General features: G+C 40.0%; 6 protein-coding genes and 1 pseudogene across 7 annotated transcripts in view; all 7 read left to right on the top strand.

The window, feature by feature from the left end:
- Positions 1-1,817: 1,817 nt before the first annotated feature.
- LOC139453979 (uncharacterized) lies at positions 1,818-11,088 on the top strand. The gene is made up of 8 exons (XM_071235445.1): positions 1,818-2,045; positions 4,191-4,600; positions 5,420-5,683; positions 6,442-6,637; positions 7,370-7,494; positions 9,032-9,190; positions 9,337-9,467; positions 10,912-11,088. The coding sequence occupies exons 1-8, from the start codon at positions 1,819-1,821 to the stop codon at positions 11,071-11,073; spliced, it is 1,674 nt and encodes a 557-aa protein (XP_071091546.1). The 5' UTR covers position 1,818; the 3' UTR covers positions 11,074-11,088.
- A 5,458-nt stretch (positions 11,089-16,546) lies between these two features.
- LOC139445840 (putative serine protease 29) lies at positions 16,547-21,980 on the top strand. Its single transcript, XM_071227072.1, has 8 exons — positions 16,547-16,704; positions 17,430-17,764; positions 18,076-18,348; positions 18,579-18,762; positions 19,892-20,010; positions 20,391-20,531; positions 20,660-20,811; positions 21,822-21,980. Exons 1-8 carry the CDS (start codon positions 16,547-16,549, stop codon positions 21,978-21,980), a joined length of 1,521 nt encoding a protein of 506 aa, XP_071083173.1.
- A 4,320-nt stretch (positions 21,981-26,300) lies between these two features.
- On the top strand, positions 26,301-75,456 carry LOC139445801 (uncharacterized; annotated as a pseudogene).
- LOC139445449 (serine protease 29-like) lies at positions 37,001-42,964 on the top strand. Its single transcript, XM_071226597.1, has 8 exons — positions 37,001-37,144; positions 37,430-37,659; positions 37,866-38,105; positions 39,542-39,725; positions 40,342-40,460; positions 41,181-41,321; positions 41,601-41,752; positions 42,768-42,964. Exons 1-8 carry the CDS (start codon positions 37,017-37,019, stop codon positions 42,924-42,926), a joined length of 1,353 nt encoding a protein of 450 aa, XP_071082698.1. The 5' UTR covers positions 37,001-37,016; the 3' UTR covers positions 42,927-42,964.
- A 1,921-nt stretch (positions 75,457-77,377) lies between the features above and the next one.
- Positions 77,378-91,487, top strand: LOC139445436 (trypsin-1-like). Of its 2 annotated transcripts, XM_071226585.1 has the most exons (8): positions 77,378-77,484; positions 77,782-78,020; positions 78,227-78,451; positions 79,901-80,084; positions 82,574-82,692; positions 83,115-83,255; positions 83,536-83,687; positions 91,329-91,487. In XM_071226585.1, exons 1-8 carry the CDS (start codon positions 77,408-77,410, stop codon positions 91,485-91,487), a joined length of 1,296 nt encoding a protein of 431 aa, XP_071082686.1. In that variant the 5' UTR covers positions 77,378-77,407. The 2 variants fall into 2 exon arrangements, 1 of the variants encoding a protein (XP_071082686.1); XR_011651868.1 differs by lacking the exons at positions 77,378-77,484; positions 77,782-78,020; positions 78,227-78,451; ... (2 more) ...; positions 83,536-83,687; positions 91,329-91,487 and adding an exon at positions 82,917-82,950 and having other exon boundaries at positions 83,115-83,198.
- A 22,204-nt stretch (positions 91,488-113,691) lies between these two features.
- Positions 113,692-123,951, top strand: LOC139453978 (putative serine protease 29). Its single transcript, XM_071235444.1, has 8 exons — positions 113,692-113,973; positions 114,272-114,525; positions 114,714-115,058; positions 116,133-116,316; positions 117,775-117,893; positions 121,809-121,949; positions 122,153-122,304; positions 123,741-123,951. The coding sequence occupies exons 1-8, from the start codon at positions 113,723-113,725 to the stop codon at positions 123,897-123,899; spliced, it is 1,605 nt and encodes a 534-aa protein (XP_071091545.1). The 5' UTR covers positions 113,692-113,722; the 3' UTR covers positions 123,900-123,951.
- Positions 123,952-134,358: 10,407 nt separating this feature from the next.
- Positions 134,359-135,136, top strand: part of LOC139445427 (serine protease 42-like) — an 11,259-nt gene continuing 10,481 nt past the window's right edge. The window contains 1 exon segment of the mRNA XM_071226576.1: positions 134,359-134,492. Coding sequence (XP_071082677.1) covers positions 134,359-134,492 — 134 coding nt within the window.

Genomic DNA, 135,136 nt, shown 5'->3' with positions numbered 1-135,136 from the left:
CATTGTCAATCGTTTTGGAATTGAGATGGCTTAGCTTTACTTATTTTGTTGACTGATCACGAAGATTTTCCAACTGAATTCAGATACAAGTCATTGACACGTAGCTGCCTTGTTCGTGACACTAGTTGACGGCAATGGACTAATGGGAAATGAGATGAGAGGAAAACGAAAACTCTACTTTTCAACAACTCACTTCTTGACTAATCTCCGCTGTCTTCCCTGTTATTATCAGCATCTAATACGCAAAGATTACACTGAGGACACACGCCGATCTATTCCCCGACCTCTTCAACGAGGACGCAGACAAGACGTCGACGGAGAGGGTAGTAGTGGTAGCAGTAGTAGTAGTAGTAGTAGTAGTAGTAGTAGTAGTAGTAGAAGTAGTAGTATGAGTAGTAGTATTAGTAGTAGTAAAGTAGTAGTAGTATGAGTAGTAGTAGTAGTATGAGTAGTAGTAGTAGTAGTAGTAGTAGTAGTAGCAGTAGTAGTAGTAGTAGAATAGTAGTAGTAGTAGTAGTAGTAGTATCAGGCTCGCTGACTTGATTGATGCATGTCATCGTATCCCAATTGTGTGGATAGATGTTCATGATGTCAATCACTGGAGTGCCTGGTCCAGACACGATTACAGACCGCCGTCATATAGCTGGAATATCACTGCGTGTGGCTTAACAACAAACAAACACAAAGTAACAGCACGTAGTAGTAGTAGTAGTAGTAGTAGTAGTAGTAGTAGTAGTAGTAGTAGTAGTAGTAGTAGTAGTAGTGGGGGGCTCTTCTACATACCAATTGCAATATGTTGTTCAGAGCCTGTCGAAAATGGTACAAGACTCTTGGCAATCAATGCCCCTGCGCACGTCCAGGCTGACAGTCATGCAGTTGAGGCACACCAAAGACAATTGGAAGTCGATAATCAAAACAGACTTTGGCAAGTCTAGCCGTATCGGTGCCAGAGACATTTCTATTACAATGGACATCAATACAGAGAGAAGAACAAAGGGTTTCATCTTGCCGGAATGGTCTAGGGATGGACAGTGTAAACCATTCGGGTTCGAACACATCATATATCCACATCACGCTCTTGCACCAGTTGATTTAAGACAGAGATGAAGACACATGGCGTGTTGAGTACAGAACCTCCGCAATGTACAGTCTACGTGTACATACGTGACACACCTACTGGTAAGGCGAATGCATGATCAAGCTATTATCCATTACATTCACACTAACACGAACGCTACCCATTGCTGTATACAAGGAAACTGTCAGCACACTTAAGGTAAATGCGGACAGTGTCGTATCATGTTTCTAATCCTTCTTAAGGAACTTAACATATGACCGACCAGGTCTATACACGGAGTAAGATGTCCGTGTTGTCTAGGATGTGCTGTGAAGAGTTGTGTCCCTTAGTTTTAACAACTGCTGGTTCGAATCCAAATCTGTTCTGCTTATGATCGATGTTTGTCAGCACCAATCCCATGATAGTACGTTTGCTACCACTGCCACGCTGTTATGACAGACATGATGTACTAAGTGCTTTTAAGACCAACTGACCACTTCAAACTGATTTCAAACTGTACCAACCATGTTAGTGTTTAGCTGTTGTTCCAGCTGTATGGACATAACATGGCGACAACGTGAAAACATACACAACAATCTGTACCCCTTAAACACGCTGTGCACGTATACAAACTGACTATTGTTTACTTCATGTGTCGGTGTTTGTTCCCAAATTTGCACAATGTGGGTTTGTTCTTATTGAGTGACGTAAAGCTCACGTTGTATATAGTCACGGTCACACCTCAAAGTAGCTAATTCAATATGGCGGTGTGCGGTGCAGTCATCGCGTTGGTGCTGGCAGTAATTTCACCGAGACATCAAGTTGGCATCATCATTCCCAACACAACCCCTTCACAACCTTCGGAAACGTTTGATGATGTTGGTGCTGTCAGCGAAGTCGAAAGCTACACCCGGAACGCAGATCGTGATTTGCATTACTGCAAAATAAGGAGCTTCTACTACAGAGATTTCAGATATGAAGATTGCATGTGAGTAGATATATAAAACATGTGTCCAAATCATGTTCGTGAGAATAACGTCTTTAAGATCAATATATATCATTAAGGCCTGTTTTGCTAAGAAATGTAACACTTTTTACAATATACGTAGTTTTATGTGCTACATATAGACTGTTGACAGATCGACAGATCGACAATCTACGCACTTCTTGAGTAATAACACAGATTTCAGCTGTAATAAAATAACCTAAAACACACACATTCTTCAGCAGTAATAAAATAACCTAAAAACAGACACATTCTTCAGCTGTAATGAAATAACCTACACAAACAAATACATTCTTCAGCAGTAACAAAATAACCTAAAAACAGACACATTCTTCAGCAGTAATATAATAACCTAAAAACACACACACTCTTCAGCTGTAATAAAATAACGTAAAAACAGACACATTCTTCAGCAGTGATAAAATAACCTAAAAACACATACATTCTTCAGCAGTAATAAAATAACCTAAAAACAGACACATTCTTCAGCAGTGATAAAATAACTTAAAAACATATACATTCTTCAGCAGTAATAAAATAACCTAACAACAGACACATTCTTCAGCAGTAATAAACTAACCTACAAAAACACACACATTCTTCAACAGTAATAAAACAACCTAAAAACACACATTATTCAGCAGTAATAAAATGACCTACAAAAACACACACATTATTCAGCAGTAATAAAATAACCTAAAAACACATACATTATTCAGCAGTAATATCATAACCTAAAAACAGACACATTCTTCAGCAGTAATATAATAACCCAAAAACACACACATTCTTCAGCTGTAATAAACTAACCTAAAAACACACACATTCTTCAGCAGTAATAAAATAACCAACCAAAGCACTCACATTCGTCAGCAGTAATATCATAACTTAATAACACACACATTCTTCAGCTGTAATAAAATAACCTTCCAAAGCACACACATTCGTCAGCAGTAATATCATAACTTAATAACACACACATTCTTCAGCTGTAATAAAATAACCTACCAAAGCACACACATTCGTCAGCAGTAATATCATAACTTAATAACACACACACATTCTTCAACAGTAATAAAGCAACCTAAAAACACACACATTATTCAGCAGTAATAAAATAACCAACAAAAACACACACATTATTCAGCAGTAATAAAAAAACACAACAATACACACACATTCTTCAGCAGTGATAAAATGACCTAAAAACACATACGTTCTTCAGCTGTAATAAAATAACCTAAAAACAGACACATTCTTCAGCTGTAATAAAATAACCCAAAAACACACACATTCTTCAGCAGAAATAAGCTAACCTACAAAAACACACACATTATTCAGCAGTAATAAAATAACCAACCAAAGCACTCACATTCGTCAGCATTAATATCATAACTTAATAACACATACATTCTTCAGCTGTAATAAAATAACCTACCAAAGCACACACATTCGTCAGTAGTAATATTATAACTTAATAACACACACATTCTAAAAGCTGTAATAAACTAACCTACAAAAACACACACATTCTTCAGCTGTAATAAAATAACCTAAAAACACACACATTATTCAGCAGTAATAAGATAACCTACAAAAACACACACATTATTCAGCAGTAATGAAAAAAACACAACAATACACACACATTCTTCAGCAGTAATAAAATCACCTAAAAACCATACATTCTTCAGCTGTAATAAAATCACCTAAAAAACCATACATTCTTCAGCAATAATAAAATAACCTAACAAAGCACACACATTCTTCAGGAGTAATATCACAACTTAAAAACGCACACATTCTTCAGCAGTAATAAAATAGCCTAAAAAAACACACCGACATCAGCAGTAATAACATTACTTGAATTGAAAAAAGGCTTCAGCAATAATTAAATAACCTTCATAAAACAGACTTCAGCAGAAATAACATAATCTCCATAAACACACAGACCTCACCAGTAATAAGATACCCTCCATAAGACAAACATACATGAGTAATAAAAAACATAACCTTAAAACACGCACACTTCAATAGTAATAACATAACCTTAAAAAACTTCAGCAGTAAAAATCATACCCTTCGTAAACACACAGCGATCAGTCTAAATCTTTCATGAACTTTCAGTGCCGAAGTTGTGGGGAAGAAGATACTGACGAGTTTCGACTCTCTCCCCACTGCAACCATTGAGTCTGTGTACGCCAACTCCCTGTCTGATGAAGAGGACACGAGCACGGCGCTGTCCTACCTCGACAGGGTGTATTACGCTATGCTGAAACGTCGGTACGGCACCGCAGTCGACGACCTGGACGACGTTCTCAGGACATATTTCAGCACAAGGGTGACGAAATACACCGCCAAGTTTCTCACTGGAGGCAAAACATTCCAGCAGGTAGAGGCAGAAATTCTGGCGGAAGAGAGGGCTCGGCTCAACGTCGGCAACAACGCTGCGGCAGCGTTCTGGAACGGGGTCAACACGCTTCGAGGATACCGACGACCAATTATCCGATATGGTGTTCAGTGCTACTCGGGATACTGTATGTCAACTTTAAATTTTAATTTAGAAAACTATTTTTAATTCCCTAAACAATAACTAAAGCTAAACATTATGTAAACAAGAAATGGTTATTCGATGGTCATGTACTTGTTTCGGGTAACATGGGCGACATTGAATACATCATATTGATGAGTATCTCATTACAGGCGACTGTTTTCAACCTAGTAGTGTTTGAATGTTTATTTCAAATCCAATGTTAAATTTGTGTTTGTTGTTTAACACCGCACTCAGCAATATCCAAGCTAAATGACGGCGGACTGTAAACAATCGAATCTGGACAAGACAATCCAGTGATTGGCATCATGAGCATCGATCCACATAATTGGGATACCATGACATGCACAGTCAAGTCAGCGAGCCTGACCACCCGATCCCGTTAGTCGCCTCTTACGACAAGCATAGTCGCCTTTTACGTTAAGCATGGGTTGCTGATGACCTATTCTACCCCGGATCTTCACGGGTCCAAATTTCAAGTGTTTACTTTCTTTCGCCCGTTCGTTTTGCTGTTAAAGACTACAGTATTTCATTTGTTTTAGATTGTAAGACAAAGAAAGTGTAGTTTGGCAAAATTTACGATATTTTTATTTTATCTGTGCTTTGGATCCTGGTTGAAATGTAAAGTTGATTTAGCCTGGGCCAGTAGCAGCCATTGTGACCACAGACGTCCAATCCCCATCCGTGCCGGCAAACTGTATGTGTCAGTTATGGACAGATTTGTACCATAAGCATAGTTGAGGACTCTGTGTCCACATTCAACAGTAAACAAATAATACTTTGATCACAATACATTGTATTTCAGTTTATGGCCGTATTGGCTACTATGGAAGACGTCGGTTCTGTCGAATGTTGGGGCGCCTGGCTCGGGGGATGTACGCCCGCCGAGGATACAGCCGCCTGCTTGCCATCCTGGGATATGCTTGCCCCAACATCATCAACTTCCTCAGCCAGGTCACACCAGTTAGGCCTACCCCACGGCCAACACCAGTACCGACTGCAACTACGACAACCACAACGACCACAACGACTACGACTACGACTACGACCACCACGCCTGCACTAAAATGCACGTCATTAACAAAACATTTCGTTATCACTGCTATATTTTAGGAGGCAGCACTATCACATATTCAGAAATACATCACTGATTCTTAAACCTAAAACTGAAAATTGTTTATTACATAGCAAATCATATATACTTATATGGAGAAGATGTAAGTTAAGAAGATATGTTTCCAATGTGTACGAATTAATGACAAAACAAACAATCAGTCAAGTGTTACCACAGAGTGACTTTATTCCTATCACGATATGCTGCACGTGATTTCCAAACATTACACGCTAATCCTGTGCGAGAAAAATGGTGCATCTCCCGCCATAGATCTATGACGTCACATGTGATGCGTTCATGAGCTTCGGTTCACACAGTATACCAGTATGTTCGTTTGTGCATCTAATATCTCTTGAGTAATTCTTTATATGTTAACCGGGGGCACGGGTGTCCCAGTCGTCTAAGGTGCCGCGATATGCTGTGCAGAATTGCGTCCCTTGGGCACGCCAGAAACCTATGATTGTGGGTTCGAATCCCGGTTCGCCCCGATTATGTTTCTAGGTTTGTCAGCACCATAACCGTGCTCGTAGGTTTCACCGAAGTGGTAAACGTCTGAGACCTGCATCACTTGGGGCTTTCCTCACACATTAAGCTGACACGCAGCGATATAACTGTAATACTGTTAAAAGCGGCGTTAAACCCAACTCACTCACTCATATATTTCACTCAGTATACACTCATCGGTGTGTAATTGTATCTCTTGTTTCGTGAAGCTTGCGGCACAGTCCTGGATCCCGCTGTCTCGACACAAATACGGAACACACTGGTGTCCCTCCGCGTGGTCAATGGGGCTTCGGCCAACGTGGGGGAGTATCCCTTCACCACCACCCTCCTTATCAAAGGTCAGTTTGCATGCGGCGCAACCATCATCGACTCGACTCACATAATGACCGCTGCCCACTGTACTGCGTAAGTCCGTCAACAAGCTGTTTCATACCATCAAGAAGGGCTGGTTTTGAAACCTGATCTCGTGTTAACACGTACACCGAGGGATTGGTTCGAACAAAGCGCGAGAAATGTCAAGGGTGTGGCACAGTTTTGTTGTCAGCAACGTTGGAGATATTGATGTGTTTGCTACAACGAGCAATCCCTGTGTGAAATGTAACATAGGTTCAGATTAGAATACAGTAAAGTACGGTTATAACGAACTCAAAGGGACTACTAATTTCAGTTCGTTATAACCGTAGTTCGTTATAAGCATATATACCGCATAACTACAGCAAATAGTCGGGACCAAAAAAGTAAGTTCCTGATATCCGTTCGTTATAAGCGTGTTCGTTATAACCGTAGTTTACTGTACTATCTATACACTTCTCCACCTTGAAACCTTAACCACAAATCTACAATGAGTCTGACTCACTTGTTCAGTCGACCCGTGAAGATCAGGGTTAGAATACATGGGTAGGTCTTCAGCAACCCATGCTTGCCGTAAAAGGCGTTTATGCTTGTGGTATGAGGCGACGGACGGGATCGGGTGGTCAGGCTCGCTGACTTGGTTGATGCCTGTCATCGCATCCCAATTGCTTGGATCAATGCTTATGATCCAATCACTGGATTGTCTGGTCCAGACTCGATTATTTACAGACCGTTGTACAAACAGTTGTAAATAAATGTTCTTCATGATTCTCTGTCATGGCGTAGTGCACAGACTGCCTCCTCACTCTCAGTGGGCGTGGCTGAATTTGACCGGACGAAAGCTGACGGAGAGCAGGTCATCCAGGTGACGGCCATCACTGACCACCCTAACTACGACTCAATTAAAACAAGTGAGTATCACCAACAAACCAACCGATCTACTGATGGTGATCTGATTTAGGGTGGCATTCGTGATATTTGGTATTCCGGGGTGGAGGTGAGTAGCAATTGGGTTCAGCGTGGCGTCCAAGATTATTGCACTTTTATAGCGCGTGTGTGTGTGTTTGTGTTTGTGCGTGTGTGTGTGTGTGTGTGTGTGTGTGTGTGTGTGTGTGTGTGTGTGTGTGTGTGTGTGTGTGTGTGTGTGTGTGAGGGGGGATATGTAGGCATGTGTGTGTGTATGTGTGTAGGCATATGTGTGTGTGTGTGTGTGTGTGTGTGTGTGTGTGTGTGTGTGTGTGTGTGTGTGTGTGTGTGTGTGTGTGTGTGTGTGTGTGTGTGTGTGTGTGTGTGTATGTGTGTGTGTGTCTGTTTGTACTAGTCGGGACTGATGCCGAATTATAGTGATAGTCCACTGAGATACCATGCCGCAATTTAACCTGAATACCCCACTCAGACACAGTATACTGACTCCGAGCCGACCAGTCCTTGTTCTAGCTCCTCAATGCCGAGCGCCAGGCAGGGTAACAAAAAGTACCATCTTTCAACGTCTCTTGTTATGACGCGGCCGGGGATCGAACCGCCGACCTTCGGCTCACCTGGCGGACGCTCTATCACTAGACCACGGAGGCGGTCAGGAGGATTCTGAGGACGAATATAGGTCCCTAGCACCTGCGCTGGTCGTAAGGGGCGACTTAATGAATCGGATGGTCAGGCTAGGTGACATGGTTGGTTGGATGCTATCGAATCCCAATCATTACTGAGAACATGGATCACTGGATTGTCTGGACCATAACCGATTATTTGCAGGCCGCAATCACATTGCTGGAATATTGCAGTGAGGCGTCAATCAACAACCATTAGTGGTACAAAGTCAACTTCCAGAATACGTTGCTAATCAGTATCAGTAGGGTGTCAATTAATGCCATTAACAGGTGCCATTTGCAGATTCCCTTGATGAGAGCTTTCAAATATTGTTTAATGTGTATGACGGGTACCCGCGTACCGTAAAGTATTATGATATGTTGTATTTTTACGATAGTCAAAGAAAGAAAAATTGGGTTACTAATATTAGAACGACGTTAGTTTCTCTAGGATTAGGTCATGTCAAACCACACACACACACACACACACACACACACACACACACACACACACACGTAAAGAAAGATTTTGCAAACTACCAGTAACATGTGTATATCAATTTGGCCTTAAAGAAGACGAGTTTCATTTCATGCTGGTGTGCCCTGCATATACCCACCTACACCATCTGTATATTCCTTCAAAATATTATCTACACATAAATGTTTAATATTCTTTTATCTACAACTAACACAAAGCTCATTATTAATATCGCTAAATATCTGTATCACAGTAAAGATGAAAGAACACGTATGTTATCATTGTGATTTTGCCATAAATATGTCACACATTTTGTACAAAGGGCCTGTGGCCTGTGTAGTACTGAATAACGAATTCATTAACAGCATCTGTCCATGTACATTTCAGTCAATGACATCTCGATACTGACCCTGGAGACGCCAATTGATGGCATAGATAATGCAGAACCCGTGTGTCTCCCTACTGGCACTCAGTGCAACAATCTCGCCAACCGGAAGTGCACCGTTACCGGATGGGGCGCAACCGCCGTAACCAATGGTCGCCCAGGTACGGAAAATCAGCTACTGCTAATCGGAATAACGAAAAGAAATGTGTTTCTTAGAAGATCTTGGTGAAAGTCATATTCGCATTTCAAATCCGGTTTATGATGGAACATCCCTATCAAAAGCTTGGTAGTATGGTATATGTTTCAGTGGCGTTCCCGAACACACTACAGGAGGCCGTAGTCGACACTTACGATGCCGCAAGGTGCCCAACAAACTCCCCCGCCCCCTCTGACGTCAACACACAGATCTGTGCAGTCGGCAACACGGACACCTGTAACGTAAGATGGCGCGAACTGATACACACTGTGATCTAACCCATACTTACATTAATTGTCACATAATAACTCCGACACGTCTTCGAGATATATTTCCTTATTATTTTGTTGTTTTTATAATGTATCTTTCTGGTGACGCTTTGTATAGTTTTCATGTATGTCATTATTAACATCTCTGTACAGCGTTACCTTAACCGTGCCAGAACTGACGATATTAACCCTTGTTTCAACAACGCTACATCCGTGCTCGTGGCGTAACCAGATGATAAACGACTACGACTTTAGCCACTTTGGTATATCCAATTTAAGACAGGCATTGATAAATATGAAATAGTGCCCCAAGCAACGTTAAGCCCCTCACACATCTCTATGAATTTGAGGTGAGGTGAGGTAAAAGGTAAAAACGTAGCGTTCAAGATTATTATGCACGTGTGTGTGGCTACTTTTACAAGTCTGGGCTAATGCCGGTATAAGAGTACTTGCCCACTGAGATGACATGCCGCAGTTTATCATTGAGACCCCATTTAGACACAGTATACTGACTCCGAGCCCACCAATCCTTGTTTTTAGCCCCTTAAAGCCGAGCGCCAGGCAGGGTAATGGCAAGTACCATATTTCAACGTCTTTTGGTTTGACACCGCAGGGGATCGAAACTCGAACTTCCGCCCTCTGGGCAGCTCTATCCGCTAGACCACGGGGGCGTTCTATGACCGGTGACATATTACAGTTCTAACCGTCGAGGCGTACCATTGTCTTATTAAACGTTATTTTTTAGAGGGAATATTGGGGTGAGTTGTTCCCCGCAGATGTACCTGCGCAACGATGGTACATTTAATTAGCATCCTTAAAGACTTAAAGGCATTTAGAAGTGATACACTGAAGGAAGAGAATATATGGATGTCAACTTCTATATTATAACACAACGTTTCGGAGCATACGCTTACTGCTTCATCACCTGATATCCATAAATTATCTTGCTTTTATCCTTAAAGAGGCTGTACAAAATGTTGATATCTCATATAAGAAATAAACGACTCGCGGTCTTTTTTTATGGTACAATAAAACACTGCAGGGAAAATAAACCACTCGGGCCTGCACCCTTCATGGTTTATTATCCCTGCAGTGTTTTATTGTACGATAAAAAAAAGACCGTGAGTCGTTTATTTCTTATATGAGATAACAAAGAAATATTATTTGAGAAATAAACGACGAATGGGAGGTTATCGTACAATAAAACACTGCAGGGAAAATAAACCACTCGGGACTGCATTCTTCATGGTTTATTATCCCTGCAGTGTTTTATTGTACGATAACCTCCCATTCGTCGTTTATTTCTCAAATAATATTTCTTTAATAAGAAGTCACCCTTCAGATTCATGTTGTCTCATTCTATCCACTTCTTATGAAGACTGACTGATGCACACTTTTGTCACCTCACCGATCCCAGGGTGACTCCGGCGGGCCGCTTGTGTGCCAATATGATGGGGCGTGGGTTCAGTGTGGTATTACGTCCTATGGACCTGCGAACTGTAACTTGTCTGGGACTAACGGCATCTACACTGACGTCTCCGCCTACACCGACTGGATCAACGCCGTCATCAACAACTAGATCTATGTCAGATATGCAAGAAATAAAACTAGATTGATAAAAGCCATGTAGTGCATGTGTTCTTTACGACGTCCCTTTTCAGAGACTGAGTTGATGATTACGCGACTTTTGACAATATCACAGGCAAAGTGGAGAGTTTGATTTCTCACAAGGATACACAGAAATAATAATTTCGGTGTCTTTCTTTATCAAAGAGTATCATAAATCACAATAATTATTAATTATTATATTCGCATTATCATTCACAGATTAAAATTAAAAAATGAAGCAAAGAGGGTTTGGGTGCTCCCGGGACAGTCAGGCTCATTATCAGTTCAGGGCCTTTGCCCCCTCTACACGCAGCCAAGACAGCGAATAGGACTTCTCCCAGGAAGCGCTGCCTAGTCAAACCAAACCAGATTACAAAGTAATATATTCCTGGTAGCTAACCCGGGTACTCTCTCAATGTCAGTCAACAGATTGGGAGGTACCAAACCTAAGGCACCGAGAACAATGGGGAGTCGGACAACTTGGTACTTGGGATGCAAGAGTGACATTTCGAAAGCGAGGTCTGCATGTTTGCCACGTTTTTCCTGAATCTTGTCAATCACCAAAAGGGACAGAAAATTCAATAATATAAAGGATTTCATTGGATTTATCAAAAAGGACAAGATCAGGTTTGTTACCCTGGATATGTCTGTATACGGGCCTATTCCAAAGGATTTTGTATTTATCATTTTCCATGACGCCCTCTACATATTCCGGGTCGTAACCTGGATGGACCTCTGTGTCAAAACTACAAGCATGGCGAAGACGGTAATAAAATTATCGAGCCACCCCACCATGTCGCTTAAGATACTGTGTCTGTGACAAAGCTGGGCATCTACTCACAAAATGTTGGACAATCACATTAAATTCATTACATAATCTACATTTCATATTCACATTTTGATGCAAAATCACACATAGACGGTTTCGAGTGGGAGGTGTTTCACTTTTCAGGCCAGACGACTTCATCTAAGTGAAGGACTGCCGGATTGCGGAGTCTGGGCCGATTTTACATGGCACTTCGCTTGATTGACACTCATTTCTGTACCAGTACCAGAAGTTTTTAGGGTCAGTCAAATCACCTTTCTTTGGGAGAAGCATTGTTCGACCTTTGAACATCCCCTGTATCCACAAGAGGATTACAACAGTGAAGTAATGGTGTTTGGACACAGGGAAATAGTTTCGAATACCATCAGGTCCTTACGCCGTATTAGATTTTGACTTTTTAATTACATTTTTCAGGCAATTACGTGTAATGAAACACAACAATGGTGATTTTTTTATTAGTATTATTATGAGTAGTATTGTCATTATTATTATTGTCATGGGAGCGGCCTTGTGGTTAAAGCGCCGAAGACCCGGGTTCGATTCCCGACATGGATACAATGTGTGAAGCCCATTTCTGGTGTCCCCCGCCGTGATATTGCTGGAATATTGCTGAAAGCGGCGTAAAACCACACTCACTACTACTCTTACTACTACTACTACTACTACTACTACAACTACTATCATCATTATTATTATTTACAGATTAAAATATATAAATGCGGTAAAGAGGGTTTGGGTGATCCTGGCATAGGTCACATTACAAGAGACGACTTCTCTATTGTTGACAATAATAACTTTCGTCAGTTATTCGAATATGGACCAAAATATCGTGAGCAACCACCGACCAATTGGAATTACCACTCTAAAATCATTATGGATGCTGTCGAAGCATATGCCACAAAATGAGACAAAAGAGAAGAGAAACTTGTTGAATGTCTCTCAGAGTGGGTTAAGTCAGAGCGTGATGTTGTCATTGGTAGAATGCAGAGACGTAAAAAGGGGAAACGGAATTGGAATAAACCCATTCTGTCCCGGCCACTTATCACCCAAAGTCTGGCTGCCCTACATGAAAAGTTTGTAGTTGTTCCCACTGACAAGGACTCAACTAACATAACCATTATATGTCAGCATCACAACATTAACTGTTTGATAAAAGGACTTGGTATAAATAACATATCAAATAATGCCACATATAGGCCAGTGTGTTAACTAAGAAAGACATCTGCCCAAACCATGCATCGGTAGTATCAACTTTTGACTTGACTCTAAATCCTGAAGACATGTCCATTCCTCTTTTGTACTAGATTCCAAAGCTCTGTAAAATCCGTACAAAGAGAAATATATTGCTGGGTCCAGCAAATGTACCACCAAATCCCAAACTCAAAGATTTACCATGATGCTAAATGCAAACAAGGAAGGGCTTCTTTATAGTCATAGAAAGTATTTTAGACGAAGTGAAACTATAACCATGTGGATTCACAACAAAACAAATGATTTGTTTGCATTCTCAGAAAAGAACCAAGGTCAACATTTGTCCATGCCTTACAGCAACTATTCCACGCGAAACACCCATTCCTTGATTCATGGGGCTTTCATTACGTGGTGACCATAGATATATTACTTACCGTTTGTTTCTTTTCAAAATTTCACTGTGGTGTGCGAATAAGCAGACAATTACACACGCATAAACCAATTGAGTTCAACAGAATAATACTTCAAACACATTAAAAGTATTCGTTTACTGCCATACAACTGCCTACCTTAATAATGTAGGGGTCCGTTCCGCAATGCAATAGAAGCGCTGATGTGATCGTAACTCCCATATGTTAACGTAGGCTTACAACTGACGTTGCGCTGCGATCGCTTTGTCGAACGGGGACCTGCAACAAAAAGTTCACAATACCCTGTGACATAATTTGTGAACTTTTTTACAAGACACACCGGAGAAACAATGCCATGTGACGTCAAACTAGCAACAGGGTTGCTAGGGTAATCGACAGCGCATTTCTCTATCATCTCTACATGCAACGTACCCAAGCCCTAGCTTTGTATTAAAATTTATGTAATGCCAGATTATTCTTATTAAACAATGGTATCTTCAAAGTGCGAGTACTAAAGTTACATATCTATCTTCAGAAGTTCAGGATATTTTAAAAAAAATTAAAATCAGATGTTTACTGAAAAAACAATGTGTGAAATGCTGGACTTCCTCAAAGATGAACAGAGATATCATGAATATGGAAAGGGTTTTGTCGCTTTTAATTAAATGTTTTTCTTAAAGATAACAACATGATAAATACGAGTGTTGTTTGTTTCGACCATGTCGCTGTGATATAATGGCTGATGTGAACTCAACATTTTGCGTTATTTGTAATGCCAGGTCGATTCATCACATATGCTTGAAAATACCTCCATGTTCCATATACGCAGGTATTCTAATATCCCAGGACATGCGATGTACACGGGATAGCAATACAAATGAAGGAACGGTTTGCAAACAGTAGGCCACTTTGTTGATCATTAGTCTTTTGTCTGGCACATCTCCGTGACATAGTGACAGAATGGCCATCTGGTTTTTTTCTCATATAAACACATCAATACTTCGAAACATAAATGTGTATTATAAGTTTAGTTTACCTATCTAACAAAGAAAAACACACAGATGTACTTCTACAGTTATGTTGACACAGATGCACGTAGTTTGTTTAGCAGGACATCTTGATTGCCCAACATTTGCAGAAAAAGTGCTTATTTGTGGAATAGTATATACACCTCTGAGAGATGTCAGTCTGATTGCGGAGCGGTGCGGTTGTCTTTGGTTAAAGCGTTCGATTCTCCACATGGGTACACTATGTGAGGCTCATTTTCTGGTGTCCCCCGCCGTAATATTGCTGGAATATTGCTAAAAGCGACATAAAAACTGCTCACTCGATCACTCATTCAGCCTGACTGTCTCAAATATCAATCCATTTGTATTGCATATCTCGTCATTTACTTCAAAGATTGTACATATTAATTTTACTGTGTGTATCCATTCGGTTAGACCGTTTGTTAATATCGATGTAGGCACATGTATGTATCTCATTTCATTATTTGTTTGTCTGTTTGTTTGTTGGTTGGTTATCTAACACTACACTCTTTCCCATATTACAGTTACATGACAGCGTCCTGTAAATAATAGTGTTTGGACTTGTACACCCCAGTGATCGATACTGTGAACACCGATCTTCGCCATCGGGGTAGGATGACATGAAATGAACGGACCTTGACTACCCGATCCATTTAATCGCCTCTTCCTACCAGAACCTCACCCAACTCTGAATCTAATCGAACCGGAGACTCCAAATTGTGTTGTAAAAAGATGAATATTTCTTAAACGTTCTACACTTTTAAGAAGTAGAATCTCTTCATTTGTACACAGCAGACTTAATTCAAATTAACATATAACATATAATAACACATACACGTATAAAGTGTCAACAAAATCAGTAAATGCGCTATCGTGCAACTGGAATTGCCTGTCCATCACTTGATTATCTGGTTTGTTAGCTTGCCCCCATCTCATGGCGTCGTCTCAACATGTACGTTCTCTATGCACATTGTGTTAGTGAGTGAGTGAGTGAGTGAGTGAGTGAGTTGTGTTTAACGCCCCTTTTAACAGTATTCCAGTTATATCACAGCGTGTCAACTTAATGTGGGAGGAAAGCCCGAAGTGATGCAGGTCTAAGACGTTTACCACTTCGCTGAAACCCACGAGCGCGGGTATGGTGCTGACAAACCTAGAAACATAATTGGGGCGAACCGGGATTCGAACCCACAATCATAGGTTTCTGGCGTGCCCAAGGGACGCAACTCTGCACAGCGAATTGCGGCGCCTTAGACGACTGGGCCACCCGTGCCCCCACATTGTGTTAGAGGGTGGTGCTACCAGGTGGGCAGGACATGCCTCACCTTTTCGCAAACACTTGCTGTCATCTCTGACTCGTCGCTATTTTCATTTTACCCCAGATGTAATCTGTTACTACGGATAATCGAGTTTGATTATTCTCTGTTTGTTTGTTGTTTAAAGCCGCACTCAGTAATATTACAGCTATATGACGGCGGTCTGTAAATAACCGAGTCTGGACCAGACAATCTTGTGATTGATGTGATGAACATCAATCCACACAATTGAGATACGATGACATGCATCAAGCAAGTCAGCGAGCTTGACTACCCAATCCTGTTAGTCGCCTCTTACAACAAGCATAGACGCCTTTTAAGCCAAGCATGGGTTTCTGAAGACCTATTCTACCCCGGATCTTCACGGGTCGATGAGTGTCTGGCATCGACGTTACATGTATATATCATATACAATTAGGGTTTTAGTGGCATGAAGAGGTACATACTGCGACGTAGTGGTATCTTACAGAGATACATAGAGGTTGTAACGTTGAAAGAATAACTAACTCAATTTACAAATCGTTTTTGCGTTATGTTATTTCAAAGGAGTTGTAATAAATACATAAGAAACCAATGAAGATATCGAAGTCCTGCTAATGGTATGCATACATACAACCAATCATAAACTTGATAGTTCGCTAGCACCAACTGACGTCACGGACACCTGTTGGGGGCTATGGTGGCTACAAAAGGCCGCGGCATTGGGGATCTGAACATCTTCATCATGAAGTCGTTGCTGCTGCTGTGTTTGCTGGTTCTGCTGACTGTTGCCCACGTTGGTGCATGGTACAGGGGAGGATACAGAAGAAAGCCTTATGACCACCACAGACAACCGTAAGAACCACTGTCGATGTGATTTGCTTGGATTGTTATTTGTTAAACGCAATATTCCGGGTAAACATGTATCACGTAAATCGAGTCCGGACCAGACAATGCAGAGATTGATTTTGTGTGCAACGCTCCATGCCGTTGGTGAACGATGACACGTTGCTAACAAGTCTCTTTTGGTCGCCTATTATGAACAGCATATGATGATAGGGGCCAATTCTAACCCGGGGCCGAGGTGATTTTTAGAGAATATATATGTCATGTTCTTAACGTATTCTTCATATGGTGAAGCGTACACCGGTGTCACAATCGTTTAAGGTACCGATATTGCTGTTCCAAGTTACCTTCCTGAGACATGGCAAGATCTAATGATCGTGAATTGTTATCCTTGGGTTAGCCATATAGTTGCTCATGGGTTTCCCCTTAGAATAAAAACGTCTACGTCTACATCAATATCCTACCACGATTTGTTGACACGCTGTGACAAAGTGAAATATTGTCCACATTGGCTTAAACTCAAACATGCGAGGAATATCTCAGAATTTTTATTTTTATGATATCCCTAATATTCTCAACAGTGACGATATAGATGGTCACAGTTTATAAGAAGTCAGCAATGTACCGGTTAGCATTTATGAATTCGATGTGTCAATGCATGGTCGAGGAGATAAATTCAAGAACATTTTGTTTGCAGCAGGCATGTATATCCCAAATGCATTTTTATTCACAAGCTCCTATTATCATGGGTACGAAAACAATGACGACAATGACGACGATGACTACGATGATGATGACGGCAACGACGTAGAGTATTACTACTACTATCACCACAGACCAGAACCCCAGCCCCCAAGCTTCCCGACTCATCTCTACAACCAGATTCCTGACGACGTCCTCGGGGACGCTCTCTGCGTCATGTTGGACACCAGGTTTGCAGTCCGGCTTCAAGCCGTTGAGCACATCTATGACCGGTATGGGGCAAGTCAGGGTTACGAAATCGCTGAGGTTTTACAACGGTTAATGCAGTCCGACTTCCTGGAACGTCTTGGCGATCTACGAAATCATGGTAAAAATCATTCTCTCAGTCTTTTACATATTTTCAATTTCTCATCTTGCATAACTTTGTTGAAGTTACTTTTAATCTGCTAATGAGATGTCTACAAAGAGAATGTGAAGACTACTAGAGGTAGTAGCAGAGACAGTTGTAGTGGAAATGGAAGTATTAGTAGTATTAGTAGTATTAGTAGTAGTAGTAGTAGCTGTAGCCGGAGTCCTTGTAGCAGTAGTGGTTATCGAGTAGTAGTAGCAGCACAACCAGTAGTAGTAACAAAAAAAGTAGCAAAACCATAATCATCATCATCATTACTATGAATACAGTTTTCAGTGGCATGTCCACTGCTGGTAAGGAGAAGCTATGCAATCTGCTTCAACACATGCCTGACATCTACAACGCCTGTGGCTTCCAAACCCTCGTCAGCATCTTGGCCGACCAGTGCGACACCACACCTCAGGTCACCCAGACCCCCTTGCCCACTACACCCACGACAGCTACACCAACTACAGCGAAGGCAACTACAGCTGCACCAACGACAGCTGAACCATCTACAGCGAAAGTAACAACAACTACCACAACAACTGCACCTACTCTCAGTAAGTGGAAGGATGTGTTTTGCAAGATTGTACTTTTTTACTGGAACAGACAAATCATCCGTTGACTAGAACATAGACCAATGAAAATATGTGTTCCTAGATCGTTTCTTTTGGCCATGATACACTCATTCACATCAGGATGGTGTAGTCATGTAACATTACCTTCATAGTTATAGTGCTTTCAAAGTTTGACAGACTATATGGAATTGACAATGTTAATCATTCTCCAGATTGCAACGATATAACTTCTATCCGAAGTGTTGCCATAACAACAAGAATTGTTGGAGGCTTCGCAGCACAGCAGGGTGCCTTCGACTCCTACGCCTCCCTCAACATCGGAGGCAGCGCTAACCCCGTGTGTGGAGCTACAATCATCGACTCTTGCACTATTCTGACAGCTGCCCATTGTGTTAAGTAAGTAAATCGTCTTTACACTGCCCATTGTGTCCAGTTCGTACATCCACGTTCTACTGCCCATTGTGTTCAGTAGGTGCATCCACGTTCTACTGCCCATTGTGTTCAGTAGGTGCATCCACGTTCTACTGCCCATTGTGTTCAGTATGTACATCCACGTTCTTCTGCCCATTGTGTTCAGTAAGTACATCAACCTTATACTGTCAATTGTGTTCAGTAAGTACATCAACCTTATACTGCCCATTGTGTTAAGTAAGTACATCAACCTTATACTGCCCATTGTGTTAAGTAAGTACATCGTCTTTATACTGCCCATTGTGTTCAGTAAATACATCAACGTTCTACTGCCAATTGTGTTCAGTAAGTACACCCACGTTCTACTGCCAATTGTGTTCAGTAAGTACACCCACGTTCAACCGTGTTCAGCTGGTCATACTAGGGTCCAATGTGTGTTGATATTATGAGTAGTGTCATCATAACACTCATGTGTCTCATGGCATTGGGGTAGAATGACAACGAGGGGATTTAAAATGATGGATAATGTTCTATTCTGACGCGGCTCTCCACGAGTAAAGTAAGGCAATGGTCTGTTAATGGTCAGCTGTGGTCATTCATGGGTTAACCCTGTTCAATAGACGCCCTTCGGTGTACAGTGCCTACGTGGGCTTATGTCTGGCTACCGTGAAGATCCGCGGTAGAATAGGCCTTCAGCAACCCATGTTTGACATAAAAAGCGACTATGCTTGGCATAAGAGGTGACGAACGGGATTGGGTGGTCAGGCTCGTTGACTTGATTGATGCATGTCATCGTATCCCAATTGTGTGGATCGATGTTCATGATGTCAATCACTGGATTGTCTGGTCCAGACTCGATTATTTACAGACTGCCGCCATGTAGCTGGAATATTGCGGCGTTAAGAAACAAACAAATTACACTTGGCAAATATCAGCTGTTGCTCAAAGATGATATTCGGCTCCTGCCTTTTCCTGTTTGTGGTGCACGGAATGAAGCAAGCCTCAGATGTTTTGGCTAATGGCAACTAAGATTATTCAGTTTGCTTATAGGTTGGATTTTCCATCTTTGCAAAGGAAACACTGCTCTAACTCAACTTGTACCTTTCTTGTCTAGTGGCCAGACTGCTGATCAAATCAAAGTCAATGTCGGCGATCACACAACCATAGCATCAACCACGCAGCTCAACGTCAACAGCGTCACGGTCCATGAGAACTACAACACTCAAACTACAGGTAACAATCACGGCCCATGAGAACTACAACAATCAAACTACAGGTAACAATCACAGCCCATGAGAACTACAACAATCAAACTACAGGTAACAATCACGGCCCATGAGAACTACAACAATCAAACTACAGGTAACAATCACAGCCAATGAGAACTACAACACTCAAACTACAGGTAACAATCACGGACCATGAGAACTACAACAATCAAACTACAGGTAACAATCACAGCCCATGACAACTACAACAATCACACTACAGGTAACAATTGACATCCAAACTAGATCTAATTCAAAAATCATTTTACATACAATATAGTCATTAATATTTCGAAAATACCGTTGAACTCAGATTGTTCATATACGAGCTTGCTTACGTTACAGCCAATGATGTAGCGATCCTGAAGGTCGACCCCATTGACTTCAACGCCATCCCCAACACCGCACCAGCCTGCCTCGCCACCGCCGACTACGCTCTGACAGGACAAGACTGCACAGCAGTTGGAGTTGGAACCACGAGTTATGGTAAGCCCACAATGTCATTATCATGATAACCTGATACACCACTGTCACGCTGTTAGTTTTCAAGTTTTATAATCACGGATGATGTCAAGGATTGGCTTGACATAATGAGTTTTACTTGTGTCCGCTAGGTGGCCAGCAGCCAGATAATTACCTCCTGCAACAAGTGTCCGTTCCAACTCAGGACGGCAACACCTGCGCCCAAGACAACAGCATCCTCGTCCAGATGACCGACCCCAACAACCAGATCTGTGCTGGTCAAGCGGGCAAAGACTCCTGCCAGGTCAGTATAGGCGGCACGGACACTCGCAGCATAAATGAGGCTTTAAGCAGAGGGTTCCTTTGATTATGTAAAGCGTCTTGTCGTTTCTATTCAGGTCTATGTGACCAATGTTACCTGTGGTGTAAACAGTATGCAACCCGTACTAATGTTGTAGATGAAGGGTGCAATAGTGTAGTTCTGTCTTTGGTTTTATGTAGGTCGTATACTAGTACTTACGTTGAGTCCAGAAGGTCATGGGTACTTCCCTAACCATTTCGATGCTGTATATGGATAACTAGGCGTGGTCACTTTTGTGTGATTTTAAAGAGTCCAATGTGACTGTATGATCGGTCACCCATGTGAGGAGCATACCTCATGGAGTAGAAATGTTGCCTGCATTGGGGATAACTTAAGGTGACTGTCTACGTGGGGAAAATGTAAGGTTAGCTGTGTTTACGAGGGGGTTGGTAAAAGTGACAGTGTTTGCGTGGAAATATGAAACGGTACTGATACTTGGACATTATATAAATGTGACTAAACTTGCGTGGCATGTGCAGGTGACCATGATTGCTTGGGTATCTATAAAGGTGACGGTAATTGCCAAGGTATATAAAGGTGACTGTGATTGTCTGAGTATGTATAAAGGTGATTGTGTTTGCCTTGGTATATATAAAGCTGGCTGTGATTCCCTGGGTACTAGTATATACAAAGGTGGCTGTGATTACCTGGGTATATATAATGGTTACTGTGACTGCCTGGGTATATATGAAGGTGACTGTGACTGCCTGGGTATATATAAAGGTGACTGTGACTGCCTGGGTATGTATAAAGTTGACCTTGTTTGCCTGGGTATATATCAAGGTGACTGTGATTGTCTGGGTATGAATAAGGTGACTGATTGTCTGGATATGTATAATGGTCATTGCCTGAATATATATAAAGGAGGTGTTTTGTGTGTTTTGTTATTGGCACTTCTTCATTAAAGATAAATGTTGGTGATGTTGAGTAACTAACGTGTGGTTCTTCTTCAGGGTGATTCTGGTGGTCCTCTGTACTGCCAGCAGAACGGTCAACAAGTTCTGACCGGTGTTGTGTCCTACGGTGTTGACTGTGGTCAAGCCGGTTATCCAGGTGTCTACGCCAAGGTGTCCAGCTATGCTGACTGGATCGCTGCCCGTTCTGGCTGTTAATCTTTTGACGCTGTATGCGATAAATACTTACAAAAATAATCCATCATGTGTTTGTCCTTTCATTCTATGTTAAAAAGGAATACTGTTGTAAATCCAAACGTCTAACACGGCCTACCGGAACAAATGTTTGAACGGCGTTTCTCTTGAAACTATTAACGCATTCACTCGATGGTACAAAATTGAATTTGGCAGTACGACATGACTAAGAGATGTTATTACTCACCTGTAAAGGGAGCACCTGCTTAATAACAACCGTTATTAAATAGTGTTTAATAACATCACATACGTTCGGGACTATTTTGGGTATCAGGGTCATTAGAACAAGGGGCTTCAGTAGCACTGTGCAACTGATACTCTGCAACGTCGACTCTACTCCTGGGAGGGTGGGGTGTGTGTGTGTGTGTGTGATGGGGTGGGGGGGTCTTCTCTCGATAGACACTACTATTTTTCACCAGAGACACATGGACACACCACGCATGCATCTCAAAACAGTAGCATTGACATTTTCCTGGAATAATTCAAATCCGGTGGCAATTAGCAGTACACATACATTTGATATAGGGTTTTCGGACTCTCACTTTTCATTGTTGCCGAGCAGGCATCATTGGAATATATAGTTTCAGAGCATCACTAATAAAACAATCAACAGAAACACCAAGATAAAGTCAACAATCACGGAAATAAACTCTAAAATATATGTGAGAGTAATAACATTTACATATTTGATCGAAGAATGGGAACAGACAGGAATACTGGAAAAACAACGTGTGAAGAAACTAGTGTAGTTGATTACGTGTTAGCATCCATGGACATAATCCCACATACAAACAATCTTAATATTTGTGATTGTAACCCTCTTTACCTGTTGTTCACTGTGCCCCGTCGCTGTCCCATCTTTTCCACTTAACGAACCCATCACAACAGAAGAAGTTATAAACAGCTGTTAGGAATTTGAAGAACAACAGCCAGTGGTGAAGACACTACCGATAATAAATATATATAAGACGCTATCCACATAATGCTGACACTGTCTACACGCCTATTTGATAAAATATTTAACAGCGGAACATTTCAGGAAAGCTGGCTGACTGGTGTAAACAGGCCGATTTACAAGAACATCGAAACCAACCTGAAATCTACAGACCAATCACATTACATTCTCTCTGGGAAAACTATATAACTCTGTTTTGAAAAACCGACTGACAATATTTCTTAATTTACAATCAGAAGCACAAGCTGGATTCAGAAGTGAGCGCTCAAAATTTAGATCGCATTTTTACCTTGCATACACTCATTGAACTAAAACATACAGGGAAAAGAAATTGATTTGTGCTTTCAATGATTTTCATAAAGCTTTCTCTAACTTCAAGAGAATTGGACTTACAGCCATGGTGAAAATGGAAAGTGTCTAAATATCATACAAAGTATGTATCAATCTATAAGACCATGTGTCTCATAATAACATAAATGCTGTAATGGTCAAGTCTTTTGTATATGTCGGTCAGTAGACAGTGAGCTGAATCAGATTGTAAATGTTGTATGCAATACAGCTTGCAACCGTAAATATATACGTTATTGCTTCATAAATTAACGTATATCACTACTGATCTTACTGACTGTTTGTTTAATGTGCAAAAACAAAATTTGAATACGTTCTAAATCACTGTCTGGTCTAGGAAACTACTTCCTGTAGCATAGCTTACCTCTTGCTACATTCTGTGGCCCGGTCAGTATCAAGTAGCTATGACAAATGAAAATCCAGACACTTCAGGCACACAAATATTATTTGGCGTCATGTAACACCAGATGTTATCAACCAATACTCATGTCGTAGACAACCATAGAAATATGAAACATCAATGCTAGAGAATAACTTATTTCGATTTTCCAACAAAACAAATTCCATTTGGCGTAAACGTTAACAATAGCGGTAAACATATATTAATGGAACACTACAAATCGGTGGTGACGTAGTTGTTTGCAAAAGGAGGTTGTTGCTACAGATGAATAACAGTTTTGCCGAAACAGTAAGCTCTTAGAACTCTTGTTTGCCAGCTGGGACCACGTCAATATACCATGTTTGAAATGTATGTACATGTTGAAAGCTTTGACAGAGACATGTATACTTCACACACAAAAAAGTACAAGTTTACTTTTCTACAGTATGATATATATACAGTATAGTAACACAGCTGGCTTCAGTTAAAGCAAATACAATCTTCAGAAAATATGAAATCAGGTCTATGTATGTGAATATGAACGGATCCTTCCTGTGTAATGCCTCACCAAGCATCACCAAGCGCTGCGATCAATCCGTTCAGCTTATTGAGCCATTTTGGTTTAAACATGCATTTCCTCTGGTTTAAACATGCATTTCCTCTGGTTTAAACATGCATTTCCTCTGGTTTAAACATGCATTCCTCTGGATTAAACATGCATTTCTCTGGTTTAAACATGCATTCGCTCTGGTTTAAACATGCATTGCTCTGGTTTAAACATGAATTCCTCTGGTTTAAACATGCATTGCTCTGGTTTAAACATGCATTTCTCTGGTTTAAACATGCATTCGCTCTGGTTTAAACATGCATTTCTCTGGTTTAAACATGCCTTCCTCTGGTTTAAACATGCATTTCCTCTGGTTTAAACATGCATTTCCTCTGGTTTAAACATGCATTGCTCTGGTTTAAACATGCATCCCTCTGGTTTAAACATGCATTTCCTCTGGTTTAAACATACATTTCCTCAATATCCCGTATACGCTCGTTGACGTATACCAGACAGAAATATAACCTGTTTTGTCAAATAGATCTACAAACAGCCAATCCTAATTACTCTCCAAAACATACGTTAATTTCAAGACCATACACATCATATTACAATATTGAATAAGAGAACACGAGATAAAAAGCGATCGTTAATAAAGCAAAAAACTAAGCTGTGAAACAATATCAGTGTCTAAAAGGAACTGAAACACTTCGCGATATTTGTAACCTAAGCAAAAGAGACCAAATGAAACAAAAGGCTTAGGTTTCAATTCAGCATTTTTCAATGATGGCCATGATAGTATTTGATTAGATAGACAATGCAAGTCAGTCATTTTTACTTTTTTCTTGTACGTTGTGGTAATGTATAAAATATGTATAAAAGCCATACAGGTTGGATGTGTTTTATGTTTTGTGAGTACTCGTGAAGCGAGGGGCGCATTTTAGGATATGTAAACAAAATATACCAACTTCAACAAACAGACACATTATTTTTTCGTGCCTCCGCTGTTCTAAACATGCTTGACGTCCTTTCGCAAGGCGTTGGCATGTTAAAGCCCCTCTTATCAAATATGGGATTGGATGTTATTTGGACGATAATTGTGAGAAGCCGTAAAAGAGATGGCATCGTGTTTGTTTAGGATAAATAACAATGACTTCAAACACACCACACTATGCAGTACCCCCTATATACTAACCCCGCATCCATGCAGTATACCAGCATGTCACACATACAAACAACTACTAGTATTTCATTGAAAGTAGACACATATTCAAATTTTTAATCTTTTAGATTTTGCAACAAATGAACAGATTGTACAATAGCAAAGTTAGTACTGTACATGTTTTAGCATTTCCATATAATATTAAATCCAGGTCATTTAATGTTATGTTGTAGTACATTGAAGATTGCAGTAGTTGCAACATTAAAAGATGTAATGTGTAGGATCCTCATAATGGTATCCACAGGAGCTGGTGGTAGACTCATGGATATGTCAATTATATTTCCGTGCATTTAAATCACTGCAGCATAACCTAAGGCGGGAATGGATAGTCGGACAGAAACGGTTACCATAGTCTAAGTTAAAGCCAAATATTTTAGGATATTCTATTATGGTGATACTGTTAGTAAAGGCCTATATCCGGTAATTTATTCCTCATTCGCTCTCTTCTGGGTAAAAATGATTCGTTGAGTTAACTGTTGTAGCATATTCAGTCTTGGTTTATCTGTTCTCCATTTAGAATAGAGAAAAAACATGAATGAATATTTTTTATAATAAACGTAACAGAATTTAAGAGGTTTAAAATGAAATTACATTTTAATAGCCCAAGATTCGGAACATTGAGAAAACGATGTGTTGTGGAAAATAATCGTAATCGAGTTCAAACTCGGAAAGAATACTTCAAGAATATTTTTACAAATGTTTAGTAAAGTTTTCTTTTTACCTCATCCGACTGCTCGGAATATAGTCTCAGATAAACACAGATTCTAACCAAGTCTGATCTTTCTTTATGACACAGAATGCACGAGCAGATTGAGTGAGCTCCTTCCATCAGCATGGAAGGATTCCCCACAGAGAGTCGTGACAGAGTTTACAGTATCGTTGTGCTGCAGGGGTCGGCGGGTAGCGTATCTTGCAGTTTCTATTTCTAGTCTCAAGGATCCACATCGGAAAGACGCAAGGCTAGATCTTTGGTTGCATGAGGGCGGATATAGTTATAGTGTGGTGGATAAAGGGGCATGATGAGAGGGGGGGGGGGGGTGTACGTACGGAAACATGAGTACGACGGATACATGGGGGTGACGTAGATACAGTGAGATGGATGTAATATAGTGAGGAATCATGATTGTGTGAGTGCGTGCAAGGAGATACGAGGGTGGTTGGCGTAGATATTTTCATATCGAAACAAAAACAGAAATTATGTGCATACCAAAATCACAATAGATATATGTACTCTACTCTACACACGTGAGTCCCAAGCCGAAAATGCTTAGGCAGACTGCGACCTCTTAAACACTTAATGCAACAACAACAATCATGACTTATCATTCAAATTCAATCGTAAGCCTGGTATTCTGCGGTGGCGCGGCTGAGTTGACCAGACGCTATCAGCAGTATTTCCTGTCCGATTATTTAGGTCAGTTGTTTGTGTGTGTGTGTGTGTGTGTGTGTGTGTGTGTGTGTGTGTGTGTGTGTGTGTGTGTGTGTGTGTGTGTGTGTTTGTGTGTGTGTGTGTGTGTGTGTGTGTGTGCGCGCGTGTGTGCGTGTGGGGGTGGGGTAGTGGGGTGGGGCCGGGGGGGGGGGGGGAGATTGGGGGGATAGATGATAGATTTAGCAACAAGTAAGGTCATCTTGAGCGGGAGGGTATTCGCAGATGGATTAGCATATGAACTATGATTCTCTTCAGGCAGAAAATGAGGATCCACGATGTTCGACCTGGTAGAAGTGTGTTATCAAACCTCACAGCATTGGTTTTTTGACTGAATGTAGGGTCAAAACAAACTCATTCATTTACTTGAACTGAATGTTCATCTTGATTGTTATGGATAGTCACGGAGCCATGATCCAGTGTACAGGGTGTCATTAGATAGAAATAAACTAAGTAATAATAGGATTACCAGAAAAATGGGGTTTTACACACAAGCCAATAAACTTCGCTCATTAAGTAAGTCAGTACAAGATTGAAAACAGCCCCATAATTATGTATGACATGCTTGTCGGGTATTGCTACATATATATGTGAAAACAAAGTTATTAAAATGAAGAGCAAAACAGATGAAAGTTAACAATAAACGTGTACACGTGTGATATCGTCACTGCAAAAATAATGATTGTTTGTCTTTAGTATTAACATTCAAATACGTTATATCTATATAGCGATATTGTCTTTGTTCCACCGGCGAGTCAGCGTTAGCCGTACTATCTCGTAGTATAATTGAATTTCTGAAGACATCACGATACAGTTTTTACGATGCATCACGTCTGCACTAGCTCTTGATAACAGCCTTGTGTTTGGGTGTTTCAGTGGTTTAAATCGCTGCTCTTGATGTTGTTGATTAAACTTTGATACTATGAACAATATAATGTTATGTGAGAGGTTGACTTTAGAACGGTAACATACTAATAGTATATAGGATGACATAAACAGAACAATGAGAAGTTCGTCCAGATTAGTGTATAGGCAACATTTAATAATTAAAATAATTACATTCAACAACTCCCCTTTTAAGTCCATGTTCCTGACTTATAAGTAAATGCAAGATCAATCGTCCGGAATACAATGTATAGTTCTTGTCCACTTCCATATGACTATAAAGCATACAATAAGCTATCGGGTCCCGTTTAGATCGGTCTGGGTGGCAGCCTAGATAGCCATAGAATAGTTTCATCTTGGAATCTCCCATATCACTGGGAATCCTCTTCAATTTAAATGGAGTTAATCGTTACGATTCCGAACCTTCACGTGACTGTGTTTATGAACCATTGTCAAATAGTGGTGACATTAAATCTAGGAAACAATACGCGAAATCGCGCATGCACAGAACGGAAAATTTGGTCAAGGCATTAAGTAATCCGCATGCGCAGAACGATTGATTTCAGTACTTCCGCTAAGCGCTTCGAGTGCAGCGTCAAACGCGGGCCTGTAATCTAACACGCGGGGACTGACCAATGAAATCTGAGAAGTAGAAATACCGGTAGACGCTGTTGCTTGATTGACAATGTCAATCAAGAAAGGGGGGAGCTTAACGCTATCGTTCTCTCCCAGTAAATTCCGATGTCAAATAACGACGTTATTTGGACGGAAAAACGATGGTTTGAAAACGCCCAAATAACGTCGTTTTACCGTCCAATGACCATATACGGAAAAAACGACGTTTTCTTGTTTGCAGTGTTAAGCACCTCATCTTCGATAATCACCGACATGGATACACCTCCTACACCGTCATCATCCTAATCTTGTTCTCCATATGTCATCGTGCGACTTGATGGAATCCGGAAAAGTATAGATTCCCTCGAAAGACGATTACCGAAAGACGAGAGCACTTCTTCAACGCCAGTGAGCAGGAAGACCAATTTGAGGAAATGTCCGTTCAGTTGTTTCCCTATTCGTGCAAAGACGACTGTAATATCTGTCTAAGAAAACGGTGAGAAACTTATTATGGCCTTAGTATCAGATTAGGGTTGATGCAAAGTTTATGAACACAGTGATTACTTAATCTTTTATATCTCTCCAACTTCGTCAGTTGTGATTGAATTGTCCTGGCAGAACACATAATGCATCAGCAAAGTTTCATTATTGTTCATATATGCATGTTCTTCCTTCTTATTACCAATCTGCAGTGAACAATCGTACTTGTAGTCTTTACCTTTTATTGTGTGAAAATATTAGGAAAGGATTATTTCAAAAAGTATTGTAATTATAAACTGGTATTGTCCACATTGTTATTTCGGAATGACATGTGATTATTTTGATTTGATTGACAGGATCGTGTGGTCAGCTTCACTGGTTTGGTTGATGCATGTAATATCCCAATTGATGCTCATGTTGACAGGCACTGGATTGTCTGATCAAGACTTTATTATTTACAAACTCTCATACAGCAGAGACATTGCTGCTTTTGGCGTTATAATATGTCTGTAATAATATGAGAATTTTCATTATTGTTAATTTTGTTTCAGTGTGTGACAAGGAGGTATATCAAGATCCTCCTAGCGGACAAGGACTCACCTCTTGTAGTGGAGTGCCTTGAGTGAGTATGTTCTGAATGTGCAATAATCTAAAACTATTGAAACTGAAGTATCTACATAAATATTACACAAAATAATCAGAGTTTATGAGGGTGGGGCTCACAAATGATTTCTCAATCATTAGTAAGTTGCACATCAGTACATGTCTACCAAATTCAATAATGCCACCACCATTGGTTCTTTAGAAATGATGTTTATGGTTGTTTTATGAATAATTTCTTAAGTATTGTATGGAAATGTACAAGTTCTCTCGAATATATCTCCAAAGTGAACGAAAGCTCTGGATCCTATTTGTAACTGATGTAATTTCAGCTATACCATTGATTTGGTCATTGTTGCAAGAGAACAGGTGATTGGTGAGGTCTGGAAAAATCACACAGAGGAGGAATGGGCCGACAAGGACACTTTGCGAGGTATGATCAATTTTCAGGGTATGGTATTGAGAGTAGACTGGATCAAAATACATGCACTAATCAGAATCCTGTGAATGATAAGTACAAAGGAAACAGGCTAAGGGTCTGATGCCAATGGACACGATACTAATACATACATATTCATTTTACTTGTACTAAAAAAGAACTTAAGACATACATGTTATGCAAAACAAAGATCTGCAGTCAGTCACATATATACTGAACCGCAAAAGAAACGTCATCATATTTGTCCAAACACTGTAAACAAACCTTGAGACATATTTAAAAGATGACACTTGTCAAAACTGTTGAAACACAAAACTAGTCTGAGAAAATGGCAGCACAAGTCAGTATCTCGTGTGTCCGCCATGTGCATTGATGACTGTCGTGCAACGTCGATACATGGAATGGATGAGGCGGTTGATGAAGGCAATAAGCACTTGAGCCCACACCCTGAGGAACGCCTGATACAGTTCAGCTGCACTTGTCGGTCTTGGTCGGGCGTCATTCAGCCGTGTTTGAATCTCGTCCCACAGGTGCTCAATGGGATTTAAATCGGGACTGCAAGGGCAGACCACTGCATGGTTCTGATACCATTCTGCTGGAGGAAGACTCTTGTTGCTGTCGCAGTGTGGGCACGGGCGTTATCATGCTGAAACTCGCGGTTGCGGCGACGTGCCAAATGAGGTATGGCGTGTGGTCTAGAGACTTGATCAATGTGCCGTGCTGCTGTGACACCATTGCCTCTCTCGGACCGATGTTCTGGAAGACCACACGGCCAACCTTCTGTGCAAGACCAATTCCACCCCACTCAGACCACCCCACGAGTCTCTCTCAACAACACAAGCATCCAAATAACTTTCCCCACAGCGTCAACAGACTCTCCCTCTGTCATCTGCTGTTGAGATACAGCAACAACTCGTCTGAGAAGAGGACTTTTCTCGACTGCTGCTGGCGCCAATGCTGGTGATGTGTTGCCCACTGAAGACGGTCCCGGCGATGACGTGGTGTCACAATGGGTCCTCGGTGTGGCCTGTGACAGTGGAGGGGTCTGCTCGTCAATCGTCGACGCACGGTGTCCGCACTAATGATGACCTGTGAAGATTCCGGGGTAGAATAGGTCTTCAGCAACCCATGCTTGCCGTAAAAGGTGAGTGAATGAGTGAGTTAAAGCTTTACGTCACATCGGCAATATTTCAGCCATATCGTGACGAGCCGTAAAAGGTGACCATGCTTGTCCTAAAAGGTGACTAACGGGATCGGGTGGTCTGGCTCGCTGACTTGATTAATGCATGTCATCAATCCCAATTGCGTGGATCGATGATCATGATATTAATCACTGGATTGTCTGGTCCAGACTCGATTATTTACAAAACCGCCGTCATGTATAATTGCTGAGTGCGGCGTTAAACAACAAACCAACCAACCGCACTTATGTTTCGCTGGCATGTCCCCATGGTCTGTCGAGCAGTTTCCGCTGCAGTAACAAAGCATCTTAAAGATGCTGTCACACAATCTGACGACCCTGACGTCGGATGGTGACCCTCGGATGGCAGTTGCCGTGATGCGTTTGGGCGATCGGTTTTAATGTCATCTGCTTTAATTGTTTTTTTATCATCAAATTTTATTTGTAATATTAAATTATAGAAACTTTGACAAAAATTATCCAGATATTTAAATGACAACTTTTTATGCAATGTTACTTGGTATGATGTTTCTTTTGCGGTACAGTATATATGAAAATGTTCAATCAGATGCGTATACTCATTATTTACAAATTCCTTCAATAATCTTTTAGTTGAATCAAATATACAGTGTGGAAATTCCTGTAATGTGAATGTTTCTTATACTTGTAGCAGCCTTCAAGACATTTGGACCAATAGGAGGGATGACCATAACCGCAGCATCACCGGGAAGAAAGAACACAGACGAGCAGTCAAGAGGAACAAGAGAAGAGCAGCTGTGAGTGATAATTTGCTATGAAAATATCAGTAGCTTTCCATTGCTATTCGCAATGCAGGACAAGTATACAAATGTAAAATATATTTAGATTTTACTAATTTTCTTTGTTGTAACTTATAACATCCTTCCCTAATTAGATAAAGTGAGACTGTGGTTTAGTGTAAATTGTTGATAACAGCAACTTGCAATCCAGCAGAAAGAACATACATCAACACTGGCGTACAGAAACGGTAACTCGTACGTGAAATATTTAACCATTTATATACCGATGGCAACAATCAGTTTTTATCTTTTCATTAATTCTGCAGAACTTAAGTCCCACCCAAAGTCGCTGATCCAGTGCCCCGAGCCAACAGCCTGGAAGGAAGAAGTGTGTGTGTGTGTGGGGGGGGGGGGGGGGGGGAGGATGTCCTCAGCCCGCATCTCCAGACGTCAGTGACGAGGGGCAGCCTGGGATGAGGTGGCTCTCCTGGAACATCCCCAAAGATCCTTGATGCCAACATGTACCGAGGATGCTCTGGCGTATTGAAAAGACCACCCAAGGCCAAGTTGGAACACGACTCGATGAGGAGGTGTGAGGAGCCCATGCCAAAGAAGTTGCCATCTTAGGCCATTCGATCCACACAGATAGGAGAGATGGTAAATGTCACACACTCTTTTTCAGCCTTGTCTGAAGTTTATGAACGTGGGACCAAAAAAGTACATTTTAAAATTCACATTTGAATTATCAAAACAGTGATTTTGCGACCGACCATTTGACATTCTTGGCGTGGAGTGTGTTATAACCAGATTTTGTTTTAGCTGAAGCTGCAAAACCATATATATTTTTATTAACACTGTGAGCCTAGATATTTCTTTTAGAAAAAAAACACCTGGCAGAACATTCCAGGTTTTTTCAACAGTCTGGAGCATAATTAATTTTTCCAGAAAATCCGACACCCTCACCCCCAGGATATCAAGTAGTCGGTCCCAAACAGCCGAATGTGCAATGTTAACTTCAGTTTGGTTTGATCGATAGTTTTCTTTGTAAATGGATGCAATGAAATCCAATTATGTCAATGCCAGTATTCAATTATTCATCTGATGATGATTGAGACCATGGGTTGAAATGTGGCTTTTTTCTGATTTTGGCAATATTGCAAGTATCTTGAGATAGAGAACATCAGTTACAGATTTCTTGCATTGTACTTGTGTGAGCCCAGCTTAATCACATTAGACATGGTTTTTGTCTTTTTTTCATCGGGCATTCAATGTGGAGGTTGTGTTATTTCCAGCTTTGCTCGAATCCTGCCCCAGTCAGCCTACACCAAACAGGACAAGCGAACAGAAGGTTGTAAGTATAGAAAATCAGGTAATTAGTATTTTCAGGGTTTCATCTAAGTTTTGGGGGAGGTCTTTGTTCGGGGTGTCGATTTATATATTCCTAAAATGGAATCAAAATATTATTAATTTAAGTTTATGTACACATTAGCCTGGCTCTGAATGTAACAAATATATACTTTCGTTCTTTGAAAATGTTGCCAGCCACATGCTCTTACCCATTAGTTCCCTAGATAAACCCTGATTGTATTCATTTAGCACTATTCACATTATCATTTGGGGACTAACACACCTTTTTAACATCATTTATTCTAACATATTCAGTTGTCATGTTGATAATGTATTTCTTACTGCAATCTACAGTAAGAACACTAATGGGAATTCCATGTAAGAATATAGATCCCCTGCAAGTTGGCAGCAACCCATGCTTGCTGTAAGAGGTGTTTAAATGGACCCGGTGGTCAGTCTCGGTGGCTTGATTACATGTCATCATGTGTCAATTGCATTGATTGATGCTCATGATGTCAATCATTTGATTGTCTGGCCCAAACTTGATTTCTTTACAAAACTTCGTCATAACTTTGATATTGCTAAAAAACTAGCACGATATTCTACTTTCCTCCACATATATTCACCATTTTCCCACCAACTTTGAAATATGAATAAGAATGTGTACTCATGCTCATAGAGAATTAAATCTTAATGGGGTCACGGCACATTTTCGAGGGGTAGGTAGCGCTGATGTAGCCAGGATGAAGGAAGAGGTGAGGCGCCTCCCTCAAAGCCTTCCTAGGGGATTATGTGCATTTACATTATACAATCATGTGTTGCATAAAGTTGTGTTTCCTGTTCTGTGTTACAGATATCCACCATTTGTGATGTCGAATAAAGATAAATCAAAACAGTATAACACCTACTAATTTACTTCCTATAATACTCCACCCCATTGTCCAATCTTCTTACAACTATTGTATTTTTTCAGAGAATGACGTCATGATCAGTTCTGCAAGAGGCGCAGAGGAAATAGTAAACTCGATCGAAAGTCTTGCTTCCCATGTCAGTGATGCAATGCCAAGATCACATCTGGTTCTTGGATCTTTATTTGACAGACTGAAGACATTGGGCATGAAAAAAATGCTTAGAGTAAGAAAATGAGGACAATAAGCAAGACTCTTCAGGAACAGTTGTCTGACAACCCTCATGTCACTATATGTGACCACAGCCGCCAGCTTATCGTGCGGGATTTCCTTGTTTCTGTCCATTTAGCAAATAAAGGGAACTTTAAATTTTACCATTCATTAAGGAAGGCAATGGCATGCAACCCCGCCAATTGATTGAAAAAAGATTGACCGAATGCTGTAAAAAGAAGACTTCTAAATAAATTTGTTGCATGCTAACACCTGAATTTTTTAGCATTATTTTGTTTCGGCTTTATTAACCAGGATTACCAATTATGTATTGGGTGAAAAAAGGTTAACATAACAACAACAAATTGTCATATAAATACTAGTTCTTTTGGATCAGTCCAATGACAAACGTGAATGGGAGTTGATTTTTGTTGATGGCTCTACAGTTATTCAGGGTTTTTATGTTTTTGTGTTACAGTGTCAGTGGAACAGTTAAGAAGTTCCTTGTGCCTGAACGTATCGATAATAACATAGTAACAAAGAAAGGAAGGGGAACACTAACGTGTGTTGAAATGACAATCGCGGATGTTGAAAATGGACAAGAAACACCATCATTCATCCTAGTCATTGTTTAAGTGTGAGTGGCCTCGTTTTGAGTGCATTTCATGAATAGGTCTTATCAAATAAAGTTAACACTTGATTTTGGTAGTTGTATCTTTGTAGGTGCCAGATAAATAAAAATAGATTGAACTATGTCGTTTTATTTTATGATTGAAGCTTTGGATTTTAGTAGGTTCAACCCATATCCTTCTTTAACAGTTATTCAAGTTAGCTGAAGTTATGTGATGATTCTTTACATGTATTGAATTAGGTTATCAAAATCAAACAGGATAATCCATTTCACAGTGTAAACTATTTGCAACATTTAGCTTATTTAAGTTGTATGAGGGCAGCCTGTAAATAACCGACATAATTGTTATAGTAAGCAAGATCCCTTCCCGTTTGGGTCACTCGAGCCATTTAGTTGCCTATTGCAAGTCGCCTATATTGCTGAGTACTTTTGCTGTTTGTTTACGTCATTAAATACCCAATTTATATACTTCCACAATAATGCCTAATGAGTTTAAACTATCTGAAAGGCACAAGGGGAAAGTCTTGTGGTTTTAGTGTGTGCTCCTCATTAAGTTACACTAAATGTAAGATAAAATTGATTTAATCTGAAACATTTCTGAGGATATTGAGGAAGGATATGCCCACACTGACATAATGTACTAGAAACAAGAAGAAAGATACTAGAAGAAAATATTGCTTCCGGATACCTTTCGGAAACCTTCCAGATACCTCCAGCAACCTTCAATTTCTTCGTAATTGTCAGACAACTTTTTTATGTGTTTCACGGCTAATTGAAAAAAAAGGTATCTAGGCGGATCCAAAGTGGGAAGGTCAACGGATTGTTTTCCGGAATCCGGAAACCTACTCTTGTTTTTTTCTGTGAATATTTTCCTGAATTAGCTCAGGTAACATTTAAGATCTTTTATGAAATATTTCTCATTTTTCTACTTTTTCACAGACATATTTTTAATTTTATGAAATATTTCATTTCCTCATGGAATGGTTTGTAAATGAGGATTGATGATCGATATTTATTTTTTTTATTCATATTTACTTTTCATATTATGATAATATTTAAGCATAATTCTGTTACGATTTTATCGTCAATGTGGAAACGACATTTACCTTAATTAGACATCGGTATTTTGCATTCCGACCAAGAACAATCGCAAACCATCGATAGCTTCCGGTTTGCCAACACAAGATCATAAACGTTGAATCACAGTTTGACAAAAGGTAGCATATTCAAACACGTTGTTGTGATCATATAAATGTATCGATGACTGAGCCAACAAGTTCACTTTAACTGTATCGCAGCTTGATCAATCCTCTTACCGTGGAACTAAGACAGACATTGTCTAGACATGCCTTTACAGCCTGATGTCGTTAAAGGTGCACAATACAACTGCACAATACAATTGTACAACACAAGTGTACAATGCGTGTGACGAATACAAACTACAGTCGATAGAACCAAATCATCCTTTCGCTGACGTTTGCTGTCATTGGTCAACTTAAACTGTCATGCGACCATCCTTGAGGTGCACCGTGTGTTCAAAGCAGTAACATACACAATGCAAACAACTAGAAACAGGTGGTCAATATTTAGATACTTAACGAGCCAAAAGAAGAATGTTGGCTACGTTTTAAGCTGAAAATGCAGAAATGTGTCCTTGGGAAACCTTATGTGCAACGTGCACCACCGGCAACAGCTGCACGACAGCACGCAACTATAACATTAGTCGATGCCAAAGCCCTGCAGCTTGTGTTTGGTCAGTGTAAATATATTTGCTTTCAAATGAAATAAATCGATCCAATGTACCTATGGATTCATTTGTTAAACAACGCGTAAGTACTGCCACGGGAGACACCTTTTCTCATAAGTAAACCATTGTTTGTTGTTTTTAAACAGTCGGTGTAAATACGGGGAAATGTTGCGATTCAATGCACCGATGGCGTGCTGTTTATTTGCGTGAATATGACTAATGACAATATGTTAGGTAACCGTGCCTTCTGACGTCACGGGCACCTGTTTGGGGTTACAGTGGCTATAAAATGCCACGGCTTTAGGGTTCTGAACATCTTCATCATGAAGCCGTTGCTGGTGCTGTGTTTGCTGGTCTTCCTGGCTGTTGCCTACGTGGGCGGACGCCTTCACCGTCTAGTAGACGGAAGTGGATACCACCCAGTAGTATCATACAGCGGAGTCGCTCACCTGTAAGTGTGCCTGTATATCACATTTGGATGGAACGTATTTGCCACCATGTAGAAAAAGGATGATTTCATACTTGAATAATTACACACTTGATCTTCACACGAAAACGTCATGCTAATTGTAGTTCATTTATTCTGCGTATGTATTCAGTCAATAGTTCGTTAGTAACTTCTAAAACATTTGTCATTCCTATTCGTTTTATAGATTTAGGTTTGTTCTCGTGTTTCTTTGTTCATCTATATGTGCAATCACAAAAAAATAATCTTTCATTTTCATTTTGTTAAAAGGTACAACCACCCCCAGCGTACTACCACTACCCCCCCTCCCGTTACCTTCCCGTCAGATCTTTACAACCAGCTTCCAGAAGACATTCTCGACAACGCTCTGTGCTACATGCTAGAAACCAACCTTCAAATCAAATATGAGGCTCTATTTCAAGTTGAACAAATCTACTGGAATATGCGAAAGATGATAAAATCTAACATCAGGGAAGGTCTCGCTGTTGTACGCGATGAAGGTAAAGGAATTGTTCCTTTTATGACAAGTTTATGTACAACAATAGATGTCCCAAATAAAATCTCTCAAACAAGATATGCCTACTGAGAATACACGACTGCACACACAGTTAATGGTGAAACCATGATTTCAAATTTACATGTTTTTGTTTGCATTGGTTGCTGACCTATTATTAGCCGGATCGTCACGGGTTATTATTATTTTCAGCACTCGCTGACATGTCCCCTGCTGGTAAGGATAAGTTATGCAGTCTGCTTCAACACATGCCTGACAGCTACAACTCCTGTGGCTTCCAAAACCTCGTCAGCATCTTGGCCAACAACTGCACGTCGCCGGTCAGCAACACTGTGTCAACAACACCCACGCCAGCTGCACCAACTACAACGAAAGCAACTACAGCGAAAACATTTACATCAACATCAACAACGACCCCTACTCCCACACTTAGTAAGTCTATATCGATAATGCATTATCATAGTGCATATCTTCGAGGATAAGCATGACCAAAGTAGATACACCAGTGACTCAGAATGTTCGTGAACCCAAAACCTTTTGATTTCGAAGTCGTACCAGCAAGGCTGTAGATATGGGAGGCGTAAGTTGGCTTCCATTCTCAAAAGAGTTTCACACTTTGCATCCTTCACGACCACCAATGCTCATTGTATCATTCATTCTTTATGAAAACACAGATCATTGTGGATATATGTGTCCTGGATCGTGAGTGAGTGAGTTGTGTTTAACGTCGCTTTTAACAGTATTCCAGTTATATCAAGGTGTGTCAGCTTAATGTGGGAGGAACGCCCGAAGTCTGACGTTTACCACTTCGGTGCAACCCATGAGCACGGGTATGGTGCTGACAAACCTAGAAACATAATTGGGGCGAACCGGGATTCGAACCCACAATCATAGGTTTCTGGCGTGCCCAAGGGACGCAACTCTGCACAGCGAATCGCGGCGCCTTAGACGACTTGGCCAACCGTGCCCCCTGTCCCGGATCGGTTGCTAGGGTCCCCATACAATATATCACATCACGCTGGTGTAGTCATTTCACATTACCTTCACAGTTAAAGTGGGTGGCCAAGCCTTCTAAGGTGCAGAGTTGTGTCCCTTGGGCATGCCAGTTACCTATGATTGTGGGTTCGAATCCGGGTCGCGTCGATTGGTTTGTCAGCACCAGACCCGTGCATTTGGGTTCCACCGAAGTGGCAATCTCATTAAAATCAGATCTTAGCTCTCGCTACCGCTGAACTAAGATCTGAGGACATCCCATTACGGGTCAAGTCAGACCGACCTTGAGCGAACTTTGACCGACCAATGGAATGACCAATCAGAAGGCAGCTTTCTCGTGCTTTACGGCACTAATTTCAAAATGGCAACAACGCTTCGAAACATATTTTGACAAATTCTCGATTACAAATTGGAAACCTGAACAAAAGAACATTCTGGAATGGCTAATCGATGGTCTAGATTGTAAGGATTCATTCGTTAAACCCGTAACTATCGTTCGTAATACCCAATGTTAAAGTTTTCGGGGCTGCATGATTTGAAATCACATTCCGACTGTCACTTTCATGATCTGGTAAGCGACGCTCTGATTTGTCGGATGAAAGGTCGTTCTGACGTGGCCCCTAATGGGATGTCTTCAGATCTTTGTTTAGCGGTAGCGAAAATAAGGTCTGATTTTAATGAGATTGCCCGAAGGGGTAAACGTCCTGCATCACTTAGGGCTTTCCTCCCACATCAAGCTGTCACGCCGCGATATGTAAACTGTAAAACTGTAAAAAGCGGCGTTAAACCCAACTCACCCACTCACTAACTCACAGTTAAAGGGCTTTCAAAGTTTGACAAAGTATATAGAATTGACAACATTAATCATTTTCCAGATTGCAACGATATAACTTCTATCCGAAGTGTTGCCATAACAACAAGAATTGTTGGAGGCTTCGCAGCACAGCAGGGTGCCTTCGACTCCTACGCCTCCCTCAACATCGGAGGCAGCGCTAACCCCGTGTGTGGAGCTACAATCATCGACTCCTGCACTATTCTGACAGCTGCCCATTGTGTTAAGTAAGTACTTCAACCTTATACTGTCAATTGTTTTCAGTAAGTACATCACTTTATATTGCCCATTGTGTTCAGTAAGTACATCAACGTTCTACTACCCATTGTGTTCAGTAAGTACACCCACGTTCTACTGCCCATTGTGTTCAGTAGGTACACTCACGTTCTACTGCACATTGTGTTCAGTAAGTACACCCACGTTCTACTGCCCATTGTGTTCAGTAAGTACACCCACGTTCTACTGCCCATTGTGTTCAGTAAGTACACCCACGTTCTACTGCCCATTGTGTTTAGTATGTATATCAACGTTCTACTGCCCATTGTGTTCAGTAGTTACATCCACGTTCTACTGCCCATTGTGTTCAGTACGTACATCCACGTTCTACTGCCCATTGTGTTTAGTATGTATATCAACGTTCTACTGCCGATTTTGTTTAATAAGTACATCCTGTTGCTCAAAAATGATATACGGCCACTGCCTTTTCCTGTTTGTGGTGCATGGAATTAAACAAGCCTCGGGTATTTTGGTTAATGGCAAATAAGATGATTCAGTTTGCTTACAGGTTGGAATTTCCATCTTTGCAAAGGAAACACTGCCCTAACTTGTACCGTTCTTGTCTAGTGGCCAGACTGCTGATCAAATCAAAGTCAATGTCGGCAACCATACAAACGTAGCATCAACCACGCAGCTCAGCGTCAACAGCGTCACAGCCCATGAGAACTACAACACTCAAACTAAAGGTAACAATCACAGCCCATGAAAACTACAACACTCAAACCTACAGGTAACAATCACAGCCCATGAGAACTACAACACTCAAACTACAGGTAATAATCACAGCCCATGAGAACTACAACACTCAAACTACAGGTAACAACCATGGTCCATGAGAACTACAACACTCAAACTACAGTTAACAATCACGGCCCATGAGAACTACAACACTCAAACTACGGGTAATAATCACGGTCCATGAGAACTACAACTCTCAAACTACAGGTAACAATCACAGCCCATGAGAACTACAACAATCAAACAACAGGTAATAATCACGGCCCATGAGAACTACAACACTCAAACTACAGGTAACAATCACGGACCATGAGAACTACAACACTCAAACTACAGGTAACAATCATGGTCCATGAGAACTACAACACTCAAACTACAGGTAACAATCACAGCCCATGAGAACTACAACACTCAAACTACGGGTAATAATCACGGCCCATGAGAACTACAACAATCAAACTACATCTAATAATCACGGCCCATGAGAACTACAACACTCAAACTACAGGTAATAATCTTGGCCTATGAGAAAAACAACAATCAAACTACAGGTAACAATTGCCAAACTAGGTCTAATTCAAAAATAATCTACATCCAATATTGTTATTATTTTTTCGAAAATGCCGTTGAACTCAGATTGTTCATATACGAGCATGCTTACGTTACAGCCAATGATGTAGCGATCCTGAAGGTCGACCCCATTGACTTCAACGCCATCCCCAACACCGCACCAACCTGCCTCGCCACCGCCGACTACCCTCTGACAGGACAGGATTGCACTGCAGTCGGAGTTGGAACCACCAGCTATGGTAATCCCACAATGTCGTTATTATGGTTTTTATGTGGCCCAGTCGGACTTTGGTCTGAAGAAGCCATTAGGCGTGCCAGAAACCAACCTGTGATCATTGGCTCGGATCCAGCGTGGACCTGATTGTGTTTGGTTTGTCGGCACCATACTCGTTTCACCAGAAGTGGTAAACATCTAAGACCGGCACCACTTTAGTATAGTAACTGATGCTTTAAAGTTTTATTATCACCGACGATGTCAAGGATTGACTTAACATAATGAGTTTACTTGTGTCTGCTAGGTGGCCAGCAGCCAGATATTTACCTCCTGCAACACCAGTCCGTGCGAACTCAGGGCGGCAACACCTGCGCCCAAAACAACAGCATCCTCGTCAAGATGACTGACCCAAACAACCAGATCTGTGCTGGTCAAGCGGGCAAAGACTCCTGCCAGGTCAGTATAGACGACACGGACACTCGCAACATAAATGAGGCTTGAAGCAGAGGGTTCCAATGATTATGTAAAGAGTCTTGTCGTGACTAGTGTTAGCTGTGGTGTAAACAGTATGTAACCCATACTAATGTTGTAGATGAAGGTTGCAAAAGTGTAGTTCTGTCTTTGTTTTTATGAAGGTCGTATACTAGTACTTACGGTGAGTCCACAAGGTCATGGGTACTTCCCTAACCATAACAATGCTGTTTATGGATAACTGGACGAAGTTAAAAAACTTTTGTGTGATTTCAAAGAGGCGAATGTGACTGTATGATCGATCACCCATGTGTTGAGCATACCTTATGGAGTAGAAATGTTGTCTGCATTGGGGATAACTTAAGGTGACTGTCTACGTGGGGAAAATGTAAGGTTGGCTGTGTTTATAAGGGCATCGGTAAAAGTGACAGTCTTGAAATATGAAACGGTACTGATACTTGGACATTATGTAAATGTGACTATACTTGCGTGGCATGTGCAGGTGACCATGATTGCTTGGGTATCTATAAAGGTGACCGTAATTGCCAATGTGTATAAAGGTGACTGTGTTTGCCTTTGTATATATAAAGGTGACCGTGTTTGCCTTGATATATATAAAGGTGACCGTGTTTGCCTGGGTATATATAAAGGTGACTGTGTTTGCCTGGGGATATATAAAGGTGGCTGTGATTGCCTGGGTATATATAAAGGTGTCTGTGATTGCCTGGGTATATATAAAGGTGGCTGTGATTGCCTGGGTATATATAAAGGTGACTGTGACTGCCTGGGTATGTATAAAGTTGAGCTTGTTTGCCTGGGTATATATCAAGGTGACTGTGATTGTCTGGGTATGAATAAGGTGACTGGTTGTCTGGGTATGTATAGTGGTCATTGCCAGAATATATATAAAGGAGGTGTTTTGTGTGTTTTGTTATTGGCACTTCTTCATTAAAGATAAATGTTGGTGATGTTGAGTAACTAACGTTTGGTTCTTCTTCAGGGAGATTCTGGCGGTCCTCTGTACTGCCAGCAGAACGGTCAACAAGTTCTGACCGGTGTTGTATCCTACGGTGTTAACTGTGGTCAAGCCGGCTATCCAGGTGTCTACGCCAAGGTGTCCAGCTATGCTGACTGGATCGCTGCTCGTTCTGGCTGTTAAACTTTTGACGCTGTGTGCGATAAATACTTACAAACTAATTCATCATGTATTTGTCCTTTCATTCCATGTTAAAAGGAATACTGTTGTAAATCCAAACGTCTAACACTGCCGACCGGAACAAGTGTTAGATTTGTTTGAACGGCGTTTCTCATGAAACTATTAACGCATTCACTCCATGGTACAAAATTGAATTTGGGAGTACGACATGACTAAGCTATGTTATTACTCACCTGTAAAGGCAGCACCAGCTTAAAAACAACCGTTATTAAACAGTTTTTAATAACATCACGGTACTATTTTGGGTATCAGGTGGTCATTCGAACGAGGGGCTTCGGTAGTACTGTGCAACTGACACTCTGCAACGTCGACTCTACTCCTAGAGGGAAAATCTTCTCTTGATAACACCACGCTTGCATCTCAAAACAGTAGCATTGACATACTTTCCTGGAATATGTCAAGTCCGGTAATTTTGGCAGATGCATATAACAGTACACATTCATTTGATATAGGGTTTTCGGACTCTCACTTTTCATTGTTGTCGAGCAGGCATCATTGGAAAATATAGTTTCAGAGCATCACTGATAAAACAATCACCCTCAACAGAAACACCAAGATAAAGTCAACAATCACGGAAATAAACTCTATAAAATATGTCAGAATAATATCATTTACATATTTGATCGAAGAATAGGAAGAGACATGAATACTTGAAAAACAACGTGTGAAGAAACTAGTGTAGTTGATTACATTTTAGCATCCATGGACATAATCCCACATATAAACAATTTTAATATTTGTGATTGTAACCCTCTTTACCTGTTGTTCACTGTGCCCCGTCTCTGTCCTTATCTTTTCTGCTTAACGAACCCATCACAACGGAAGAATTAATAAACAGCTCTTAGGAATTTGAAGAACAACACGGCCAGTGGTGAAGACACTACCGATAATAAATATATAAAAGACGCTATCCACATAATGCTGACACTGTCTACACGCCTATTTGATAAAATATTTAACAGCGGAACATTTCAGGAAAGCTGGCTGACAGGTGTAAACAGGCCGATTTACAAGAACATCGAAACCAACCTTAAAACTACAGACCAATCACATTACATTCTCTCTGGGAAAACTGTTTAACTCTGTTTTGATAAACCGACTGACAACATTCCTTAATTTACAATCAGAAGCACAAGCTGGATTTAGAAGTGGATGATCAACATTTAGATCGCATTTTTACCTTACATAATCTCATAGAACTGAAACATACAGGGAAAAGAAATTCATTTGTGCTTTCAATGCTTTTCAAAAAGCTTTCTCTAACTTCAAGAGAATTGGACTTACAGCCATGGTGTAAATGGAAAGTGTCTAAATATCATACAAAATATGTATAAATCTATAAGACCATGTGTCTCAATTACATAAATGCTGTAATGGTCAAGCCTTTTGTATATGTCGGTCAGTAGACGGTGAGCTGAATCAGATTGTACATGTTGTATGCGATACAACATACAACCGTAAAGATAGACGTTATTGCTACATGAATTAACATATATCACCACTGATCTTACTGATAGTTTGGTTAATGTGCAAAAACAAAATTTGAATACGTTCTAAATCACCTGTTTCGATTTGGTAACGTGATAGTTCGTGTGACGTCTCCTATTCGCGAGTCTGGTCTAGGAAACTACTTCCTGTAGCATAATGGCTTAATTCCGCCTTGTATGGCTACATAGATTGCATCTAGCATATATAAATGCATTGTATATGCCCACATAGCCGTGACACGGCGTAAAATAACTTCTGTCACTGGTGGAATGCAATTTTGCAAGCCGTAATACCGTCGAGAACGTTGCCGACTTACGAGATGACCTCTTTCATCTTGCTCAAGGTGCATACCCTGATCTTCCTTATGAACTTCAGGAGAGGTTGGCTCTGGATGCACTGAAGAGGGCTGTGGATCAAGACTTGAGACTCCGGTTCATGGACCGAGGTGTACGTACCTTGCAGGAAGCGGTGGATGTAGCTGAGCTGTACGAGTCAGTTGAAGGCAAACCTGGTCAACAGAGGTCGGTGCGTGCACTTTGTCTTTACACTTCTCAAGAAAGGAGAGTTTATTTTGACTCAATTAGAGGAGAAATCTGTCAACCAGAGACTAACTACTCTGACCACTCAGCTGACTGATCTTCACAAGACGGTAGAGTAGCTTGCATCTATGCAAGTCCTGTCATCTCGCTCACGAAGTCTCACTGGTAGACCTGCTGAGAACAATAAGAACACTAAATTTCAGAAGAATGAGGGACGACCCCAATCCTCCCAAAATAGGAGAGAGCATTCCAATGGGCGTAGTTATTTGCGATCCCCTAGTGTTTCTAGGAGAGGAAACACTGCCTGTTTCACATGCTGTGAGAATGGTCATTGGGCGTCTGAATGCCCTCAGAATTCCCAGACAAATAGTTGTCAGGGAAACGGTACTCCACCGACCCGGACCTGGTCAGGCCCCGGTGCAAAGTTGTGAAATAGAAACCACAAATCCTAAGGAAGTGAGAGCAAATAAAGCCAGTGGTCAGATGAAGGGAGAGATTTGTCTGGTTTCTGGTCAAGGGGAGATAACCCCAGACTTCTCCCTCAATCCATCTGACCCAGTCAAGGTGAAGGCAAATTTCCAGGCTTGTTTTAAAGTTGGAGATAAGGGCCAATTGGTGAATGTCAAGGTTGGCAACATTTACTTCACCTTGCTTGTTGACTCAGGGAGCCAGGTGACCTTACATTCCCTAGCCGCAAGCTGTCAACTCCATTGACATGGTCCTGGAGGCTGTTAATGGGAGCTTATTCCAAGCACATGGAATATCCAAAGCACCTGTTCACATTAGTGATGACATGAACCCCACTGTGGAGGAATTCCTGGTTGCAGAGGTTGATAATTCCCATGATTGTGATGGCATTCTGGGTATAGATGTACTGGATAGACTGGATGGTCTAGTCGACATCCCTGGGTCAAGGATCCGGTTGATGAGCCGATGAATACCTACTGTAAGTGTGTTATAGTGTCGCAAAAGATGTGCTATGTCGATACACTACATTTCAGAAATAGTGCCGTGTTTTAATTCCACAAGAGGGTGCATGGGTGGCCCAGTCGTCTAAGGCGCCGCGATTCGCTGTGCAGAGTTCCGTCCCTTGGGCACGCCAGAAACCTATGATTGTGGGTTCGATTCCCGGTTCACCCCGATTATGTTTCTAGGTTTGTCAGCACCATAACCGTGCTCGTGGGTTTCACCGAAGTGGTAAACGTCTGAGACCTGCATCACTTCGGGCTTTCCTCCCACATTAAGCTGACACGCCGTGATATAACTGTAATACTGTTAAAATCGGCGTTAAACCTAACTCACTCACTCACTCACTAACTCCACAAGATACATGTACATGTATGTTCAGTCTAACCTGGAGCTATATTAAGCCTGTGCAAAACATTTTGTTTGTGCTCCTCATGTTATATTTAGAAAGGTGTATCCGGTTACATCCAGTAACAGTGCAAGGCTTTACATGGACATGTTCTTTAAAAACTGTATTTTTTCTGCATGGATACACCACCTTATTATTCAATAGAAAAATTATAGATAAAAGTATATGTTGGCTAATATATGTGGCATTCCTCAGATTTGATAACTCATTTGTATCAGTTATCAATTGTCTTCGGAATTAGGATTAATGTATGAGAACGAATTTCGCAGAGGTGACTGAATACACTACTGTGTATGATTTCTAGATTCACCCAAATTTTGGTCCTTGGTTCATCTGATTCATACAAACTAACACTGTAAACACGAAAACGTCGGGGTTTTTTTTCACGTATATGGACATTGAACGATAAAACGACGCTTTTTTGGACGCTTTCTAACCATCGTTTTTCCATCGAGAATCTGTCGTTATTTGACATCAGAATTTACTGCGAGAGAACGATTTCATCAAGCTCCTCTCTTTGCTTGATTAACATTGTCAATCGAGCTTCAGCGTGCTCTGGCATTTCTTTTTGTCATTGGCCTGCTCTCGCGTGTTAGACTAAGGGTCTGGGTTTGGCGCGGTGCACGTGTCTCCTAGTGGAAGCAACGAATTCTACCGGTAGAGTTCTACGCAGATTGTTTTCAACTTGCCATTGCCAAAATTATTAGAAAAGTGAATATGAAGAAACAGCAACACTTAGATATTACTTTCCGTTTCGCGGTCAAATATAACCAACAAATACGTAAACACAAATCTGTAAACTGCAGCTGAATAACGTACTGGCTGTCACAACCTATCTTTGTAGGTGGTGGTCGTTTGGCATATATTGCCAGAGATAATATACTGATACTTCGTCCCTGATATTGCTTGCAATTATAGAAGCGGGGAGGCTAATTGTATGATAAATAGTCAAATAACAGTGTAACAGAATACTACATGTTATCCCGTACAGTTATGTTTCAACATATAATTTCAAGTCAGGAAAATGTAGTTAAAAGGTGTAATGTCAGATTCAGTAACTGTTATTGAATATTTCCCTTACATATAAGATACTGGGGTAGTTAAAATCATTAGAAAACGTTCAGACTTGGAAACGGTTAAAGAATAATAGATATACCTTGAAACAGATATTTGGAATTTCGTACAACCTAATGAATGAAAAGTCATTATCTTCCAAATATAATTCTGTGATTTCACAGATGCTTACTGCAGGTTTGAACCTAGCAATAGGGTGTGGATCGATACTAGAATCTGCCTTTGGCTGTAAAATTATTTTGTTAAGATCTTTCAGATTATACCCTGAGGTTCAAAGACACTGTAGCTCATGGCAAGAATAGGGTGTATTGTGCCCTAAGAACCGAAGTATGAAGAAAGTAAAATATCAACACATTGAACATGGATTATGTAGGCATGACCATGATGACAAGTTAAACCTATTGTGACCAACACAACACCATATGAATACATCTCTACAGTGATAGACAGAAGACATATCAGCCTTTTCACAATGCTTGATATCAGTAATAGAATAAAATGGTACATGTGATGCCTCAGGTTCAAACCTACCTTGAGGCTTTAGATCAATACTACAATGTACCCTTCCATATTTTGAGGTCATTTCCCCATATCTTACCCAGAGGTTCAAACCCAACTACAGGGTTTAGATCAATTATAGATTATGTGCTTGGGTATATTCTGAAGATATCGTAAGTTGTTACCCCAGGTTTGAGCCCACCCTTGAGTATTTTGTGTTGATTGCCAACATTTATACTGCAAGGTTGGAACCTGAATAGAGTCTGTAGATCCATGTTGGAATGTGTCCACATATTCAAATGATTTCCCAGATCACACCCCAAGGTTCAAGCCAACCTACAGGGTGAAGACTCATACTAGAATCAAGTGATTTCTCTGTATTGTTACCCCATGTTCAAGGGCACCTACAGGGTGTCGATCCATAATAGAATCATTGTGTTGTGATTGTCCCGATTGTTACTTCAAGGTTCAAACCTAGAGGCTCAGGCTGTAGATCCATACTGGAGTGTTTCCTTGCGTATATTCTGATGATTGCCTGGATAGTGCCCTGAGGTTTTAACCCAGATAGAAGGCGTACATTCATATTAGAATACATTGGGTATGCTGTGGTGATTTCACTAAATATACAGCTATCTTGAGGATGTAGATCCATACTAGAATTTACCCTTGGGTATTTTGAACCTGAATAGAAAACACTTCCTGACTTATACACCTTTTCAATTCATGTTATTGACTAACATTTAAAGTATCTGCTCGTAAAATGACCCTGAAAGATTGACATTGGTTTTTTCTATGAGTTACAAGAAATGAGGTAACACAGAAACGATGGAAACATTGCTATTTCATAAAGTTGTGAAAGTACAATGTACTATGTTTCTGGTCACAAACGTTTGGTTACATAAATCAATACAATAGTGGAATTCCCATATATTCATCAGTATGACAGTGTCTTCTTCGTGTCTGAAGGAATTGCCAGGATGTCCCTGAAGTCTCAACTGTTATACCAGAGCAGGCAGTCACAACATCAGTACATAAACAGAAATCACTGAGGCATATCAGTTGCAGGTTTGTTTGATGTTTAGGGTGTTCACATTCTCATCTCTGTCCAAACAAATTGGAGACGAACTCAATAGTCCACTTTCAGAAATAACTTTTAAAGTAGAGCGATGACACCAGTACACACAATCTTGTCTTGTTCTACATGTAGCACCAGCATTCACTGAAGAAAAAGGTCGCACCACTCTGCTAGTCTCAAGTCAATTGTGATTGTTTTGTTGCTATAGATACCATCTGATGTCACTTGGCTGTATCAGAATAGTAATAGTTCTTGTTGATAGAACATATCCTTGATAATAGATGACAAGGTACTTGTAGTCCTCATGTGACTCTTGATCTGTCAAGCTCTCACAGAGTCTGAAGGACTAGTCAAATGGGGCCTCTTCAACTGTCTTGTGTCTGTAATTGAGAAATGTTTTCAAATACATCGTAACCCATTCTATGTGGTTATGCCTTATTTGTTCTTAATGTTCATTACAGAAAAGTTGTCAACAAACAAGCTATTAATTTCACAGTTCACTGAACTTGTTGAAGCAGAACCAATCACAGAAAACTATCATTAATCAGATATCAATACAAGTGATAAAATCTTCAAATGCACATGTTTGTACAATAATACAACATGCATTGATGCCGTGATCAACCTCTTCATAACCTCATTGTATGTTTGTATGAAAGGTGTTCTGATTTTGTTTGAACATCATACAGCAATGACAAATTACTATTATCAGCATTACACAGGCAGAATCAATAATACACACATCTTTCATGTAACAGGCAGAATCAATAATACACACATCCTTCATATAACACATGATAAACAATTCAGGAATCAGGGTTACCATGGTTACTAGTAATACTACCTCACATAATGTGTACTGTATAATTCATAAATCAATTGATGATTATAAACATTATGGCCAAACATAATTAATTTCTGAAAATACTTCACCAAAGCAATAGAAAATACATTTCTGCACAACAGATACACGAGTACCCAATGTATGTTACAGTATCCATTGATAGGTGAGTACTTGATTGCAGTCATATTTAGCGTGTAAACTTCGGTGGTACCAAAACCACATGCCTACTTGAAGGTCACAGATGCAACGAGCATCAAAATACTAAAAGAAATTAGTATGTATGCTATTGTGCATGTTCAAAGTCAGCGAATAATAAATTTGACAACCATCATGAATATCAACTATACTCACCACCAAAACAAACGCAAACAATAGGAACAGACACCTATGTACGGTAAGAAGCGATTCAAATGAATTAATGAAAAAACAAACAATTAGTCAAATGTTAAGACGTAGTGATTTTAGTCTGATGTTGATATGCTGCACATGAATTCCAAACTTTACATGCTAATCCTGCACAAGACAAATGGTGCATCATGGTGTGTTCTCGAGCATCAGCTCACACAACATACTAGTATATTGGCTGTGCATAGAGCTGATCTTATATCGCTTGAATATGATTAAGTCTCCATAAACTAACCAAGATGTCTGGTATTCTTTAACTTCTTTTGAGTAGTATATATACATGGAATACTTTCTCTGACCAATGTTAACAGTATCGGTATCTACAGGGGGTCCATCCAATTCAATGTCATACCCCTTACCCCCTACACTGGCTTTGTGGATGGTTATTTGCCATGTGAGGAATTATTTTTGATATTTTCACAGAATAATTCATAATCTTATTTCAATGGCTTCATGGTAACCAAAGTATGTTGGAAGAATCTGAACAGATACATTCTCAAGTCCTCTGACATATACATGGTCAATAAGCGTTCCACTCTGAAACGATCTGTGCAAAACCATTTGATTCCATCAAAGTCTGTATTGAAGATGACACGAAAACATTTTCATTGAAATCACCCATGATAATGGCTCGACCAGAATGCTTATTAAGTTCCTGAATAAGTTGTAATAAATACTTTCTGAAAATATCCGTTTTGTATGAGTTTGGCCTGTAGATGACAACAACATTAGCTTGCAGTTCCATGACATAAAAAGCCAGATATTCTAGATTGGACTCACGTAAGTCAGGAAATTCACATTTGACATTACTAGAATACACTGCAACACCACCATGACTTTGATTCTTCGAATCCATCAGTGTTGGTTCAGATGATTCATAGAACTGTGATCTGGGTTTATGATGTAATGTAAATCCTTCAAGTTTTGGTTCATCATCTCGATGTCCCTCAGATAACCATGTTTCTGTCAAGCAAATGAAATCAGCATCAAGAAATCTCTTGTCATTCTGCAAATCTTTAATGTGTGATTGAAGGCCTTCAATATTTTGCATAATCAAGCTAAATGTAGGATGACCATCATAGATTCTCTGATTTGTAGTCATGAACTTTGGCATACTACACACTGCTGCTTCAACTTTTTCACTGCTGTATATCACTGATTCTTTAAAATCCTGAATGATCAGAGCATCAAGAGAGGATACTCGACTTAATGCCACATAAGCTTGTCCCGCTGCAAAGCTTTGTTTTCTGACAGCTTTGTTTACAGTTATGCCTTGTACTTTGTGTATGGTGCAAGCCCAGGCTAGTTTGAATGGAAATTGTCGTCTGATGCCTCCATTGTTTGTAACAGTTTCCTCTAGTGGCTCAATAAGTGTGCTGTTAGCTTGTAATCTGGATGCAGTCTGCTTCACTTTCAGTAATTTCTTACCAACATCATCATTGTCGAACACTACTATAGTCTTGAAGGAAATGCTTCACCATCAGTCAAAGAAATGTTGCTAACAGTTCCGAAGACACCATTGACAAGACCATCTGATGTGTCTATATTTTTTGTGATCATCACACAAGCTCCAATTGCAACATGCAGATTTTTTGGTAATACTGAGTTATATACTTTCTCATGAGGGTTTTCTCTCTTTTCAAGTTTTCCTGTTTTGGGGTTTCTGGCGAAATCTTTTGCCTCAATGGAAATTGTATCTGAACATTTACAGTGAAGAGTAGTGACATTGAATTTATCAACCTGAGCATTTGTTGCAAAAATGTGAATGCAATCGGCATCATCTTCACCAGATTCTTGTTGTTTGAGCATATCAATATCTCTTCTTTCAAGGGGCTCTGATCTTTTTCGCTTTCGCAATCTATTCAAAACTTGTGCATATGCAGGGTCTGTTTGTCTCATGATCTTGGTTAATTCTGTGATGGAGAAATTGTCATTCCACAAGTCATATCCATTTTGGGCAACATACAACGGTCAACCCTTAACAGGTGATAACTGATAAAAGTCTCCAACAGCAATCACAGATACATTTCCAAAAGGTGAATAATCAGCAGTTTGTTTGATCTGTCTCAGTCTACCATGAATGTATGATAACAGTTTGTAATCAACCATTGAAATTTCATCAATGATAAGGATATGGAGACTTTGCAGTTTTGCTCGTAGGGTATTGATCTTTTTCCTCACCAAGTGGCTGGTATGGCAGTTTTGCATCAATTCCAATTGAGAGTGCACTGTGTATTGTGTATGCATGAATGTTAAATGCTACAATACCAGTTGGAGCTACCAAAGGTACAGAGATATCATCTGGATTGTTTTGCATGGGAGCTAGAAGTCGTGTACATTCATAGCAAATTGCCTTAATCAAATGGCGTTTTCCAGTACCAGCTCCACCAGTGAGAAATAAGTGAAATGCCTCAGGATTTTTGCCTTTCTTTTTATCCAAACATCATTGTCTGATTTTGTAGAACACATCAGATTGTTCGTCATTCATTGATCTCAAAATAGTTTCTGCTTCTTGTCTTGACACTGTACTCTGAAGCAGCTCTGTATTAGATACCATTTTATCAGTCTGTAGCAAATCAGGCATATTTCTAACAGATTCAGTTTCACTCTCCTCATCTGAGACATGTGTATGTGCATCTTCACATTCTATTCTTTCAGATTCAGTCTCTGGACAAATTTGAGCCCATGCATCTTCCAATTGACCTGATCTTTCAAACAATTCCTCAGTTTCATCACTAATGGACAAACATTGCTTTGTTTCTGTCAACAATCACTTTCACATTTTCGACGGGACAGTTTCCAATCTGAACTGCACCAGTTCGAAAGAAGTCTTCATATGAATTGAAAGTGGCTGGTTTTAACTGTGCATCAATTGTGTATGGCAAGAATAGCTGCAGTATACTGTGATAGTATTTCTCTGGATTTTTTGTGCGAGAAAATCTGGCATATCTGATACCTGCTGCATCATTTCGTGTACGTTTTTAGACATGACCAAGGCCGTTTTGCAATGTTACTAATGGACTGTGCTGTTTATCATCAGCAACCCTCGATACTTCAGCATTTGGCACGACTCTGTATTCTGAGCAAAAAGTTCCAAGACACATCTTATTGAACTCGTCACCTTTGGGTCTGCTCTTGTATCGATCAACAATGCTTGTCATCCACATTTCGTCTTCACCTAGTTCACCACTCTGTTTGTTTTTCAAAATTTTAAGAGGCAAACTCATTCTGACAGGGTCTATGGTTGGAATGAACTGTACTTTACGAGATCCTTCTTTCAATCGCAAATTGCAAACTCGAAACACAGCTTCCTGAGCACTCACTTCTCTATTGTGTAAGTATACAGCACCAAGTTTCTTCAGAGCAGATTTTGCATCAGTGTTATCCTTAATTGCTTCCTTTTGTACATGATTCAACAATAATCCCATTTCTCTTTCTGCCTTTGATATATATGAAATTATGTATACAACACAAGAGTAGGCATCAACTGCATACTGAATGTCCATGTTTGCATTCCAACATCTGAGCAGATCGGGATTGTATTGATTGACCCATACATCATTGGGATTGCGTTTCATCACAACATTTGTCTTTTTCAATAGAGTATCACATGCTAGGTGAAATGTATCTTGGGAAATACCAATGGCAGAGAACAATGTATCAACAGACTCAAATGTTTGCTCGTCATAGAGCTTGCCAAATCAGTTTCAAGATTGTTTGAGCATCTGGTATGGTCATCACTTTCATATTTATTAGATCTTCACAGCACTGTTCCAAAGTTTTGGGCACATCATTTTTGGGGTTATTGTCAAGACCTCCTGCTCGCGATATGAAAGTTTCATTGCTTGGTGGACGAGGGAAATTGAACCTGCATGTTGTGCCATTTTTCTTACATGTCTTTGAATGTCTTTTGCTGTGTTTCTGGACACTGTTGCCAATGTCAAACAATTCTTCATCATTCTCAACTGAAGGCATTTCACATGTGATGCACCTGTCAATGAAGCATTTTACTGTCTCATCATTGTCTTTGTCAATCTTAGGTGCATTCTCAACCCAGAAAAGGCAGTGAGTGTGAGGGGAACCACGGTGCTGGAATTCTACACGATAGAAGTAATCTTTTACCTTTCAAATTGTTTCTGCAGGAGACATGATGACCTCTTTCAAGAAGCAATGGAATCTTTGATCAAACATTCGGGCTGCTGTCACTGGGTTTTTCCTGAGTACAGAACATTTTTCAGACCAGTCAAGTTCAGTGGCTTTGCGTTTATCACCTTCTTCTTTGAGTATTGTTTCAATCATTTCTGGCCATCTCATATCAGCGGATGAAAATGAACAAAACCAAGTTGGAATACCATGTTGTCTTATCATGGCAAATAAATCTTTCTGAGCACACTGCCAGTATGGTGAAGTTCCTCTGATAGGTTTCAAGAACTTGTAGTCTTCATCACATTTTAATATCTCTCTTAGAGAATCAGAATCTGTAAGATTTTCAGAGGTAACATTTCTACCATGTGACTGTGATCCCTTTCGCATTGCAATGGAAACATTTGACACAACTTGTTCAAGTTCAGAAAGATACTGAGCATTAAATATGTAATCAGTGTTTTGAGCAAATCGACGATCAGCATTCATGAGTCGCGTGTGTAGATAACGTGCAAGTGTGATTCTCTCTTGACGATCATCATGGAATGTTTGGGACCCTGATGGGAACAGTACTGGAAATGATCTCGCTTCATTGTTTTTGTCAGTCAATACTCGGACAGGATTATTTTCCTCAGCAGGTGCAACACAGGTTATCTTTTCAAAATGTTGATCAAGAACTTCTTGGCCAATATGAAGAGGTTGTAGACAGGTATTCATGAGTATTCCACCCTCTTTCTCAGACACTTCGTGCTTAGTAATTTCCTTATCACGTTCAGATAATGTGTCAGTATCAGAATCAATAATTTCATCTTCCTCATCAATAACTGGCAAGGGATTAACCCAGTCTTCATAAAAGTTCACATCTCTATACCATTTATTACTTGTTTGAAGATATTCTAAAGCATTTTGAACATGGGCCTTGTTGACAAACTGGTATTGATAATGTCCTTTGTAAGTAATCTTTCTTTTCAGTTTCACTCTGATCATCAGATCATCTACTTCACATCTCGGTAACATACGGGTGCTTTTCTGAATGTTAGAAGGAACACATACCACAGGTCCGTGCACACCATGTTGTCCACCTTTTGGTAATGCCATCATTTTCATGAAAGGGATATTCAAGGCAATCAAGTGCTGCTCTAGTTCATTTAGACATTGCAGTTGCATAGGAACAGGGGTCAGTTTAAGTTTGTTAACTACAGCTTCTCCAGGCCTTTTACCAGACAAAGGTTTTCTGTGACAGGTATGACAAATCCACAATGTGCCTTTTGGACTATTGACAAATGAACACTGGTCATCACAACTGTCTGTGCATTTGTGTAGGTAAGTGTCTGTGATGCATTTCTCAGATACAGATGCTGTATTACTTCCTTTGTTTTCATACAAAGTTTTTTTACATTGAACAACCTGTTTTTGGAAACGTCTTCAATGACACACCGAGCACACAAATTCTGGACCATCAGAAATGTTCTTGAAAAAGGATTGTGTAACATTTTCCATGAGTTTCCTTTCTTTTGATATTTGCATTCGCCTGGCAGACTGTCTCTGTTTCAAATTCTCTCTGTATTCACAACTAGATTTGTACTTAGCATTGCTTGCTGATTTAACAGCTAGCTGATGTTTTTCATCTTTAGCATATTTCTCAGTGCTGCGGGTTTTTATGAGTTCTCTGTGCTTTTCGTCTTAAGCATATTTCTCAGTGCTGCGGGTTTTCATAAGTCTCCTGTGTGCATCATCATGATATGCATTTGAATTTTTCTCTTTCTTTCCGTTTCTGAATTCAAGGTCAGTTTTGTATTTTTGTCTCTCTTTAGCCAGTTTCCTCTGTTTAACATTCAATGTTTCAGATTTAACTTTCTCTGATTTTCTTTTAGCCCCGATATATTCTCTTTTAGCTTTTGTCTGTGCATCCTTTCTTTTTGTTTTTTTAGTTTGTCCTTCAGCAGGTCTCCCTTCTTGAGAATCAGTTCATTTTTGCTTTTTCAACATCACGGGTTTGTCAGATACAGAGAACTGGTTAGCATGTCTCTTCCTCCTTGTATAAGCACAGCTATTCATATGTTTCTCACAATATTTGTCTGTGCATGAGTTTCTCAAGACATCAACTGTGTTTACACAAACAACAATTTCATAATGTGATCCACCAACAAGATTCAAATATATGCCCTCTGCCAGTGTTTGGTGTGTCTGAATTGATCTGACTGCATGAATATCTCAGCCACCTGTTTCCAGTGAATGTGCAAATGTCAGTATTCAGTAGGTTTGCATCTGCAAGAATTTCTAGTTCTGTTGCCCATGTTCCAACATACCACATTCTTGATTGAGAAATATATTGTTAAACAGAGTCATAACCTGGTCTTAAGAATGTACAGAAGCTTTCAGCATGTTCTCTTAGGTGTTTCACAACAGCCAGTCTGATTTTCCTGTGATTGCCAGAGATTGCATAGGAGAGACTTCTGAAGAAACAATTGCCATCACCATCAATAGATACTGTTCTACATGGTTCACCAATTTCCACACCATACTCATGATCTTGAGCTTTTGATACCCACTGATGTTGAATATCAAGCTTCTTGCACAACTGTTCACATACATTTGAGGATACAGGGCATAATAGCATCACACTTTCATCAGTTCTAATTATCTCCACACTTGCATCTTGTGAGTTCTCGTCAAGTTCATCAATGTCAACCACATATGTTTTATCCTTTTCATTGGCTTCACTGACTGTATCATCAGGATCATGAAAAAGCTTTGCACTTTGGTCAGTTTCAATTATTTCCACACTCCCATCTTGCGAGTTGTCATGGACTTCATCATTGTGCACATCATCATGATAATTCTCATTGCTTTCATTTGCTGTAGTCTCAGACTGACTGTCAAAAAAAAAGACCATGTGTCTCACGCCAGAGATAATGCTCATGCCCGTCAATTCAAACTGTGTTGTTGCTCTTAGATTCCTTGAATGTGCAAGATTCAAACAGTGTTCATAGATCTGGAGGAGGTTCGTGTACGTCATAAGAACGCTTGTGCCACAAGGCACTTGTAATCCTGCAGCATTTCGAGAATGTGAATCAAACACATAGTATTTCTCATTTCTTTCCATAACAGAAAATGTTGCTTCTCCAAATGTCACAAAAGTAGATTTATATTTGGAAAACACGGTTTGGAGTGCAGCGTCTAGACACATCACTTGTGGAAGCACTAATTCTTTAGTAGTATCCTTCATCACAAAGCTACTCAGAGATTCACAAAATTCAAATGTATATTCTTGGTCAAAGTAGGATACACTTCGAGGAATTTCATCTACCAGAAGGTATGCATGACGAGAAGTTGATGTTCTGTAGTTTAATATATAATTATAAAGTACATTTCCTGCGAAAAGAACAGTGTCAAGATCATGTGTGTCCCATGAGGAAATATCCTTAATTGTGTTAAACAACATTGCAGAGGTACAGTTGGCTACACACTGTCTACCACTGTACTCACCAAATCTTGGATGACTCTGATCAAAAGTACCTTGAACACACACTGGCGTTACATTTTCATGAAAATAGTTTGAGCTTTGAGGACTACCAGTACATTTCTCATATTCATAACCTTGTGCCATGCTTGTACATGGTTGTTCACATTTATTAACCTAATCTTGAATGCTTGTCATATCAGGTACATTCATTGGTTCAGGCAGAATTTCATGCATGGGTTCATTTCTGGAATCATTGTTTGAGTCATTGTTGTATTTTTTAGCGAGGTTTACATCCTCTCCTTGAGATTTTTTAACGAGGTTCTCATCCGCTGAATCATTGTTTGAGCCATTGTTTGAGCCATTGTTTGAATCATGTTCAGAGTCATGCTTGATGTTTTAGCGAGGTGAGCATCCTCCCCTTGAGCTTTTTTAACGAGGTTCTCATCCTCGGTATCATTTTTAGGGAGGCGATACTCCTTCATCTGTTGGTGCATGGCCTGTAACTTCCTCCAGTCCTTCCGTGGCATCTCTGAAACAGAAAGAGAAGTGATGAAATACTCATCCCCCCCCCCACCCCCCCCCCCCCCCCCCCACCCCCACAACAACCTGTTTAATATTTTCAAACTTTCCAAACTTCTGTTGTCTGATATTCAAGTTAAGGGTAAGCAAATTATATAAATTGTCTGTATTCAGTATAAAGGCCCTATAGCTCACATAGCACTTGTTAAAGGCACACAATAAATTATTGAAGCTTACATACTAAAACTTAACTCAATTGGATGAAGCATCCATAAAAATCTATTTTCTTTTCACCAACACAGTAGAATTCAGTACAAAATACTTAAGGTTAAAACCAACTATCATCTAAACTTAAAAGCTTCAGATTGCAAGTAATATTAGTGTCCCCACATCTTGATATTGCTGGAATATTGCTAAAAGCGGTGTAAAACCATATTGAGTCACTCACTCAAACATTCAAACTGCAGTTAGCAATATCCCGGGGATAGCCAAGCATGGCTATGACAAACCAGTCGTTGATGTAAGCAATATCTGACAGCTCAAGGGATAGATACCAAACATGCAAAATCTTTTCCCAAGACTGTCACCACAAAGATAAGAAATGCTTCTATCATACATTCTTCTTGTTTTTGTTAACGCAGAACAGCAATATTCCAGCTATACCATGACAGTCTGTAAATAATAGAGTCTGGACCAGGCAATCCAGTGACTGATATCGTGAGCAATTGGGATATGTCATGCATCAAGGAAGTCAGTGAGTCTGACCACTTAATCCTGTAAGTCACCTATTACGACAAGCTTCACTTGCTGAAGACCCAATTCTAACCTGACTTGTATCATACATTCTACCTTTGATGTTCTTACTGACAAATCCTTAACAAAATCTCCATTACATTTTGCATGGGTGTGATGATCTGATGTTCACATATATCTAATAATATATAAAATAGGTACACTGCAAAGCGTTAGAATGAAACCATGGACTAAGTCACAGACCCTGACCTTGTTTCTAACCCGGGTCTTTGCTGGGGTGTTTGAAAACAGAACTATGCAAAACCATTTGCAACCTCATAAACTGCAGGAACCCCCAAATTTTGATTGACAGTCAACCAACTTATAACATCAGGATTATAGACAACTGGTTAATAAAAGATTCAGATAATTAAGGATTGTCCCAAACATAATTCAATATACCAAGAGGCTGAATTACTTCAGGTCATTTTCTTAGAATAATTTACAACATTTGTCTCATGAACACACACAGGCCCATTTCACCTTGTGAGCTGGAAATATGGTTTGTTTTAAGCCTGTCAGTTTGAGCAAGCCAATTATTAATAGTTTCAAAGTATCACCACCACAATCTTAATGAACATGAAGTCACTCATTGTTATAGGTAATGTCTGTAAAGTGATGGTGAGACTTTGAAACTATAAAAATTGTCTTGCTGAAACTGACATGCAGCGCTGGTCTCCTGCTGTATGCTCTCTTCATGAAATTTAAGTGTCTGATTATAATCTCATTTTGCTGTTAGGACATGGGCAGTCTGAATGCACCAGAGGATACCAACAGATGACATACAGTACAGATCAAGATATCTTAAGTTTATGAACTTATTTGATTGTTTAATTTGGATTAAGTAAATTAATGTGGTAATGTTTCACTGTGGTTTTCCAATTATTTTGTATGAATTGTTTATTATTTGACATGGGAGAGTTGGGTAGCCCACTGCTTGCAGCCTTCGCTTTTCACGCCAAAGACCTTGGTTCACTTCTCAACATGGGTACGAACTGTGAAGCCCATTTCTGAAGTTCCCCGACATAATATTGCTAAAAGGGGTGTAAACCCAAACTCAATCTCTCACTCTTATTAGACGTGGGTTTGTTGTTTAATGCAGCAATCGGCAATTTTCCAGCCGTATGAAAGGATCGGACAATCCATTGATCAATATCATGACCATCGATCGACATATGTCACTTATCAGTTTTGTTTTAATTAAATAATGCCAGAAACAGCAATATCAGGTGACCTTGACAATCCAGTAATAGATATTGTGAGCAATGATTAACGATGACACAATTAAGCAATCATGAGCTGTTGGTAACTTGATATTGCAGATATATGATGGCAGACAATAAGCATTCGGAGCAGAGAGTCCAGGGATTTGTGTTGTGAACAATCCACATCTTAGTCAGGTACTATAATGACTATGACAAATGGTGCATGATGGTCGATAACATTCAGAAAGCTGTGAATATTGTGGTTTTATACCACAATCAGCAATATTGCTGCTGTGGCAGCCTGTGAAATTCCAATCATCAGACAGTAATTTATACTGTGAATAACAATCCATGTGGTTAGGTTAGAGTTGATCAATTGTCAGGGGCAACTCATTTTCTCATGCACAGACACACACCAGAAACATGATTGTAGGTTTAATTCTGTGTTTCCCCAGCACCATACCTGTGCTAGGTGTTCCCCAAACCATGCATCACTTTGGGGTTTCCGCTTCTCAAAGCTGACACGCAGTGATGTTTGTTTTGTTTGTTTGTTGTTTAACACTGCACTTAGTAATATTCCATTGTTTGACATCATGAACATCGATCCGCACAATTTGGATACGATAACATGCATCAACTAAGTCAGTCAGTCTGACCACCCTCATCCTGTTATTCACCATTTACGGCAAGCATGAGTTGCTGAAGACTTGTAACTGAAATAAAATGAAAAAAATGACACAAGACCTTTTTACCCTTTAATAAATGCACACACTTTTGCAGATATATGACGGCAGACAGTAAAACTCTGGAGCAGACAAACCAGGCATTGGTGTTGTGAACAAACAATCCATGTCATTGACGGGTACTATGACAAATCTGACCATGGTCTAGCTGTATTGTTTACATTGTTGTTTTATGCCACAATCAGCAATATTACAGCTAGAAGATGGCAGCCTGTAATAAATCACCAGATTGAACAACAATTCATGTGTTCAGATACAGTTGCTCAGTTGTCGGCGGCGACTGAGTGTCTTCATGCACAGTTGTATTCTTTAGAAACATGACTGGGTTCGATTCCCTGTTTGTTATAACTGTGTGGGATAGTCAAAGTTATGCATCACTTTGGAGTTTCTGCCACACAAACCTGACACGCAGTGATGTAACTAAAATGCTGTTCAAAACTCCAACTGAAAATTGACACAACACCGTTTTAACCTTTTAATAACTAACATGCCACACTAATAGCTGCAAAATATCTATCATGGCAGATTTAATTAATCCAAATCTGGACTAGACAATCCAGTGTTATTCTGAACAACTTCACATTGTCACGGTATGTTGAAAAACCTTGCATGATTCGTCTTGAAGATTCATTGTTCTGTAACGCCACACAGCAATATTGCAGCTATATGACAGCCAGTAAGTAATCGAATCTAAGTCAGACAATTCCGTTATTTGTATTCTGAACAACAATCCACATTGTTACGGTTGACAAACCTCTCATGATTGCTCTTGAAGATTCATTGTTCTCTAATGCCGCACAGCAATATTGCAGCTATAAGTTGGCAATCTTTTTTTCTAATAAAGACATGCTTTACTTCTATAATTAAGAAGTTAACTCGACATTTTGCATAGTAAAGGGTGGACCATATGCTATTTGCTATTTGAGGCTGCCTGTGATATCTGAAGAAACATTCTCTTAATGTTCCAAAATGTTCTTAAACAAATAATTGTGTTTCTGACATGTTGCAAAAAAAATGTCAATATTGTTGCAAGCTGTTATTTGTAAACAAAATATTTTATGAAAAATTAATAATTTGGTTTTGAATATGTACTTAACAGCTTGTCTCAAAATCTTACCCCCAAATATCAAATGGTTGGTCCCTAACCCAACTACTCACAGGGGAATGTCGACTTTGTATACATATCAGCCATGTTTTTTGTTTGTTGTTTAATGCCACAGACAGCAATATTGCAGCTAAATGATGGAAGTCTAAATAATTAAGTCTGGACCAGACAATCTAGATATTGTGAACAATCCACATCATGGAATAATAAATCTTTCATCATAAGTCTTGAAGATTCAGCATGCTGTATTGTTTTAAAGCCACACTCTGTAATATTGCAGCAACATGATCAGTGAATCATCAACTTCAGACCAGACAATCCAGTGATTGGTATTGATGATCGGGGTATGAATGACAAATCTTGCATGGTAGACCTTGAAGATTCTTTGTACTTTAATGCCACTCAGCAATATTGCAGCCATATGACAGCCAGTAAGTAATCAAATCTGGACCAGACAATCTAGTGATTTGTACTGTGAACAACAAATCTTGCATGCCAGTCTTGAAGGTTCAGCATTCTGCATTGTTGTCATTGGTGAAATGTCGCACTCAGCAATACTGCAGCTATGCAATGGCAGGCAGTAAATAATCAAGTCTGGATCAAACAATCCAGCGGTATGTGATGACAACAGTAAACTAAACATTCAACACTATTCTAATAACATTGCCAAAGACATGCTGTAGTTACATAATTTATTGCGTCCAAATCACAACCTCCTCCGCAAGTCGTAACTCCAAATTTCTGTTGGTAAGCAACTGTTCAGGGGGATGTCCACTTTGTATACTTGCCAAGAAGTTGCCATGTTTTTGTTTGTTTCTTTGTTGTTGGTTGTTTGTTTGGTTGGTTGGTTGTTTAACGCCGCACTCAGCAATATTCCAGCTATATGACGGCGGTCTGTAAATAATCGAGTCTAGACCAGACAATCCAGTGATTAATATCATGAGCATCGATCCATTTGTCGCCTTTTACGGCAAGCATGGCTTCCTGAAGACCTGTTCTACCCCGGATCTTCACAGATATCTTTGTTTTTGAATGCCACACACAGAAATATTGCAGGAGCATGATGGCAGCGCGTAAATAATCAAGTCATTAAACAATCCAGTGATTCTTATTTTGAACATTGATCCGCGCTGTCAGCAGCGAAAACACATAATTAACTAAATCTGATCATCTGATTCCCTACATAGGAAAGATGTGAACAGACCCATGAAGGTATCACCCAACATCATATTGCAAAAAGTGACGACAGTGTGTTGTAGAACTATATTCACTCACTCGAAAGTGAACACATTTATTCAATCCTCTTTTTCTGCATTATAGAGTGTGCATTGAATTCAGTTTCGTAACCTTATGACCAGAATATGTTGGTGTGGCCGGAATCCCCAACGGGTAGATTGGCCAAAGCAAAAGTGTACAAACATTTGACCAATACGTCAAATCTTCAACTTGAGCATTCAGTTAGTTGTCTTGTTGCTACACTCAGCAATACTTCAACTGACTGTTAATAACACACTAGACAATGAAATTATTCTTATCTGTGATTGACAGTGAGCAGGAATTTACATCCTCGGGGTCGACTCCCATGTGTGAAGCCCCTTTCAGGTGTCACTACCTGTGATATTGCAGGAATGATTTTAAATGCAGCGTTAAACCATATTCACCCACTCGCAAGTGTGTCGTAAAACTATACTCACTCGCGCGAAAGTGAAAACACTTATTCAATCCTGATATTGTGTATATCAGAGTGTACATTAAATTCAATTGAACTCTTGTCGTTGTTTTTATAAATTTGAAAAAACAAGCAATGTTTTCCTGAAACCAAATTAAGAAAGTAAACAGTGTTTTAGGGTGCAGGATATATCATGATATACACTGACAGATAGTTCCAATGTATCACCAGGAATCTTTGTTCTTATTAGTTTTGGTTCATATTAGTTTAATTACCTATTAGGATGTCCAATATATTGGTAGTACCTCGATTTAATTCCTCTAATATGTATTTTAGAGTGTCCAATTCAGCTGTTGCTGTCAGTTCTAAAATTCAAACTGGCAATGTTTTTTCTGCAGGAGAATGAACAAAGTTTACAGCAGTGTTTTAGGTTGCAGAAACACAATGACAGATATTTCCTAGCTGTTTTCTCTTAGATATTAGTTCTAAAACACCTGTCCTATTTTTAAATTATTTTGATTTCCTTGAGTCAAATTACAATTTAATTGTTAATTGTGAGTGCATAACAAACCAATATATCCAATTAATATTATTTAAGTAAATAACAAAACATTCGTTTCATTACCATATAAATTAGATTCAAGCATCCAGAACGCTAGATACTTTATGAAGATACCATTCCTTCAAAATCTACAAATCAATAGGTCAACGATTAAGAAGGTGACAGAACTCCAACATAAACATCAAGCTTGTTGTAATGGAACAGGAAAATACAAACAAAACATTTCCCAACATGATAATGACAAATCCTCAACTGAATATTTTTTACTTTGATAACAATTTGTCGATAATACCCCCAAATCCTGGCTAATTATATTGTTGACAATCTTGAATCTAAATTATCGTAAATCAAAAGATTTTCCTTGCTAGTCAAATGTCTAAGGCCATTCAACAGAATCCAAAATTATCAAATACTGTTCAACATAACTCAGTTTTTTGGTACTTCAAAATGTTATCCCTCCAATCAAGCAACAATTGCATCAACACGTCACCGATATGAACATTTTATCACTTTACCACTGCAAATATTCCCTGCACAGTACACTCTAAATATCCTACACTTTAGAAGTAAATAACATTCATAATGAACTTTCATATATTCTGTCAATGATAAACAGCTGACACTCATATTACATTAAATAATGTCAACAACAAATCTAAACTACTGCGGCATCAAAGCAACATCATAATGGGGTCGCCCGCTACCAAGAGCCGAATTCCCAACATATAGCGCTACTGCTGGCTCGCTATACCGCTACCATGGCTCACACTCGTAACGCTCGCATTCGTCACTGCCTGAGCAGACACCCCTTAGCGATCCAACACCCCTGTTCGAGGACCCTTAAATTCCTTACAGTATGTACCCACGTAAAATTTAGCAACAGATTCGCCTACTTCTCAAAAGGTAAACTATATCCCACAATTCATCAGTATGAACATCAAATCCATTGAATATGTAACCCACAATATCAATTTGTAAACACAGATACACAGAAAAAAGTCCAAGCCTAAAATATATCGTATTATGGCAATTTCTCTCTCGCACAAAAAAACACGTTTCGTCACCTGTTGAAAAATGCTGTCAAATGGGCGAGACATGCGCGCGCCACCATCCTCGTGATGTGTGTCAAATAGAGTTACCTCCCCTAGCAACCGACAGTAACGGGTTGTGTGTTGTTGGAACGTAGAGCTCTAAATGAGCATCTTCTTATCGTTCTTCTATTAGAAACCAGTAACTTTGGTAACAAAATAAAGCTTAAATGATCGGAGCTTTCTTTGCTTAATTGCTTCAATTTTTTTGACAAGCGGCGACTCATATATAATTTTAATCATGTACATGAGAAAACTGTTCACCTATTATCATCAAATAATTTACTAAATATACATGACATAATACACAAATTTAAAAAGTTTATCACATTTTTATTACATATACATTTAAAGTAAAGTTTATCACATTTTGTTTTTATTGCATATAACACATATTAACATTTTCATTTACTAAAAATAAATGAATATGAATTAATACACATGACATGATACACAAATTTAGAATCCCACAAGATGAGAAACAGCGTCACCATAAAACAAGTGGTGGGATGGAACCCGTTAAGAGTGTTTTTGAATGTCAATTCTTTCCTCCAGGTTTCTATATTTTCTTCGTTTTGGTCTCAGGGAACCACCGGCCTCCAGCTGAAGAATGGTCACTTCATTGTAGCATTGTTCTGATTTGACAATTGATGAATAAGTCCAACTTGATGATGGCATCGTCTGCTACATGGCTGTGGGTGTTCCTGTATGTTTTAACCAGGTTGTTGGCAGTGTTTCTGGTTGCAGGACAACCTTTCTTACAGCATCTCCAGTGGACAGTTTGATTTCTTCTTGACTTCACTCTAAACTTATATCCATTGAATACTAAACTCTGGCCACTCCAGGAATTGGAAACAAATTGCACACGTGCCTCTGTCATTGTAGAATGACTTGCCGTACAGTTGTACCTGAGCATTGGCCATTTTGCAATGAACTCCAACATGAAAGTTCCCTTTTTATATACGTCTTTGAATACATACTCACTCAAATGGTTTAGTTTGTTAATTTCATTAAATGAACACTATTCATAATTATCTGTGATTTCTGATCAACATGTATGTCTAATACTGGTGAACATGGTTCATGATCGGGGGCAACTAATTTGGGGTAGCACCTGTTGTTTTAAGGGATTACCATACCATGTGAAATGCACTACCATGAATGTAAACAAGCATCAGCACTTCTATTTGATATCGCTTGGAGCCCGCATCGTTGCTTGCAACTATATTTTTTAGGTTGTTTCTTTTTAATAAAAGCCGAAGGAAGTCTGGATCAAACTAACCAAGTGTAGTTTGCTTGATTGCAAAACAGTTGAAGATAAAAGGTTCTTTCGAATAAAAAATATAATTATTCTAAATACATGTTTTCATTGACTAAATGTTAGTCTATCTGTCCCCTATATCCTTGGGAATAACTTTGAAACGGACTCCAAGTCAAGAATGATTTGACAAGTCTAGATTGCCTCAGTTCTGGTCCTGAAATCAAGCATTGTTCTGGGCTCCATTTGGATTCTTTTGAGTAGACCACGGACTTGTATAGGTCCATGAGTAGATTTATGATTTTAACTACGAAAAGTGTATCCCTCGGATGTTGGTTGAATTTCCATGTGGATATTTATATATAATTTATGATGTAGCTAATATATGTGCACGGGTAAAAACTTATTTTGTAGTCAACCAATTGAAAAATAGATCTTCAACACCTTATATTGTATATTGTTTTGAAATGTCTCGTCTTATAAACACGTTCTTTTTTTCAATATTGTATTCAATTCCACACATGACTGTACACAACATTTATATATTTTACCTGTATACGACGACTACATGGGCAAATATAACGATAAACGCAGACTTGTGTTTGTTTAATATTTTGTGTGTTAAAACACGTGTTAGTTTAAAGGGAAATATAAACATTTAGTCTGTTCGGGTAGCTAATTCTAACTATTTTCTGCATAAATATTATTTCAAACACATAAGCTTACCTCTTGCTACATTCTGTGGCCCGGTCAATATCAAGTAGCTATGACAAAAGAAAATCCAGACACCTCAGGCACACAAATATTATTTGGCGTCATGTAACACCAGATGTTATCAACCAATACTCATGTCGTAGACAACCATAGAAATATGAAACATCAATGCTAGAGAATAACTTATTTCGATTATCCAACAAAAAAAATTCCATTTGGCGTAAACGTTAACAATAGCGGTAAACATATATTAATGGAACACTTAAAATCGGTGGTGACGCAGTTGTTTGCAAAAGGAGGTTGTTGCTACAGATGAATAACAGTTTTGCCGAAACAGTAAGCTCTTAGAACTTGTTTGCCAGCTGGGACCACGTCAATATACCATGTTTGAAATGTATGTACATGTTGAAAGCTTTGACAGAGACATGTATACTTCACACAAATAAAGTACAAGTTTACTTTTCTACAGTATGATATATATACAGTATAGTAACCCAGCTGGCTTCAGTTAAAGCAAATACAATCTTTAGAAAATATGAAATCAGGTCTATGTATGTGAATATGAACGAATCCTTCCTATGTAATGCCTCACCAAGCATCACCAAGCGCTGCGATCAATTCGTTCAGCTTATTGAGACATTCTGGTTTAAACATGCATTTCCTCTGGTTTAAACATGCATTTCCACTGGGTTAAACATGCATTTCCTCAATTTCCCGTATACGTTCATAGACGTATACAGAAATATAACCTGTTTTGTCAAATAGATCTACAAACAGCCAATCCAAATTACTCTCCAAAACATACATTAATTTCAAGACCATACACATCATATTACAATATTGAATAAGAGAACACGAGATAAAAAGCGAAAGCTAATAAAGCAAAAAACTAAGACAATGAAACAATATCAATGTCTAAAAGGAACTGAAATACCTGTCGCGATATTTGTGACATAAGCAAAAAAAAACCAAATGAAAGCAAGGGGCTAGGTTTCAATTCAGCATTTTCCAATGATGGCCATGATTTTGTTTGATTAAATAGACAATGCAAGTTTGTCATGCTTACTTTTTGCCTGTACGTTGTGGTAATGTATAAAATATGTATAAAAGTCATACAGGTTGGATGTGTTTTATGTTTTGTGAGTACTAACACTGTAACATTAAAACAATGACTGAACAAATGTCGTCGAGTTACACAATGTATTGTCAGACTTGGAAGGATTATGATAAAATAATATTCATGCACACCTATGTCATAGGTGTGGAACATGATCCAAAAAATCAAAGGGAAAGGTTTCAAATCTAGTATTCATTATCTCAAAGATGACAATAATTTATTGACTGAAAAATCAGAAATTGCAATAAATTGGGCGAAATTTTAGCCTAACATCCTTCTTCGCCAAATTATAATCCAAAGTTTCAGGAGTATCAACAACAACAAGAAAGGAAAAAAGGTAATTTTACTTCTGTCAATGGCGAAGATTATAACGAAGTATTTTCACTACATGAGCTACATACTGCTTTAGCACAAGCTCATGATACTGCAACTGATGATATTCATTATCAGCTCTTAATACACTTGCCGTCTTGTCTCACAACACTACTGAATATTTTTGATGATATTTGGACAACAGGACATTTTCCTCCGTCATGGAGTAATGCCATAGTTGTACCCATACGAAAGCCTGGCACGGATCAAACCGATCCATCAAATTATCGACCTATTTCATTAACTAGCTGTGTTTCTAAAACCATGGAGCGCATGGTGAATAATCGATTAGTTTGGTTTTTATAAACCAACAATCTTATCAATAATATCCAATGCGGTTTCTATAAAAACCGAAGTACAACTGACCATTTGGTTGGTTAAGAATCATTTATCAAAAATGCTTTTGTCAAAGTCCAACATGCTGTATCTATCTTTTTCGACTTGAAAAAACTTATGATACCACTTAGAAGCATGGTATTTTAAAAAATTTACATGACTTTGGTTTAAGAGGCCGCTTGCCTCAACTTGTATCATAGTTTTTAACCGACGGACAATTTCAAGTTCAAATGCCTGATCATTATAATCAGGATCAGGGGGTTCCACTGTCTGTCACATTGTTTAGCATAAAAATAAATAGTTTATCTAAAGTATTAAATGACTCAATAGATGGGTCATTGTTTGTGGATGATTTTAATATTTCATGTCGTGGTAAAAATATGCACACCATTGAAAGACAGTTACAGTTGTGTCTTAACAAGATTCATAAATGGTGTCTTGAGAATGAATTTAATTTTTCACAGTCCAAGACAAATTGTATACATTTCTGTCGGAAATATAAGCCCCATAAAGACCCAAAGCTCTCTTTAGATGGCTCTCCAATTAAGGTTGTAAAAGAGGCCAAATTGTTGGGATTGATTTTCGACCACCGTTTGACGTTTTTGCCACATAATAAATATTTAAAGACTAAATGTCTGAAGGCCCTCGATTTGTTGAAAGTGGGGAGGGGATCAGACAACCCTCCTTCACTTATAGAGATCATTAATCCGCTCTAAATTAGACTGTGGCTCCATTGTGTATGCTGGAGCTTGCAAGAGATATTTAAAAGGACTATGACTTGGTGCTTTTAGAACTTCTCCTGTTGACAGCCTCTATGTCGAGGCTGATGAACCCTCCGTGTAACTATGCCATATTAAATTGTCTCTTCAAATTATCACAAAATTACACCCCAACCCTTCTCATCCTGTCTTTGACTCTATTTATCATCCTCTATACGAAGAAGTGTTTCAGAGAAAACAAAAGCGGGTTCCAGCACTTGGAATTCGGATTAAATCACATGTTATTGCTGCTAATATAGATTTAGATATAATCTCTCCTTACAGCCTTTTGTCTTCTCCTCCCTGGCAGTTGGTGAGGCCAGAAGCAGACATTTCCCTCAGACGTTTATAAAATCTGAGGCTTATCCACTAGTATATCAACAGAAATATTTACAGTTAAGAAATGAATACGACACTCATCGTTCAATCTTTACTGATGGATCCAAGGACGGTGACATAGTGGCATCTGTCACTGTCATTGGATCAAACATTTATCAGCTAGAATACCAGACAATAGCTCTATATTCACTGCTGAGGCCAATCCTATCCTTACAGCCTTGGTATACATCCAAAAACAGTCGACATATAAACAATTTATAATCTTTTCTGATTCTTTATCTTGACCTCAGGCACTAAAAAAAGTCTCCAATTAGTTTAAACATTTTAGAACTTTATAATGATCTTTCAACTGGCCAATACGACATTATTATTTGTTGGTTGCCCAGTCATGTGGTCATTAAAGGCAACACAATGGCTTCTGTGGCTGCTAAAGCAGCACTCAACAAATCTGTGACACCACTTCTCATTCCATACAGTGATTATAAACCTGTGATCAGATTTTACATCAGAGATCTTATGCAAAAGAAGTGGGACACGCCATGTGCATTGATGACTGTCGTGCAACGTTGATAAATGGAATGGATGAGGCGGTTGATGAAGGCAATAGGCACTTGAGCCCACACCCTGAGGAACGCCTGATACAGTTCAGCTGCAGTTGTCAGGATTGGTCGAATGTCATTCAGCCGTCTTTGAATCTGGTCCCGCAGGTGGTCAATGGGATTTAAATCGGGACTTAGGGCAGGCCACTGCATGGTTCTAATTCTGCTGCAGTTTGGGCACGGGTGTTGTGCTGAAACTCGTGGTTGCAGCGACGTGCCAAATGAGGTATGGCATGTGGTCTCAAGACTTGATCAATGTGCTGTGCTGCTGTGACACCATTGCCTCTCCCGGACCGATGTTCTGGAAGACCACAGGGCCAGCCTTCTGTGCAAGACCAATTCCACACCACACCATGATGCTCAGACCACCATACGAGTCTCTCTCAACGACACAAGCATCCGAAAAAGTTTCCCCACGGCGTCGACAGACTCTCCATCTGCCATCTGCTGGTGAGATACAGAAACAACTCTCGTCTGAGAAGAGGACTCTTCTCCACTGCTGCAGGCGCCAATGCTGGTGATGTGTTGCCCACTGAAGACTGTCCCGGCGATGACGTGGTGTCAGAATGGGTCCTCGGTGTGGCCTGTGACAGTGGAGGGGTCTAACTAGAAGACCAACCTGTAGGTCCCGTGACCAAATCATGGAAACAAAGGTTTGAAAGTGTTTTTGAGTTTCCTGATGTATACTGAACAAATCCCGGGCATTTTGAGGAAGGGTCAACAAAGGTCAAACAGGGGTCAAAATTCAAAATTGTGTCGATATGCATATCAAATTACTCGTCCGGTCATAAGGAACCTAGAAATATATAGTTTGTTACACTTCCGACCTTAAATGGGGGAGCTGTGGCCAAAAACGTTGAAAGGTCAACACACTTTTGGTCGGTGAAATTCACAAACACAGTGAACATCGTCCGATAGTCATGATTTTAGTGTCTAATAACATGTTTTCTGACATGACAAATTCAACCAAGCAACTTTTAAAAGTAAAAAGGGTTACCTTGACCTTGATAATCGAAAATGGTTGGCTGCACGAAGAATTGTAATGCTTCAGCAAAGTCACAGGATCCTTGGCCAATAACGCAACATATTTCAGAATCCATTGTCCAGAAATGCTTTTCTAACCTTACATTAGTGTACAGTTCATCATCCTACTCTGTGTCATACCGATCAGATGCAGAGTCGGAATCAATGTAACAATCACTAGTATCTGAATCTGTGTCCGATTCTACAGAACAGTTTGCTCTGGCATCACTCAGATGTTCAGGCAGTGCTGGGTGTGAATTGGCAAGTAAGCATTTCTGGACAATGGATTCTGAAATATGCTGCGTTATCGGCCAAGGATCCTTCGACTTTGCTGAAGCATTACATCTCTTCGTGCAGCCAACGATTTATGAATTTCAAGGTCAAGGTAACCTTTCTTACTTTTAAAAGTTGCTTGGTTGAATTTGTCATGTTTGAATTTTTCAACCGGGCAGCCCAAGTCAAAATTGTTCAGTATACATCAGGAAACTCAAAAACACTTTCAAACCTTTGTTTCCATGATTTGGTCAGGGGACCTACAGGTTGGTCCTTGACTGTCTGCTTGTCAATCGTCGACGCACGGTGTCCGCACTAATGTGTCGCTGGTGTGTCCCCATGGTCTGTCGAGCAGTTTCCGCTGCAGTAACAAAGCATCTTGAAGATGCTGTCGCACAATCTGTCGACCCTGATGTCGGGTGGTGACCCTTGATCTTCCACTACGTGGTCGGTCATCTGAAGCGTTGGTGGTCTGGAACCGTTGCTGGAGCCTGTATATGGTCCTTACGTGGACTGGCTTCTTGCCGGGCGGTTTGTTCAGCTTGCAATCGTCCAAAGGCTTGGTGTCGCAGATTTCTTGTCTTGTGTCTTGCCACATCTTGGCATATGGCAGCGATTCAATAACGAAAGAATGTTATCCGATCTGGGTGGATAATTATAGGCAAGAAATGGGGAACGCATGTGCATTTCTATTTGCACGGAACTCACGAGCATCGGGTTACCATGCCCGTTGCCGTGATGCGTTTGGGCAATCGGTTTTATAGTCATCTGCTTTGTTTTTTATCATCAAATTTCATTTTCCGGACAAGGACATGTTCAATTTTAGAAACTTTGACAAATATTACCAAGATATTTAAAAGACAACTTTTTATGCAATGTTACTTGGTATGACGTTTCGTTTGCGGTTCAGTATATTTGAAAGTGTTCATTCTGATGTGTATACTCATTATTCACTAATTCATTCAATAATCTTTTAGTTGAATCAGATAAACAGTGTGGAAATTTCTGTAATGCGAATGTTACTTATACTTGCAGCAGCATTCAAGAACATTTGGACCAATAGGAGGGATAGCCATAACCGCAGCATCACCGGGCAGATAGCAGAATACAGACGAGCATTCAGGAGGAACAAGAGAAGAGCAGCTGTGAGTGTTAATTTGCTATGAAAATATCAGTAGCTTTCCATTACTATTCGCAATGCAGGATAAGTATACAAATGTATAATAAGTTTCTTTTTGTAACTTATGACATCTTTCCCTAATTAGATTAAGTGAGACTGTAATTTAGTGTAAATTGTTGATAACAGCAACTTGCAATCAAGCAGAAAGAACATACATCGACACTGGAGTACAGAAACGGTTACTCGTACGTGAAATATTTAATAATTTATATTCCGGTGGCAACAATCAGTTTATTTCTTTTCATTAATTCTGCAGAGCTGGAGTCCCACCAAAAGTCGCTGATCCAGTGCCCCAAGCCAGCAGCCTGGTTTTAAGAAGTGGGGGGATGTCCTCACCCCAGAGTGTACCTCTCCAGATGTCAGTGACAAGAAGTAGCCTGGAATGAGGTGGCTCCTGGAACATCCACAGAGATGTTGGATGCCAAGAGATATTTGGACACACTTACCGAGGATGCTCTGGCGAATATGAAAAGACCACCCAAGGCAAGTTGGATTACGACCCGATGAGGGGGTGTGAGGAGCCCATGCCAAAGAAGTTGCCATCTTGGGCCATTCGATCCACGCATAGGAGAGATGGTAAGTGTCACACACTCTTTTGCAGCCTTGTCTGAAGTTTATGAACGTGGGACCAAAAAAGTAAATTTTAAAATTCACATTTGAATTATCATAACAGTGACCTTTCATTTTGCGACCGACCATTTGATATTCTTGGCGTGGAGCTGGGATTTTGTGTGATAACTAAATATTGTTTTAGCTGAAGCTGCAAAACCATATATATTTTTATTAACACTGTGAGCCTACATATTTCTTTTAAAAAAACAACAACCTGGCAACAATGTAACTTTTGGCAGAACATTCCGGGTTTTTTTATTAGTCTGGAGCATAATTAAATTTTCCAGAAAATCCTACACCCCCACCCCCAGAATATCAAGTAGTCTGTCCCAAACAGCCGGATGTACAATGTTAACTTCAGTTTAGTTTAATCGATAGTTTTCTTTGTAAATGGATGCAATGAAATACAATTATGTCAATGCCAATATTCAATTATTCATCTGATGATGATTGAGACCGTGGGTTGAAATGTGGCTTTTATTCTGATTTTGGCAATATTGCAAGTATCTTGAGATGGTTGGTTGGTTTGTTGTTTAACGTCGCACTCAGCAATATTCCAGCTATATGACGGCGGTCTGTGAATAATCGAGCCTGGACCAGACAATCCAGTGATTAATATCATGAGCATCGATCGACGCAATTGGGATCGATGACATGCATCAACCGAGTCAGCGAGCCTGACCAACCGATCCCACATAGTCGTCTTTTACGGCAAGCATGGGTTGCTGAAGACCTATTCTACCCCGGAATCTTCATGGGTCGCCAATTGATTGACAGAAGATTGACCGATTGCTGTAAAGAGAAGACTTCTAAAGAAAATTGTTGCATGCTGACACCTGAATTTTTGTTTTTAGCATTATTTTGTTTCGACTTTATTTACCAGGATGACCAGTTATCTATGGGGTTAAAAAAGGTTAACTTAACAACAACAAATTGTCATATAAATACTAGTTCTTTTGGATCAGTCCAATGACAAACGTGAATGGGAGTTGATTCTTGTTGATGGCTTTACAGTTATTCAGGGTTTGTATGTTTTTGTGTTACAGTGTCAGTGGAACAGTTAAGACGTTCCTGGTGCCTGAACGTTTCGATAATAACATAGTAACAAAGAAAGGAAGGGGAACACTAACGTGTGTTGAAATGACAATCACGGATGTCGAAAATTGACAAGAAACACCAACATTCATCCTAGTCATTGTTTAAGTGTGAGTGGCCTCGTTTTGAGTGTGTTTCATGAATAAGTCTTATCAAATAAAGTTAACACTTGATTTTGGTAGTTGTATCTTTGTAGGTGCCAGATAAATAAAAATAGATTGAACTATGTCGTTTTATTTTATGATTGAAGCTTTGGATTTTAGTAGGTTCAACCCATATTATTCTTTAACAGTTATTCAAGTTAGCTGAAGTTATGTGATGATTCTTTACATGTATTGAATTAGGTTATCAAAATCAAACAGGATAATCCATTTCACAGTGTAAAATATTTGCAACATTTAGCTTATTTAAGTTGTATGAGGGCAGCCTGTAAATAATCGACATAATTGTTATAGTAAGCAAGATCCCTTCCCCACTCGAGACATTTAGTTGCCTATTGCAAGTCGCCTATTTTGCTGAGTACTTTTGCTGTTTGTTTACGTCATTTAATATCCAAACTATCTGAAAAGCATAAGGGGAAAGTCTTGTGTTTTTATTGTTTGCTCCTCATAAAGCTACACTAAATGTAAGATAAAATTGATTTAATCTGAAACATTTCTGAGGATATTGAGGAAGGATATGCCCACACTGACATAATGTACTAGAAACAAGAAGAAAGATACCAGAAGAAAATATTGCATCCGGATCACTTTCGGAAACCTTCCAGATACCTCCAGCAACCTTTAATTTCCTCGTAATTGTCAGACAACTTTTTTATGTGTTTCACGGCTAATTGAAAAAAATGCACCCCCCAAGATTTTTACATTTTTGGGGAGTTCGTTTCCGGAAGGTATCTGGGCCGGATCCAAAGTGAGAAGGTCACCGGATGGTTTTCCGGAATCCGGAAACCTACACTTGTTGTGTGAACATTTTTCTGAATTAGCTCCGGTAACATTTAAGATCTTTTAAGAAATATATCTCATTTTTCTACTTTTTCACTGACACTTCATTTTATGAAATATTTCATTTCCTCATGGAATGGTTTGTAAATGATGATCTATATTTATTCTTTTTTATTCATATTTACTTTTCATATTATGATAATATTTAAGCATAATTCTATAACGAATTAATCGTCAATGGGGAAACGACATTTACCTTAATTAGACATCGGTATTTTGCTGTCCGACCAAGAACAATCGCAAACCATCGATAGTTTCCGGTTTGCCAACACAAGCTCATAAACGTTGAATCACAGTTTAACAAAAGGTAGCATATTCAAACACGTTATTGTGATCATATAAATGTATCGATGACTGAGCCAACAAGTTCACTTGAACTGTATGGCATCTTGATCAATCCTCTTACCGTGGAACCAAGACAGACATTGTCCAGACATGCCTGTACAGCTTTATGTCGTTAGAGGTGCACAATTCAACTGTACAATACAATTGTACAACACAAGTGTACAATGCGTGTGACGAATACAAACTACAGTTGATAGAACCAAATCATCCTTTCGCTGACGTTTCGTTGTCATTGGTCAACTTAAACTGTCATGCGACCATCCTTGAGGTGCACCGTGTGTTCAAAGCAGTAACATACACAATGCAAACAACTAGAAACAGGTGGTCAATATTAAGATACTTAACGAGTCATAAGAAGAATGTTGGCTACGTTTTCAGCTGAAAATGCAGAGACGTATCCGAGACCTTGTGTGTAACGTACACCAACGGCAACAGCTGCACGACAGTACGCAACTACAACATAAGTCGATGTCAAAGCCCTGCAGCTTGTGTTATGTCAGTATGAATATATTTGCTTTCAAATGAAATAAATCGATCCAATGTACCTATAAATGCATTTGTTAAACAACGCGTAGGTGCTGCAACGGGAGACACCTTTTGTCATAACTAAACCATTTTTTGTTGTTTCAAAAGAGTTGGTGTAAATACGGGGAAATGTTGCGAATCAATGCACGGATGGCGTGCTGTTTATTTGCGTGAATATGACTTATGACAATATGTTAAGTAGCCGTGCCTTCTGACGTCACGGCCACGTGTTTGGGGTTACAGTGGCTATAAAATGCCACGGCTTTAGGGTTCTGAACATCTTCATCATGAAGTCGTTGCTGGTGCTGTGTTTGCTGGTCTTCCTGGCTGTAGCCTACGTGGTCGGACGCCGTCACCATCCGCAGTAAGTGTGCCTGTTTATCACATTTGGATGGAACGTATTTGTCACCATGTAGAAAAAAGATGATTTCATACTTGAATAATTACACACTTGATCTTCACACGAAAACGTCATGCTAATTGTAGTTGTATGTTCATTTATTCTGCGTATGTATTCAGACAATAGTTCGTTGGTAACTTCTAACACATTTGTCATTCCTATTCATTTTATAGATTTAGGTTTGTTCACGTGTTTCTTTGTTCATCTATATGTGCAATCACAAAAAAATAAATGTATCTTTCATTTTCATTTTGTTAAAAGGTACAACCAGCCTACTAATATTCGCCATCCCGTTACCTTCCCGTCAGATCTTTACAACCAGCTCCCAGAAGACATTCTCGGCGAAGCTCTGTGCTACATGCTAGACACCAACTATCGATATGAGGCTTTACATCACATATACTTCAAGCGTCGGGCTCAAACGGAACAAATCTACACGATTATGCGACAGATGATAAACTCTAACATCAAGGAAGGTCTCGCTGTTGTACGCGATGAAGGTAAAAGAATTGTTCCTTTTATGACAAGTATATGTACAACAATAGATGTCCCAAATAAAATCTCTCAAACAAAATATGCCTACTGAGAATACACGACTGCACACACAGTTAATGGTGCAACCATGATTTTAAATTATCATGTTTTTGTTTGCATTGGTTGCTGACCTATTATTAGCCGGATCGTCACCGGTTATTATTATTATCAGCACTCGCTGACATGTCCCCTGCTGGTAAGGAGAAGCTATGCAGTCTGCTTCAACACATGCCTGTCACCTACAACTCCTGTGGCTTCCTAAACCTCGTCAGCATCTTGGCCAACAACTGCACGTCGCCGGTCAACAACACCGTGCTAACAACACCCACGCCACCTGCACCAACTACAGCGAAAGCAACTACATCAACATCAACAACGACCCCTACTCCCACACTTAGTAAGTCTATATCGATAATGCAATATCATAGTGCATATCTTCGAGGATTAGCATGTTCGAAGTAGATACACCAGTGACTCAGAATGTTCGTGAACCAAAAACCTGAAATAAACCAGCAAGGCTGTAGATATGGGAGGCGTAAGTTGGCTTCCATTCGAACTCAAACGAGTTTCACACTTTGCATCTTTCACGACCACCCAATGCTCATTGTATCATTCATTCTTTATGAAAAACACAGATCATTGTGGCTATATGTGTCCTGGATCGTGAGTGAGTGAGTGAGATGGGTTTAACGCCTTTTAACAGTATTCCAGTGATATCACGGGGTGTCAGCTTAATGTGGGAGGAAAGCCCGAAGTGATGCAGGTCACAGACGTTTACCACTTCGCTGAAACCCACGAGCACGGGTATGGTGCTGACAAACCTAGAAACATAATTGGGGCGAACCGGGATTCGAACCCACAATCATAGGTTTCTGGCGTGCCCAAGGGACGCAACTCTACACAGCGAATCGCGGCGCCTTAGACGACTGGGCCAACCGTGCCCTCTGTCCTGGATCGGTTGCTAGGGTCATCATACAATATATCACATCACGCTGGTGTAGTCATTTGACATTACCTTCACAGTTAAAGTGGGGGCACGGGTGGCCAAGCCTTCTAAGGTGCTGAGTGCAGAGTTGCGTCACTTGAACATGCCAGTAAGCTATGATTGTGGGTTCGAATCCCGTTTCGCGTCGATTATGTTTCTAGGTTTGTCAGGACCAGACCCGTGCACTTGGGTTTCACCGAAGTGGCATTCTCATTAAAATCAGATCTTTGTTCTCACTACCGCTAATCAGAGAACATCCCATTACGGGTCATGTCAGACCGAACTTGGAATGACGAATCAGAAGGCAGCTGCTTTCTCGTGCTTTACGGCACTAATTTCAAATTGGCGACAACGCTTCGAAACATATTTTGACAAATTCTCGATTACAAATTTGAAACCTGAACAAAAGAACATTCTGAAATGGGTAATAGATGGTCTAGATTGTTATGATTCATATGTTAAACCCGTAACTATCGTTCGTAATTCCCCGATGTTAAAGTTTTTTCAGGGTTGCATGATTAGAAATCATATTCCGACTGTCACTTTCATGATCTGGTAAGCGACGCTCTGATTGGTGGGATGAAAGGTCGTTCTGACGTGACCCCTAATGGGATGTCTTCAGATCTTTGTTTAGCGGTAGCGAAAATAAGGTCTGATTTTAATGAGATTGCCCGAAGGGGTAAACGTCCTGCATCACTCAGGGCTTTCCTCTCACATCAAGCTGTCACGCCGCGATATGTAAACTGTAAAACTGTAAAAAGCGGCGTTAAACCCAACTCACTGACTCACTAACTCACAGTTAAAGGGCTTTCAAAGTTTGACAAAGTATATAGAAATGGCAACGTTAATATAATTCTCCAGATTGCAACGATATAACTTCTATCCGAAGTGTTGCCATAACAACAAGAATTGTTGGAGGCTTCGCAGCACAGCAGGGTGCCTTCGACTCCTACGCCTCCCTCAACATCGGAGGAAGCGCTAACCCCGTGTGTGGAGCTACAATCATCGACTCTTGCACTATTCTGACAGCTGCCCATTGTGTTAAGTAAGTAAATCGTCTTTACACTGCCCATTGTGTCCAGTTCGTACATCCACGTTCTACTGCCCATTGTGTTCAGTATGTACATCCACGTTCTACTGCCCATTGTGTTCAGTATGTACATCCACGTTCTACTGCCCATTGTGTTCAGTACGTACATCCACGTTCCACTGCCCATTGTGTTCAGTAGGTACATCCAGGTTCTACTGCCCATTGTGTTCAGTAGGTACATCCACGTTCTACTGCCCATTGTGTTTAGTATGTACATCCACGTTCTACTGCCCATTGTGTTAAGTAGGTACATCCACGTTCTACTGCCCATTGTGTTTAGTATGTACATCCACCTTCCACTGCCCATTTTGTTAAGTAGGTACATCCACGTTCCACTGCCCATTGTGTTCAGTATGTACATCCACGTTCTACTGCCCATTGTGTTCAGTATGTACATCCACGTTCCACTGCCCATTGTGTTAAGTAGGTACATCCACGTTCTACTGCCCATTGTGTTCAGTATGTACATCCACGTTCTACTGCCCATTGTGTTAAGTAGGTACATCCACGTTCCACTGCCCATTGTGTTCAGTATGTACATCCACGTTCTACTGCCCATTGTGTTCAGTAGGTACATCCACGTTCTACTGCCCATTGTGTTCAGTAGTTACATCCACGTTCTACTGCCCATTGTGTTCAGTATGTACATCCACGTTCCACTGTCCATTGTGTTCAGTATGTACATCCACGTTCCACTGCCCATTGTGTTCAGTATGTACATCCACGTTCCACTGCCCATTGTGTTAAGTATGTACATCCACGTTCTACTGCCCATTGCGTTCAGTAGGTACATCCACGTTCTACTGCCCAATGTGTTCAGTAGGTACATCCACGTTCTACTGCCCATTGTGTTCAGTAGTTACATCCACGTTCTACTGCCCATTGTGTTCAGTATGTACATCCACGTTCCACTGTCCATTGCGTTCAGTATGTACATCCACTTTCTTCTGCCCATTGTGTTCAGTATGTACATCCACGTTCCACTGTCCATTGCGTTCAGTATGTACATCCACGTTGCACTGCCCATTGTGTTCAGTATGTACATCCACGTTCCACTGCCCATTGTGTTCAGTATGTACATCCACGTTCTACTGCCCATTGTGTTAAGTAGGTACATCCACGTTCTACTGCCCATTGTGTTCAGTAGATACATCCACGTTCTACTGCCCATTGTGTTCAGTAGTTACATCCACGTTCTACTGCCCATTGTGTTCAGTATGTACATCCACGTTCCACTGTCCATTGCGTTCAGTATGTACATCCACGTTGCACTGCCCATTGTGTTCAGTATGTACATCCACGTTCCACTGTCCATTGCGTTCAGTATGTACATCCACGTTGCACTGCCCATTGTGTTCAGTAGTTACATCCACGTTCTACTGCCCATTGTGTTCAGTATGTACATCCACGTTCTACTGCCCATTGTGTTCAGTAGGTACATCCACGTTCTACTGCCCAATGTGTTCAGTAGTTACATCCACGTTCTACTGCCCATTGTGTTCAGTATGTACATCCACCTTCCACTGTCCATTGCGTTCAGTATGTACATCCACGTTGCACTGCCCATTGTGTTCAGTATGTACATCCACGTTCCACTGCCCATTGTGTTCAGTATGTACATCCACGTTCTACTGCCCATTGTGTTAAGTAGTTACATCCACGTTCTACTGCCCACTGTGTTCAGTATGTACATCCACGTTCCACTGCCCATTGTGTTCAGTATGTACATCCACGTTCTACTGCCCATTGTGTTAAGTAGTTACATCCACGTTCTACTGCCCACTGTGTTCAGTATGTACATCCACGTTCTACTGCCCATTGTGTTAAGTAGGTACATCCACGTTCTACTGCCCATTGTGTTCAGTAGATACATCCACGTTCTACTGCCCATTGTGTTCAGTAGTTACATCCACGTTCTACTGCCCATTGTGTTCAGTATGTACATCCACGTTCCACTGTCCATTGCGTTCAGTATGTACATCCACGTTGCACTGCCCATTGTGTTCAGTATGTACATCCACGTTCCACTGCCCATTGTGTTCAGTATGTACATCCACGTTCTACCGCCCATTGTGTTAAGTAGGTACATCCACGTTCTACTGCCCATTGTGTTAAGTAGGTACATCCACGTTCTACTGCCCATTGTGTTCAGTAGTTACATCAACGTTCTACTGCCCATTGTGTTCAGTATGTACATCCACGTTCTACTGCCCATTGTGTTAAGTATGTACATCCACGTTCTACTGCCCATTGTGTATAGTAAGTACATCCTGTTGCTCAAAAATGATATTCGGCTCCTGCCTTTTCTTATTTGTGGTCCATGGAATTAAACAAGCCTCAGGTATTTTGGTTAATGGCAACTTAGATGATTCAGTTTGCTTACAGGTTGGAATTTCCGTCTTTGCAAAGGAAACACTGCCCTAACTTGTACCGTTCTTGTCTAGTGGCCAGTCTGCTGATCAAATCAAAGTCAATATCGGCAACCATACAAACGTAGCATCAACCACGCAGCTCAACGTCAACAGCGTCACAGCCCATGAGAATTACAACACTCAAACTAAAGGTAACAATCACAGCCCATGAGAACTACAACACTCAAACTACAGATAAGATTCACGGTCTATGAGAACTACAACACTCAAACTACAGGTAAGATTCACGGTCCATGAGAACTACAACACTCAAACTACAGGTAACAATCACGACACATGAGAACTACAACACTCAAACTACAGATAAGATTCACGGTCTATGAGAACTACAACACTCAAACTACAGGTAATAATCACAGCCCATGAGAACTACAACACTCAAACTACAGGTAATAATCACGGCCCATGAGAACTACAACAATCAAACTACAGGTAACAATTGCTGTCCAAACTAGATCTAATTCAAAAACATCCTACATCCAATATTGTTATTATTTTTTCGAAAATGCCGTTGAACTCAGATTGTTCATATACGAGCTTGCTTACGTTACAGCCAATGATGTAGCGATCCTGAAGGTCGACCCCATTGACTTCAACGCCATCCCCAACACCGCACCAGCCTGCCTCGCCACCGCCGACTACGCTCTGACAGGACAAGACTGCACTGCAAGTGGAGTTGGAACCACGAGTTATGGTTAGCCAACAATGTCGTTATTATGGTTTTTATGTGGCCCAGTCGGACTTTGGTCTGAAGAAGCCATTAGGCGTGCCAGAAACCAACCTGTTATCATTGGCTCAGATCCAGCGTGGACCTGATTGTGTTTGGTTTGTCGGCACCATACTCGTTTCACCAGAAGTGGTAAACATCTAAGACCGGCACAACTTTAGTATAGTAACTGATGCTTTAAAGTTTTATTATCACCGACGATGTCAAGGATTGGCTTGACGTAATGAGTTTTACTTGTGTCCGCTAGGTGGCCAGCAGCCAGATAATTACCTCCTGCAACAAGTGTCCGTTCCAACTCAGGACGGCAACACCTGCGCCCAAAACAACAGCATCCTCGTCCAGATGACCGACCCCAACAACCAGATCTGTGCTGGTCAAGCGGGCAACGATTCCTGCCAGGTCAGTTTAGGCGGCACTGACACAACATAAATGAGGCTTGAAGCAGAGGTTTCCAATGATTATGTAAAGCGTCTAGTCGTTTCTATTCAGGTCTATGTAACTAGTGTTACCTGTGGTGTAAACAGTATGCAACCCGTACTAATGTTGTAGATGAAGGGTGCAATAGTGGAGTTCTGTCTTTGGATTTACGTAGGTCGTATACTAGTACTTACAGTGAGTCCACAAGGTTGTGGGTATTTCCCTAACCATTTCGATGCTGTATATGGATAACTTTTGTGTAATTTCAAAGAGGCGAATGTGACTATGTTCGATCACCGATGTATGGAGCATATCTTATGGAGTAGAAATGTTGCCTGCATTGGGGATATCTTAAGGTACATGTCTACGTGGGGGATATGTAAGGTTGGCTGTGTTTATGAGGGGATGGGTAAAGGTGACAGTATTTTTGTGACATGATGTAATTGTGACTATACTTGCGTGGCATGTGCATATGACCATGCTTGCTTGGGTATCTATAAAGGTGACCGTAATTGCCTAGGTATATGAAGGTGACCGTGTTTACCTGGGTATAAATAAAGATGACTGTGTTTACCTGGGTATAAATAGAGGTGGCTGTGTTTACCTGGGTATATATAAAGGTGGCTGTGTTTCCCTGGGTATATATAAAGATGACTGTTTTGACCTGGGTATATATAAAGATGACTGTCTTTGCCTGGGTATATGTAAAGGTGACTGTGTTTACCATGGTATATATAAAGGTGACTGTGTTTGCCAGGGAATATATCAAGGTGACTGTGTTTGCCTGGGTATTTGTAAAGGTGACTGCTACTGCCTGGGTATATATAAAGGTGACTGTGATTACCTGGGAATATATAAAGGTGACTGTGATTACCTGGGTATATATAAAGGTGACTGTGATTACCTGGATATATATAAAGGTGACTGTGATTACCTGGGTATATATAAAGGTGACTGTGTTTACCTGGGTATATAAAAAGGTGACTGTAATTGCCTGGGCATATATAAAGATGACTGTGATTACCTGGATATATATAAAGGTGACTGTGATTACCTGGGTATATATAAAGGTGACTGTGTTTACCTGGGTATATAAAAAGGTGACTGTAATTGCCTGGGTATATATAAAGATGATTATTTTGACCTGGGTATATATAAAAGTGACTGTGATTACCTGGGTATATATAAAGGTGACTGTGATTGTCTCGGTATACATAATGGTCATGACTGGGAATACATAAAGGTGTTTTTTTTCCTGGGTATATATAAAGATGACTGTGTGTGCCTGGGAATATATGAAGGTGACTGTGTTTGCCTGGGTATATATAAAGGTAACTGTGATTACCTGGGTATATATAAAGGTGACTGTGATTACCTGGGTATATATAAAGGTGACTGTGTTTACCTGGGTATATAAAAAAGGTGACTGTGATTGCCTGGGCATATATAAAGATGACTCTGATTACCTGGGTATATAGAAAGATGATTGTTTTGACCTGGGTATTTGTAAAGGTGGCTGTGTTTGCCTGGGTATATATAAAGATGACTGTGTGTGCCTGGGAATATATGTAGGTGACTGTGTTTGCCTGGGTATATATAAAGGTAACTGTGATTACCTGGGTATATATAAATGTGACTGTGATTACCTGGGTATATAAAAAAGGTGACTGTGATTGCCTGGGAATATATGAAGGTGACTGTGTTTGCCTGGGTATATATAAAGGTAACTGTGATTACCTGGGTATATATAAAGGTGACTGTGATTACCTGGTTATATAAAAAAGGTGACTGTGATTGCCTGGGCTGTATAAAGATGACTCTGATTACCTGGGTATATAGGAAGATGATTGTTTTGACCTGGGTATTTGTAAAGGTGGCTGTGTTTGCCTGGGTATATATAAAGATGACTGTGTGTGCCTGGGAATATATGAAGGTGACTGTGTTTGCCTGAGTATATATAAAGGTGACTGTGATTACCTAGGTATATATAAAGGTGACTGTGATTGCTTGGGTATATATAAAGGTGAATGTGATTACCTGGGAATATATAAAGGTGACTGCTACTGCCTGGGTATATATAAAGGTGACTGTGATTACCTGGGAATATATAAAGGTGACTGTGATTACCTGGGTATATATAAAGGTGACTGTGATTACCTGGATATATATAAAGGTGACTGTGATTACCTGGGTATATATAAAGGTGACTGTGTTTACCTGGGTATATAAAAAGGTGACTGTAATTGCCTGGGCATATATAAAGATGACTGTGATTACCTGGATATATATAAAGGTGACTGTGATTACCTGGGTATATATAAAGGTGACTGTGTTTACCTTGGTATATAAAAAGGTGACTGTAATTGCCTGGGTATATATAAAGATGATTATTTTGACCTGGGAATATATGAAGGTGACTGTGTTTGCCTGGGTATATATAAAGGTAACTGTGATTACCTGGGTATATATAAAGGTGACTGTGATTACCTGGGTATATATAAAGGTGACTGTGTTTCCCTGGGTATATAAAAAAGGTGACTGTGATTGCCTGGGCATATATAAAGATGATTGTTTTGACCTGGGTATTTGTAAAGGTGGCTGTGTTTGCCTGGGTATATATAAAGATGACTGTGTGTGCCTGGGAATATATGAAGGTGACTGTGTTTGCCTGGGTATATATAAAGGTGTCTGTGATTACCTGGGTATATATAAAGGTGACTGTGTGTGCCTGGGAATATATGAAGGTGACTGTGTTTGCCTGGGTATATATAAAGGTAACTGTGATTACCTGGGTATATATAAAGGTGACTGTGATTACCTGGGTATATAAAAAAGGTGACTGTGATTGCCTGGGCTGTATAAAGATGACTCTGATTACCTGGGTATATAGGAAGATGATTGTTTTGACCTGGGTATTTGTAAAGGTGGCTGTGTTTGCCTGGGTATATATAAAGATGACTGTGTGTGCCTGGGAATATATGAAGGTGACTGTGTTTGCCTGGGTATATATAAAGGTGACTGTGATTACCTAGGTATATATAAAGGTGACTGTGATTGCTTGGGTATATATAAAGGTGAATGTGATTACCTTGGTATATATAAAGGTAACTGTGATTACCTGGGTATATATAAAGGTGACTGTGATCGCCTGGGTATATATAAAGGTGACTGTGATTACCTGGGAATGTTTAAAGGTGACTGTGTTTACCTGGTTATATAAAAAGGTGACTGTGATTGCCTGGGTATATATAAAGGTGACTGTGATTACCTGGGAATATATAAAGGTGACTGTGATTACCTGGGTATATATAAAGGTGACTGTGTTTACCTTGGTTTATATACAGTTCACTGTGATTGCCTGGGCATATATAAAGATGACTGTGATTACCTGGGTATATATGAAGGTGACTGTGTTTACCTGGGTATATGAAAAGGTGACTGTGATTGCCTGGGCATATATAAAGATGACTGTGATTACCTGGGTATATATAAAGGTGACTTTGTTCACCTGGGTATATATAAAAGTGACTGTGATTACCTGGGCATATATAAAGATGACTGTGATTACCTGGGTATATATAAAGGTGACTGTGTTTACCTGGGTATATATAAAGGTGACTGTGATTACCTGGCTATATATAAAGATGACTGTGATTACCTGGGTAAATATAAAGGTGACTGTGATTACCTGTTTTTGTATAAAGGTGACTGTGTTTACCTGGGTATATATAAACGGGACTGTGATTACCTGTTTTTGTATAAAGGTGACTGTGTTTACCTGGGTATATATAAAGGTGACTGTGATTACCTGGGTATATATAAAGGTGACTGTGATTGCCTGGGTATATATAAAGATGACTCTGATAACCTGGGTATAAATAAAGGTGATTGTGATTGCCTGGGTATATATAAAGATGACTGTGATTACCTGGGTATAAATAAAGGTGACTGTGATTGCCTGGGTATATACAAAGATGACTGTGATTACCTGGGTATAAATAAAGGTGACTGTGTGTGCCTGGGTATATATAAAGGTGACTGTGATTACCTGGGTATAAATAAAGGTGACTGTGTGTGCCTGGGTATATATAAAGATGACTGTGATTACCTGGGTATAAATAAAGGTGACTGTCTGTGCCTGGGTATAAATAAAGGTGATTACTATTGTCTGGGTATGCATAAAGGTAACTTTTTTTCCCTGGGTTTATATAAAGGTGACTGTGTTTGCCTGGGTATAAATAAAGGTGACTGTGACTGCCTGGGTATGTATAATGGTCATTGCCTGGATATATTTATAAAGGAGGTGCTTTGTGTGTATTGTTATTGGTACTTCGGGCACTCGTGAAGAGTAAACTCCCCGTGGTGAGTGCTGGGTAAAGCTACTGGAGGTTCTACTATATTGATCAAGCAAGGCATCATCCATAGCACTGTTCCACTCAATACAAATCTTCAAGCTGTGGCTGTCCGACTTACATTTCACATTGTACATACTCCTTGGTTTTTCCTCCTTCGAATACTCTTCAGCAGGCTGAACTTCAGAATCTCTATGATCAGATACCAAAGCCCTGTATTATCATGGAAGATTTAAATGGGCATAAACCCTTTATGGGGAAGTGCAAGTACAAACAATAAAGGGAAAGTCATTCAAGATTTTGCATCTGATAATACTTATGTATATTTAATGACGATTCAAGCACTTATTTACATCCCGCCACAGGAACTTATTCTGCACTTGATCTGTCCCTCACTGATTCAGATATTTACAATGAATTTGAGTGGTCCTTAAATGACCACCTCGTGGAAGTGATCACTTCCCTATTGTTCTAAAAGCTGTACAACCGGATGATGATCCACCTTCATCGAGGTGGAATTTTACACAGGCAAATTGGTCCTTGGTTGAATTATTATGTACTGAACAAATAAAGCCTGGCAATTTCAGAAATGTACCAAATCCCATACAATTGTTTTCGGCTCATCTCAATAATATTGCTGACCACACAATTCCTAAGTCCTCTGCAAATCCTCATATTCGTAAACCATGGTATAATAACGACTGCAAACAAGCGAGAAAGTGTAGGAAGAAAGCAGAAAAGTATTTCCGCAAACACCCTACTGTTCATAATTTGAATAATGTTAAAACTACTAGTGCTAAAGCACGACGTGCTTATAAGCAAAATAAGCGCCAATCTTGGAGGAACTATGTCTCCAATATTAACTGAAGTATGGAACATGGTTAAAAAATAAAAGGCAAAGGTTCAAAATCGTCTATGGACCATCTTAAAGACGGTGACAAATTTATAACTGATAAAATTGATATTGCAAATAAACTTGGCGAAACTCTTGCCGAAACTTCTCAATCATCAAATGATGTATCTGAATTTCAGAGATATCAGAAACATCAGGAAAAGAAAATAAGTTAATTTTGATTCTGGTGAATGGTGAAGATTACAATGAAGTATTTTCATTGCATGAGCTACATACCGCTCTTGGACAAGCCTTGTAGTCCCCATACCAAAATTATCGCCCTATATCATTAACTAGTTCTGTTTGCAAAACCATGGAACGAATGGTGAATAATAGATTAGTTTCATATCTGGAAACTAATAACTTCTCACAAATATACAGTGCGGTTAGAATCCTTTGTTAAAAATGTTATTGTAAATTAAAAAATACGTATTATGATTTTTCTTTGTTCTTGAGAATGCATATGATACTACCTGGAAGCATGGCATATTAAAGGATTTACACGATTTTGGCTTGAGAGGTCGTTTACCTCATTTTATATCATACTTTTTAACAGACAGGCAATTTCAAGTCCGTGGGTACAACCCTGTCTGATCATTATCAGGATCAGGGTGTCCCAGAAGGCAGTATTTTGTCTGTCACTTTATTTAGTATTAAAATAAATAGTCTGTCCAAGGTTTTAAATGATTCAGTATCTGGATCACTTTTTGTGGGTGATTTTAATCTATCTTGTCGTGGGAAAAATATGCATACAATAGAGAGGCAGTTACAAATCTGTCTCAATAAAATTAACAAGTGGTCTCTCGAAAACGGGTTTAGATATTCTAAATCTAAAACAAACTGTATACACTTCTGCAGAAAATATAAGCCGCATAAAGACTCTGAATTAATTTTAAATGGCACCCCTATCAAAGTTGTAAAGGCGGTCAAATTCTTGGGACTAATCTTTAATAACAATTTAACTTTTTTACTTTGTTACGAAACACTTATGACACTTAAAAATCTATATTTACAGATGGATCCAAGGATGGTGGGCCAGTTGCTATTGCCACTGTCATTGGTTCCAGAACAGTATCTTCACGATTACCCGATAATAGTTCCATATTCACAGCTGAAGCACACGCAATTTAAACAACACTGAAATATATCAAGAACAAATCCAAACATAAAGAATTCATCATTTTTTTCAGATTCACTTTCGTGCCTTCAGGCTATTAAAATTATGTCCTGTTAACATCCATTTTTAATTGAAATTCTTGAGTTATTTAATGATCTTGCGACTGGCCAATATGACATCGTCTTTTGTTGGTTACCAGGCCATGTTTGTATCACTGGTATCACATTGGCTGATGCTGATGCAAAAGCGGCACTAAACCAATCCGTGACACCACTTCTTATCCCATACACTGATTATAAACTTATAATTAAATCTTACATCCGTTATCTGATGCAAAAGAAGTGGGACACCCAAGTAGGTATCAATAAATTACATGAAATTAAACCGAATATTGGTTACACCTACTTGGGCTGTAGGTCATTATGCGACGATGTCCTATTGGCCATTCGAGATATACACATGAAGAAATGTTAAAAGGTGAGGACCCTCCGTTTTGTATCCCTTGTGATGAAAGAATCATAGTCAAGCACGTCCTGCATGACTATTGATTTTTCCAACAGAAGGGATAAATAGTTCAGTGTAAATATAGTGAAGGACGTTTTTAGTAAAGTTCAATCTCATTTAATACTACCTTTTGGGAAAGAAATAGAACTTATTCATAAATGATGATGTACTTACTGTATTGCCTTAAAAATTGGTAGTGCTAATAATGATTGTAAGTGGCTGTACCCTCGAGGGGGTTGAAGTAGCGAAAAGGTATTGTCCCGCGAAGGGGGTATGTAAGTCCCACACCATTAGAAGTATTTTTATGCATGCCAGGCTTTTAAACGTAGAATATTCGTCATTTTAATCTTAGGCTTAACTGGCAAACTATCGCCAGTGACTAAAGGGATGATATAAATCCTGCCGGGGTCCATGCAGGAAGCAAAGGCTCTGTAAGTCCCCATGGTTCCTAGTACGGTGATCTCCCTTACTGACGATCTCTGGCCCATTTTTATGTTGTGTTGTTCATTAATACTTATGACTTTTATATATTCTCAACTAGTTTTAAACAGACTCTGTGATATTCTAGGTATTGTACTGTCCATCGTTGACAGCTTTTTATATTGTCTAAGTATATGTATTATTAATGTACTTCTCGTCACGATATGACTGAAATACTGCCGATGTGACTTTAAATCTTAACTCACTCACTATTGGCACTTCTTCGTAAAAGATAAATATTGGTGATGTTGAGTAACTAACGTGTGGTTCTTCTTCAGGGAGATTCTGGCGGTCCTCTGTACTGCCAGCAGAACGGTCAACAAGTTCTGACCGGTGTTGTGTCCTACGGTGTTAACTGTGGTCAAGCCGGTTATCCAGGTGTCCACGCCAAGGTGTCCAGCTATGCTGACTGGATCGCTGCTCGTTCTGGCTGTTAAACTTTGGACGCTGTGTGCCAGAAATACTTACAAAATAAATTCATCATGTATTTGTCCTTTCATTCTAAGATAGAAAGTGGGTTGGTTGGTTTGTTGTAACCAATAAGCAATATTCCAGCTTCGACTAACATTTAGTCTCTGAAATCTTATATTACACAATATCCTTCTTGACTCTAAAAATAAAACAATTTCCCTATAGAGCTAGCTTGAGCTGGCTAGATTTGCTTTTGTATGCATTTCTAGATTATTATTTTTTCATAAAAATAAATATATTCCACGGTCATGGTGCAGGACTAATTCCAGCTATATGACGGCAGTCTGTAAATAATCGAGTCAGGACCAGATCATCTAGTGATTGATATCATGAGCATCAATCCACGCATTTGGGATCTATGACGTGCATCAACCAAGTCAGCGAGCATGACCACCCGATCCCGTTGGTCGCCTTTTACGACAAGCATAGTCACCTTTGGAATACTGTTTGAAATCCAAACGTCCGACACCACGGACCCGAACAAGTATTAGATTTGTTTGAACGGCGTTTCTCATGTAACTATTAACGCATTCACTCGATGGTACAAAGTTGAATTTGGCAAGACGACATGACAAAGCTATGTTATAACTCACCTGTAAAGGGGCACCTGCTTAAAAACAATGCACCGTTATTAAACAATGTTAAATAACACCACGTGTGTTCGGGACTATTTCGGGGTATCAGGTCATTCGAACGAGGGGCTTCGGTAGCACTGTGACACTGATACTCTGCAACGTCGAATCTACTCCTGGTACGGGGTGGGGGGGGGGGGGGGGGGGGGTGGGGGGGGAATCTTCTCTCGATAGACACTACTATTATTCACTAGAGTCACATGGACACACCACGCATGCATCTCAAAACAGGAGCATTGACATTGGAGAGCAGGCATCGTGGGAATTTGTACAACTATTACTATTATTGGTATCAAAACACTCTATCTTCGTTCAGCTAAAGACACGTTCGCGTTACACTGTGTCCTTAGTGGATCTGGCGGTATTAGTTAGCTTTCTCATCCATAGTTTGTGTTGGCTTTCTCATCCATAGTTTGTGACGAACTTAGGATGTTTGCATATCTCACTACCACTGGCTGGTATAACATTCATCCTGTACCCCCTTCCGTCTTGCTTCACCAGAGCAACGTATCTACGCCAGTACATAAAAGGGAACCCATCACGCCAAGACATCTAGGGTTTCAACCTGGTAACACCAATGATCAGCGTGTCCCTACAAATAGATCACTGTAGGATACAGAGGATCTCTCAACCAGCAGATGTACCAATTTCAGTTGCCTAGGGTTTCCCATTTTTCGGGAGAACCCCCGTACCAAAAATGGATTCATCCTTTGAAACTTGGAAATGGGAAGTGAGATGCCTTATTTGAGATGATGCCTACCCACCTTCTATTCTGTCTCAGGAAGTCCCTCAAAGGTGATGCATCAAGTGTTCTTCTTTCACTAGTCGAGCGGGCTACAGTTGACACTATCGTGAGGAAACATAAAGGTTTATATGGCACTGTGGATAATCCGGAATCACTAATGCAAGCTCTCTACACGACTCGTCAACAGGACTCTGAATCAGTTGCATCATGGGACATTAGATTGGAAACCCTGCTACAGAGAGCCACAGATAGAGGAAGCTACATTGATGCTACGTCGCGAGATTCTGAGAAATAAATTCTGGAGTGGATTATTACGGAATGCTACCCGACCTGCATTTTACTCAGGACAGGATTTCAATGATCTTCTGCAGATCACAAGATCTAGAGAAACGGAACGTGAGATCCAACTCCCCACAGCAACCACACATCAAGCTATCTCAGCAGAGGTTATAAAGAGACTGAACTACAGGCGATTTGTGAAGGGTTTTTCCAAGATCGCTAAGCCACTCAATGATTTGCTCATAGGGCAACGTAAGAAGAAGAGCAGGCGACCTACAAAAGGGAACAGCAATTGGATCTGGTCAGCATTTGATACTATCATCAATCATTTAACTGAACCACCGATACTCGCCTATGCTGATTATTCCATGGTTTTGAGGTTCACACTGATGCAAGCACAGCTGTCCTTTCAGCAGTTCCTTATCAGAAGCAACAAGGACGTTTGAGAGTTGTAGCCTATGCCAGTAGAGCTCTACGGAAGAGTGAGAAGAATTACCCAGCACACAAACTGGGATTTCTGGCGCTCAAGTGGACAGTAACTGAGAGGTTCCACGAACATCTCTATGGAAACAAGTTTGAAGTGAAGACAGTGAAATAATCCTTTGACAAATGTCCTCACAGCTGCTAAACTTGATGCCACGGGACATCGCTGGCTAGCATCACTATCAGCATGTGATTTCAATATTATTTATCGCCAGAGAAATAAGAACCAAGATGCAGATGGATTGTCCAAACCCCACGATCTTGCAGGAACATTAATCAAACTGGATGTTCCAAGTATCAAGGTCACCAGACGAAAGGTACGCGTGCTGAAAGTCTCACCATTCAAGAGGATGCCATATATATAGAGAGAGAGGAACCGTCCCTGCCTTTAGCCTCGAAAGAACACAACAATTGGATAATACACTTGCTCAGGTGATATCCCTTTTGAACTTAGGACAAAAGCCAATGGCACGTCAACGTTCGCTTGAAGATCAATCCGTCAGGAAACTCCTTCTAGAATGGGACACATTTATTCCAAACAGAGGAGTTCTCTATCGAAGTGCCAAATAGTTCAGATGGAGTTGTACATCAAATTGTGTACCAACCATTCACAAGGAAACAGTTCTGAAGGCCATCCATGACAACTCGGGAATATATTTAAGGTGAGTTGCCAAGAGTTATCGCTATTTCATTTTACGGACGTTTCATCTCTCACTCTAACTCCTGCTTGTCTTACCAGCGGTATCTCGTGTACCTATCCGGGATGTGACGTGGACACTTTCATTTGCCACTTTTTGTCACGCCAAAGCCGAAGGAAGACCTGCTTTCTCCCTCGACTGATCAATTCATGTTGATGTCATTTATATCTTTTAACAGGTTTATATACCCTAATCTATCTGCTTTCTTTATGATAAGCTAGTCAATAGATTAGATAACGTGGCTGTAGAAACTAAATCATAAATGTAATAAATTGTGAATATCATACTCGGTCAAAGTGCATCGAGTTGCACGAGATTTCTAATTTAAACACTAAGTTAAAGCACCATTCCGTAAGTAAGATTGTGAGTGAAAGAAAAGTTTAAGTTCCATTTCTATCATGTCTATATATTTTATTCTTACGTAAAATATAATAAAAATGTTACTTTTAATGTTGTGATGTCACACCTAACGTGTGCCGCCAATAACGTTTATTGTTACATTTAAAGTATATAAAGTAACAGCGTTTGAATATCATATTGTGCAATTCTATTCAACATAATTGTATAAAAAAAGATTTTTTGTCACGCCACAGCCGAGGGAAGACCTGCTTTCTCCCTCGACTCATCAATTCATAATGATGTCATTTATATCTTTTTTACAGATAATAAAATCCTTTAAGCAATCTTCATCGTCTCAGTCCACTCTATTACATCGTTGGCGAGAACCCGCGACAAATATATAAAAGACACTACCCAGATAATGCTGACACTGTTTACACTCATATTTAATAAAAAATAATTACATCGGAACATTTCCGGAAAGCTGGCTGACAGTGTAATCAGGCAAGTTTGCAAGAACATCGTAACCAACTTGAAAACTACAGACCAATCAAATAACACTCTCTCTGGGAAAACTGTTTAACTGCTTTGAATAACCGACTGACAACATTTCATAATTTACTATCAGAAGCACAAGCTGGATTTAGAAGTGGATGCTCAACATGTAGATCGCAATTTTACCGTACACAATAACAGGGGGAAAATGATTTGTACTTTCACTGATTTTCAAAAAGCTTTCCCCATCTTCAAGAGAATTGAAACTAACGGCCATGGTGTAAATGGAAAGTGTCTTAGTATCATACAAAATATCTATCAATATATAAAACCATGTGTCTCAAATAACATGAAGACATATCAATACTTCCTCTGCTGTAAGGGTGTACGTCAGGGTGAATACTTAACCCCCGTTATATTTGCACTATTTCTTAACGACCTCGAGCAGTTTCTACAGAATCATGATTGTACTAGTCTACAGTTCAATGACGAATCACTTTAGCAATTTATTGATACCTCCCTACAACTATTTATACGTTTATATGCCGACGGTATTATTAGCCAGCAACAAAGAGAGATCCACAAGCCTCATTAATTGCCTTTGGGAAATATGGTGATGAATGGAAACTCAAAGTTAATGTGGAAAAAAGTCCTCATATTGGGTGACACAAAGCGAAACCATCAGCATGTATCTTTACTGAATAATACCAAATTTGAAAATGTCGATATTTATAACTATCTTGGTGTTGTCTTCAGTAGAAAGCGCCCATTTACTGACACCAAACAGTCGTTACAAGGTCAACAATGCAATTAACTATGTTCTAGCCAGATAATGATATTGCAATCTCTCAATACAATGTCATTTTACATTTCTGATGCCCTTGTCCCTACCCCAAGTTGCTGTTATGAAATAGGAGGTATGAAAATGTATTTTCAATTGAAAATGTACACTTAAAATTCATTAGTTAAAGTTGTATGTGTTAAAAACAGTACCTCATTATATATGTTGTATAGAGATTCCGGTAGAAAAAAATATCTGTTGTTATCAACTGTCTATTCTGCGCATTCTGAATACTTTTTTATATATCCACGCAAGCAATCATGAACACTTTTATATATACCAAGGCAATCACAGTGACCTTTATACACAACCAGACAACCATTGACACTGATAAATATATCAAGACAATCATGAACACCTTTATATATATACCCAGATAATCATGAACACCTATATATATACCCAGATAATCATGAACACCTTTATATATACCCAGGCGATCATGACCACCTTTATATATACCCAGGCGGTCTTGAACACCATTATATATACCCAGGCGATCATGAACACCTTTATATATACCCAGGCGGTCTTGAACACCTTTATATATACCCAGGCGATCATGAACACCTTTATATATACCCAGGCGATCATGACCACCTTTATATATACCCAGGCGGTCTTGAACACCTTTATATATACCCAGGCGATCATGACCACCTTTATATATACCCAGGCGGTCTTGAACACCATTATATATACCCAGGCGATCATGAACACCTTTATATATACCCAGGCGGTCTTGAACACCATTATATATACCCAGGCGATCATGAACACCTTTATATATACCCAGGCGGTCTTGAACACCATTATATATACCCCCCAGCCCCACCCCCACCCCCATGTATCATACATATCCAGATGCTATTGAAAACACATCGGGACCTGCAGTATTATACACACCTAACTGTATCTTGGGTATTGTTTCAAATGTAAGGTAAATTATTACTCACCAAACCAGTAACCGCAAAGTGCAAGGTTTGAATAAACCTATTTATAATCTATGTATACGTATAATAGTAATATCACTGACAACGTTAAAATGGGGAATTCCAGAAAAAATATTAAAGGACGCTACAGGAACAGGACCAGTTTGAATACAGCTTTGAAGGTTGCAGCAGCATGGTCAAACATGCCTGAAACCGAAACAAACCATTTATTTTTCGCCTCATATAAATAGCACATCATAAACAGTTTCATAAAACTCAGTGTTCATTTAAATTAGTTGTTTCTAGATAGTGGTCAATGCAAATGTTTGGAAGCGAAATGTAAACACTTGCCTATCCGGAAAAGGACATTAAAGTACCTTAAATAATGTATTATTATAACCAAAACTATTGTTTTATGTGACTGTTACATCATCAAATGGTTGAAATTCGATGCAATACTTACAGGGTATAATGAGATATGAAGCGCTCCACGTCATGTTTTGACCACGTGTTGAATGGGTATTCGTCTCGTGGGATCCGTGTCGACGCTTCATGAATTCCCGTGCAAAATAATCCCGGGCGGGTAAAACTGTATGGTCAAAAAGTTACACATTCGGAAGTTTAAAATAAATTTACTTATTTTCATCTAATCAAAATCAGTGAAACCATCAGAATAATTCCGCCTGCAAAAACTAGTTGAGCCGACGTGAACGATCGATGAGCACAAACGGCAGCCATTACAGTCGTGTCGGGTCGGGGTGTGGGGATGGGCGCTCTGCATTTAGACATGTATGAAGATACTGGACTGTGCTGATTTCGTAATAATTACGTTAAGTATTGCTATTATTGCTTATACAGACTGATTATTTGTCGGATAAGTGTACGTTTAAGAAGGATAGCATTTATTTCAAGCCGTTTTGCAGTTTTGAAAGCCCGCTTATGGCGACCCGGAGATCCCCCTGACGTCATTAGGAAGCCTACTACTTAGGAAGCCATGGTGTAAACAGGGGGCACGGGTGGCCCAGTCGTCTAAGGCGCCGCGATTCGCTGTGCAGAGTTGCGTCCATTGGGCACGCCAGAAACCTATGATTGTGGATTCGAATCCCGGTTCGCCCCGATTATATTTCTAGGTTTGTCAGCACCATACCCGTGCTCGTGGGTTTCAGCGAAGTGGTAAACGTATGAGACCTGCATCACTTCTGGCTTTCCTCCAACATTAAGCCGACACGCCCCGATATAACTGGAATACTGTTAAAAGCGGCGTTAAACCCAACTCACTCACTCACTCACTCACTCTGGTGTAAACAGCGTGTAGCCCGTGCCCACAGCCACAGTGGTACATTCAGGGTACAAACGATGTAGTTCTTTCTTTGCATTCGTCACCACTCGCCCCTTTCCGTAACCAGCAAGAAGACTCGTCCCCCTGTAGATGAATGTCATATGCGAAAATACGACAAACCAATCAGAATGCGCGTATGACTTCAATTCTTCGGTCAAAGAATCCTTCAGTAATAATTTTTGACTTTACATAGGTCTTGCATTTAAAAATATATCCAAGATACAGTAAGGTGTGTTCAGTCATTTTTGTATAATATTGTAAGTCCCAATGTGTTTTCAATAGCATCTGGAATATATATGATATATGGGGGAAATATACGTGAATCATTGCGCCACGAGTTGACAATTCTTTTAGCTATCCTCGTTTGCGCTTAGACGGAATCCAGCCACAGAAATGGCCACGAGACGGGCACGAGTCGCTTTTCGGCGTCTCCCGGAATAACACTTGTTGGTCACGAATGCTTTCTTTGGTTATAGTGAGTGAGTGAGTGAATATGGTTTTACGACGCTTTTAGCAATATTCCAGCAATATCACGGCGGGGGACACCAGAAATGGGTTTTACACATTGTACCCATGTCGGGAATCGAACCCGGGTCTTCGGCGTGACTAGCGAACGCTTTAACCACTAGGCTACCCGACCGCCCCTCTTTGGTTATATGTAGGTCGTATACTTACGGTGGGTTCACAAGGTCATAGGGTACTTCCCTGACCCTTACGTGATATCTATGTATAATTGAGGGGAATATGTATAGGTGACAATGTTTGCGTGGGGATATGAAAAGATGACAGTGTCGACGAGGGGAATATATACTGAACAACAAAAGTTCCTGTGACATTCAATAAGATTTAATGCAAAGTTATGTTTTTTACCAAATCTGAAACAATTTCGGTTTGCAACAGATAAAAGACTCAAGTGTACAAATGGTTTCATTTGCCATACTGGCTTCAAAAAATGCGTGATTTAATTTAAAAAACATGAACATGCCAAAATGTCAATTTACAAATCAATAGCGTGTGTGTCCACCTGTGGTTTCGATGAAGCAGCACATCTTCGTCTCATGGAATGGACCAGGCTTCGCAAGTCCTGTGGGATATCTGTCCATATCTGCTGGAGCTTCTTTCGAAGTTCCTGGAGTGTCTTTGGAACACGTGGTTGACGTCGAAGGCGCCGTTTCATCTCATCCCACATGTGTTCGATTGGTGAGAGATCAGGGGAGCGAGTCGGCCAGGAGATGATATTCACGTTGTTTTGTTGAAGAGAATCCTGCACAAGTCAAGTAATATGATGCCGGGCGTTGTCATGTTGAAAGGTAATGCCTGGGCCATGACGACGCAAAAACGGTAGAACAACAGGGCCGATGATCTCGTCGCGAAAGCGCTGTCCATTGAGATTTCCTTATACCTCTATCAAACGGGTCCTCTGTCTTGTTGTAATCCCACCCCATACCATAACGCTGCCGCCCCCGAACCGATCTTCTTCCATGACACAATGATTGATGTAACGTTCACCTCGACGTCAGTAAATTTGAATCCGTCCATCGTTGTGGCTGAGGTGAAAACGAGACTCGTCAGCGAATAGAACTTGTCCCCACTGCATGGCCGTCCAGCAGTAGACGCTGTCTGCACCACTGTAGACGTGCTTGTCGTTGGTTTCCTGTCAAAATGGGACGTCTGTCGGGTCTTCTGGCGACAATCCATGCATATCTGAAGCGGCGACGTACGGTTTGCGAAGATATTCGTCGAAGGCAATGGGCTACTTCTTGCAGTTACTGTTGCTGGCTGGAATTGATTTCGTAGGTGTGTTGTTCGAATCCAGTTGTCTTGTCGATTATTGGTTACGCGTGGCCTGCCACTCCAAGAATGGTCTCTGACTGCATTCGTCTGTTGCCAACGTTGCCATAAACACCAAATGGTGTTTCTGTCGACGTTAAATGGGGTTGCAACATCACGTTGACTCTATCCTGCTTTAAGCATACCAATGGCTCGCAGACGCTCATTTTCGGACAGGCGTGGCATTTCGTGATGTTGAATGATTGCGTAATTTTGTTGTTTTTCTGAGTGGTTGTTTTCAGCACGATGCTATGTTTTTATACCCATTCTTGGGTAGTGAAATGCAAGGGGCTTGCATAAAGGTAAACTTTTGCATGGAATGCATGCTTTTCTGTAGCAGTTGCGGTTTTCGTGACTTGATTCCATACATGTACTACAATATTGAAAACCAAACTTTACTTGTTTAAAATACACTAAAATATTGGTGTCACAGGAACATGATTCCGTTAGTATATGTACATGTGACTGTATTTCCTTGAATATATATAAAGGTGACTATGATTGCCTGGGTATATATAAGGTGCTCATGATTTCTTAGGTACATGTATATATAATGGTGTTCATGATTACCTGGGTATATATAACGGTGTCCAAGATCGCCTGGGTATATGTAAAGGTGTTCATGATTTCTTAGGTACATGTATATATAATGGTGTTCATGATTACCTGGGTATATATAACGGTGTCCAAGATCGCCTGGGTATATATAAAGGGGTTCATGATTGCCTGGGTATATATAATGGTGTTCAAGATCGCCTGGTATATATAATGGTGTTCAAGATCGCCTGGGTATATATAAAGGTGTTAACGATTGCCTAGGTATATATAAAGGTGTTCAGGATCGCCTGGGTAGTTATATAACGTTTATTGTATTTGCATTGGTATATATAAAGGTGTTCAAGATCGCCTGAGTATAGATAAAGGTGTTCATGATTACCTGGGTAATTATATAACGTTTATTGTGATTGCCTTGGCATATATAAAGGTGTTAACGATTGCGTGGGTATTTATTAGGGTGCTCATGATTGCCTTGGTATATATAAATGTGCTCATGATTACCTGGGTATGTTTCTAACGTTTATAGTGTGGTCAAGCCGGTTATCCAGGTGTCCACGCCAAGGTGTCCAGCTATGCTGACTGGATCGCTGCCCGTTCTGGATGTTGAACTGTGGGCGCCTTATGCGATAAATACTCTCAGAATACATATCATGTATTTGTCTTTTCACTGTATAATTACTTCTGAGTTGCAAAGGCCGGACACCTTCCCATACAATCAGCCACTCCATCAGAATATACTGCAGTATTTTGGGGGGAACGACCTGCAACTTAGAAGTGGGCTCCCCACGTTGCTGGTTATACTAGTTTGAGCTCCGTCTCTCATGAAACTATTAACTTTTCTCATTCCCTGAGGTACGGGTGGCCCAGTCGTCTCAGCAGCCGAAATCCGCTGTACAGAGCTGCGTCCCGAGAATCCTATGATTGTGGAACGAATTCCCGTGCATCCCGTTTGGTTTCTAGGTTCAATTTTTGTCAGCACCATAGCCCTGCTCTTCGGACCTGAAACGTGCTTTACTTCGGGCATTCCTCCCACGTTTTAAGCAGTCACGTCGTGATATGACTTGAATACCGCTCACAGCGACGTTATAAGCAACTCACTTACTCACGCTACCGATTTACTACATCTTCAAAATAGGTGATACAGAATGCACATAAGATAAGAATACAGATAAGCACAGATTGGTGTGGTCATATCACCATGTGTTTTAAGCAGCATGCATGAGGAAGTCATGCTAACATCCAGTGAGGTCTAAAGTAATGGTAAGGCACATTTAATCACTCATTTGAAAATTCATAAATAGGAATTTATTGATAAATGCATCTTCTTAATTTCTACTATGCACAGTAACTTAGTTCTTCATAATTGAGGGGCACTCGTGAAGAGCAACCTCCCCGTCTGACTGTGTTTGCCTGGGTACATATAAAGATGACTGTGTTTGCCTGGGTATATATAAAGATGACTGTGTTTGCCTGGGTATATATAAAGGTGACTGTGTTTGCCTGGGTATATATAAAGGTGACTGTGTTTGCCTGGGTATATATAAAGATGACTGTGTTTGCCTGGGTATATATAAAGATGACTGTGTTTGCCTGGGTATATATAAAGGTGACTGTGTTTGCCTGGGTATATATAAAGATGACTGTGTTTGCCTGGGTATATATAAAGGTGACTGTGTTTGCCTGGGTATATATAAAGGTGGCTGTGTTTGCCTGGGAATATATAAAGGTGAATGTGTTTGCCTGGGTATATATAGAGATGACTGTGACTGCCTGAGTATATATAAAGGTGACTGTGTTTGCCTGGGTATATATAAAGGTGACTGTGTTTGCCTGGGTATATATAAAGATGACTGTGTTTGCCTGGGTATATATAAAGATGACTGTGTTTGCCTGGGTATATATAAAGGTGGCTGTGTTTGCCTGGGTATATATAAAGGTGACTGTGTTTGCCTGGGTATATATAAAGGTGGCTGTGTTTGCCTGGGAATATATAAAGGTGAATGTGTTTGCCTGGGTATATATAGAGATGACTGTGACTGCCTGGGTATATATAAAGATGACTGTGTTTGCCTGGGTATATATAAAGGTGACTGTGTTTGCCTGGGTATATATAAAGGTGACTGTGTTTGCCTGGGTATATATAAAGGTGACTGTGTTTGCCTGGGTATATATAAAGGTGACCGTGTTTGCCTGGGTATATATAAAGGTGACTGTGTTTGCCTGGGTATATATATAAAGATGACTGTGTTTGCCTGGGTATATATAAAGATGACTGTGTTTGCCTGGGTATATATATAAAGGTGGCTGTGACTGCCTGGGTATATATAAAGATGACTGTGTTTGCCTGGGTATATATAAAGATGACTGTGTTTGCCTGGGTATATATAAAGATGACTGTGTTTGCCTGGGTATATATAAAGATGACTGTGTTTGCCTGGGTATATATAAAGGTGGCTGTGTTTGCCTGGGTATATATAAAGGTGACTGTGTTTGCCTGGGTATATATAAAGGCGGCTGTGTTTGCCTGGGTATATATAAAGGTGACTGTGTTTGCCTGGGTATATATAAAGATGACTGTGTTTGCCTGGGTATATATAAAGATGACTGTGTTTGCCTGGGTATATATAAAGGTGGCTGTGTTTGCCTGGGTATATATAAAGGTGACTGTGTTTGCCTGGGTATATATAAAGGTGGCTGTGTTTGCCTGGGAATATATAAAGGTGAATGTGTTTGCCTGGGTATATATAGAGATGACTGTGACTGCCTGGGTATATATAAAGGTGACTGTGTTTGCCTGGGTATATATAAAGGTGAATGTGTTTGCCTGGGTATATATAAAGATGACTGTGACTGCCTGGGTATATATAAAGGTGAATGTGTTTGCCTGGGAATATATAAAGGTGAATGTGTTTGCCTGGGTATATATAAAGATGACTGTGTTTGCCTGGGTATATATAAAGGTGACTGTGTTTGCCTGGGTATATATAAAGGTGGCTGTGTTTGCCTGGGTATATATAAATGTGGCTGTGTTTGCCTGGGTATATATAAAGGTGACTGTGTTTGCCTTGGAATATATAAAGGTGACTGTGTTTGCCTGGGTATATATAAAGATGACTGTGTTTGCCTGGGTATATATAAAGGTGGCTGTGTTTGCCTGGGTATATATAAAGATGACTGTGTTTGCCTGGGTATATATAAAGATGACTGTGTTTGCCTGGGTATATATAGAGATGACTGTGTTTGCCTGGGTATATATAAAGGTGACTGTGTTTGCCTGGGTATATATAAAGATGACTGTGTTTGCCTGGGTATATATAAAGATGACTGTGTTTGCCTGGGTATATATAGATATGACTGTGATTGCCTGGGTATATATAAAGGTGGCTGTGACTGCCTGGGTATATATAAAGGTGGCTGTGACTGCCTGGGTATATATAAAGGTGAATGTGTTTGCCTGGGTATATATAAAGATGACTGTGACTGCCTGGGTATATATAAAGGTGAATGTGTTTGCCTGGGTATATATAGATATGACTGTGTTTGCCTGGGTATATATAAAGATGACTGTGTTTGCCTGCGTATAAATAAAGGTGACTGTGACTGCCTGGGTATGTATAATGGTCATTGCACTCGTGGAGAGCAACCTCCCTGTGGTGAGTGCGGAGACGTTAAAAATGTAACTCGACTAAGAGGTGGTTCTCTTTTAGTGGAATGTGTAAGGAGACAGCAATCTGTCAATCTGCTGGGTCTACAGCAGTTTGTAAACATCCAGGTTGTTGTCTCAGTGTACACAACACTGAACTCGTGTAGAGGCATCGTCAGAGACTGGTCACGCTGTCTTTCTGACATGTCAGAAGAAGAAATTGCAGACGAGCTGAAATCTCAAGGTGTAACGGTTGTAAAACGGTTTACTAGGAAATCACAAACACTAATACTTACCTGTTTACCTTTGGCATGACTGACACCTCTTCCCGGATATTGCAACATCGGACTGGAGGTACGAGGGGTGTTCATTACAGATTTCCCCTAAACCACTTCGGGTTATCATATTTGGTTTGTAATGATACATGTATCTATGGTTTATGTCTGCATCACCGAACTATTAATCTTAGCACTTTTACAGGTGTAATGATCGAGTAGGGTGTGACAACGGAGCCAGTAGAATATCGAGCAGTGATTAGGTTTTTATATTTGAAAGCTCGCACACCAAAAGAAACTTTCGATGAAATGAAAGCAACTTATGGGGAAGATGCCCCATCATATGACGTTGTTAAACACTGGCATCGCCAGTTCAATTGTGGTCGGACATCTGTGGAAACAGCTGCCATTCCTGGTCGCCCCCATTCAGCCATTGATGAGGACACTGTCCATCAAGTGGAGACCGCCATCCATGACAATTTGAACATGCATAAGGTGTCTGCATGATGGATTCCCAGGTTGCTCACACCTTTCCAAAAGCAGGAACGAGTCAATTGCTCAAAGGATCTTTTGAACATGTGCCAAAAAAACCCAGGCAAACCTTTTTGACAGACTTATCACACAGGATGAAACATGGACCCATCACTATGATTCTGAGACTAAAATTCAGTCGATGCAATGGAAGCATGTGGAGTCACCACCCCGAAAGAAGGCACGTGTCCAACCCTCTGCAGGCAAGGTCATGCTCACGGTGTTTTGGGACCAGCACGGAGTAGTGATGATGGATTTCTTGGCAAAGGGTACCACAATTACAGGAGCTTATTATGCTTCACTGCTGCGGAAATTGCGGGACGCTATCAAGCTTAAGAGGTGTGGCATGCTGACCAAGGGTGTCCGTCTCCTGCAACACAATGCTCCAGTACACAACTCTCATGATGCCCAGACAGAAGAGCGGTCCTGTGGCTATGAAATCCTTCCACATCCTCCTTACTCTCCTGACCTTGCACCATCTGAATTCCACCTCATTCCAAACATGAAGTCATTTTTGAAGAGAAAACGTTTCACAGATGATGAAACAATGATTTCTGAAGTCAAGTCCTGGTTTGAGACGCAGAATGAGGGCTTTTACAAGCGAGGTCTGAGATGGGAGAAGTGTGTAACTCTTGGTGGTTCCTATGTGGGGACAGACTAATACCTATTATTCCACTAGGTCCATCGGAAGTGGGTCAGGGGAAATCTTTAATGAACACCCCTCGTATATGTACCAAATCCACTTCATTGTTTTAAATGCCAAAAATTTGGACGCGGTGAAATATCTTGCCATGGCTAAACAAAATGTTCCCGTTGCGGTGAAGCTCATGAGAGCACTAATTGCACAAATGACATCAAGTGTGCCAACTGCAACGGTGAACATTTAACTTCATCAAAATATTGTCCATCATTTGAATGTGTAGCAAAAAGAATGAAACTCAAATGCACACAAAAAGATTCTTATTTTGAAGCCAAAAAATTAGTTCCAGTTCAATCAAATCGTTTTTACTTTATGCTTATTGTATATTCCACCCTCTTCAACTCTTCAGCGGTCTGAACTACAGTCGTTATATGACCAGTTCCCGAAACTCTATATAATCATGGGCGACCTGAATGGTCATAATCCTCTATGGGGAAGTGATAGCAAAATTCAAAGGGAAAAGTCATTAAAGATTTTATCCCTGACAATAGGGTGATCAGGGTGTTCCACAGGGCTGTATATTGTCTGTCACTTTGTTTAGTATTACGATTAACAGTTTGGCAACTGTTTTAAATGGCTATTGATGGGTCACTATTCGTTTATGAATTTAACATTACGTGTCGTGGCAAAAATATGCGCACAATTGAAAGACATTTGCAGCTGTGCTTAAATAAAATTAAGATTTGTTAATTTGTTTCTATAAAATGGTTTCAAATTTTCAAAATCCAAGACAAATTGTATTCATTTTTGTCGAAGTTATAAACCCCATTAAGATCCTGAATTGTTTCTTGACGGTACTCCAATTAAGGTTGTTGAGGCGGCCAAATTTTTGGGACTTGTTTTTGACCATCATTTGACCTATTTGCCGCATATTAAGTATCTGAAGAATAAATGTCTGAAGGCTTTAGATTTATTTAAAGTCGTATCAAATTCTAAGTGGGGAGGGGATCAGACAACCCTCCTCGACTTATACAGATCACTTATTCACTCCAAATTAGATGTCTTGGCGCCTTCAGGACATCTCCTATTGATAGCCTTTATGTCGAAGCTGATAAGCCTTCTCTTCACCAATGCTGTATTAGATTGTCTCTTCAGTATATTACAGAACTACGTTCAAATCCTGCTTATGATACGGTTTTTCATCCACAATATGATGAACTGTTTCAGAAGATTATGGGTAATCCCATATTACCGCTGCCAACATAGAACTGGATACTGTATTTCCATACACACTTTTATAAACTCCTCAATGGCAATTGGTTCGACCGACAGTGGACCTAACTCTTGCTTATAACAAACAAAATCAGAAACTAATGAATTACAATATCAACAGGATTACAGACAGTTGAGGAGCAATTATTATTCTTACAGTTCTATTTTCACTGACGGATCGAAGGATGGAGCCAGTGTGTGGAACGCCACTGTCATGGGATCTAAAACTATCTCTTCCCGATTACCAGACAACAGTTCTATATTCACTGCCGAATCTAAGGCAATACTCACAGCTTTGGAATACATTCAACAGCAGTCCATCCACAAACAAATTTATAATATTTTCTCATTCAGGCGATTAAAAACATGTCTTCGGGTCATCCATTCATCTTGGATATATTAGAAATGTACAGTGATCTTGCCACTGGCCAATACGACAGTGTCTTCTGTTGGTTGCCAGCCATGACGGCATAGTGGGTAACACAACAAATCTGTGACATCACTTCTTGTGTTACACCATACCGTGATATTAAACATGTTATTAGAGGTTACATCCGAGATCTAATGCAAAAGAAGTGGGACACCCAAGTAGGTGTAAATAAGCTACTTTCAATAAAACAAACCATCGGTTACACTTACTTAGGTTGTCAGTCCAGGTTTGAAGAGGTCATGATGCGACGATATCGTATTGGCCATTCTCGTTATACGCACGAATATTTGTTAAAAGCTGAAGATCCCCCATTCTGTATCCCTTGTGATGAGAGAATCACCTTCAAGCATGTTTTGCTTGATTGTGTCAATTTCTCTCTCACAAGGAATAAATATTATCATTCATCTTCTTTAAAGTATCTTTTTAATAATGTCAGTACTCATTTTATTCTTAATTTTAAGAGAAATAGTACTAATAGATACATTTTGAATAGATGATATGCATTTTAGATAAGCTAAATATTAACATCAACTGAGATTATTGATGGTGGTGCCACTCGGGTGGTTAAAGTAGCGTAAAAATATTGTCCTCCTGCTAGTGCCACGTAAATCCATTCTCGATCAAGGTAAGTAATATTGACTTGTGTTTTAGAACTTAGATTGTATTGTCTTTTTTAATATTGGCTAGCATACGGTACAGCCACTGGTAGCCAAAGTGATAGCACAAATCCTGCTGGGTAGTCATGCAGGAAGCAAAGGTACTGTCCCAATGATTATAAAAAATCCTTCAGTAAGGTGGTCTAACTTTGATTATTAGTGGTCTATAGCCTTGTTTTAATTGAAAGGACTTAATCTATTATTACTATATGTTTTTTAAAAGAAATTATGATCTAGTTTGTTTTATTAAAAACTGTGATATACCTTACTATTTTACTGTCCTTTGTCGACAGATATATTAGATTTAATACCTAGTTCCCATCGCTATATGGCTGAAATATTGCCGATGCGATGTCAACTTTAACTCACCCACTCACTCATAATTGAGGGTTTGTGGCTGATTTAGACTTGACTCATGGAAATACGCCCTAGACCTCAACTTTGTTCATAGATATTCTCATGGCCTAAAGGTATATGAAATATTAAGCTTCCTGTTGATTTAGTGCAGTTAAGGCACAGTTTTGTTTCTGTACATTTTATTGGACTATTATGTACTTAGTGCAATTACCAGGTTTGTGTTGTCATTTACCTTATTATGAAATAAACAAGCCAAACCTAGTATTACTGCTGTATTATAAGTTAATGTATAATTTAAGGAAATGTAAAAGCCATATACTCTATGAAATCCTTTCAATCTGTTACAGTCAATCTAATATTTGTACATGAGACACAAGAATAAGAAAAGAAACAAGAATCAAGATTATTGGATGGAATTTCATGTTGTAATCAACAAACAGCTTTTGATTCTAGTGACGGGTAAGAATTCATTTACTATCCAATTTGGACTTAAGTAATACCTCCTAAATTAATTTACACTTAAACATAATGCATTTGCCTCATTTAGTAACAACAAAAGAAAACTTGTCAGTAAATAACTATTTGATTGGCATTCATAGAAGTTGCTAAGTCAATAAATAAAGATACAACTTTATGGATGACAACTTCTGGTAACTTGAATATAGCCACGCTTTTTGTGTAGATTCTTACAACGTTACCCAGCTTGATAACGGTGTAAGAATCTATTTCGAAACGTCGCTACATTCAATTAACCTGAAGTTGTTATAAATAAAGTTTAATGTTTTCTTATCGTCTGCAAATTATTCCAGTAAATGAATGATGCTCGTATAATCTTTAAAACTATTGGGGTTATTCTTTTATAGTCTATTTTTGAGCTCCACAACAAATGTACAAGTTCTGCATCTGGGTGCATCTAAGTCGAGCCAAGGCAGTCCTGATTTAATGACAGAAATACAATTGATAAATGTTTCAGTACAAAATAGATTATGAACATGTTTGTGAGCCAAGAGACATTATGCCAATCCAGTCCTGTTCATCCATAGTGTTTTATCTAATCATACGTTCTTTCAATAAACTATGAAAATTATTAATAGTGTTAATATATTTAGATTTATACATAAAGGTTAAAAGTGAGAAACAAACTCTCGCTAAGTCTGCATAACAAGAGGGATGACTGCAACTTTCCACTGAAACCAGTGGTGGTCCACAGGTAAACCTAGGTGTGTCTGGTATAACTTGAGAACCTATTGCTAGATATGAAAGTGTCAGTCAACATGTCTTTTTGTGGCGTATTCATGGTCACATATTATTTTGGAAAGAGCACTTTCACGACATTTAAAAAGATAAATCTTCAATATGAATAGATATTTGATTAATCTTGAATGCTTTGCTGCTGTTCTTGCTAGAAAGTCATTGAGGTAAAATTCATTATAAATACAGTACCATGTATTTGGTATCATAAGAAACCTCATAGAACATACTTTCTGAACAAAAATTATACTAGTTACGGAATTTTGTGACATCTTGTATAAAGTATCGCTGTAAAAGACAATGTCCATACAGAGTTGTATCTCGTGTCACAGCCATGGCGCTCAGCTACATTTGCCACCTCCTACTTCTTGAGGATGGAGACTTAATGAAGAAGCATGTCGAGTTTCTATCACGTTCTTTACAGATGCCGCTCCACAAGAAATGAGAGACTTGACCAATCTGCACTGTACTGCTACTCAATGTTCAACTTCAGGAAAGTGCCAGTGCTTGTGACATTAGTGCATGTAATTGTGGGTCAGCCTGCACAGACATCAATGCTGTCTCTGAAGTCTTACATGGAGAGCATCGGTAGATTGTGACAGATTCAGTGCTGTTCACATGAACTAGTATTTGTTTTCACGCAGTTTCGATGTTTCAGGTACAAAATTGGGATTTCTCATCATTCAATGATTATTCTGAAACACGGAGAGGGGGGGGGGGGGGTTATTTGTTTTGAGGGTCACTCAGGTCATGTGTTCTATCATTATTGATACCTTTGACCTTTAAACATACATGCGCATGTTTGTAAACAGCTGTATAAGTTATACAATCAATAACAAAAACATCATGTAAAGCTTTAGCATTATCTCCGAAATAATAACTATTCGAAAGTCAATAAAAGTCCTCGTTGCCATGGAAACTCCAAAAATGTTATTGTCCGACACTTGTTATCTTGTCAACATTGGTTTACATAATGTAGTGTCTCTGTTAATCGATTATGCTGGTCTTATATCTTCGTTCACACCAAAAGGAGTATAATTAATTCAATTAAATGTCCCGATTAACTGCAACACTGATGAATATGACCTTGGCCTTTGCCCTTGAAGATGTTTATCCATGTGTAGTGATGATGCAGAGTGCAGGATAACATGAACACTCGTAAACATCCATGAAAAGCAACAGTTAGATATCGTACATTTCTGTGCTACAATTGAATATGCATGGTAACCATGGATAGGCATCAAATGACATGTTTCCTAACATTTACCGTCGTAAAATTGATTTTATCAGAAAAGAAAGTAGATTCTGGGAGGTTTCTTATGATACCAAACACACAGTACTGTACTTATTATTTGCTCAGCAGTTAAGAATGATGCGAGATAAAACTAGAATTTGAAGCAAGAATTGCTATAAATCCGATTGATGTGACCTTGACAAATGGATCGAAGGAGCAGCGCTATGAGTAACACAAACATTCACAAAATGAATCAAATACATATCCATATATTCATTTATATGCAGTAGAAGTCGTGAACTGCGTTAGCTATATATAGCGAATTAACCAAGAGCAGCGGAAGGCGAAGAAGATAGCAAGTGATGACGTCACCAGTTTCGGGGTTGGACATTGTGACTGGCTGGACAGTTATGTCATAGTGTAAACAAGGGAAAAGTATAAACAGGAAATGGCAAAGAAGATGGCTGAGCGGATTCCAATAAACGCATTTAGCGTATAGCACTAAATGGGATTATATGCAGTAGCAGTTGTGTTCTTTCCACAATAGCATGGTTACCATAATGGAAACTCACAATGAATGAAATTTTGCCTGACACGTTCATGTCTGACAACAACGGTTTTGGCAAACTAGAGATACAAGCTTTCCAGCGATACCAAATATACTTTTTACACCTCCGGTAGACCCATTGCCTTTATTTTGCTATCGCCTTTATTTTGCTTGCTTGTTGTAGATTGCCACATTAGTTTTCATTCAAGGCCTCAGTAAAGCTTTCAAAACGTTTTATGGTAGACAAATGTGGCAATTTGACAAAATTATGTCCAATGCAATTCCCTATTTTGACCACCTGGTGTCATCACTATTTCATAGTGATTCATAAACACATACTCATGATGTAGTCTGAAGTTTACAACGGACTCTGCTTTTCGCAGAGATTTGCTATGAATATGGAAGCGTTTTGTCGCATTTTCTCCAACTTTCCAATTGTCAGCTTAGGCTTTGTGTAAACCAATATTCCATACAATTATTTCACTTTAGCTTTAGTATGCGGTGATGTCTTCTATAGGCATTTATGTGCTGTGGGTTGAGGAAAGAAAGTTCTTTCTTTAGTTTTTCATTCATTTAAAATCGTATTAAAAAAATTACATGTATGGTAGCTGTTCATGTGAGGTATATGGAACTACGTGTATTATAAGATTACATTCATGACATCAGATACAGTTCACGAACAGGAAATACATGGCTAATGATTTTTTCATCGTGTACATCATACAGGTTTTTGTGTCTTTGACGTGATAGTGATAATTGATGTTTGAAAACACATATACAAATGCAATGTAGTGTTTCTTTACACTGTGGAATTGTCCAGGCTGAAGATATATAACTATAAAAGAATGGCCATAAATAGCAACATTCTTAATGCATTTTTTCCTGAATTAGCTCCGGTACAATTAGCGATCTTCTAAGAAATATTTCTCAGTTTTCTACTATTTCACAGACATATTTTTTTAATTTTATGAAATCTCTTATTTCCCTCATGGAATGGTTGGTATATGAGGATTGATGATCGATATTTATTTGTTTTTACTTTACATATGATGATACTTTTTAAGCATATTTCTATAACGAATGAATTGTCAACGTTGCAACGACATTTACCTTAATTAGACATCGGTATTTTGCCGTCCGACCAAGAACAATCGCAAACCATCGATAGCTTCCGGCACGCCTGGTAATAAGTATTGAATTATGAACAAATTAACGTTATTAATCCTTTAAAATCAGAGACCACATGGCGCCAGATGATATTCGCCCATGTTTCGGTTTGCCTTGAACACAAGCTCATTAACTTTGAATCACAGTTTGACAAAAGGTAGCATATTCAAACACGTTATTGTGATCATATAAATGTATCGATGACTGAGCCAATAAGTTCACTTGAACTGTATGGCAGCTTGGTGAATCCTCTTACCGTGGAACCAAGACAGACATTGTCCAGACATGCCTGTACAGCTTTATGTCGTTAGAGGTGCACAATACAACTGTACAATACAATTGTACAACACAAGTGTACAATGCATGTGACGAATATAAATTACAGTCGATAGAACCACATCATCATTTCGCTTACGTTTCGTTGTCATTGGTCAACTTACACGGTCATGTGACCATCATACAGGTGCACCGTGTGTACAAAGCTGTAACATACACAATACAAACAATTAGAAACAGGTGGTCAATATTTAGATACTTAACGAGTCAAAAGAAGAATGTTGGCTACGTTCTAAGCTGAAAATGCAGAAACGTGTCCTTGGGAGACATATTGACCTTATGTGCAACGTGCACCACCATCAACAGCTGCATGACAGCACGCAACTACAACATTAGTCGATGCCAAAGCCCTGCTGCTTGTGTTTGGTCAGTATGAATATATTTGCTTTCAAATGACATAAAATGATCCAATGTACATATGATGTATTTGTTAAACTACGTGTAAATACTCCCACGTGTATTCGGAAGACACCTTTTGTCATAACTAAACCATTTTTTGTTGTTTCAAAAGAGTTGGTGTAAATACGGGGAAATGTTGCGAATCAATGCACCGATGGCGTGCTGTTTATTTGCGTGAATATGACTAATGACAATATGTTAGGTAACCGTGCCTTCTGACGTCACGGGCACCTGTTGGGGGGTTACAGTGGCTATAAAATGTCACGGCTTTAGGGTTCTGAACATCTTCATCATGAAGTCGTTGCTGGTGCTGTGTTTGCTGGTCTGCCTGGCTGTTGCCTACGTGGGCGCACAGAATCGGTTTTACGCATACGCATACTCTTCTGGACAGACAGGAAGTGGATACAGCAGATATAGAGCACCAACATACAGCGGCTCCCGAGGAAGTAGTTACGGCAGATACAGAACATCAACATACAGCGGTTCCCGAGGAAGTAGATACGGCAGATACAGGAGTCCCACATACAGCGGCTCCCGTTGGCAGTAAGTGTGGCTGTATATCACATTTGGATGGAACGTTTGTGTCACACGGTAGAAAAAAAGATGATTTCATACTTGAATAATTACACACTTGATCTTCACACGAAAACGTCATGCTAATTGTAGTTGTATGTTCATTTATTCTGCGTATGTATTCAGTCAATAGTTCGTTGGTTACTTCTTTACACATTTGCCATTCCTATTCATTCTACAGATTTAGGATTGTTCACGTGTTTCTTTGTTTATCTACATGTGCAATCACAAATAATAAATGTATCTTTCATTTTCATTTTGTTAAAAGGTACAACCAGCCCCAGCGTACTACCACTACTCCCCCTCCCGTTACCTTCCCGTCAGATCTTTACAACCAGCTTCCAGAAGACATTCTCGGCAACGCTCTGTGCTACATGCTAGGAACCAACCGTTACATCCAAAATGCGGCTTTAATTCGCATATTCCACACCCATCCGTCTCAAGCTCATCAAATCTACACGAATATGCGACAGATGATAAACTGTAACATCAAGGAAGGTCTGGCTGTTGTACGCGATGAAGGTAAAAGAACTGTTCCTTTTATAACAAGTTTATGTACAACAATAGATGTCCAAAATAAAATCTCTCAGACAAAATGTGCCTACTGAGCATACACGATGCACATAAATTTAATGGTGAAACCATGACTGAAAATTATCATGATTTCGTTTGCATGGGTAATCTTCATGGATTATTATTATTATTATCAGCACTCGCTGCCATGTCCCCTGCTGGAAAGGAGAAGATGTGCAATTTGCTTCAAAACATGCCAGACAACTACAACGCCTGTGGTTTCCAAAACCTCGTCAGCATCTTGGCCAACGACTGCACGTCGCAGGTCAACAACACCGTGCTAACAACACCCACGCCACCTGCACCAACTACAGCGAAAACAACTACAGCTGCACCAACTACAGCGAAAACAACTACAGCGAAAACAACTACAGCGAAAACAACTACAGCGAAAACAACTACAACTACAACAACAACTACAACAACGACAGATGCTACTACGACAACAACAACATCAACAACGACCCCTACTCCCACACTTAGTAAGTCTATATCGATAATACAATATCATAGTGCATATCTTCGAGGATTAGCATGTCCGAAGTAGATACACCAGTGACTCAGAATGTTCGTGAACCCAAAACCTTTGGATTTCGAAGTCGTACCAGCAAGGCTGTAAATATGTGTGGCGTCCATTCGAACTCAAACGAGTTTCACACTTTGCATCCTTCACGAACCACCCAATGCCAATTGTACCCTGAATGGAGGATTATGTTTATGACGACTTTAATGTTTACCAGTGACTCTTTCTGTTCCCCTGAATTTCTAGTATTTTAACACTGGTGCGTGCATCTTCGAATAACTTCCGTTACCAATGACATCTCCCCTCATCAGATAACAGACCAACAAACCCCAGACTGTGGATCTGATCCCCACAATAGTCATGTCATTCTTGAATAGAAATAAACAATAGTCACCATCCACGTTATTTGACACCATACTCTGGTGTACAGGAAACTATACACAAGGATGTACTACATGATATTTTAGTTTTGTTATGTTATCGCTTCACGCCAAACATGTTTATTATTTTGTAAGGAAAATGGAATTGACAACGATTGGTTTCCTCACATGTTTTAAAATGTTTTTCTTTCGAAATACCCAGATCATTGTTGATAATGTGTCCTAGATCGGTTGCTAGGGTCATCATGCAATATATCACTTCAGGCTGGTGTAGTCATTTAACATTACCTTCACAGTTAAAGTGGGGCCACGGCTGGCCCAGTCGTCTAAGGTGCCGCGTCTAAAGTGTCGCTGTGCAGAGCTGCGTCCCTTGGACACACCAGAAACCTATGATTGTGGGTTCGAATCCCGGTTCGCCCCGATTATGTTTCTAGGTTTGTCAGCACCATACCCGTGCTCGTAGGTTTCACCGAAGTGGTAAACGTCCTGCATCACTTCGGGCTTTCCTCCCACATCAAGCTGACACGCCGCGATATAACTGGAATACTGTTACATGCAGTGTTAAACTCACTCACTCACTCACTCCCTCACAGTTAAAATGCTCTGAGAGTTTGACAAAGTATATAGAATTGACAATGTTAATCCTTCTCCAGATTGCAACGACATAACTTCTATCCGAAGTGTTGCCATAACAACAAGAATTGTTGGAGGCTTCGCAGCACAGCAGGGTGCCTTCGACTCCTACGCCTCCCTCAACATCGGAGGCAGCGCTAACCCCGTGTGTGGAGCTACAATCATCGACTCCTGCACTATTCTGACAGCTGCCCATTGTGTTAAGTAAGTACATCAACTTATACTGTCCATTGTTTTCAGTAAGTACATCAACCTTATACTGTCAATTGTGTTCAGTATGTACATCAACCTTATACTGCCCATTGTGTTAAGTAAGTTCATCCACGTTCTACTGCCCATTGTGTTCAGTATGTACATTCACGTTCTACTGCCCATTGTGTTCAGTACGTACACCCACGTTCTACTGCCCATTGTGTTCAGTACGTACATCCACGTTCTTCTGCCCATTGTGTTCAGTACGTACATCCACGTTCTACTGCCCATTGTGTTCAGTACGTACATCCACTTTCTTCTGCCCATTGTGTTCAGTACGTACATCCACTTTCTTCTGCCCATTGTGTTCAGTACGTACATCCACGTTCTTCTGCCCATTGTGTTCAGTACGTACATCCACTTTCTTCTGCCCATTGTGTTCAGTACGTACATCCACGTTCTTCTGCCCATTGTGTTCAGTACGTACATCCACGTTCTACTGCCCATTGTGTTCAGTACGTACATCCACTTTCTTCTGCCCATTGTGTTCAGTACGTACATCCACTTTCTTCTGCCCATTGTGTTCAGTACGTACATCCACGTTCTTCTGCCCATTGTGTTCAGTACGTACATCCACGTTCTACTGCCCATTGTGTTCAGTACGTACATCCATGTTCTACTGTCTAATTCAGTCTTCTTGGTGGGACAGGATCCGTTCACCTTTTCGCGAACACCTGCTAACATCACTATTGATAGTGATTCATAAACACCTGCTAACATCACTGTTGATAGTGATTCATAAACACCTGCTAACATCACTGTTGATAGTGATTCATAAACACCTGCTAACATCACTGTTGATAGTGATTCATAAACACCTGCTAACATCACTGTTGATAGTGATCCATAAACATCTGCTAACATCACTATTGATAGTGATTCATAAACACCTGCTAACATCACTGTTGATAGTGATTCATAAACACCTGCTAACATCACTGTTGATAGTGATTCATAAACACCTGCTAACATCACTGTTGATAGTGATTCATAAACACCTGCTAACATCACTGTTGATAGAGATCCATAAACACCTGCTAACATCACTATTGATAGTGATTCATAAACACCTGCTAACATCACTGTTGATAGTGATTCATAAACACCTGCTAACATCACTGTTGATAGTGATTCATAAACACCTGCTAACATCACTGTTGATAGTGATTCATAAACACCTGCTAACATCACTGTTGATAGTGATCCATAAACATCTGCTCATGAAACATTGGGAAGACTCTGCTTTTAACAGAGATTTTCTTATGAATATCGAAAGTGTTTTGACGCATATATTTACGTATTACATGCGACAGGTATACCTATACATACTTGTTGACGTTCAGTTGTTTGATAGATATTTGTTGGCAAAGGAAACACTACCCTAACTCAATTTGTACGTTTCTTGTCTAGTGGCCAGACCGCTGATCAAATCAAAGTCAATGTCGGCGACCACACAACCGTGGCATCAACCACGCAGCTCAACGTCAACAGCGTCACGGTCCATGAGAACTACAACACTCAAACTACAGGTAAGGGCGGACCATTTAAATGCTAGGGGTGGGGACAGGTTTACTTAGGAGATTTTGTGTAAATAAAAAACTCAGCCTCCATCTGCTTGAAAAAAAACCCCTCAATAATAAGTCTCGACCACAATATGGCCATCCTCACAGACAGAATATTTCGTGAGCAAAGCCATAATCTTTGATAAAGAGACAGTGTGCTTGTAACCCGTATTTATTAACAATAATTTCAAATCTTCCATTTTAAAAGGCCATAACAGCTGTTGACTGTGATTGGATATGGCCATTTAGCATCATGTACCCTTAATTGGAACCTGGCGAGCAAAAGAAACATTACCAATCAACATTGTTCCAAAAAACAAAACAGAAAGATACTGGTATGGTCAAAAGACATGAATTAACAACATCATTCAAAGTTCTGCCATGAGAATCAAGTTGGCCTAAAGTGTACCCTTTTCCAGTTTGAGATGCATCAGTTGTGAGGATAAAGGGTTTGGTTTGGTCGGGACATGCAAGGATGGGGGCTGTTGTAAGGGCTTGCTTTGGCTTTGCGAATGCATGTTGGCAATTGTTGGACCAATCGAAAGACGCGTCTTTCTTCAGAAGGATTTATAGAGGGGAGCGATGCCAGAAAGGTTTGGTACAACTTTGTGACAATATGAGATCTAAGAAATGACACACGTCATGGACATTTTTAGAGGGTAGGACTGAATCTAGTTTTGAAGTATATCGACATGGATGCCATCTTTGCTGATGATATGCCCTAAGTAGGTGACTTGTTTTGTCGTAAATTTACACTTGCTTGGTTTTGGTGTTTTGCTTCTTTGATCGTTTGGAATACTGCCTTGAGGTGACTCAAATGTTCCAAAACCATTTTAGAAAATATTATGTCATATATATATATATATATATATATATATATATATATATATATATATATATATATATATATATATATATATATATATATACATATTAGTATGTAACGCCAATTATTTTCTATATTGCCTTTGAAATGGTTTGCAGAATTAATAAGTCCATTTATACGGCGCCAGATTCTATTCACCAAGTTAATGTTCATGGCGCTACATAGTTTTAGCAAATAATGCTAATTCAAGGAGAGTAGGGTTGATGGTGTTGGCTGAAAAGGTGAGTTGGATGAGCAATAGGAGCATTTTGAGGCCAATGGGGAGGCGAGTCCATCAAAAAACACCATGTAGGTGTAGTTTAGTTTAGGCCGACTTGTGTTTTGCATCTGGATGGAGTTGTATTTGTCAAAAGCCACTCGCACAATCAAGCACACTCTGAATATTGGCAGTGGTGGTAGAGGGAAAACATGTAGGCTTGGTAACTGCGTTGAGGCGTCTTTAATCTGCGGCGAAGCGGTAAGAGCTGTCACGTCTTTATTAACCTTGACAATAGGAGAGTACCTTTCAGAAGAACTGTCTGAATGATATCAGCTTCAAACATTGCACCCGTCTGGAACAATCTTCCCCATTGGTGCGTTTTGCCTATAAGAGGGAGTCTATTGGATCTGGTGTCACCTGTTTCTATTCTGTGATGATGTAAGTGAGTGTGTCCTAATTCTGACCAGTCTGAGGCAAAAACATTGGAGAAATGCATTTTACTTTGTACTTGGACTTTCAATATTTTTAAAATGCTTTTGGGGACAAAAGCTCCACGACGTTTAGGGGTATTGTTATGGTTCATGGCTAGTTGTGGCATCAGCCAAGGCCGCCGCCTCACCAACGACGTTGACGTAGACGATGACGTATCACCCCTATCCTGTCGATCCAGTGTGCCTGTAACGGACCATCAGCCTGGTGACTGGCACTCGGCTACAGCCAAACCTCATTGCAACGTGGTCATGCGTTTCTTCTTGATGTATCAATCCAATGGCTTGTTCTTTCAGTACCATTAATCTCAGCATGTTATTTGTCACTGTCCAACGGTTTTGTTGTGAATGAACAGTACATCGTTCCTTCTTTATCCATATCTTTGTAGGCAGGCATGCTGCAAGTGCAACAAAGGTTTCACTTTAAACTCAAGTTCCACTGATCTGGGTAATGAAGCACGTGCATTAATCAGCAAACTGTTGTGGTTGTGTTTGGGCGATCGATTCTCAACCTTTTTGTAACTCTATTCGGGGTTTGGACCCAACGTTTTATGCTATTTATGTCTATCATCCGCATCATCTTAGTAATTGAAAAGTACATTCCTCCAGTAGCTGTGAGCACAAACATTTTTGCTGCAGATGGTGCTGTAAAAGAATTATTTATCATTGTATGTAATGCTTTATTATCCTGCTATTTTCATTGTCCTGTTTTAAATTCACCTACATCAGTACTGTTTTAGTGAAAAGTGAGAAAATGACAATATTTAAAGATGAAAATGAAATGAAAATAAAAAAAGAATCTCAGCTCCTAAAAATGAAGGAAAAAACATGACTGTACCCGAAACACACACACACACACACACACACACACACACACACACACACACACACACACACACACACACACACACACACATGCCCATGATAGCTACAACACTCAGACTACAGGTAATAATCACAGCCCATGACAGCTACAACACTCAAACTACAGGTAATAATCACAGCCCATGACAGCTACAACACTCAAACTACAGGTAATAATCATAGCCCACGACAGCTACAACACTCAAACTACAGGTAATAATCACAGCCCACGACAGCTACAACACTCAAACTACAGGTAATAATCACAGCCCATGACAGCTACAACACTTAAACTACAGGTAATAATCACAGCCCATGACAGCTACAACACTCAAACTACAGGTAATAATCACAGCCCATGACAGCTACAACACTCAAACTACAGGTAATAATCACAGCCCATGACAGCTACAACACTCAAACTACAGGTAATAACCACAGCCCATGACAGCTACAACACTCAAACTACAGGTAATAATCACAGCCCACGACAGCTACAACACTCAAACTACAGGTAATAATCACAGCCCATGACAGCTACAACACTCAAACTACAGGTAATAATCACAGCCCATGACAGCTACAACACTCAAACTACAGGTAATAATCACAGCCCATGACAGCTACAACACTCAAACTACAGGTAATAATCACAGCCCATGACAGCTACAACACTCAAACTACAGGTAATAATCACAGCCCATGACAGCTACAACACTCAAACTACAGGTAATAACCACAGCCCATGACAGCTACAACACTCAAACTACAGGTAATAATCACAGCCCACGACAGCTACAACACTCAAACTACAGGTAATAATCACAGCCCACGACAGCTACAACACTCAAACTACAGGTAATAATCACAGCCCATGACAGCTACAACACTCAAACTACAGGTAATAATCACAGCCCATGACAGCTACAACACTCAAACTACAGGTAATAATCACAGCCCATGACAGCTACAACACTCAAACTACAGGTAATAATCACAGCCCATGACAGCTACAACACTCAAACTACAGGTAATAATCACAGCCCATGATAGCTACAACACTCAAACTACAGGTAATAATCACAGCCCATGACAGCTACAACACTCAAACTACAGGTAATAATCACAGCCCATGACAGCTACAACACTCAAACTACAGGTAATAATCACAGCCCACGAGAACTACAACACGCAAACTACAAGTAAAAGACACGGCCCATGAGAACTACAACACACAAACTACAGGTAAAAGACACGGCCCACGAGAACTAAAACACTCAAACTACAGGTAAAAGACACGGCCCGTGAGAACTACAAACTACAGGAATCTATTGCAGTCCAAACTAGATCTAATTCAAAGACATCCTATATCCAATATTGTCATTATTATTTCGAAAATGCCGTTGAACTCAGATTGTTCTTTTACGAGCTTGCTTACGTTACAGCCAATGATGTAGCGATCCTGAAGGTCGACCCCATTGACTTCAACGCCATCCCCAACACCGCACCAGCCTGCCTCGCCACCGCCGACTACGCTCTGACAGGACAAGACTGCACTGCAGTTGGAGTCGGAACCACCAGCTTTGGTAATCCCACAATGTCGTTATGCAGTTTTTTAAATGTGGTTCATACGGAATTTGCTCTGTTAACTATAACGTCGGCCCTGTTCATTGTCAAATTTCAATAGTAACTGATGCTTTTACGCAGCTTCTGTTAGTTTTCAAGTTTTATGATCACCGACGATGTCAAGGATTGGCTTGACATAATCAGTTCTACTTGTGTCCGCTAGGTGGCCAGCAGCCAGATAATTACCTCCTGCAACAAGTGTCCGTTCCAACTCAGGACGGCAACACCTGCGACCAAGACAACAGCATCCTCGTCCAGATAACCGACCCCAACAACCAGATCTGTGCTGGCCAAGAGGGCAAAGACTCCTGCCAGGTCAGTATAGACGGCACGGACACTCTCAACATAAATGAGGCTTTAAGCAGAGGTTTCCTATGATTATGTAAAGAGTCGTGTATTAATGATTATGACACAAGCGTTACATAGGTGTAAACAGCATGCAACCTTTGATCACAGCCACAATGGTACTCTTGGGTGAAATAATGTAAACTACGTTTATAACGAACATGCTTACAACGAACTGGCAGATATAACGAACCTATTTTTCAGTCCCGGCCATTTGTTGTATATATGCTGTATATATGCTTATAACGAACTACGGTTATTATGAACTAAAATTAGTGATCCCTTTGAGTTCGTTATCAGCGTAGTTTACTGCAGTTATTTTGTTGGTTTTATGTAGGTCGTACACATAATGTGATGCCACAAGGCTATTGGGCACTACCCTTACACATACAGTATTATGGATAACTGGAAGCAGTTTAGGGGTCCCTTGGTCGCTCACCTATGTGTTGGGCATACTTTGCTGGAAGAACAATTTAACACTCTCTGCATAGGGGAAATGTGAAAGTGACAACGTCGAAAATATGTGAGGTTTCCGTCGGGATGTGTAAAGGTGACTGTGATTGCCTGGGTATATATAAAGGTGGCTGTGATTGCCTGGGTATATATAAAGGTGACTGTGACTGCCTGGGTATATATAAAGGTGACTGTGACTGCCTGGGTATATATAAAGGTGACTGTGATTGCCTGGGTATATATAAAGGTGACTGTTTGCCTGGGTATATATAGAGGTGGCTGTGACTGCCTGGGTATATATAGAGGTGGCTGTGACTGCCTGGGTATATATAAAGGTGACTGTGACTGCCTGGGTATATATAGAGGTGACTGTGACTGCCTGGGTATATATAGAGGTGGCTGTGACTGCCTGGGTATATATAGAGGTGGCTGTGACTGCCTGGGTATATATAAAGGTGGCTGTGACTGCCTGGGTATATATAAAGGTGGCTGTGACTGCCTGGGTATATATAGAGGTGGCTGTGACTGCCTGGGTATATATAGAGGTGGCTGTGACTGCCTGGGTATATATAGAGGTGGCTGTGACTGCCTGGGTATATATAAAGGTGGCTGTGACTGCCTGGGTATGTATAAAGAGACTGTGACTGCCTGGGTATATATAAAGGTGGCTGTGACTGCCTGGGTAAAAAGGTGACTGTGACTGCCTGGGTATATATAGAGAGGTGGCTGTGACTGCCTGGGTATATATAAAGAGACTGTGACTGTCTGGGTATATATAAAGAGACTGTGACTGCCTGGGTAAAAAGGTGACTGTGACTGTCTGGGAATATATAGAGGTGGCTGTGACTGCCTGGGTATATAAAAAGGAGTTGTTTTGTGTGTCTTGTTATTGGCACTTCATAAAAGATCAATGTTGGTGATGTCATGGACAATAATGTGTGGTTCTTCTTCAGGGTGATTCTGGTGGTCCTCTGTACTGCCAGCAGGACGGTCAACAAGTTCTGACCGGTGTTGTGTCCTACGGTGTTAACTGTGGTCAAGACGGTTTTCCTGGTGTCTACGCTAAGGTCTCCAGCTATGCTGACTGGATCGCTGCTCGTTCTGGCTGTTAAACTATGAACGCTGTGTGTAATAAATACTTACAAAATAAATTTATCATGTATTTGTCCTTTCGTTGTACAATCATTTCTGAGAAACACCGATTTTACGGAGCATGTGTGAGATTTGTTTGAACTCTAACGAAACTATTAACTCATTCACTCGATGGTACAAAATTGAATTTGGCAATATGAAATGACCACGCTATACTCTTACTCTCACGTGAAGGGAGCTCCTGCTTAATAACACCAAGTGCGATCGGGACTATTTTGGGTATGAGGTGGTCATTCTTCCCCTCCACCTACTACGGCGTAAAGATCTTCTGTCTGAGGCATCGGATAGTTATTCAACTTAGGCACTTTGTTACTGTGACTTTGGAATCATCACGCGTCCATGAATGATGTAATGTTCTTTTCACATCACGTTTTGTTTATTAGTGACGCTCTGAAATTTTATATTCCCACGCTGCATGCACCACTGGGAAAAATGTATTTGTTTGAAATGGAAACAAAGCTGTTGTTACACTGCCGCAAAATCACTCACACCAAGACAGTATTTATCTGCATTTCTGACTAATTCCACAAATATCAATACCGGGACTACACGTTTTTAACCCACTCCTTATTTAGCCCATGGGCTTAAAACGGAAAAATCAAACGCTTTTAAACCCATTGGCTTAAATTAAATTGAAAAATTGATTGATCTGTCTTTACGGATGCTCTTCAACAAGTGTTAAAGCACGCTTCTGTACGGCCAAGTAGTACTAACATTGCACCTACATGGTGCAGAGGTTTCCCCATTTACAAGACACATTGGACGCCTAAGGTTGGTGATATTCTGGAAACTCAGGGAGCGGGCGGGTAGCCTAGTGGTTAAAGCGTTCGCTCGTCACGCCGAAGACCGGGGTTCGCTTCTTGACATGTGTACAATGTGTGAAGCCCATTTCTGGTGTCCCCAGCGTGATATTGCTGGTATATTGCTAAAAGCGGCGTGAAACCATACTCACTCACTCACTCACTGGAAACTCAGTATGACATTTAAACGCATAAACACGCAAAAAGCGATAATGGTTTGTTGTTACTTTATTAATAGCTGTAATTTCAATTTTGAACGCGTCCATGACTTATAAATCATGTTGCTCTCTCATTCCAGTTGTGGGTATTGTTTCATATTCATTCTTCCCATGATGTTTTTGTCCCTTTTCGTTTTTACGCCCTTGGCTTATATCTGTGTCAACGCGCATGTTGACGGGGAATTAGCTCTTGGGGGAATAAAGGACAAAATCGACATCACTGTCCCGGAACACTTTATGCACAACATGTAAACAATAAACAACAATTGCACAATGAGCGGAATACCTGCTCTGACAACACAAACACAGCAATGAGCAGACTTTCCAGCTCAGGCGTACAAGAGGTGAGCGGAGCTCCAGCTCACCTCAGGGCGTTTCCTACGAGCAGCATATCCTGCTCGAGGTCGTCCCTATGCCAGCACTCGGAATACCAAGCCTGACTAACACCCTAGTAACTGTGTAATGGTAGCACATATATAGTTATGAACAACAATGGACAGACAAAGAGACAACGACGTTGCTTTGGACACATGGGCGTGATTAACAAACACAGTTCATGGGATGATCAATTAGGGCAATAAATGCCATACTATAAAAAGCAGTAGTTAAAGGGAAGTGATATGGTAGTCCAGGCTGACTGACAGTCAATATACAATGGAATGTTGGTGAGGATTAACAACGGGGATTAGCGCCTAAAACGTAATGATAATTAAGTTATGGAGACATGGCTACAGGGTAAATTGCCCTTGAAGTCAAATGTACTGCAGACAGTGGTAGTCATAAATCAGTCGCTATGACATCTGGATAAGATGCTACTCATTTGACATAGACAATATCTGTAATTAACCCCTAGCATCTTCATCATGGATTCAAGGCCATCTTTCATTCCCACTGCGTCAGGACCGTTAAGATCCGGGGTAGAATAAGTTTTCAGCAACCCATGCTTGACCCGCGAAGATGCGGGGTAGAATAGGTCTTCAGCAACCCATGCTTGCAGTAAAAGGCGCCCATGCATGGCGTAAGAGACGACTAAAGGAAACGGCTGGGCAGCCTCTCTGATTTGGTTGATGCATGTCATCGTATCCCAATGTGTAGATCGATGCTCAAAATGTCCGTCACTGCATTGTCTGGTTCAGACTCGATTATTTACAGACCGCCGTCATGTTGATGAAATATGGGTGAGTGCGACGTTAAACAACAAACAAACAAACAAACAGAAAACCCTACTACGACCTGCCTTGTGTCTGTGTACATACCCATCACGGGCATGACATGTCTAAAAACACCGCCATGCCGACCTGTTTCCAGCATACTGCTTCCTGGATCCAGTCGGACATCGAGCCTCAACGAAGCTGCTCAAGTAGGACAATTGCGGGCCATGACACTGCACTGACTTTGTGAATAGGGCCTTCGATCATCATGTTCACTTGTGCTGCACATGGCCATTGTATCACATATTTGCCATCGATTGCCGTGTCTTATTTGATTGTCAACCTTATCCTGGGTATTTCTATGTCATTTGTTGATTTTTCATTGCTCTTGTGTGGTTATTGACTAATTTCACATTCTAGCTTTGTACGTACCGGTTTCTGGGTTAACCTTAGAGTTTAAATTTAAGAATCAACTTAACTTTACCTTTAGGAAAATGTGAGAAGATGAAATGTAAATATGTCTACAAGATGCACGTATTTCCTATAAACAGGTTAACGAACAACCATTTCATTTTTATAAAGTTGAATATATTACTTTTGTAAAATGTTTCATATTAAATTTGAATTGCCCAAAGTTCATTGTAATCTCATAAAGACTCACAGTTGCGAGTGTAACAGCCTCATAGCCGGAGGGGATCACGGCTGGCCCCGTCGTCTAAGGCGAAGCGATTCGTTGCGCAGAGTTGCGTCCCTTGGGCACGCCAGAAACCTATGATTGTGTGTTCGAATCCCGGTTCGCCCCGATTATGTTTCTAGATTTGTCAGCACCATACCCATGATCATGGGTTTCACCGAAGTAGTAAACGTCTGAGACCTGCATCACTTCGGGCTTTCCTCCCACATTAAGCTAACATGCCGTGATATAACTGGAATACTGTTAAAAGCGGCGTAAAACCCAACTCACTCACTCACTCACTCATAGCCGGATGGCAGCCCCCACCCTTCTTCTCATTCTCCACCGAGTGAGTGAGTTGAGTTTTTAAAAGTATTCCAGTTATATCACGGCGTGTCAGCTTAATGTGGGAGGAAACCCACGACGGGCACGGGTATGGTGCTGACAAACCTAGAAACATCGGGGCGAACCGGGATTCGAATTGCGGTGCCTTAGATGACTGGGACACTTTTAATGGTAGAGCGTACTGGGGCTTATAACACTGTGCGTCGTGAAACATAATTCGGTAGCCGGAGTGTAAATGGAAGACCTATTTATTTACCACAGCTGATGTTATAACCTTTATATTCGAGCTGGTGTTATTAGTTTTCTATTACAGTTAATGTCATTACTTATTGATCACAGCTGATTCTTTTACTTATTGATCACATCTGATTCTATTACTTATTGATCACAGCTGATTCTTTTACTTATTGATCACATCTGATTCTATTACTCATTCATCACAGCTGATTCTATTACATATTGATCACAGCTGATTCTATTACTTATTGATCACAGGTGATTCTATTACTTATTTATCACAGCTGATTCTATAACTTATTGATCACATCTGATTCTATTACTTATTAATCACATCTGATTCTATTACTTATTAATCACAGCTGATTCTATTACTTATTGATCACATCTGGTTCTATTACATATTGATCACAGCTGATTCTATTACTTATTGATCACAGCTGATTCTATTACTTATTGATCACAGCTGATTCTATTACTTATTGATCACAGCTGATTCTATTACTTATTGATCACAGCTGATTCCATTGCTTATTGATCACAGCTGATTCTATTTTACTTATTGATCACAGCTGATTCTGTTACTTATTGATCACAGCTGATTTTATTACATATTGATCACAGCTGATTCTGTTACATATTGATCACAGCTGATTCTGTTACTTATTGATCACAGCTGATTCTATTACATATTGATCACAGCTGATTCTATTACTTATTGATCACAGCTGATACTATTACACATTGATCACAGCTGATTCTATTACATATTGATCACAGCTGATTCTATTACATATTGATCACAGGTGATTCTGTTACTTATTGATCACAGCTGATTCTATTACACATTGATCACAGGTGATTCTGTTACTTATTGATCACAGCTGATTCTATTACATATTGATCACAGGTGATTCTGTTACTTATTGATCACAGCTGATTCTATTACATATTGATCACAGGTGATTCTGTTACTTATTGATCACAGTTGATTCTGTTACATATTGATCACATCTGATTCTATTACTTATTGATCACAGTTGATTCTATTACTTATTGATCACAGGTGATTCTGTTACTTATTGATCACAGCTGATTCTATTACATATTGATCACAGGTGATTCTGTTACTTATTGATCACAGCTGATTCTATTACATATTGATCACAGGTGATTCTGTTACTTATTGATCACAGTTGATTCTGTTACATATTGATCACATCTGATTCTATTACTTATTGATCACAGTTGATTCTGTTACATATTTATCACATCTGATTCTATTACTTATTTGTTCCCGCTGATGTTTCTACTTATTACCCTACTTGAATGTATCGTTGCTGATGTTAAATGTCGTTAGTCCTGTGACGTCAAAAGAAAACAAGCGGGTTATTGCTAGACGCGGAGTAAAATCCTACCTATTCACTGCGTTACATGCATTGACATATGTAAGTTTGCGTGTCTAGCGTTGAATGCGTGAGTGAACCTCGCATCACCACATGTATTTGGCTCAAATAAACAACCCGAGAAACTGCTTCATAGAACAATCTCTGAACAACAGTCAGTCACTCCAAATGATCTAACCGGTATTGTCCTAATGAAGTGGTTTCTTGCGTGTAACTTCTTTTCACAATAGAGCTCATGTCCAACTCACAAGCCTATTTGTCCGGGTTCAAACACTGTGACCTAAACCCGGAAGTAGAACGTGCACACTGTTACCGGGATCGACCGACAAAACCCCGAGCTCTCTCCCCGTCTATACACCGAACTGCTCATAGCTCGTGTAGCTACATACCACGTACTGCTTACTGTTTAAACTATTTCCTTTAGCCGCAGGGGGAGAGAAGCAAGCAATATTAATGATTCTTTTTTTAAAATCCTTTTTTTCTAAAAGAATACACAAAGAAGTCTTTTTTTTAAGGAAAGTGTGTACATTCATTGTAATTTTCATCTTACATCATATGATTAAAACATACTGAGGTCAGTATAGTAGCTCACATTCCTCGTGCCGTTGTATAGTAGCTCACATTCCTCGCGCCGAAATATAATAACTCACAGTTCTCACATTGTGCTACAGTGGCACCTTGTTCTCACATCGTGTTATAGTAGCACCTTGTTCTCACATCGTGTTATAGTAGCTCATTCTCATATCGTGTTCTAGTAGCTCCTTGTTCTCATATCGTGTTATAATAGCCCCTTGTTCTCACATCGTGTTATAGTAGCTCCTTGTTCTCACATCGTGTTCTAGTAGCTCTTTCTCATATCGTGATCTAGTAGCTCCTTGTTCTCATATCGTGATCTAGTAGCTCCTTGTTCTCATATCGTGATCTAGTAGCTCCTTGTTCTCATATCGTGTTATAGTAGCTCCTTGTTCTCATATCGTGTTATAGTAGCTCCTTGTTCTCATATCGTGTTCTATGAGCTCCTTGTTCTCATATCGTGTTCTAGTAGCTCCTTGTTCTCATATCGTGATCTAGTAGCTCCGTGTTCTCATATCGTGATCTAGTAGCTCCTTGTTCTCACATCGTGATCTAGTAGCTCCTTCTCATATCGTGTTCTAGTAGCTCCTTGTTCTCATATCGTGATCTAGTAGCTCCTTGTTCTCATATCGTGATCTAGTAGCTCCTTGTTCTCACATTGTGTTATAGTAGCTCCTTTTTCTCATATCGTGTTATAGTAGCTCATTCTCATATCGTGTTCTAGTAGCTCCTTGTACTCACATCGTGTTCTAGTAGCTCCTTGTTCTCATATCGTGATCTAGTAGCTCCTTGTTCTCATATCGTGATCTAGTAGCTCCTTGTTCTCACATTGTGTTATAGTAGCTCCTTTTTCTTACATCGTGTTATAGTAGCTCATTCTCATATCGTGTTCTAGTAGCTCCTTGTACTCACATCGTGTTCTAGTAGCTCCTTGTTCTCATATCGTGATCTAGTAGCTCCTTGTTCTCATATCGTGATCTAGTAGCTCCTTGTTCTCACATTGTGTTATAGTAGCTCCTTTTTCTCATATCGTGTTATAGTAGCTCATTCTCATATCGTGTTCTAGTAGCTCCTTGTACTCACATCGTGTTCTAGTAGCTCCTTGTTCTCATATCGTGATCTAGTAGCTCCTTGTTCTCATATCGTGATCTAGTAGCTCCTTGTTCTCACATTGTGTTATAGTAGCTCCTTTTTCTTACATCGTGTTATAGTAGCTCATTCTCATATCGTGTTCTAGTAGCTCCTTGTACTCACATCGTGTTCTAGTAGCTCCTTGTTCTCACATTGTGTTATAGTAGCTCCTTTTTCTTACATCGTGTTATAGTAGCACCTTGCTCTCACATCATGTTCCTTGTCCTCGCTAGCACTATAAATCGGCATCAGTCCGGTCTAGTACAAGCAGGCACACACACACACACACACACACACACACACACACACACACACACACACACACACACACACGTGCATGCACGTCGCTATATAAGGACGCGACGTTAAACCAAATTTCACCGTGGGGTCGATCGTAACAAAAGACGTTAACAGATGGTCTTTTTGTTACCCTGCTTGGAGCTCGGCATTAAGCGAATGAAACAAGAACTGGCCTGCATAATGTCACTGAGTGGAGTACCTGTGCTAAATAACGACGTGGTATTTCAGTGGGCTGTCACCATAAAACGAGCATAAATCCAGACTAGTACAAACGGCAAAACACAAGTGTATACACGTCGCTGTATGAGTGAAATGGCCCTCATTTCATCTCACATCTGACAGGACGTCTACCTCTGAGACCTGCCTTGTCGGTAAAAAGGGCCAACTCGTGGACCTAGCAGCAGAATTGGAAAATTATTTGCGCTTTTCATATAAAATGCGAAGGAGTTTGTTCTATATAATGGCGATATCTAGGATAATTAACATCGGTGTCCACCATGGGTGTATACTAAGTCCCTTTCTATTTTGCCTTTTCGTAATTAAATTACATATCAAATCCAAAATAACTGAACCGATGCCATACAACAATGTCCCGAAACAGTTAAATTACTTTTGCTACTTTTTGCTGATGATATAGTCATGTTCTGAGAGCAATACCTGTCAAGCAAAAGCAAATAAAAGTATTAGAGGGTTATTGTGATGGTTCGAAACTTACTGTAAATATGGATGAAACCATATTTGTAGTGTTTACTTAATCTAGGAAAGAATAAATGTTATCGTAAAGGAAATCCTGTAGAAGGTTTTTTCTATTTTTGTAATACTCAGGTCGGCTTTCTAAGTAGATTTACTTGGTCAAAGAATGCATATAAAAGTACATTGCAAGCCATGCAAATTTTAGTAGCCAAACATATGTATGATGTTTTGTATAAAATATTACACACCCGATTTTATTGCATGGGTCAGAAATTGAGGCCTAAAACATTTGGATGTTATTGAAAAGGTACAGTTACATTCATGTAAAAAGTGATTGGGTGTCAAGTCCAGCATACACGACGGAAGGGCACATGGGGAATGTGGAAGGTGTCCCAAGTATCTCTGAAGTTATTAAAAGAATTTTAACTAGTGGGACAATTTATTAAATATGCCATCTGCAAGATACCTTGTATTGAAAATGAAATTAAAATATCACCTTTCTATGTGTATATCAAGTGTCTATGACTCACTGTCAAATAGTGATGATACCAGGTGTTTGCGAAAAGGGGAGCGTATCCTGCCCCATCGGTACATATGGTACAAGTCCAAATAGGGAATTGCATCGGACATCATTTTGCCACTGATGCCTCAAATTAGGAAGTGACCTCCATATGTCTACCATAAAACGTTCTGAAAGCTTTACTGAGGCCTGGAATACTGTAACCTTGATGAACCAACCTCTGAGCAAGTCATATGAAGCTCTTTGAAATTTTGGTAGAAAGGGCATGCTCGATTGTAACACAAAAGTTGCGACATGTTGATACCAGAGTGAGTGAGTGAGTTTGGTTTTACGCCGCTTTTAGCAATATTCCAGCAATATCACGGCGAGGGATACCAGAAATGGGCTTCACACATTGTCCCCATGTCGGGAATCGAACCCGGGTCTTCGGCGTGACGAGCAAACGCTTTAACCACTAGGCTATCCGACCGCCCCTGATACCAGAGAAATACAGCTATGTACATTCATCTTGCTCTGAAACTATTTGTTTTTGTAACACATTCCAGACTATGTAGGAAAGGCCATTCGCAGTACAGCTCCCTTGCTGCATCGCGCTATACCCGACGACATCCCCTTTTCGCTTTATTGCCACATCACTGTGGTGTTGTGTTATCGCCATGTGATGTTGTGCTATCGCTTCCTTACGTTGTGCTATCGCTTCGTCATGTTGTGCTATCGCTTCGTCATGTTGTGCTATCGCTTTGCCGTTGCGTGTTATCGCTATTTTGTTTCTTGCTGTATCGCAATATCGTATTGTAAATCGCTTTGTCGCGATATCGTGTGGATATTTCAGGACGATATAGCGATGGCCCTTCTAAGCCACCATACGAATATCACAGATGGAGCATGATTCACACCAACTGAAAAAGCTTGATATTGACATGACACACACAGCTGCAGTTTTAACTCTATGGCTATTTCAATTCTCTTTGTAGTATATATTTCAATCGATAACAGACATACATGTTGCATGTGCATAATCTATCAATCTCATTTATAAGTATTGACGTTTATTTATTATTTTTGCAACTACATGATAATTCGAATAACTGGAAAACAGTTCTGGAGGAGGGTTTCCATTGACACGTCACCGACCAGTATAGTGAGTGAGTGAGTTGGGTTTATCGCCGCTTTTAACAGTATTCCAGGTGAAACAATCCAGCGGAATCTCAGTTATAAATGCACCAGTGTTCTTTTATTGGCTACAGGAAGGGAGTTGTTGATTTCAGTTTGGGGCCACTCACGCCTGCAATGCAAACCGTTTGGTTATTGTTTTGTGTTGTAATGTGTACCATAACTCTCCTTCATATACTGGTCGGGGAGCACGGGTGGCCCAGTCGTCTAAGGCGCCGCGATTCGCTGTGCAGAGTTGCGTCCCTTGTACACGCCAGAAACTTATGATTGTGGGTTCGAATCCCGGTTCGCTCCGATTATGTTTCTAGGTTTCTCGGCACCATAAGTGGGTTTCACCGAAGTGGTAAACGTCTGAGACCTGCATCACTTCGGGCTTTCCTCCCACATTTAGCTGACCCGCCGTGATATGACTGGAATACTGTTAAAAGCGGCGTTAAACCAAACTCACTCACTCAATCACTCAATTAAACATCGCGAAAACTGGCTTCGCGTAAAAGACATCGAAACTTCCCAACAGGTGACAGTGGTATGTACACAATGGTGCCAAACTAAACTGCCGAGCAAAAGAATGTAAACAATTAAAAATTGGATTTGACCAAAAAATGACAAACGTTATCAAAGATGAAAACAGTCGAAAACACTGCAAACTTAAGGTCCAAAACACAACTATGCTACCCGTATCAATTACATCACCATCGAATAACCATTTCTTGTTTGTTTCATTGTTAGCAGCTGTCAAACACAGGTGGTAACCTTTTTTCCCCGGCAATTAATGTAAGATGTCCGAAAATAGGTGACATTGCAAAGATTTGTGACGTCACAAACAAGCGTTACAGTAGGGCTGACGAGACAGTTCGACATAACGGTTCTTTTCCGTGACTGGCCGGAATCTGATACAATTGGTCATGGGCTGGTGTCACACCTGACGCCGCGTGCTGTGACCCTGACGGAATACAACGTGCTTAAGTAGGAGGGTGCGGCCCATTGCTTACACGTGTCTATTTCACCGGTATTATCAGTGTTAAACAATAGCATTATTCCATTGTCCTGGTAACGTTCTACTGAAGACGTACAACCGAAACAGACAATGTTTCACAATGACATTAAAATATACGGATTTCTAACGCCTGTCCGACTTGTTCTTCGTACCTAGTGTTTATAAATGATTTAATATGTCAGTTGAGGCTTATTTCGTTACGATGAAACGTGTGTTGGTGTCGGTCGTAGTATTGGCTTGCCTCCTGGAGGTAGCAGCGAGCGCTTATGGGTATGGAAATAATTGGAACAGAGCATATTATAATTACATGAAGTACTACCAAACAAGATATGGAAGGTGAGAATGCCACATTTTTCATGTTATTTAATAACAACTTAAAAGTAAAAAATGTCTTCTACATGTGGAAGAGCCCCAATTGCTTCTTTCCAAATTACAGTTCTTTAGGATATCCAGCTGACAATTTATAATTTATTTTAGGTCAAAATCCAAGGGGAAATTATTTTTCCAATAAACCACCACCAACCCCCCTCAGGAATTAATGTTAATTTCACACACATTGACTGTTACTTGTCTTGTATTGCAATTACGTGCATGGGCTAAACCGCTGGTTGCGTTCTGGCGTGTGTTTCGGGCTCAACCGCTGGTTGCATTCTGGCGCGTGTTTCGGGCTAAACCGCTGGTTGCGTTCTGGCGTGTGTTTCGGGCTAAACCGCTGGTTGCGTTCTGGCGTGTGTTTCGGGTAGCGTATTCCATCACCATCAATCTTTCTCTTTTCATTGTTTTTAATAGTCATTGTCCATTTTTCCAGTTTCATAAAATCATCCAATCAGTGTGACATAGGCATAAACAACAAGTTCTTCAACTGTCAACCACATTGTTAACTTACACAGACCTAGTTACGCTTGTTGACATATGTTTATGTTTGACATCCAACATACCTAGTTAGCCCTTCAATAATGACGCGAGTATAGTTTATGTTA

This window comes from Haliotis cracherodii, unplaced genomic scaffold (genome assembly GCF_022045235.1).
Source record: "Haliotis cracherodii isolate W230 unplaced genomic scaffold, xgHalCrac1.p SCAF_10, whole genome shotgun sequence".
NCBI classification, from domain to species: Eukaryota; Metazoa; Mollusca; class Gastropoda; order Lepetellida; family Haliotidae; genus Haliotis; species Haliotis cracherodii.
This window is presented reverse-complemented; position numbering and strand designations above follow the sequence as displayed.

Coding starts and splice junctions, on each gene's coding strand:
- LOC139453979 (XM_071235445.1), top strand. CDS start 1,819: ATGGCGGTGTGCGGTGCAGTCATCGCGTTGGTGCTGGCAGTAATTTCA. Junction 2,046..4,190: donor TTCAGATATGAAGATTGCAT/GTGAGTAGATAT, acceptor ATGAACTTTCAG/TGCCGAAGTTGTGGGGAAGA. Junction 7,495..9,031: donor CTACGACTCAATTAAAACAA/GTGAGTATCACC, acceptor TGTACATTTCAG/TCAATGACATCTCGATACTG.
- LOC139445840 (XM_071227072.1), top strand. CDS start 16,547: ATGGTGGCTACAAAAGGCCGCGGCATTGGGGATCTGAACATCTTCATC. Junction 18,763..19,891: donor ACAGCTGCCCATTGTGTTAA/GTAAGTAAATCG, acceptor TTTCTTGTCTAG/TGGCCAGACTGCTGATCAAA. Junction 20,812..21,821: donor CGGGCAAAGACTCCTGCCAG/GTCAGTATAGGC, acceptor GTTCTTCTTCAG/GGTGATTCTGGTGGTCCTCT.
- LOC139445449 (XM_071226597.1), top strand. CDS start 37,017: ATGAAGCCGTTGCTGGTGCTGTGTTTGCTGGTCTTCCTGGCTGTTGCC. Junction 39,726..40,341: donor ACAGCTGCCCATTGTGTTAA/GTAAGTACTTCA, acceptor GTTCTTGTCTAG/TGGCCAGACTGCTGATCAAA. Junction 41,753..42,767: donor CGGGCAAAGACTCCTGCCAG/GTCAGTATAGAC, acceptor GTTCTTCTTCAG/GGAGATTCTGGCGGTCCTCT.
- LOC139445436 (XM_071226585.1), top strand. CDS start 77,408: ATGAAGTCGTTGCTGGTGCTGTGTTTGCTGGTCTTCCTGGCTGTAGCC. Junction 78,452..79,900: donor GACCCCTACTCCCACACTTA/GTAAGTCTATAT, acceptor ATAATTCTCCAG/ATTGCAACGATATAACTTCT. Junction 83,256..83,535: donor AGTTGGAACCACGAGTTATG/GTTAGCCAACAA, acceptor TGTGTCCGCTAG/GTGGCCAGCAGCCAGATAAT.
- LOC139453978 (XM_071235444.1), top strand. CDS start 113,723: ATGAAGTCGTTGCTGGTGCTGTGTTTGCTGGTCTGCCTGGCTGTTGCC. Junction 115,059..116,132: donor GACCCCTACTCCCACACTTA/GTAAGTCTATAT, acceptor ATCCTTCTCCAG/ATTGCAACGACATAACTTCT. Junction 121,950..122,152: donor AGTCGGAACCACCAGCTTTG/GTAATCCCACAA, acceptor TGTGTCCGCTAG/GTGGCCAGCAGCCAGATAAT.